The sequence below is a fragment of the Micrasema longulum genome, unplaced genomic scaffold (genome assembly GCF_059751315.1).
Source record: "Micrasema longulum isolate JH-2025_06_02 unplaced genomic scaffold, ASM5975131v1 h1tg001193l, whole genome shotgun sequence".
Taxonomy (NCBI): domain Eukaryota; kingdom Metazoa; phylum Arthropoda; class Insecta; order Trichoptera; family Brachycentridae; genus Micrasema; species Micrasema longulum.
In genome coordinates this window covers 94,749-238,927 of record NW_028278380.1, presented here as the reverse complement: position 1 = coordinate 238,927, position 144,179 = coordinate 94,749, and the positions used below count along the sequence as shown (strand labels likewise).

General features: G+C 32.7%; 5 protein-coding genes across 6 annotated transcripts in view; 4 read left to right on the top strand and 1 right to left on the bottom strand.

The window, feature by feature from the left end:
• Mob2 (MOB kinase activator 2) overlaps positions 1–43,666 on the top strand; it is a 133,891-nt gene extending 90,225 nt beyond the window's left edge. The window contains 5 exon segments of the mRNA XM_088234093.1: positions 31,665–31,825; positions 39,589–39,810; positions 42,584–42,746; positions 43,214–43,295; positions 43,298–43,666. Of these exon segments, the coding sequence (XP_088090219.1) occupies positions 31,665–31,825; positions 39,589–39,810; positions 42,584–42,746; positions 43,214–43,295; positions 43,298–43,492 (823 nt within the window). The 3' untranslated portion in view covers positions 43,493–43,666.
• Positions 43,667–50,939: 7,273 nt separating this feature from the next.
• Elp4 (Elongator complex protein 4) lies at positions 50,940–60,967 on the top strand. 2 transcript variants are annotated; one of them, XM_088234090.1, is made up of 7 exons: positions 50,940–51,182; positions 51,279–51,314; positions 53,066–53,181; positions 54,499–54,748; positions 58,220–58,500; positions 60,476–60,710; positions 60,803–60,967. In XM_088234090.1, the coding sequence occupies exons 1-7, from the start codon at positions 51,089–51,091 to the stop codon at positions 60,883–60,885; spliced, it is 1,095 nt and encodes a 364-aa protein (XP_088090216.1). In that variant the 5' UTR covers positions 50,940–51,088; the 3' UTR covers positions 60,886–60,967. The 2 variants fall into 2 exon arrangements, with proteins under 2 accessions (XP_088090216.1, XP_088090217.1); XM_088234091.1 differs by having other exon boundaries at positions 50,963–51,182; positions 53,069–53,181.
• Positions 60,968–62,240: 1,273 nt separating this feature from the next.
• On the top strand, positions 62,241–69,118 carry Tsp68C (Tetraspanin 68C). Its single transcript, XM_088234092.1, has 5 exons — positions 62,241–62,439; positions 63,487–63,705; positions 64,505–64,687; positions 66,679–66,885; positions 67,572–69,118. Exons 1-5 carry the CDS (start codon positions 62,377–62,379, stop codon positions 67,896–67,898), a joined length of 999 nt encoding a protein of 332 aa, XP_088090218.1. The 5' UTR covers positions 62,241–62,376; the 3' UTR covers positions 67,899–69,118.
• Positions 69,119–71,396: 2,278 nt separating this feature from the next.
• On the bottom strand, positions 71,397–78,394 carry LOC148276559 (solute carrier family 67 member A2-like). Its single transcript, XM_088234089.1, has 5 exons — positions 78,133–78,394; positions 77,885–78,016; positions 74,369–74,498; positions 72,961–73,176; positions 71,397–72,874 (listed from the first exon to the last, which is right to left on the bottom strand). The coding sequence occupies exons 1-5, from the start codon at positions 78,172–78,174 to the stop codon at positions 72,141–72,143; spliced, it is 1,254 nt and encodes a 417-aa protein (XP_088090215.1). The 5' UTR covers positions 78,175–78,394; the 3' UTR covers positions 71,397–72,140.
• A 470-nt stretch (positions 78,395–78,864) lies between these two features.
• mam (neurogenic protein mastermind) lies at positions 78,865–136,024 on the top strand. Its single transcript, XM_088234088.1, has 4 exons — positions 78,865–78,876; positions 79,720–79,871; positions 87,574–87,826; positions 133,742–136,024. The coding sequence occupies exons 1-4, from the start codon at positions 78,865–78,867 to the stop codon at positions 134,789–134,791; spliced, it is 1,467 nt and encodes a 488-aa protein (XP_088090214.1). The 3' UTR covers positions 134,792–136,024.
• The last annotated feature ends 8,155 nt before the right edge of the window (positions 136,025–144,179 follow it).

Here is a 144,179-nt window from a genome sequence, read left to right as displayed (position 1 = left end):
ATCTCTTGACGAACAACGTTTTGTCTCGATTCCCACACAAAATGATCCGAAACATTTGATTGAACGCTGTCGTTAATTATTTCTTTCGGGGCTTCGTCTTTACAAATCGTCTCTTAGTAAGTTCGCGTTTTAAGGTTTAGCTCTAATGACCTCACAATCCTTGCTTAATCTCATTCGTCGTGCTCGAGTTTGAAAGTGGAACATTGTGATCGTTATTTGAAAGCGTACGGTAAGCACCGTAAACAGTGCGCTGTGCTTGAATTTAGGTATTATTAAATTAAAAATTCTCAATGTATTATTAATCCCTTTAAGGCATAAAGATACTTCCTTGAAATCCAAACACACTAATATGTTGCGGATTCGCTGACATTTAAAACGGTACCAATTTTAATAATAACCCTATATAAATAGAGTAGATCCGTTTACATTTCTGGCTTTGAGAAGCCTTAAGTTTCGACTTATCGAAGCAGAAAACCTGCCTCGTGTTATTATTATATCATTTTCATTTCCATTATACTATATAAAATGTCATACGATATTTTTAGCAAGGGTCTTAATGATGTTTTTTGAGTCAGCGTATAACCCCACCCCTTATATTTTTTTAACGTTATTTCAACGGAAAAACTATTAACAATATTTCAAGTTTGTCCAAATGTTTGTAGACAAGAGACTGGATTTCACCCCCTAGGGAGTCATTAAGATTAACAAAATACAACAGGGATGGAGAACATTTTAGAAAGGGGAATACGTAAATCCCCCTGGCCCAAGACAAAGTAAAACAATTGAAAAATATTTTCAGGCGTTGCCTATAATGTAGGTGAAATAATTCAATCAAATTTATCTCACCCGCAACAATGAAGGTTTCAGCTCTTTAAATTCATAAACGCAAACATATAGAAGAGTCGAAGGAATGTAGGTGTTCAAATATTGTCAGAATGGTGAATGTTACACAGTGTGTAAAGGGCCCACTTAGACCAGCCAATGACGGGTCATAAGCCGTGTAAATGCCTAGACCTACGTCCCTTCTCTAAAATGTTCTCCTTCCCTGTTGGACTATTTATTATCATTTGACTTAATGTTAATTCTCCTACACGTAGTTTACCTCACATATATTTGTTTACCGCCGTTTCCAACAACCAAGCAATCCTCCTACACTCCTGATTGATATTGCCTTGAATAAAATATCATTATACAGTTTACCTTGATGAAGCGAAGATCAATTTATACGTATTTTTTTATTTCGTTACATATTATTCACGGACGCGAGAATTGCACGTGATCTGTTTAGACCTACGCAGGCTTTACCGTGCCGGGGCCCTGCTGGGACACCGCTGACCACGTTTGGTAGCCATTCAAAAATGTCGAAGTGAGAATAAGTAACAAATAATTATCCATTAAGAGATATTACCAGTTAATAATTGCAGTTCATTAAAACACGTCTTCTGATGTTTGGTTGATTAACTACTTTTGGTTTATTTTTGTGCCATCTGCTTCGTCTAGTTTCGTAATCAATATAATTATAAAATATTTTTCTTATGTTCCGTCGTTAAATTATCTGTTGGTATTGAAATACCTCCGTTATGTAAATTTAACTACACGTGAAAGCTCGTCGCTTGTAATAATTAATCACCGTCCGATCGTGTAATATGTATTTGATTCGGTCGATGACTGTGATGTTTTAAAGTACACAGGTACGCTACTTACGAGTAATGTCGTATGAAAATTGCTTCTGGTGACTGCTGTGAATAAAAAAGCTCCGCTTTATTATTTACCGCCTAGAAGTATTGGATTTTTCAAAGTCACTTCTCTCCCACGCCGATCGATTTATTATTTTAATGTTACTTGATAGTGGCCGCGGAAATAAGCTTATTTGACTTCCTCTCACGATTCCGGGCGCCACATGTTCTGGCAGAACTATGTCACACCGCTCAAATTTGGGGTAAGTTTATACATCCGCGTTCCCTATTCACACACACACGCATACACAGGGAAGGCAGGGGGGTACGCAGACAAATGTGAAGACTATTTGATATTCAATTTAGTCTTTCAGCACTCTTGTGTTTGATACGTGATACTATTAAATCATGAATTTATGTTAGTTAAAATTGAATTAAGATTGTTTTACGGTTATGCTGTGCCATTTTTGGGTTTATCTATTACACTCTGTTTCGCTTGCTTCGAATTTATTTGCATGTATTATTTTTTCAGAATACGTTATATTTTAAAATGTTTGATTTAACATTTCTAACGAGTAAATAATGACAAATCTGATTTCGTTTTTAAATATTATATTTTCAATTATAATCCGAAAATGAATTTACATAACATACAGCAATTCCTTTCTACGCCTTCTAAATATGTATTTTTTTAATCACCTACGTTTGTCGTAAATGAAAAATATAATAAAAACGTGTAAATTTGCCTAAAGACTGCTTCAATAAGTAGTTTCCAATGCAACTTACATTTAAGTTTTTGATTATGTTACAAGTATTTTGATAATTACTCGTATATTGTATTTTAATATTTTATAATATAGCTAGAAATTGAGAAAAAACAAATGAATAAAAAAGCAAACAAACATTCCACACGATGAAAATCTTTGACGCGAAATTGCAAGTTATTTCGCTACTCAAAAGCTAACCGAGTTTAAGATTATACGGAAAAAAATACACTCATTCAATGAGGAAGTTTAGCTCTACGAGAAATTGAATACATTTTTCTTTCGCGCGGTGAAAATAAGAGCATTAAATTGTACGGCAAAGTTTTTTGAGAATGTATGAAAAAAAAATTAAATGAAAAAGAACTGCTTTGAACGACGTCACTAGTTCATACGAATCAACCAATGATAAGAGAGTTGTTAAAGATTTCCGGTTTATGGCAGGTCAATGGACCAATCTGGAGATCTGATCAAGAAGAAGCGGAAGAGAACTTGAGACGTCACACGCGGAATAATTTCTGAAACACAAAACTTTGAAAAATCATAGCGCTGATATTACGATACATTAAAATAACATAATTTTTTGGCTTAGTTTAATAGTCTCCTAACAAATAAATAAAAAAACTTAACTTCCTCAGTTCCTTGTGTGTGTGCTGTATGTGTTATTTATATGAAAAATCATGTCTGATAAACAAATCTAAATAAAAGTTCTACTGTTATGCATTCAAATTATATTCCTCCCATGACAAAAATCACAAATACTATGGTTACTAAATACCACACCCCGATGCTGCAAAAACAATAAAAAAATTCGGTCAAAGAGGATTGGTCTACTTCTCGATTAAAGTGTACAACCTACTTCCACTGTCCATAAGACAATTAGTAAGTACTCTCGCTATAAACTTGCTATCTAGATGTGGATAAAAGAGGTAGGTTGGATCAGGCCAAATAGGTAAACAAAGTATTTTTATTTGCAAGTTTTTATATGGTAAATGTAAAATTTTATTTAATATGTATGCATGTCTTAAAATAATTTACTTTTTTAACCTCGACACGGGACACTCAGAAAAGGAGAGAGAACATTATTTTTAATTAATAAAGAAATACAAAAATTGTTAAATAATAAATAAATCAAATATCCTTACCGGCTATGTCAATAGGATTACTTTAAATACACCATCGCAAAGGCACCCCCTGTTAGGGGGTGTTAGATGCTGCCGACTCGGGGTCGCCCTCCCCATCCCCCCGTGACCTCGACCTTCACACCACGACCTACCCCGCCTCGAGCATTGCGTTGGCGCTTTCCGTCCCTCAATGAATTTGTATAGCACGCAATAGGGTTTTAAATAATGATGCCTCAATTGAAAATTCAAATGCTAAGCTGCCCGTTGATGGATTTTAATTTACCTGTCTACTCAGTTTCATTATTTCGTTTTTTCGTAAAAAGCTAAGGGATGAAATATTTTTAATTTAGGTTTAGTTTTCAGTTTGAGTGCTGAAATACGGTGTCTATCGGCAAGAAAATAGTACTCAACTAGATATTTTCATATGTTCACATAACTCTAACGGGTTCTTAAAAAAATATAAATAAATATAAAATACCTAGATCCGTGAAGTGTCCAAGGCTGAGACATGCATTATCGACAGAATCAAGAAAGGGGTGCTGCCTTGGTTTGGACATGTAGAGCGAATGGACAGCGAAAGAACAGCTAAAAGGATCTTCGATGCAAATGTTGATGGATGCAGTAAACGAGGAAGTCCGAGAAAGACATGACACGACCAAGTCCATCAAACACTTGAAGATGGACATGTCAAAAGTAGGAATGATCGGCGTGCGTGCATGAGAAGATGTATGAATGTAGAGAAAGCGAGGTCTGTATGCCAAGATAGAGCGATATGGCGTTCTATCCTCTCTGCCTACTCCTACGGGGAAACTGTGTGATGGTTGATGATGGTGAAATACCTTTACTGAAGCTACTTATATATAGGTAATAATAATAAGAGGAACTTAAGTAACTTGTAATAAAATTAAGAATTTACCATAAAACAAAAACAACAAACAATAATAAATATTTAAAAAAATGAAAAACCAAGCTAACAATCTTAATTCTGAAATCTAGATTTAAAGGATAATTATAGGTTTAAAAAAAGGGATAAAAAAGAAGCCGAGCAAGAAACACAAAAAGGCATCTTGACGACAGCATTAAAAGTTAATCGGAATTATGCGTATCAAAAATAATTTTATAACATGTACAATAGTTTTGTAACAGTAACTCTTTAAAATAAAACACGTACAACAGGAACTCTATTAAATAGATTTATTTTTAACTTCTTCCGGGAGTATATGTTTTTAGTTTTTCTTTCTTACGTTTTAGAATAATAATAGGTAATTTTTCCCTTTCAATATTGGAATTTTTGGGAATATTTCAAACAATTCTCGAGTTTTGCTTTGCTTTACTGTCTAATTGTTATTGGAATATGACTTTTCCGACTTAGTAATTTTTCTATAAAATTTGATAATCTCTAAAACTATGCAATATATATTATGTTGAACACACATAAGCGGTAGTCAACAGACCTAGCGGGATTTATTCTCGCCAAGTTAAATATTGCTCAAGAAGTTGTAGTCCGTTATGGCTAACTGGATACCCGCTGTTGCACTGATAATTCAAAATGCTTACAATGTTATTGCAATATTACAATTGGGGCAATAATTAGTCAAAGTCGAAAATAATGCCATTTTTAGGGCCGCAACATAATTTTATTATTTAGTACCCCGGTATCGCTAAGGTCATACCCGAAAGTGGAGTATTAATCCTTTATTGTAGGTCTAAATTGTACGTCAGTTTCCTGAAAATGTACGAAAAAAATAATATTTTATTAAAAACAAACTACATTGAACGGCGTCACTGGTTCATTTGAATTAACCAATAATATGACAGTTATGGAAGATTTCCGGTTTGCTTGCAGTCAATGGACCAATGGGCGGAACTGATCGAGAATAAGCAGAAGAGAACCTCTGACGTCACACGCGGAGTTATTTCAGAAATACAAACATTTAAAAAATCATTTCGCTGATAAAACGAAGTATAAAAATTGAAAAAATATTTTTTTTGGCTTAGTTTAATAATAGTATTTTAACAAATAAAAATATTTTTAAATAGCATTAAACTTCCTCATTAGCTGACAGAAACCGGGGACCCTAACTATATATTTAGCATTTTTATTTATTTAGTTTAGCCGTCCTTTACATAAGCAAAGAGGACATTCGTAGTTAAAACTAGTTTTTATTTTAATTTAATTAAAAAAAGTATTTTTGTAATTTTTGACATTTTCATACATTTTTTTTTCATTTTCAAACACTGTCATTTTATATTTAATGTTTCTACCTCTGTAATGGAGCAAGATGATCGTTTTTAGAGACATATAATAATTCTTATTATGAGCAAGCCGATTGATTTAGAGAACTTTCATACTTATTTCCAATCGAAGACACATACCTACATTTAAATCACATGTACAAATGAAATACGTTTTTTTAGGCTTGACCACTTTTGATTTGAAACGGTTTACCAGTAACTGAGTTTCTTCGTGACCAACATCGTCAGACTGGTCGATGGACTAATCCGACGATAGTATATTACATATTATTATTAAAATGTAGTCAACCAAGAAATGTCAGTAGAGATTCTATCTAATAAATCATCATTATTATTTATCGCAAAAACATTGTCCGTACTTTATTAATTACAGATTTTAACATAAAGTAGTTTTAAGTCATTGGTAAGGTTTCGAATAAAATTGCCAAATAATACCGTGGGCTGTTTATATTTTCTTTCACACATCGTTCCATTGTTTGCTATGTCCACTTATTGAGGATGAATAATATATTATTATCCAATATGATGGCAATGCTGAGTCACCAGACCTAACAAAGTTGGTAGTCGGTAGTCGGTTATCGGTACCAAAGTAGTAAGCAGTTAGGCATAGAAATAAACATACAAGCAGGGGCAAAATGCTGCGGTCGAGTTGCATCACACTTCGCGCTGGACGCGGTTGGTGACTTGTGAAATATCCATTGTTTGAAAGTGGTCGTTAATAATAATTGAATAAATGCACCTTGTAATGGTACCTCATTGAAATAGACTGTTGCATCTTGAATCATGACTGCTACGTATGTACTTTTCAAATCATGACAACATTATAAGCTTTTATGTTTTCATTTTCTTCATTTCCGCATTACTGAGGATTGCGATCAAAATCTCCAGCTCTTGTTCTGAAAACTTATATATTCTAACATATTACAACAGAGATGAAGAACATTTAAGAAAAGGTAATATAGAAGTCTAGGCATCTACAGGGCTTATGACCTGTCAATGGCTGGTTTAAGTGGCCACTTTACACACTGTGTAACATTCACCATTCTGCCAATATTTGAACATCTATATTCCTTCAATTCTTTCATCTGTTGATGTTTGTGAAGTTAAAGAGCTGAAATCTTTATTTCTTAAATGTTCTTCATCTCTGTTGTAATATGTTAATATAAACAGCTCCCCAGGGAGTTGAATCCAGTCCTTGTCTACAAAAATTTGAACAAACTCAAAAAATTGTTATATATTCTAGTTAGCTTTTGATTCGGCTTGGCGGACGGCTGTAGTTACTGAAAAGCCTGTCGTTGTCCTGATCTGTTCGATTCAGGTTCTTGGTGTTCTCCCTCTTATTCATTCTACGCTCCCGACCAACACAAGCCTCTCTCAGTCACATTCTCTCCAAATCAGGAGTCAAAAGAAGAAAATAAATGGGACGCTTGAAACCGCAAAGAGTGTGGAGAGTCTGTCCACACCCTAATTTTTAGATCTCCTTTTAGATTTAAACGTTTTTACGTCTGATCGTCCAAAGGAATGAGGAAGTTTAGTGTTTTTTTAAATATTTTGTTTGTTAATAAACTAAGCCAAAATTTAAACTTTTAAACTTTTTATCGTATTACTAAAACAAAAAGCAAACTAGGTATATACATATATAGAAAGTCAATTATACAAATTAAAATAATCAATTTCAAATTGGTTCCTTTTGACATCCCACCTTACCGCCTACTCATTTTCAAATATTGTTGCTCATTGTTGCTATGTTTTAATTATTTATTTTTGTGTATTTTTTTCATTTTTTGGGATGAAAAGTAAGTAGCTTATTTTACTTCTCATCTCTCCGGCTATCCCTGTACAAAAAAAAAATGTCAATCATCGCTCCGAAACACAAACAAACAAACACACTTGCGCATTTATAATATTAGTATGGGATTAGTATGAATGGATGGAAGTATGGATATGGATAATAGGTTTTGATGTTGACGTTTGAAACCAAATGCTCAGTGACTTCGAGCTGCCTATAACCGTGTTAAAGCAGTCCGTGACACCACTTTACCATTGAGTGTATCACGATAATAATAATTTACGTACAATGGAGTAAATAGAGCGCATCGTTCGGGATGTCATAAAATCAGATACGCGTGCAATATCGAATAAATATTTATTTATCTTATTTATATTTTTACAGCGTTCGTTTCCTAAATCTAAACTTTTGTCATTAACATACTTTGGCAAGAAATAACTGTTCCATGGTTCACAATATATTCGACTTTTATAGGGTCTTTTATTTTGATTTAATACCTAAGTAAACCGACTATGGCTTTATTACGAAAGCGGACAAAGCAGAATAAGCATAATACAGCATATGAGGCTGATTAATTATACGGAGTGGCTTTTCTTTCTTATTTTTTTTTCATTTTATTTACTTTATTTATTTATTTATACTTTTACATTGTTTGTATTCTTTTTTTTATACAGAATAATGTTCCCTCACTGGGGTGTCCCGTGCCGAGGGAAACATTTTACAAAATGTGAAACATGCCTAAGATTAGCGATTTACTTATATATAGAAAACTGTAATTGGCATATTATTTTGGTTTATTTGTAAAAATTGTATTTTTTTCTGTTACAATGGCTGTTGTTTTCTTTTTTCACGCGAAATGATGTCCTAGTTTCATTACGATGGTTTTATTATTAACATTTTTTATTGTCTGGGCGGATGAAGAATACAGTTATATGTGTGTTATAGAACCAGGACCCTAGACGTGCGCTTTCTATTCGATGGCTATTCTCAGGTTTCCTAAAAAAGTAAATCGAATGGAGAAAAGTCCGCCGCATAGTGTAGTGGTTAGTGTGCTCGCCTGCTATGCTTGAGGTCCTGAATTCGATTCCTAGGAGAAACATGAAATTCTGCAAAATTTCTCGGTCTCCGGACTTGCACGACTTTTCCCTCAATCTGTCAGCGCTTAAAGTCTTCTTGGGTGATCTTTTATCTCTGGACTACCCAGTTTTTATGATGTCATGGTAAATTTTATGAAAAAATATTTGTTTTTTACATTGTTGATTCACCTTTATGCTGCTGCTGATATCCTTATCAATTTACTGAACGCATCCCGTGGTCTTGTCCTTTTCCCCCTCTCTATGTATACCGAATGGTCATTTTCGCTACTATCCGTGGCCTTGTTATAGGTCCTGTAGGATAGACAAATCTGGTGGCTTCCAAAGGAATGTCAAAGCTTTTAAAAAGTTTTGTAATTATTTCAGTGAATTGATCAGTCCGATCAAATCTAATCCCAGTCAGTGAAGAATTAACTTCCCTCTTTTCCTCAATCCAATGAGGTACATGTTGCGTACTTCTGGATGACTTACTTTCAGCACAAATATGCTAAGGCTACCAGATTACAGAGAGCAACTTTTTCTGTTGGCAAAAATATTTTTTTTCCTTGCATGTGGGCACCACCAGGGAGACTTACGTCCTCTGATAAGATGTGCGGTATATGGTAGGAAATCTGTCCCCGGACTGGCACCTGAAGCGTAAGTCTGATCACATTATCTTCCCGTAACACATGATCGACAAACACTGCTTGTAGATACTTTTCCCAATGCTGTTCCCTATGCACGATCAGGTGCGGATTATGGTTTGATGATGGTAATGATCATTCTACATCCTTTTAGGAATGTGAAGTCGTGGAATATGTTTTAAAATATGGTCTTCAAAACCTACTTCTTAATACCCTAATCTGGTATATTTCTGTACGGAATAAGCGTACCAAATAGCGCATTGCAGTACTAAAAGCAAGCAGTTCACAGAATAGGTCAATCGTGTCGTGCAGTTGAGCATACAAAATATGTAAATTAAAATTTGAATAGTAACTGAACATCTTGTCATCAGCTTGTTTTTTCAAGTTTTTTTTACTTCAATTGCGAAGGTACTGTTTGATTTGCCACTTACAAACGTATACATATTAGTAGGTAGCCATTCCATTGATATTTTAATATAGCCTTTGTATTTCTGAGTAATAATTACATATAATAGTCATCAAGTTATTTGAATTATGCGTTTTATTGCTACTTACACGATAATACTTAGTCGTTATTCGATTTCTTACGTAAAATAGCCACGGATTATTAACTGAAATTTTGCATAATATTTCAAATTAAAATAATATCGCGTTGTCTTTAACCTCTTTTTATTTATTTAATTACCGACTGGTTTCGTTGCTACACGTGCTCCTTTATCCAGGTATAATTGAGAATTTAATATAAATCTTTATTTATAAGTATCTTAATAATACATCAAGTTTCTATGTCAATTAGTATTTTGTGTTTGTGGTAGTATGGGGAGAGGGGGGTTGAAATTCTATAATTTCGTCTCACAAAAGTTGCTGGGAATGGACTATAGGAAATGCTGTTTATTAATTGTTTTTTTTCTGTCACTATTTATCATTTTTTTAGCTTCTTTTTTAGCACAAATATATCCGAAAAACATATTCTGAAATAATAGGACTTTGAGGTGTGCAAAGTGTAAAGGGTCTGGCTTAAACAAATTATTTAGAGTAGATTATGAATACTTTTTTCTGACATAGGCTAACTATCTAACTTCAATATTTTATTATTTGAAAATATTAATTTATTAACATATCTGCATGTGTATCTCAACATCGGAAATTTCGGGTTTATCCCACTGTTGCTTTGGGATAGTGACGTATTCTATTTTTCATACATAAAACGTTATTTTATTTTGCCGATAAAATTGAGAATAAATATTACTTCCCATTGTAATATGGGCCCTAGTCTGCAATTCAAAAACGAAATTGATTCACAATAATATATGTTTATTTTAATTAAATTTTTTAAATAAATAACCGCAAAGTTAGTGCTTCAGTTTCAGTGCTGCAGAACAGCGTTTATTTAGTATTTTTAGTAACATATAATAATTTATTACCCACTAAGTCTTTTCAGTGGGTCAATTTTTTTAGGACAGGTTTATTTTACACACTGACATACATATTATATACATTTATTTAACAGTCGCTATTAATTATTAAGCGGGTATTTTTTCAGTTTTTTTCAATTGAAGATCTTCGATGTTAATGAAAGTTTGCGAGAGATCATTGAACAACTTTGGAATAACGCAATTTTATGTTCGTTCTCCGAAGTAATTTGTATTTCGGGGAACGATAAGGAACCCTCAGTTTTCAATCTAGTGTTCTGTGTGTGGGAAAGTATTTTTTTATATTCCGGATCAACAAAGTGATTTACCGGCAGGACATTACAGAATTTCTAATATAAAGTTTTGTAGTTTATGTAGGCATTGTTCATACATGTTTTTCGCCCTCGACTTAAATGTGTACTCGGTATGTTAGTCACTCTCTAACTTAGTTCACATTACGCAATGATTATTGATTTTCCTTTAAATATTCGTGTTAGGTTCGGAACACTATCGAATGTTAACTCGGTACCTGGTAGTTCTGTACAGTATCAAAAATCCAACGGTACCACCGTAAATCCGTTTCTCTTGGCAAATAGTGACACAGTTAGGCTCCGATCTACTTGTTAATCCAATGTTTGCTTCACGTAAGCGTTGAATTTATCACGACTTTAATATAAAGCATGATCACCTTAAAGTATATTTTATTTGTATCGAACACTTTTTTATTTAAAATACATTTTATCTTATCATGCTTCAGTTTTAACGTACCTAACTAGACAATAATACGTCGTATATCATGCGAATATATTGGCAGGCTCGAAAGAAAGTCGATGCAGGTATTGGACGATTTCATATGATCGTAAAAATCCACACGGCACGATAAAACATACGATATTTTGATTTTTATATCGTGTTATAATTTATGTAAGATTTATATACATGATATATTAATATGATCTACTGAGGTTGATATTTTTCATGACAATGAACGCAAATTTAAGTCAAAAGTCATAGAAATATCGAGAAAAGCATTGATTAGATAAATAAATTAGAATTATTAAGTATATCTTTTTTTTTGTTATCTTCTACATTTGTTTTATTTAACATAATTTGAATTATTGTCTTCATTGTAAACAATCTGTCCTTACTACATAATACAAAAATTGACAGTTCATTTTGTGAATATTTTCTATTTACCTAATAAAATAAATAAATAATATTTCTTATTATTTTTATTTATTTACTGTCAGGCTAATGCAATAACTGGTACACCAAAGGGTCGACTAATCTTCACTTGATTTCCTTTTGCATGATTTTTACCCTTTAACCACTAAATAAATAAAAAATATTGTCAATCCCCCTAAATTTACCGTGTCGTCTAAATATGGACTATACTTTTCATTTATTTTTATTCAGATATTTTGAACATTACAGAAAAAAGACCCAATTCATTCTAAATACAATAATAGATCACAAATTACAGTAGATAGTTATGTCATTAAAATAATATAACAAAATGTAAAAAGAAAAATTAAAAGTTAGAAAGTGCTTTCCTAAGGGAAGGCCCTCTGTCGTGAAATATGTCGACATCCGAGGCGATGTGATTAAGTAGCAAGATTGCTCCACCAACCGGCATAACCATTGGCAGGTTGGTTCTGCATCGTGGTAGGTAAAACAATCGATGCTGTCTTTGTCGAAGATAGTTATCAGGTACGAACAGACCTACATCCATCAGAATTTCTGAGTTATGTATGCGACCACCGATCACCTGGAAAAAGTGAACACCCAAATGAACGTCCCTCCTCCTCCATAATGACATACGTATGACATAGGTCATTAATTCCGTGACTTGGATCTAGAAGGGCTAATGTCTTATTTCATATTTATCTTGCCACTATTTTCTCGGGGGTCGGATGTTAATTAAAACGCTTGTATTTTGAACTATTTTAAACACACATTTTGGGTTGTACTGTTTTTTTATTAATATTTGTTATCAAAGAGTCGAAGAGTCGAACAGTTCATTATAACCCCACAAAATGGCTAAATAATTACTCTCCTGTAATATTACGATTTACGACAGTGGCCCTTATGAATCCGAGCCACAGAATTATGTGCTTCCAAGATTCTACTTTCTTGAGTACACAGTACTTACAAATATTGATATACCTAATTTAACTTGGCTTTCATACGATTTACAATTACATTAACCAAAAAAATAGCAATAATAACAAAATACAAACTATATTTTAAATTAAAAAATGAATGAACTTCAATTTACATTTTTTTTCCACACATTTTCCCATCGCTTTATTTTTCTGGTGTATTAGATTCCGACTACAACTACAAACTACTTTATGTTTTTTTTTAAATGTAAATGTATTTTTCTTGATATATAATGTATGTTCATGTAAAGTCCCTTTCTTTTAAATAAATAAACAAACAGTCCAACTTCATAGAAATCATTTCTAATAGCCAGAATACCGCCGAGTGCACTCCGGTCTTTATAGTACTATGTTAAATTCTCTTTAAAACCTTGAATGCGGAATTGAATATAAAATATGACCAGTTAAACACTATACCTCCTTTTTTGTCTGTACGTTATGTAGTGAAAACATTCAAATTACTCTTCTGAACATTTCACTCACGTAGAGAACAATCTTGAAAATATACATGTTGCTTAAATAAATGGTATTTTTACCGTAAAATTTTACGTCATAGGTAAACTTTTTCTTTGGTTTGTTGAGCTGTTTTTTCCATTTTTTAATACTCAATAAAAACCGTTAAACATTTTAAAACTCAAATCAAATATTTGTTTTGGTGATTTCATAAAAAAAATACCTCGAGTAAAGTTTAAAATGTCAACGTTGGCAAAATTGTATCAAGATTAATATGAAATGAAACAAAAGGAGTTAATTTATAACTATGTACCGAGCTTTAAGAAGAAAGGTATAGAACGTTTTTTATTTCGCCATAAAGTTGTGGGATTAAGATAATATTGTGGTCTAAAGCTTTTACTAAGAGCGTTGAACTACTTAGAGCGTACGCTCCACTCGTCACTCATTATATCCTTGGGTACTTTCGAATTTCTTCAATGATCGTCATGATTCGTGATGTCATATTTTTGTTTCGAAATCTTAAAGCCAGTATTAATACGCTTTGTGTGCTGGCCCACTATTATCCAAAGTCCTATTATAGCTGCGACTATTGTTGTCGATCTGCTAGATTTTCGACAAAGTTGTGAGTGAAATGAACGCGCCTGTCTACGTAACAAAGAAGCACTGACACTATTTATCCAAAGTGTTATTGTTTTAAGGTCATTGAAATTTAGGCAGTTAGCGGAAAAGTATAAACTACATTATATGCTACATTGTACATTCATAGTCATTCAACATTCGAGAATTTTATAAAATGAATTTTTATAAAGCGATATTTTTTCCTCGCGAGATCTGTTTTGAGTTTAAAAATGTGTAGTTTTGATAAAATATTAAGACTTAGTTATATTTTTTTATGTTTCATCATCATCATCATTCCCTTTCCGCACCGGATAGTGCATAGGGCACTGCATTTGTAAACCGAATGTAGCGTATTTTGATAATCTTTTATATGAAGGGTGATTAGTTCTACACTTCTACAATGAAATATTGCAGTCAAAACAACCTTTAAAATTAATATTTCACATCCACCCTGCCAGGAATCGAACTCAGAACCTCAAGTAGGCAAACGCGCCAACCATTACACAACGAGACGGATTTATCTCCACTCGATTTCATTATTCAGGATATTTACCTGAGAGCAGCCATCGAGTCGAAAACACTTGTCCCTTAGGGCTTTGGTGCTATTTCACACAGAGAACACTATTCTTCATCCGCCTGGACACAGGGTTATGTTTCACTAAATAATAAGTTCTGAAAAAAAACCGGTAATATTTTATGCAAATGGCTTAGTGTTCTGAAAAAAAAAATCGGTTCGAAGATTGAATTTCGAAAAAAAATCTAATCAAATTTCATGATACCCACCGGGTTAAAGTGCTGGCGCTGCTTAGAATAGAAATAATCAGGTTTACATACAGAATCAAGTAAAATTGCGATTTGAACAACGGAAAAATTAACTAAGGAATTATTATTGTGAAAATGCAAAAGGTACTTTGTAAAGGTTTCACAGATCAATAATTCGCCAATTTCTCACAGTTTAGATACTAAAACCCAAATCGAATCACCCAGTAGTCGAGTTTTCTAATGCGTCGTGTTGACAAAACCGTGCCCTTGTTTTCTCGTTCTGTTTGTCATTTTTCCTTTCCACTTTCTGGGCATTAAGAACTACGGATTTAGAAAGTGCATCTTAGGATCTGGTGGTTCGACCTTTGGTAGAAGATCCTACTGGTAGACATAACGGAACCATTATATTTGCATTCCGTTTGGTGATTCGTGTTTTCACGGTGAAAATATATGCTACCAATTATACGTGACTGGAGAACGAACCATGTCCTTTTTGCCGGTCCCAAGGAGTGGAGAACTAGTTATTTGGTGACGTTATGTTACGATTATTTATTGATCACAATTATTACAGGTAGAATGGTGCCGACTGACTATATAATTTCATCGAATCGGTCTTAGAAAGGCAATTCAGTATTTTCCACAAAATACATTTTTTTTGCTAAATATTTTATTTTAAGTAGTTGAATACGTGTATTCCCTACTTTTTGTCATCAAAATACAATTATAATTTATTTTTTATTTGGACGTCTATTCCGCTAACAATATTATAGTATACAAAGTTGCCTTCGATAAAATTATAATGTGGACTTAATAGCCATTTTCACAGTTGCAAAAAATGCCTACATGATTATAAAATAGTAACAAATTAACAGCTGTAAAAAATCGGTCAAAATTACAAACCTAAAACCAACTTATATCAGTCTTTTTTTGGTTAGTTCGAAGACATTGCTTGTAGCAATAAGCCCGCCAATGTAAATATATATATATTTATAAATATATATATTTTAAATAAAACAAACCGAAACAAAACTCTTATTTGATCGTCTTAAAAATACGTTTTTCATTTAAACTTTTGTTCTATACCAATATTCATGCTATTCTTAGACTCGTTTATTTTTGCAAATGATTTTTTGTATACATAATCTTGATTTTATACTTTAAATTAATTAATTATATCAGTTTGCTGGGAATCAGATTAAATCAAACGGAATTATTAATTTAGATGTGGGATGTCCTCGCTCATAAGATGCCATATTAGAATGTTGGTACGATCCAAAGCCCAAGGTTTCTGCTCCCCCGGTGCTATAAACATTAGAACCTTCGACAGTTCTCAAGAGCACTTGCTGTGCATTGTACAATAACTATTGTACTCACTGCTCACTAATCGCGTCACTGTTTGTCCTCACAGGTACTCCCATAGCTTCGTCACTAGGCATCGGTGCCGTGTCACTCGTTGGTTCCAAAAGGTACGAACGTCCAAGGTTCGGTGGGCTAATATTGCACATTAAGCTGTACTTTGATTCAATGTCTTTGTTTTCAAATATCGTAATAAATTTCATGGCCAATGAAACAAAACAATGTCTTCTTTATGCTACCTACTTTCAGAAACTCACATTGCTTCTTTTTGAAAATTGCATACCTTTTGTATCACACGAAATCTTCGCATCGAGCTTTATTTGATTCAGTGGAGTATATTTTTTTTATAAAGAACTAATAAAGTCATTAGTAACATAAAACTAAATTAAATCAATCGGTGAAGGATAATTAAGTGGAATATTTTTCGATGTTTTATGTTTTACAATATGTTTTTAAGTGTCATGATATATTATATTAATTACTAGTAACTTATTATGTTGTCATTAATTTTGCGTGGGTAAAATTATAATGTTTGCTAAATATTTAACAATAGCAAAGTCATGCCAGTCTATCTTAAAGTCTGTTTACACGTGGACAGCACAATATTGTTTTGTCCCAGGTCTCGACCATTGTGCACCTGTAAACAGCAATTTGTAGGACAAAACACTGTTCCGAGACATTGTCACGAAGATAGACAGGCAGGCTATCTCCGCGTAACTATGATTACCCCCACCATCGCGCGCGGCCGCATTGTCCTCGTTGTGAACGTGCACCGACAGGACCTTATGACAATAGCGATTTGCTCGACGCATGCGCTCCCGCGTGTTTTTTCTGCCAAAAATGAAGAATAACTAGTTTTTTTTTGTGAACTCACCCGTAATAAGCGCCGTCGTCATTTTCGCAGCGTTATGTGTGAACTGCGGCCGAATTTATGTATTTTCCCAGCGTTCTGTCCTGCACGGTCGAGCCTGTTTATTATATATTCCGGGACAAGACAATATTGTCGTATCTGTTGTATTGTCTACATGTAAACGCCTCTTTATAGACCATTTTTGCAGGCTTTTAAAGTTTTTATAGTAGCATTTATACGTGGATATCATAATAGATAGGACAACATTGTCTTGTCTCAGTTCCACGAATAGCATTGACAGCGCAGGACAATACACACGTGAGCGCTGCGAAAATGGATACACGACGGCGGTTATTATGAGCGAGTTCATGAAAAACATTATTTACTTTATACCAAGATGTATTGCAATTGTTAAAGAACGAACCAAAGAAAAAAAAACGCAGCAACGACGCGCCGCGCACGCGTCAAGAAAATCGCTATTGTCCCAAGGTCCTGTCCACGCGTGTTTACACGAGGACAATGCTGTCGCTGGCGGCCGCGCGCCGTGGTGGGGGTAATCATTGTTTCGCCGAGACAGCCGCCCGTCTATCTCGGTGGCATGGCGATGTCCGCGGACAATTTTTTGTCCTACAAATTGCTGTTTACGCGTGTACAACGGTCGAGTCCTGGGATAAAACAATATTATATTGTCTACATGTAAACAGCCTTAAATATTTATAATGCCCTGTACCTATCAATTTTATTGTGTGAAAAACAAAACCCCGCATTGCTACGAATCCGTTAGATTTTCGATTTCTCTGTTAATATTATTATATAAGGTGAAAGGACATTAATAATCAAGTGTGTAGACCTTTCACGTGATAAACGTCTACAGCACTTGGTGGAAAACAGGTTTATTTTACGAAAATAACACTCACTGCTAAACTGCATACTAGATTAAATATTCAAATAAGAGGACAAGTTTATGTCTTCTGCGGTGACATTTTAACGAATAGTACATATTTCTTAAATTATTATGCAGGATTTTTAGAAATGTAAATAGTGATTTTATTTGAGGAATTAGCGTATTCATTGATTAATTAATTCATTAATTAATTTGATCATTGCACTAAGATGGGTTAGTGCATATTGTATGGTAATGTGTATAGTATGTATTTGTAGATTTGAATAGTTTTTTTGACATGTTCGCAAAATGACATAAAACGTATTTACATAGAGATTTTAGGTGTATTTAAATGTGTATTGACATGCAAAAATGTAAAACTCTAAAATGAGGATTAATCGTGGGCTTGAGATAACCAGTCCTAAATGTATTTGTTATGTATTCTTTGTTTGTCATTGAATCGTTAGCTTAATTTTGAATGTGTAAGTCAAATGGTGGATGCACAATCAATATACTATCGGCAGTATTTTTTACGCAATACTTGATCATATAGGTACGTATTCAATAATGTGTATTAAACGGGCACCTTGATTCAAATTGTAACCCGCGTTAATTATTCATCGAATATATTGTATACGGGTGCCACTATACTACTTTTTACATTATAGTTTGAAAGTGAAATCGACAACGCTGAATGATGACGCCATAGCCGTGTGTTCCGTAAAAAAACCATACGATGAATTTATTTATTTCTTACGATCAGAAGCGTCGTTTTAAAGAAATGTTTTTTAGCACAGGTAACCTGTTTTTGTATTGTTGGCCAAAGTAATTGGATACGTCCAGTGTGTATCTGTGCAGCCGAAAAGCAAGGTCGGCCCCCCTTCTGGTGGCTCGAGTTGTGAGGAACAATCGTCGGCAGTCACTTGGCCATGGGGAGGTGGGAGCAGTAGTAGCCGGTTATTTGCGCTGAGGGTATCGTCTCGACCCGGTAATGATTACGTCCTATTTCAGGCGTAATTATCAATGTTTTAGGAAGTTGTGCGGTTTTAGGAAATTATTTCAAGTGTGAGAAAAATATCAATGTGCCGACGAGTGAACATGGTCAAACCGTAATATATGTTAATGTTCTAAAATTCGCTTCTATTTATTACGTCAAGGGGGACCGTCTTTCCGCGCGCACCGTTTATGGCACGTTCGTCGCTCTAGTCGCTTTATATTATGACCGCTACACGGAAATATTCATATCAGTGATGTCAATTTGTCTTTGATATTTATTGCTTTATATGAACCGAAATATTGTAACAAGGTGGTTTTCGGATAAGGCCAACTGATTTTTTATGCCGTATTAGTTTTTTTCTGATTGTAAATCCGTTCAATTACAAATTTTAATTCGAGCGTGTACAAAACAAGCGGGTGTGCTCGTGCATCACTTGATTCTAGACATACTGATTCTAAACGTACGCGTACCAAAAACTGACATTAGACACGTTTATTATATTGCTATTAGTTACCTAAATAGTTCGCCTTTATGGGTTGTCTGCTATCTATATACCTATAGTATCTCTAAAAATGTGTTTAGTAATTTTGGAATAGTCAACCTTTATATTAAAAATTCTTAAGTTAATGCATATATGTATCATGTTTTTACTGAAACTATTGCCTCCAGTACCTATAACTCGTTTTTATATTTTTATGTTCTTTTAATCGAAGGATTATCGATTTTATTTTTCTAAGCGTAAAGCGATATCACTTTTACCATAGACCTGTATGAAAACCGAATGATCGATCATACTTTACCTTCAAATTGATTAATATATATTTTGATACGATTCACCTTTACTGACATTTCGGATAAGAATTTTTGATTTATATTTATTGCTGATGACGAAGTTATAACAAACCGAATAAGAGTAATATATGTTTCCTGAATGACCGGGCGATATCGGATCGGATGATGACAGATAAATTACATTTAACGGCGGGTTCATCTCCGTAGGTTTGGAAACTTGACCCGATTTCTTGCGCGACCCACTAACAACACGGACCTGGTAAGACAATCGTCGCTGCAAATGTCGGGCAACTCGCGCTAGTAGGCGGATCGGCGATGGAGGCAGTCGAGGCGGAGGTAGATAGTAGATACAGTCCAGTCAGGCAGTATGAGTGCAGTGCTCGTTACAGGCGGTAGTCTGTAGTCTGCTGTAGGCTGTCACGGTTACCGTTGCCGGTACCCTGCCTTCCGACACCTCTCGCCGCGCTCCGTGCATCGCCCACCGTCTTTCAGGCGCTGGACAGCTTTTGCTTACCGGCTGGACTTAAGTATTCAGAAGATCGCCTACCGTTTTGACCCACAAATCGTTAGAAGGACGCGACCCGGGAAATAAATCAGCGATACACTTAGAATCGAACGTGCTACCAATCTAACGTTTACTCGTTGAAGTGAAGTGCTATATAATTTATTTAGAGATTATTGATTCATAATTCTTACTTTTTATGACTTATATTTAGGATCATTAAAACTGTGAATTTGATTGAAGTGCGGAGCAATCTTCAAAGTGTACCAATTCACGTTAGCCATCTGACACATTACGGTATTCCCAGTCGAGTTAAAGCTGCCTATAAAATGAGTTTATTGTTGTTGTAGATGCAATGTTCAATTCGCGACGCACATTATCCAGATTAAAATATTAAATATTTAGTTATTCTGTGCCGGATCAGTCGATTAGACGCAATCTGCTACTCCCGCGGCTTCGTGAACTGCGAAACCTCGCTCGTCACGATAGTGAACGTCGTGAGTTGCGAGGCACAATAAAAGATATAGTTTTTGGGAAACCGTTTATTCGAGAGTGGTTAAAGTGTCGAGTTCCGCGTTTGTTGACACGGATACGGAGTGTCGACTGTCGCGGATATCCGAGCCGGACGGCTACTGCAGATGTGAGGCGGACGGTCCCGCCCCATGTGGGCTCCCCTGACCCGCAAGGTGGGCGGCGCCGTATCCACCCTGGCGCGGGTAGCGCACCTCACCCTGTACTCCCTCTTCTGCCCGGTGTAAGCTCGCTACCCTACTTCTACCTCCTTAACATTTCATTTCATTTAGCTAGCCGTAATTGTCATTTTACAATAGTTAAAAAGATGAAGTTTTTATGACTTATAAACAGTTCATCATCGGGTGCTCAGACATCGGCGTTTAAGATAAAAATTATTTACATTACAATATTTTGAGTATATCCAAATATTTATAGACGAATCCTTGGTCAAATCTCCAAAATATGGGCTCATTAATAAAATTAAAAATAATGTTTATTTCAAGCGTAGGTATAGATACCTATTCTAGCGGTAAACAATATACTTATGAAGAATGGCCGATCGCATAAATAAATAACGTTGTTATAAAATCTACACAACAAATCAACAGATATCTCCTTTAAAGAAATTTCGAATAATGTGAAAGGACACTTGCTTTGACTAGACATATACTCGTACAACTTCTGAAAATTGTGTAGATGTGCATATCACAAACATTAGGCTAATTGGCATTTTAAACCATCCAATGACATGTTATAAGCCCTGTTAATGCCTAGACATCCTTATCCCTTCTCCAAAATGTTCTCCATCTCTGTTATAATAAGTTAATATAAGATAAAATTGACTTTTTTACACTGAAAATAGTAGGACTAATTAAGGTTTTTAACTCAGCCTTGCCTAGAGTTCTCAGGTCTGCCAACAAATATATCTTTGATAACAAGTTGTTTTCTTCCATGCGATCACTTAATCAAATTCAACGACCATCTCTCTCCCTCCTCCATTCCCACCTAGTCCAATTTCGTTCCCTCTCTTTCCTTCTTCAAATGTCAATGATTTTGTCTATGTTCTATTTCATATTGTCTAATTTGTTTCTATCATATTATAATGTATACTATTCTTGTAAATGCCCTCTGAGCGTATATATAAATACAATTGAAGAAACTTGTATTAAACATTGCAGAAAAAGGAAATATTATTTAACTGTAAAGTTTCTTAATTGTATATCGAATCATGATAGACGATCTTGAAGAGCAGTATTATTGCGTAGTGTTATATTTGATCAGATGTTTATTTTGTAGATTCGCATCATTCAAATGTCAAGTTTGCTTTTTGGCTATTTGATAGTCCTTGGGCAATCAACAATAAATAAAATATTTTTTTTAAAACTGTTTGCTATTTACGCAAATCATAATTTTATGAACGTCTGTTATTCTAGACTTTTTACTTTTGAAATGTATATTTAAAGCACTAACTTTGTGCAAATGATCGAATTTCTACCTCCCCCACCCCTCACTCCATACGTCCACAAACACAAAATTCTACTTGACTTAATGATTAGATTTATTTTCTCCATATGTATTAGATTTTATATGTATATTATCGACTTGTGGTCAGGATTCACGGATCAGAGGGTGTTCGAACCCTACTCTACCCTAACTTGATTTCCATTTTCTAATGGTGAGAAAATGGCCACCAAAATTGAAATATTTTTTGACGCATTTTTTGAGACACAAGTCGGAATTCAATAATATTATAGTATAAAAATAACATCATTAAAAAAATGCACATCTATATAGAAAGAAAGAACCAACGATGACAAAACTTTGATTTATATTAAACAACCAACTAAAATAATTAAGAACTAGGAGTTTCCAACCTAAATCCCTCCGCCTAAAGGAAATTCAGCCATGAACCTCTCCGAAAATCCGTTTTGTTCTTGGGAGCTTAATACGCTCTTCCAAAATATTAAACACCCTGGGTGCGATAACGGAGAGGTGCCGCTGAGCAAAAGTAGTGCGGGTTTTGCGTATTACATAATTCATATTCTGGGAAAATCTCGCACGATTATATTGCTGAGACCTTTTTTTATTGTCCGACCAAATATTGCGTATTCATACATATTATTTATTATTAGGGAATCTATTCTAAAAAGGAAGAATCTATTCTACCAGCCTACTCCAAGAAGATTCTTTGTGTTTGAAATTATATGTAATTCTATACCAATACTGAAAGACCATTATTAAGAAAACTAAAATTACTTAATTATAAATAAATAACTAACTAAATATAAGAATTATGTAATGTATACTAAGAATACACCATTTCGCTTGTACTCAAATAGTACAGTAATAAATATATTAAAAACTAAGAAATATATTTCTATCATTTGACTACCTGTTAATTTTTGTAAAGTGGAGTAATCGTCTTATTAAAAATTATCTCCATCTTTTTTGTAATATGCATCAATCATGGTCGAATAATTCCTAGCGGGTGCTTCCAATCCAATGCTTGTCTACAAACATTTGGACATAATTAAAATATTGTTTAGTACGACACAGGTAGGAACAGAAATTTATCGCATTTAAATAGGATAAGAGTATTTTACAATTTACGCCGTTACTTGCTGCGAGTGAGTAGCTGTTATTTACGTGTATCAATAAATTTATAATAATATTTTATTACCCGAGCTTGTGGCCGAACTGATCAATCAATGCTGATCTCTGATCTTCAGACTGCTCTCATTACTCAACCAACTGGTTTTTATCTCAAAATTACCTAAACCTATTAACTTAATGCACGCTTAGTTGCCAAACTCACGATTAGTCCGACCAAAGGTACGGGGTACATAATATTGTAATCGAATAAATAACTTTTTTATTACGCCATGATTGTTTAATTAAATAACGGGCTATATTGTTCAGAAATCGATTGTTCCCATTATCCATAAAAATAAATGCACGATATGATCATACTCGATGGATATTATTTAAGTTTATAACGATAATAATATTTAGAATGTTAAAACATTAAATATATAATTGTTCATTATAACTGTCATTTAAAACATCTTTGTTTTATTTATTTTTTACAAGGAAAGGTATTTTGCTTTAAGGCATAGTCTTACTACTTATCCAAACCGTTTTTTCTTCTTCTTGTGCTTGTCAGCTTTATCAGGTGTCCCCGACGTTGGCAATCACTTCTAAAAAGGCCTCCCTGTCTGGCGCTGCCCGGAACAACTCTTCCACACATCTCATTCCGGGATTCCGGTCGTCTCTTATGTTGCGCAATGCGCAGCCGAGACTTTTGCCTTCTGCCAGGTCCACGTTGTCCCTCAATTTTGCCCTTTAGTATAAGTTGGAGGACTTTATACTTGTCTCCACGCTGGATGTGACCCAGATAGGATATCTTACGGACCTTTACACATTTTAACAACCGTTTAATTTGAGAAAATATATTATACATATGATCATATTGTATTAAACAATAGTTTTATTTTCTTTACAAGAAAAAATAAAAACTGTAAAATAATAATTTTGAAAAAATAATTGAATTAAATTACGTTTGTTATTTATAGTCGATGTATTGATATACTTGTATTTGCAATATTATTTCAGTGTTATGTATTGTATTATGCGTTTTACGTTACTACATTCTGTCCCAAAGTGAGTTGTATAAAATTCCCGGGAGTACTATATTTTGTATGATTAATAAATAAAATATGTAATAAATGGTTTTTTTTAATAAAAAAATCTGTTAAACACTTTATATAATAATAAACAATTAATATATATATATAAATAAGGGCGGGCATATTGCCTTAAGGCAACTTCTTCCCACCTACCCAAACCGTTCAGTTTGAGAAAATTACAATTAGGTACATGGACATTTTCTTAGACATAGAATCGTATAATTTTATACAAAAAAATAAAACAAAAATTAACTAAAAATTCACACTATACTATGAAGAGAGGATTGGAGAGGGGATGGGGAGGAAAGAAAAATGAGAAAGGGACAACTCAAACATTTAAATAGATAAATCCACACTTTACCATTCGTTCAAATCGTGCATAAGACACTGAAATCAAAAAGTTATAACGTCTTCATTTAGATCGTTAATTATATGAAAGGTACCTACATGGCTAAAGCGGGCTCATTGCATTTTTTTTTCGTTTTATTAATCCAATTTTTTTCTCCCAAATTCATCAGTTCATTCAAATGTAATATTCAAAACTAATGAAATATGGCTCCTTGTCTTATAAACGGCTGGCAAAAAAATAGTCAAAATACGACGGTTGTTGCAATGAGCTCGTTTTTGTCAGTTCAAAAAAGAAATTAAAAAAAATATATAAATTAGACGTTTCTGTTACTTCTTTTCTGTGATTTTGTGTAAAATATATGACATTAATTAAAAACCTATTTTAATAAATATATGAACCCAGAGTCCCATAAATAAGGTTTCTATTCTTATTTTTCTCTCCTGTAAAATTCGTTATTTGTTATAATAAACCCATTCTTGCCGTGTACCCTTCATATGAGATGATCGGTTTACGCCAATAGTTTAAGGTTACTATGAAAATGATTGTGAAATATACCAAACACCTAGGTATATAATACATTATTTTATAAATGTGTTTTGGAAATTATTCGAGGAATTAAATTAATTAAAAACGCAAAAAAAAATAATTGAAAATTTAAATACACGTACGTACTCATTTATTATATCGTCACCGTTCGCAAATAAAAAATCTAATCAAATAAAAAACTAGGAAAAAAGTGACGAGCGGCCATTAAAAAAAAATCTGAATGTACAAAAAAAAAATAGCGGCGTGTAATCATGATTTAAAAAACACTTAGCTTGATTATTAATCAAGTTTCTTTCGTATTCATCTAAATTAATGCCAGATCTGAAATATGTATGTAGTTGCTCACTTTAAATTATGTGTATTACTTTTCGCAAGAAGATTTAAGAAACTAATTTTCCTTTTGCAATGTTGCATTTGGTGGGAAGAGTACGTAACTCGGTCGTAACCTACGGCTATATTTAGCTGAAGAAGATAATCATAAGCTTCGTCGGCATAGGGAGCAAAAAGCAACCATTAGGGTAATTATGCAAAAAACATCTTTTATTTTCTATGTTTGAGCTCTTTAAACTTCTCGCGTTTTCAGCATTATAAAATAATAATAATTTTTAATATAGTACAAAAGCTTAATAGTGGAGTGTCAATTTTGACATATAACACAAAAAATGCCCTATAAAATATTTTAAAACTAACTAAAATAAATCTTTTGTGGTCCTGTGGCTAGTGTCTCGGACTCACGGACCAAAGTTCCGTGGTTCAAATCCCACTTTACCTCAACTTGATTCCATTTTCTAATAGTGAGTTATTTATAACTCGTTGAAAATGGCCCCATAAAATTAAATATTTGGGTAATTCATAAGAACGCAAATATTTCTTTTTATCCAAATAAAAAATTAAAAAAATGTTCCAAATAAATAAATATGTTTTTTTTTTACAGAAAAGAAATAGAATTACATGCATTATAATTGTATGTACGTATTGCATTATATCTATGAATATATAACGAGTTCTATATATCTTATATATACATTCTATCGATGGCTCAGTTTCAAGAGCTATAACTAGAAATTACTAGTTTTGAGAAATAAAGCCCGACTAAAGTTTAGATTTCAACCAAATTGATTTGTTACCAATAATTATTTATGTCACCTAAAGTGAAGTATATTATGTGGAATGCTTACTAGTTTTAGGTTTATTTTTATTTGTATTTATTTAATTTTTTTGTTTTTTTTTACAGTATACATAAGAGGTAAAACAGAGTATTAAAAAATAAAGGATAATTACATAGAAATAAAAACATATTAACAGTAAAAATAGTAAACAAAAAAATCCCTTAAAGGCATGACCTGTTCGTGGGTATACAAAAATGTTTATGAATTATTAAAGTTGTTCTGTAAATTATAACAACGTTTTAATTGTTATAGAGCTGAAAGATTGTTACTTTGTTCATAAAGGTTTCATACTTCGTTCATACCACTGAATTAGTCAGTTATAATATCGAAGAGTTAAAAGTATTTAATATTTTTTATACAAAATAAATTTAAAGGTGTATTGTTTATTAAAGCATATTTTTATGTATACGGTGAAATCAACTTTGCACCATTCAGTTATTTTATTTTTTAAATATTAAAATAGACGAAATAAATATAATATAATTTAATATAGGTACACGGTCATTCGTAAAATTTCTCGCAACATATATTTGATTAACATTTCGTTTATTTTTAGCTTAAGTTTGTAATGTAGTGTTACATGCGAGCCTGGATATTTAATTTTGGTAAAAAGATTTAATCATTTATATATCTGTAACAAAATGGTACATAAATATACCACCTGAGTTGAGGCATTTATTTTCAATATTTCATATTTATAATAAGTCTTACGTCACAAAAGTATCGTAATAACGTACACTAGCTTATCAGTGTTCTACTCAGCTTTTTCAGATGAATAGGTTTAAGTAAATCAACACAAAAGATCCTGCAAAAGTTATTAAGTATAAGGTTTTTATTTATCGTTCCTTCCGAAGTTCCCGATAATCATTCGCCCAGAGGAAAGGACTTTTCCGCATTGCGTTGTCACGAATCAGACAGTATTTAAAAGACACGAACTAAAATCAAAAACTTTCATAGACTTTGATTACCACATTATTATAGTAATATAAAAAGAGTTTTTTGTTCGAACATTTTTTTCTTTTTAAAAAACGACAAAAACATAACGTATTATTTTTAATTTTGTTGTTTTTATTTGCCATTGGTAATACAAATTGTCCCAAGGGTCCCAAGGAAACAAATAATGTCTCTCTTTCTATCGCTTACGGGCTTTCTTGGACTTCGGTCGCCCGTAATTTTAACTGTAAGTTTATTAGTATCGAAACACAACATTATTATTTTTATTAAGCCCAAAGCCAGCTTCCTCAAATTAGCTATAGCTAACCAATAGTTTGCTTAGTGAGTTTGGTGTTCGGTCATTTTCATAAATTACGAAAATTGTGTTATATAACCTGTCAACAATATTAAAATTGACAAATTTTATAATAATAAATATGATGTAACATTTTATTTTATGATGGTTTATTTTTTTCTCCAAAAAAATCGAAGAAAACAAGCCCTAAAATCTCTTCTGTAAACTAAACACATGTACACTTTCGTGGGCTCGCTTAATCTATGATGCTTTTTACTTATTTATTTTTAAATCCTAAAATGTGCACCCATAAATATATAAAATGTGTGTGCTAACAATAACGTTTGTTTAATATACACATGTCTGAAAAGACTATATTTTTCTTTTCTCTTTTCTTCAAATATGTTTTTTCCCCATTTCGTAATATTTTTTACCGCCTCGTATAAAATTGAATTTTGTGACTTCGTCTTCTTTCCAAATAAGAGTCTGATAAGAAAAAAGTTTCCTTTTTAATTTGTAAATTGAAAAAAAAGGAGGTTTTAACTAATTACTTGTTTTGTTAATTTTTCTGCTTCGCATAAAATAATTTTGAAATATATTTTTTATTTAATTTTTTCACAAAAACTGGTCAGTTGTGAAAATGATCATATTAATATGGAGAATGAAGACCAACCTAACCAGAGGATAATGCATACTCATGTTAAAATACTCTTTTGATGTATAGATTCCCTGATAATAAATATGATCAAATATGGAACGATTTAATCGATAAATATTAATTTACGTGGGGCGATTTTTTGCAGAAAGCCTGTTTGCACAACGCGGGTTTGAACTGTGCAAGTCAAGCCACGTTTGTAGTCTACAATTGTGAAAGCATTACAATCAGATTATGTGAATATAAGTATAAATGTTTATTTATTTTTAAAAACATTTGTTTACATTTCCATAATTGTATTTCCACGCAGAGCAAAACTTACAAAATCAAATCTAAACTGACATACAACGAGCATATAGATAATACAGTAAATAAATCACTGAAATTACTTGGCTTCATTAACAGAATATCCTCTGATTTTACTAATGTCCGTACCATCAAAACTCTTTATTGCTCAACTGTTCGCCCTCTTCTAGAATATGCCTCCGTGGTCTGGTCTCCATTCTATGTCAATCGCATAAATCACATTGAATCAGTCCAACATCGCTTGCTTCGAAAAATAGCGTGGATGCTTGGACTAGAGAGAGATAATTATTCTTATGCTGAAATAGAGTCAATGTTAAATATTTCTAGTCTACAAAAACGTAGAACTAATATTGACTCCATATATATGTTCGGCATACTAAATGGTATAATCGATGTTCCATCATTACTGGGACAAGTCAAATTCAATATTCCGACTCGTAGATTGAGAAACAATGAAGTACTGTTCATCGATCAGCATAGAACAAACTATGGCCTTAATTCTCCAATGACCCGTCTTTGTCGTATTGTTAACTCAAGACAAGATCTGGACTTTTTTGGTTTAAGTTTACAACGATTTAAACGAGCACTAAATAAATGGTCCAGATCTTGTCTCGATGTCCCTTATGTTTGTCAATGCTTCTTTTCTTTTTTTTAATGTTTTAAACTATTCTTTTATTGTAATATTTAAACCCTATAAATTGTATACATGGACAATGTCCGTTAATAAATAAATAAATAAATAAATTGATATGTTAAACGTTTCCACTGCGTACAGCTAGAACTCTTATAACATTGACATTCGATCTTGAACATTGAAGGACATACTGTTTTATTGTCGTACGTCCAATGTATTTATTAAATTGCTAGGCTGACAGATTCAAATATTATCCAACTAATGTTATAGGCAATTGTTCAGTATGATGCAAATCTTAAATTCAGCACAATAACATTATCATTATTAGATAACATAATGCAAAAAACACAAAAATAATTGTAGCAAACATTAGTATAACTGACAACTTAATGCTTATCGGTTTCGAGAAGTACCCTTCTCTTCACTAGTCGATGCTTATATTAACCGTTGCACTAAGAAGTGGTTATATACTAATATTTACTAACATAAGTTGAAGTGTTCAACCACAAAGTTAATACATCATTTAAACATAAAAAAAACAGTATTTGAAATGTATGCACCAATTTTTTATGTAGATAAATAAATCCACAATTTAAATCTTCAAAAAAATATATTCAGATCGATAATTTTCAGTAAAATTTAAATTGGCCAAGCAGTATTCTTTCAAAATTAACTTAAAAATTAATGATGTTGCGCTTTTTTATGTTTCCGATGTATTCAAAAAACAAAAGCACGAATTATTTAACATAACAAAGAAAACAACCTTTTCAACATAAAATAATAAATAAGTGAAATTCATTTATAGTCATGTGATTTAACATTAGGTATGATGAACATTTTTTGTAATAATTACAAAAACCTACAAAAATAGTATTTTGTTCAAGTTACACTCTAACTTTATTTGACATAAATACGTAAGTTATTGCTTTTATTGCTTTCTCTTTTTTTGAAAAGCATATGAAATTATTTGAAAATTTACTTAATCAAATTTTTGTTCACTTCAAAAAATATCATATCGGCTGGTAGCGCAATACCCAATCTGCCATATAACAAGTAAAAAGTAGTTGAGAAGATACATTAAGAAAATAGAAACGCCGGTCTTATTAAATTAGTTAAACAAATAGATTTGAACATAAAAAGAGAAGCGTATTTAAACATTATAATAGAACTAATAAAATGTAAAATAACATCAATCAAAACGGATAGCACAGCATCGTATTTGAATGTTGCCACGACCCACGACCTGGTTTCTCAGCAGTGTTCCACCAGCTGGCTAATTATCACCTTATATTTTTATTATTGTTATATTTTCATGACTTATTTTATCCCTCGAGGTATATCTAATAAATAACATTTATGTTGTTACGTTATCTAAAATGATTTATGCAATGAATTCGTGAATTTTAGAAGTTTGACAGGGGGGGTAACAATGGAATTCATAATATGTACGTTTGATTGACAGCTCAGTTCACATGTTAAACTCACTCCGTTTACTTCCCCATTGCGATAAATGTATGTCACTCTGCACTTGTACAAGTTATCTTTTGTTCTTATACGGTATATAACAAGTTAGTTGTACTAACTTGTGTAAAGATAACCCAATTTCTGTAAATTTATAATCGAAAGCATTGTGAAAAACTTAAATAAAAAGGCGAAATAAAAAACAAATTCAAATGAAAAATTTACCAGAATCTAACAAAATATATATTTGGAGTTATCAGGTAACTTGTAATTTTAGAAGAATAATTCGAAAATGTACGTATCTAGTACTTGCACACATGCATTCACTTATACATATTATTATTCCGCCATAGTTTAACGTGTCAATGACCATACAATTATTATTGTATCGTGCTATTATTTCTCAGTTATTTAAGAGTTTTTCGGACTAATTTACGCCATTTTAATATTAAATAATATTATTTAGCTAAATTAAAGCTTTGCCATGCTTGTATGTACCTACGTATTTACTATTTAAATATAAATATTTAATGTAACAAATAAAAATCGAAATACGATATGATTGATGTTAATGCCCTGTGCACTATTGGTGCGGACTGGGGGAAGAAGAATGATGATGATTAATATACATGTTTTTTTTAATCTAAAAAAAGTCTAAATCGGATTCATGTCACGATCCCGTCTCTCCATTTTCTCAGTAGTTACAATATTATTGTGTAAAAAAAAATACGTTTTAGTGTATTTTTTAAGTATCGTGTCCTTGAGACACATGGCGTCACGACGCTTTGCCATAGATAAATAATATTCTATTTTCTTGGAAATTCCTATTCTTTTTAAAGGATAAGATTCTTCTGAACATAATATGTTAGGTGTCGTTCAAAGAAAGTAATACTTTGATCTTATTTTTGAGTGTAATTTATTTAACCCTACGCATGTGTATAATATACGAGTATGTTTAGTTCTTCCCTTTCGTCGGTCTAATGGTGTTCTTTTTCCCTTTCTTGCAGAAAAGCGCGGCGCAAGGAGCGCGAGGGAGATGGGTCACAAGGAGACCCCAAACTATACCTAGAAGAAGCCCTTTTAGAAAGAAAACTTCCCGAGTTGGATATGAGGCAAGTGGTGGAGATACCCGAAGGAATAGATTATAATGAATGGCTCGCGTCACACAGTGAGTATTAAATAAATTATTTTATCGCCCGCGCCCCTTTGTCCTTCCGTATCTTTGTTTTACTGCGTTTTTTCTACCTTTTTTGCATTTACCTTCATAATGGCATTGGATCAATAGGAACTATAAATAATAATTGGTACCTACCTAGTCTCTGCATTTAATTATTTGTTTGCTTATATTATCATAATATGTTCCTTTTCCTTTTATTCTTATATTATATTTTGACGGTTTTGTTTTGTTGTATTGTAATATGGGTAGTAATAGTAAGTCATTATTTTATTGTCTGTTTTCTGCAAATAGCCATTTAGTCGAAAATGATAGCTCAAAATAAGTTTTAAGTTTGAGTACACATCGTTACTTTTTTGTTGTATTTTTATATTCAAAATGATATTCCACACTTTAAATAATAATATATTGAAATAATGATTAAAAACAAAAGACACATTACGTCACACGTACATGAAAAATAACACGATCAACTTTTTGCTGTTATATATTATTATTAATTTATTATCGAATAAATGAAGCAACCATACCAAAATGTTAGAGGAAGTTTATGTTTGTACGTGCATGCCATATCTATATACTATTCGGTTGATATAGCAGTAAATTTGCCAAATTAGTTTTCTTTTATTATCGGTGGATTTTAATTACGCCATTACGTCGACCTTATGATGATAAAAGATCAAAAATGTTTTTCAGAGTCAGATTTTTTTATATTGCTAGCGTTAGTTGGCATTGCAGCTTTAATCATTTTGCCAGAATGTGTACAAGACCCGCGTTACTGGTTAACGCGTGAAATAATATACAACTGGCCAAAATTCTTGTTAAAGCTTTTGTCATTACGTGATAAGTTTGAATAACCTGTTAACCAAGATTTGACTCTTACAATATACTGGAACCTTTTTTTACACGGTTTCGAAATAGCACGATCCATTTTTTATGCGTTTTTTAAACTTTATTTAACAATGCGTAATTTAGAGCAAAGAAGCAGACGATTAAAAGACTTCCTCATCAAAAATCAAAACTTTATAGTGTAAAAATGTGTTTAACTTTTTTTCTCCTTTTTTATAAATTCGCAATATTATTTTATCTTATAGTTTTATTTTAATGTTAATTTGTTTTTTACGATAATTTTCTGTTATTTTGATTTCTGTTAGAAACTTGTTATTATTGTTTTTGTTAATTTTTGTCTGTAAATTTGAATAAATATAAATATTTTAAATGTGTAATCATACTATTCGTTATTAGTGTACCCTACATTGCTCTTTTACTTGGCGTATGATATAGTACGATAGTAAATAATCTTTGTTATTATTTTTTTATAGTAAATAGTATAAATTTTATATTTGAAGCACTAACTTTGTGGTTATTTATTATTATAAAATAAATAAAACAACTTTGTTTTTCTACCGACCGGTTTCAAGGCTAAAAGGTAAAATAGGATAGAATTCATCATAATTAATTTTATCATAATCATTAACTTTGGAGTTTTATTAAGAAATATCAACAAAAAACATCAATATTATTAGAATTCATTAGTTAAGTATACCTTGATAAAGAAGCTTGTATAGCTTTGAAACTGGTCGGGAGAAAAAATAAAAAATAAGTGGTTAAAAACAAAGTTGTTTTTTTTATTCTATTATTATAGTATTATGGTATTTTGGTGTCATGGTGTATTTGAGAAATAAAATGAAGTTACATCGAACAGAAGAAGTTTTTTTTTTTTTCTAGATTCTATGTCATTATAATTTGATCTAATTAATTTTACTATGTATTTTTATTGTTATTTATTGTGGCTTGACACGGGCATAGCCTAAAAAGCCTTAATAAGTTCATAAATATTTAAATTTGTAATTTAAATTAAAAAAAAAAAAAAAAATTATAATAATAAAAAAATATAAAAAAAATAAGTAAAAAAAATAATTTTGAAATCCCGAATTGATTTTTATGCGAGGAAACCTATCCATTTATTTTTTTACACGGTACTTTGCGGAACGTATCCCCCGTGTAAAAAGAGATTCCAGTGTATTTTTCCGTCTTGTGGTACAATGGTCAGCGCGTTTGCCTACCATGCAAGAGGTCTCGGGTTCGATTCTCAGAATGATTGACACGAAATATTAATTGAAAACGGTGTTTTTACACTCTAGGCCCTGGACTGGCATCTCAACCGTAAGACTGATCATCTTACCTTCGTGTGACGAAAATAATCAAGATACGCTGCGATCGGTGTACCAATACAGATGACAAGTTAGGCTATAACGTGTTATCGCTCTCTTGTAATCCTCGTTCAGTTTTAATTTGTACATACCCACGATACGCAGTTGTTAAATCACTTTTCCACTTGTGTCTTAAAATACATAATATAAAATTAAACATGTGCAAATAATTTGGCAGCAATGACAATTGTGTTTTTTCGTTAGTTTAATGATCGCGCGTGGGCACTTAAGATACAACACTATTTATGATAAATTCGTCGGTGACTCTCGGTCTATCGATGGACTTCCATACATCATCTTTAATATCGTTTCAATTGCTCTCGTAAATGAGAAGGGTCGACTTTCGGGTCAACCATCTTGTTTGTTCAGTTCTCTACCGTAATATTGCTGACGACAACAGTTAATTTGTATGATATGCAAAATGAATCTTACTATGCAAATAATCGCGTAAATTCAAAGCATAACTTCTTTAACGTAAATGCGTAATATACCATCTATCCCACAGTACTTTATTATTTAATTTATAATTGTATTTTTTCACGGGCTCTCCGCCATCCGGTTGTATAAAATATTTGCTTTTACCTTTCCGTCGTGCCTCATTAGTGCAATGGTGCCTACATCCGCTGGATGCTACCATAATTTATTTCATTGCCAGTGTAACGGAATTATTGTACAAAATTTTGCATCGATGTGTGATTTATTTTATATTCTATTCACCATGGTCAGCCGTACATTCAACTCTTGTGTGGCTGTGGTGTAACACGAGTCTACATAGGATACAAGACTTGATATATCTATTTTATTTATTTAAATTATGAAGTTGTATTTTTTGTAATCTTCAAATGGAAATTTTCACACCGGATTTATTTGGAAAATAAAATATGCTGGATTTTAAAACAAACAATATCTATCCTCGCTATGCGAATTTTCACAGGCCATCGAGGCCATTGAGGCCAACTTTGTACCCCCAAGCGCGTTGGCCATAGACAGTTACAGGTGGTAGTCACTTGGTGCCAGGTCCGGACTAAAGGGTGGATGCATAAGAACTTCCCATCCGAGCTCCCGGAGCTTCTGGCGCGTCACCAAAGATGTGTATGGCCTGGCGTTGTCCTGATGAAACACGATTCCTCTCCTATTCACCAATGCTGGCCACTTCTGTTCGATCGCCAGCTTCGAACGGTCGAGTTGTTCACATTAGAGAGCGGAATTGAGCGTTTGTCTATAGGGGAGCAGCTCATAGTAGAGTATTTCCTGCCAATCCCTCCAAACACACAGCAATACCTTCCTGGCCGTCAGTCCTGGCTTGGCCACGGTCCGGGCCGCTTCGTTAGCTTTAATCCACGATATCTGTCGCTTGATATTGTCGTAAGTGACTCACCTTTTATCACCTGTCACCATTCGCTTCAGAAATGGGTCGATTTTGTTGCGATTCAGCAGCGATTCGCAGATGGAAATTCTGTCCATGAGGTTTTTTTGTGTCAGCTCGTGTGGCACCCAAACATCGAGTTTTTTTTTAATCGAGTCTTCTTGCAAATGGTTCAAAACGGTTTTATGATTGATATTCAGCTCCTGGGCGGTGCTACGACTGCTAATATGACGGTCTATCTCGATATTTTCCATGATTTTATCGACATTTTCGACAACAGGCCTGCTAGAGCGTGGAGCATCATTCTCCTCCACTACACCAGAACGAAATCGCTCGAACCATTGTTGTGCAGCACGAACCGAAAGAATATTGGCCCCGTATACATGGCAAATTTTTTTCGTCGTTTTCGACGCGTTTTTCCCTTTCAGGTAGTAACAATGTAAAATATGTCGAATTTCTTCCTTTGAGACCTCCATACTTGACGCACGATAGTTCACGACTGAACCGACCAAACGGAATACTGTCAAAGAAGCGTTTGTAGTAGACACTTACACCTTTACAACGCCGTATCGTATGATCCGATATATAATAATGAACGAGATATACTTAGTTGAAAAAAAAGGGCGCGAAATACAAAATTACTCTTTCCCCAACCTAATATTATATAATTGAAACACATTACATTATGTGTTTTGTTTTTTTTATAGAAAAAAATAAATAAACTGTATGATAGTTTCATCTATATTCATCTATAGTGTCTACCAAAAAATGTGGGCGGTTTAACGTTGTATTTGTTTGCAATTGTACACTATAAATATACTTTTTCGAATTTTCTTATGTGTAGGTTCATTTTGGCTACCAGTTCTAAAATAAATATTTGATTAAAATAAGGTCGAAGATATGTACCGAATATGGAATAGCTTAGGGAAAAAATCTTACTATTTATAATAAAATATTTTATTAACACGATGAAAATTAAAATATTTGGGAACATAGTTATGTAAGTATTATTATAGATAACTTATATTGCGCCATTTTCGTAATATACTTCAAGGGTGCTTACAAAGTGATTTTACGAATAAATAAATTTAATTGAAATTGTTATCTCATGTTACGGATTTATTCAAATGATTTAGAGAACAAGTGGGTTTTAAATTTTTTATCAAATATATATGATATATATAATAAATATAGCTTTAGACCAGGTATTATCGTATCTAGTGAAGCTGCTAGGATTATTTTCTTGCAATTCAATTCGATATCTAATACTTATTTCGTTTTGTTTTGTATTGCATGTGTTTACTTTTATTTTTTGACAATAAACGCCGTATTTTGGCGCTGAACCTGAAAACATACAAATGTCATAATTTTAAACAAAAAGTAAAACAATAGAAAAAATATATTTTCAAAAAAGTGCTCCTAATATGGGATTCTCGGATTTTAAATATTTACATTTAAAATCGATATTTTTACCCCCCTAACACTCAATATGGCACCAATGATGACAGGCCATGCACTGGATCCACTCTTCGCCTTTGATTTCGTGTCTTTTTTAACGATATCCCTTTTCTTTTGCAAGCCTTCCAGTTATGTTTTATGAGGAGTCTGGAATCTGGATACAATCTGGAAAATATTTAGTTCTACTAGAATTCCGTATTAGAAACAATATTCCTAATATGAGGCCATATTCCATATTAGGGTCGCCAAGATATCCCGTATTAGAAACAGGATCAATACAAACAAATATATTCAAATAATAAAATCTACTTTAACTGAAGTTGAAAACATGAAAATTAGAGTATAATATTTAATATTTTCGATCAGTAAAAGATTGATAATAAAGAAAAACTTAAGTAAATATCACATCAGTAAGGCACAAAAACGTAATCACTGTCTCTTATGCTTGTGGTGCGTCCGGCGTCCGGGCGTTTACTAACATCTTTTGGTCGGCCCGGTCGGTAGAAGAGTGGGTACGCTGGGTTATCGAGGGCAGTCTCGCTTAGTCTTAGAGAAACACCGTCCACCCATATTAGGGACGTATTCCATATTCGGTACATCTCTGCTATCTCAGAATTAAAGTATTCTGTTCCGAGAGCCGATTAATAATCTCTAATTACTTAGTTTACCAATAAAATTGGTTTTATGGAGCGTTAAACATGCAAAAGGCATTATATTTTAAATGTTTGACAAATCGACACAAAAAAATACGATTCGATGTACTGCAATGCAAAGTAGGTACACGCGGCCGTATATTAGGTTAGGATCACACTGATCCCATTAAAACCGGCACTGGTCGTATGAGACAATGAAAAGAATTTAATACGCGGTGTAAATTAGCCCATATAACATAAGTACCGTTCCATGCACCGCTCGTCCCCATCTCCAGTTCCCGTCTCCGTACTCGGTCTAGTACTCGGTACTAGATAATCGGTACACTCGGCGACTCGGCGGCTTGGCGGACAGTTTCGTGTCGGCGCATAGCAACTGTAGGAAAGTTACGGCGAAGATTTCTTCAACGCTTTCCAGCGCATATAGATCCCTAGATAACTCGGACTTGGTAATATTGGGGTACTTTCATTTTAAACTAGTTCGAATTTCGAATTCCCACTATACATGCCCTCTGTAGCTGTAAGACGTGTTGGGATTTTCACAAAAATGGCGCTATAAAATTACCGTGGCTTTCTAAGACCCTTTACTCAACTAACTGAATAAAAATTAAAATAAAAATAAAATTCTTGCGAATTAATAAATGGAAAGATTTTATACAAAATACATAAAAACGAAACGTATTTACTAAAAAAGCTGAAATATTTACATGACACATTAATATACGTATCGTCGCGTCGGTGATACCGCCTAAGCTTTTTTTTACAAAAATGTTTTACTGCAATAAATTCGTTATAGGGGGCTAAGAGCCGGCTGTGAAAGTGAAGCGATGTTTCGGAAAAATCTTAAAACCCACTTGTTCTCTAAATCATTTGAATAAATCCGTAGCATGTGACAACAAAATAAATTGTTTTAATTAAATTACAAATTTAAAAGCTTCAATCAAATTTATTTAACAATAGAATCACTATTTAAAGCGCCCCTGAGGTATTATATTACGAAAATGGTGCTATATAAGTTATCCATAATAATAATAATAAGAGCCGTTAGTTTTACATGATTGCTATTTTTACTCTAAATAATGATACTCCAGTGGTAGTTTTGGTTGATTATACTCGTAAGTAATATATTATAATAACAGAACGCTTTTTAGGTTCACCTGCAAAAAAAAAACAATTGACAGTTACGCGGTCCTGCAGTTTCACCGAAGTTATGTACCTTTGTTATGGATTTTGCTGTCTAACATTTGAAATTAGTACGTCTACTGTGTTTTTTTCTTTCTGTATACTTTGTTAAAATATTAATACCATGTTTAAACTTTTTTTCACGTATTATTTGTATTTTTTTTGTTACACAACAAGGAGCGGGTGTCTTAGCCATTACCATGTACCACGTAGGTCGCTGACTATGCTATCTCGTTGTGTGTCTTTAAATGTATGTTCTCCCGTCATACGGAGAAAGGCCGTAACTACCGTTTTTGACAAAAATTATCTGGAATCGGCGAGAAAAGATTAACATCAGTATAAACGTAAAATAATGTGTTTATTAAAATACCTTAAGATAAAAGGGCGCAATTTCACTAAATGTATTTCGGAATTACACTGATTCCGTATTGATTTTTTTTACGAAAATGAAAGGGAAAACCTAAAATGAAAAAAATCGGAGTATTTCCCAAAAATATAATTTTTCAATACAAAACATATTTACTTTTCCAATAAAACATTATGAGTGTTACAAACAAGTATATTGTCCATAAAGCTATGTATGACAAGCTCAAATCTTCACTTTCGACAAAACGCTAATTTATTCAGAATTTACTTTGATGTAGTTTTTTTAAATTTATTTATTTCTAATTTTAAAAAAACCCATCAGGGTTGTATAAACATAATTCAATATGTCAAGTTATTTTATGTCTCGTCCGGTTAGTGTAGTTATCATGTGCTTCTTAATGTTATGGCCTTTCCTCGTAGAATGAAGGCATGGTTGTTTGTGTAAATGTAATTTATCTTTGTAAAATATTTGTAAAAGCCCTATAAGTAAAATCAAATAATAATAATTTGCGTTACTTTCAGCGCTGGCGTTATTTGACCACGTGAACCTGATATACGGTTCGGTGAGCGAGTTCTGCACGCCCGCCCTGTGCCCCGATATGGCCGGCCCTGGAGCGCGCGTGTACCCTTGGTTCGACGAGAAGGGCAAGAAGACCCGGGTGGCTGCCGCCCAATACATAGACTACGTCATGACATTCACACAGAAGACTGTCAGTGATGAGAATATCTTCCCAACCAAATATGGTAAGAACTAACTTACTCCTTTTGAATCTGAGCACATACATTGAGTTTTTCTCGGTTAATGTGCTGTGTGTCATTCGCACTTTTCGGATTGCGTTGCAGCGTTCATCGTCAGGGTTAGTGTAATTTGCTTATGTATTTGTGTAATCTTGTGTACTTTGAATTTGTACCATGTCGCAGTCAAAGCTATTACATATTTTGGAGAGTAATAATTTTTATGTTCCTGATGGATATCTCCGATGGCATCAGCACATACTGTGTTTTATCTCCCGGCTTCCAGAACCGACCTGCCTCTCATTATGCCGATTAGAAGAGCAGTCAGGCAGCTAAACACGAACCCTTTCGTGATCAACATCTTTCACACCAGTAAAACTATTAAAAGGCGAATACTCTTGCTGTCCGAGAGTATTATGCCTTCATAATATCGAGCCATTGCTCGAGGATTCCTGGCCTGGCCTGATATGTTGTCCCAATTTAACGCCTTAAATATTTGTTTTATTTGTAATGTTATTCTTGTACAAAAAAATTAAAATATATTAAGCAACTTTTAATTCTGAAATTTGTGTGTCATGTCATAATGTATGTTTTACTGTAGAAATAAATTTGGAATTACTCGTTGCCGATTTTATCGCTTTTGCGATATCTTCAAGACTGGTATCTTTATTATAAAATTAAATCTATCTTTACAAAATCAGTAAGAATAAAGATTAAAATTTAATAATAATTAAATGAAATTATTTTTGTCAGAATTACCTTTTTACATAGTGTTACTGGCTAAATACAAGAGTTTATATGACATTATTTGAATGAGTTTAAATACATTATCTTGTGGTGGCTTTATTTATGCTTTACTGACTGCCACACGGTACTAATCCTAAGTACCTAATATATTACACGAACATCACAGATTATATCAACCCTGATGATGGACGATCCCTGTGAAAATCTTAGTATGTTAGTTCAATAGCATTTTGTTTATTTTTACCTTTTAAATTTTACTTATTTGAAATCCAGTACCTTTAAGAAATGTATATTTTCATTGTTCACATAAGAAAAAACTCTTGTCTCGTTGAAAAAAAGCATTGTAATAGCAATAATTTTTGACTGCCTCCATGGTATAATAGCAGTCGCTTGCCCATTTTACCACGGGGACACAGGCGTTCCGAGTTCACTACCCGATGAGATCGCAATAGTTAATATCTGATTTTTTCTGAAGCCCGAGTATGCCTGTACCGTAAATCACTATCGTAATTCTGCCTCCCGATCAGAAAGGTTCCGTTTGTTTAAAGGTTTAGTTGTATTGCAAAAAAATGTTTTTACTCACACACATAGGTCACTGCCTTGTCCGATCAGGTAGATGAATTTTCAAAAATAGAAAAATTATAATGGTTTTCCACTTCTGGCCCAAAAACTTGCCACTAAAACTTCAATATTTTGTATAGGCGTGGAAGATACAACATTTCATAGAAACTAATGAGACCTTGTGTGATTTGGTGATAATTTTTTTAATGTTTTTTTTGTTTGTATCAATACTATGCTTTTGATGGAGCTCTAAAAAAGTTTATATTGAGTCGTAGTCATTTTATAAAAAACAGTTTCTTTAAAAATTGTGTATTATGTAACATCATGGAGTATTTAATATGATTAACCAATGACTCATTGACATTGACCTTTTAACCTATCAACTTTACATATTCGATTAATTCATTAACATGTTGGCACAAATTAATTTTCAGAACTTCTTAACAGTATTATTTTAACATATCTAACAAATTATTGTAAAAAAAAAATATATATATTTGAATACAGAGAAAATAGTCAGTCAAGCTATATTTTAGAAACATTTTATATTTTCTTGATTTTGCTTTTATATTACTTCACATTTGGAATATAATGTTACTATTGTTGAGGACAGCAGTATGCTAGATAAATGAGGAAGTTCAGTGGTTTTAAAAAAATTAAATTGTTAGTAGACTATCAAACTAAGCCAAAATTAAAAAAAAAAAAAAATTTATGTGCCGTATTATCAGCACTATGTTTTTTTTTATTTGAAATTACTCCGCCTGTGAGGTCACAAGTTCTCTTTGGTGAGTTCTGCTAATTGGTGAGTTGGCTCAGCGTAAATCGTAAATATATCACACCACTCTGTCTTAGTTGATTCGGAAGAACTAGTGACATCGTTCAAAGTAGTTAATTTTTATTGAAATATTTTTTATATACATTTTTTTTACTCATTTTCAAGAAACCTTACTGCACAATTTAATAATCTAATTTTCCATAGCATTGAACTTCATCGTTGTTTTTAAATGATCAATCAATAAACCCAAATGTTTAGCGAAATTAGTAACAAACCTTTAAATAAAACAATTTATTTTGTCATTTAATGCTAAAGATTTATTCAAATTATTAAAAAATTTTAAAAATATTTATTACATCACATATGTAATTAAATATTAATGTACAATTTAGTCTTGTTAAAATGGTAAAAAATGTTTTGTCAATTGGTTTCTTTTATGTTCTTGTTATATTATTTAAGTACTAAAAACATGTTTTTAAAATTATGTTAGTAAATTAAAATATAAAAACGAATCCTCATAAAAAAAAGAGTAATTATTTTCTAAATCCGACACTAAGATATTCATATATTATTGTTCCCCCTCATTAATTGGTATTTCAATGCTGTGTTATGCACCGTAAGGTTTCGGAAAAGAGAATGATGAGGTTAATGAAGTTAATTTTGTTCTCCCATATAATACGACATATTTTGTTCTTTCAGCAAATGAGTTTCCTACATCATTTGAGAGTATAGTCCGTAAGATCCTGAGGTTACTGTTTCACGTGGTAGCGCACCTATATGCTTCCCACTTTAGGGAAGTAGCGTTGCTCCGCATACACGCTCACCTCAATCTAACCTTCGCACACCTCACAGCCCTCAACAGGTAACTACAAACTATTTTTTATTTAAATTTACAGCTGGATAGCGATGACCACCACAGTGATGTTTTAGTAAAAAAAGCATCCAAAAAAAAGTGAGTGGTGGGTGTTTTTTTTAACGAAGACGAACGCAGACAAAAAGCAGTACATGAGATATACCATTTTATACATATACTTCAATTTTATTTACAAAGTAAAATTGGGTTTTATGCCAAAAACAGAATATGCATACATTTTATTTTTCTAAAAATGTTCAATTACAGGTTACTGACAAAGATACTTTAAATTTTCATACAAACATACACATTTTTGTACATAAATATCGATTTTACTTTATATACAGTCGAAGATAACACTGTTGACTTTCGTTTATAATTGCCCCCCATCAAAAGCTGTCTCCCTCTTACAAATAATAATAATAATAGTTTTGCTATATGATTTAATATTTATATGAGTTTTATTCACTTTCCAGGCAATTTGGCCTCATAGATCCCAAAGAAACCGAAGTATTGCGCGACCTGGAGATAGCGCTCCGGCTCACCTCAGAGGGCGGTGAAGCGGTGGCGGAGGAGGGGTGCGGGGTGGGGGTGGACGGGGACGCCAGCCTGCGGCCGATCGTGGAGCAGCCCGGGGTACGGCCTGCCCCAGCCTAGGGTCCCCCCCCGCCGCCCCTGCTGCCTGCCGCCTGCTGCCTGCCTTATCACGACCTGTGACCCCGCAGCAGGACCGCGGACTGACTTCTGTGATCTGATAGGTCGCTCCCTGTAGAGCTCTATCTAACGGTTCATCCCTTTCTTTCTCAATTTTCTTCCAGACTCCGTTCTTTTTTCGGTAAATTTAATTTAAACCGACTAGTTTTTCTCCTCTTTCAAGTAATTACTCCATTACCTCTTTTTACACGATTTAAAAATACAAAAATTAAAAATAATTTTCTAACATTTAACAATGTGTAACAGTAATATAGACTGTTCGTTTTGGAATTCCCTACATTGCTCTTTTACTTACTAGGCGTATAGTATATCTTGAGGTAATTACAAAAACTAGGTTACTTCAAAATTAGGATTTTTAAGTTAACCACTAAAACACATCTTTCTCCATGAACACTACAAATAGAAAAGTCATGATGCATTTAAACAATAATACGAAGATTTGAATGCACAACTGTTTTATTTGTAGCATTCATGGAGCAGGATTTAAAAATGTGTTTTTAGTGGTAAGCTAAAAAAATGCTGATTTTGAAGTAACTTAGTAATTACCCTACGATATATGAAAGTGAATAATCTTTATTACTATTTTTTTTTCTAATTATTTTGTTGTTATGCTATATTTTTAATAAAATTAAGGCACAATATAATAATTTAACTTTTTTGAAATCCCGAATCAATTTTTACACAAGGAAACCTATCCACTGTTGACTTTTCTTGATATTTTTTTTTTACACGGTGCTGCGTGCAACGTGTCTCTCGTGTAAAAAGAGGTTCCTTTGTAATAACTTAATTAATAGAGGTAGAAAAACAAAAACAAGCCGCATAAATTCTTAATATACATTTTAGTTTGGAAGTCTGTTGTGATTAGCAAATGTTTGGACCGTCTGCCCTATTTAAATGAGTACATAACTGGCAGGGACAAATTGCTCTATTGTGTTTGGTTATTTAATAATTTACATCAGGGTTTTCATGAATAGTCTGCATTGAACTAACCAATTTTGAATTTGTATCATATTTTGAAATCTTTGTTATCCTTCGTGAAAAACATCTTTATTTTAGCAACCCTGTCAGTATGTGATGCGTGTGAGTGTCATTTTTGTTTTTACTCATTTTTTTCTGTTAAGTTCAGTTTCAAACTTATCCTCCATAAGAATTGTTGTGAAAATTAAAAAATGACACCGCTAGCATCCTCTATTCTTTACTTTAAAAAAAAATCTCGTTTCTGAAATGAGCTAGTGTGATATATTGATTTAATTGCTTAGAAAACCTTCCATGGTTACTTATCTAAATACTAAAGTTATATATTTTAATTAAATGTAATGTTTGCCTATGAAAAAGATTTTAAAAATGAAAAGAATGAAACGTTACGATAATGGTAAAAGTCTAAATCTATGTAAGTTGAATTTATATATAAATATATATATATAATTAGATGTAAATATGTAGTGTCGGAAGAATAACATGTATATTAATGGTAGACCACTGGGCTGCGAATAGTAGAGGGCCAGAAGTGCTTAGTGCCTGAACATGACCAATGGGGCAACTCTCCAGTGCTCGTGACATTCACCATCTCTCCCACATGTTTACGTTCCTCTCCCGATGGTTCACTATCGTCGTATACTGGCGCATTACTTGTCCACGGATGGTAGACCACCGGGCTGTGAGTAGAGGGTCGGGAGTGCTCAGTGCCTGAACATGGCCAATGGGGCAACTCTCCAGTGCTCGTGACATTCACCATCTCTCCCCCATTGTTCACGTTCCTCTCCCGATGGTTCACCATCATGGTGCACTGGGGCATAACTTGTGCATGGATGGTAGACCACCGGGCTGTGAGTAGAGGGTCAGGAGTGCTCAGTGCCTGAACATGGTCAATAAGGTGACTTTCAACTGCGCATGGCTTCCGCCGTCTCTCCCGCATTGTTTACCACTATTGCGCGAAGGCACAACTCGCACAATAATAGTAGACCAATAACAGGCTGCGAGTAGAGGGCCATAAGTGCTTGGTGCCTGAATATGGCCAATGAGGTGACTTTCAACTGCGCGTGGCTTCCACCGCCTCTCCCGCATTGTCTATCACTATTGCGCGAAGGCACAACTCGCACAATAATAGTAGACCAATAACAGGCTGCGAGTGGAGGGCCGGAAGTGCTTAGTGCCTGAACATGGCCAATAAGGTGACTTTCAACTGCGCGTGGCTTCCGGTGTCTCTCCTGCACTGTTTACCACTATTGTGCGAAGGCACAACTCGCACAATAATAGTAGACCAATAACAGGCTGCGAGTAGAGGGCCGGAAGTGCTTAGTTCCTGAACATGGCCAATGAGGTGACTTTCAACTGCGCGTGGCTTCCACCGTCTCTCCCGCATTGTTTACCACTATTGCGCGAAGGCACGACTCGCACAATAATAGTAGACCAATAACAGTAGGCTGCGAGTAGAGGGCCGGGAGTGCTTAGTGCCTGACCATAACCGATGGGCCCACACCCGCACAGACTTCACTTTCCCCTCCATACCTTGCCACACATGATCAAGCCATTGCACTCGCATCAGGGGAGTTCATATTCTTTAACTTACAATAAATTATGACAAAGTGACCTTTAGCAGATTGGTGTGTGTAAATGAATAATTGTTTTAATTTTTCAAACTAAGGTTCTTTGTGAAATTAAATAAATTCCGAATAATTTTTTTGTAAAATAGCGCGATGTTGTTACTGATGAATCATCTTAGTTAGGATCCGCGATACTACGTTTGTTGATTCGGCGTAGAGGTTGACCTAGTCGCTTGTACTTAAATATTCTAGTGGCTCCTTTTAGATTAGCAATGCATCGGTATTTAGAAACCAGTTTGCTTTTTTATTTCCATAATAAAATAGAGTAATACACAACACAGTAGTGTTTGTTGTTTGATTGTGTGACACATTTGAATTAAATGCTAAATAAACATTTCGCGAAAATAATTTATTTTGTATACCGAACACTTTATTTTTCTAATTGAATATTTATAGAAATATCTAATTTCTTTGTAATTCTTGCACCTTTGCAATATCAAGGATGTAATGGAGCAATGTTTATCCTTCACGTATGGTTAGGAACTTTATGGGCTTGTGGCAGAATTAATAACTTTACTTTGTTTTACTATTGTACACCTCACTTTGTATGTTCAGGTTTTCACACAAAGCTATAAATGCCTACCTGGTATTTGTGTATTACTCCTGGTTTATAATGTTCTTACTAAAGTGATAACTCTCCCAGAATATTAATACCTGTCAATTATTGTAAGATGATACATCATCTTCTAATACTTCGCCGTGAAATCATTTAATTCTTCGGAACCATTTTCCATGTTCCCTTTTTTAATTACTGATTATTTATAAAATAATCCAGCATCCCAAATATTACAATTTTGATGCATCTTTATCTGGTCTAGATACAATTTTTTGGTTGTTCCTTATAGCTTTGAATTTGTTTAGTTTTTTAAATTGTAAAGTTTGTATTAGTTGCATTGTGATCTGTCTTATAGGTGATTATGTGGTAAGCGCAGATTTTGTAAATAATATGTTAAATAAGTTATTTTTTAAATTTGTATTTGACAATGTGGCAATTTTTATTAGTGCTGTGGCTACATAAATAATAAGATTATTCCATGTCGAATATAAATTATTATTTGTGTTGATGGATTTTACTCGGTGATATTAGTATCTACACTCTTGCCATGTGTAAACTACATAAATACAATTCTGGTTCTGTCCCTTGGAATAACCACTTGTCTTCATAATACTAACAAATGTAAAAAATGTTTAGCAGTGGTTGATTAATACAATGTGTTCCTTAAATTAACTTAATTTGAAAATATAATCAGTAGCAGTCAATACAATTATTGTATCTACTGTCAATAAGAACATTTCAGTTCATGTATTTCATTAAAAATTAATAAAAATACAGCGGATTGATTTGTTTTTTTTATGTAACAATTTTAATTACTCCTTAAGCACAAAGACTTGTTTATCTGTGAATTATTCACTTCACTTTGTGTCATTTCACTATAATCTGTATCCAAATGTATGTCCTGATTTCAGTTTGAAAAAACAAATTGCCCTTTTGCTAAAATCCAAAGTTTCAAAAGATCTTAAGAATTCCATATAAGAGGGATCTATATATTATTGTGTAACTATGACAAATGTTTAAGCCACGTATTTGTTTTGTATTGTTTTTGTTTTTCTTGAACATAATTGTTTCGATTTATTTATTTCCTATTTTATTGTTCTTGTGTTTCAACAATTGACATGGTGAGGCTTATTCAAATAACCTATTATTTACCGTTCCTGTTGAAATGTTGTAAATATGTAAAAACATCTGCTCCTGTTTTGTCAATAATCTCTGTAAATATTATTAATCAGTGCATACGCTGAACTTTCAAAACTCTAAAAAGCCTATTAACAGCTTCACTTATTAACTGTACTTATTTTTTATAGTAAATACATAGTACAATCAATAAAAGAAATATAGAAAATGTACCTTTAATTATGAGATACCTACACATTTATTTATGTGAGATATTTTAGAAATGTGTATTTAGTAAGATGTATGAGTTTTTGTGCATACTATTGCATGTGTGTGCAATGGTAATGGATTGGTTTCTTTTATCAATAGTAACACAATTCCAAATATGTGATTCAAAAAGCTGTAAACCTTAATGCAATATTTTTTGCATCTTATTTGTATATTCTCTTAAATCATAATGCATGCTTACTGGTGCTTAGAACAGTCAATTTTTATATGTTTTTTTTTTGGATATCTCCCGAAACTGTAAAATAATCTGGATCAATTATTATAAAAATCAACCAATAAAAATTCCAAACTATGGTGAAATCGTACTTAAAGACAGCGAATAAAAAAATTCTCCAATCATGTATAATTTTTAGAAGTAACGAGACAATGGATACAAAAAGTGTAATGAATCTTGCCAATTGCATTCTGATGAAAGTATAATATATTTATGTTGATTAAAACATTATGAGTTTACAGAGATTACTGGCCAAAAAAGGGTCTGATGTTGAAGGTGAGATTTCATACCAGATGTATGTAATAGGAATCATACAGTATTGTTGCCACCGGTGAGCAGTGGGCATTCAACTTATATTTGTTATTAAAAGTTAAGCTAACTGCTCAAGCTATGCAAGAAAATTTGTAGCCAATCTGTTCTGTAAAATAAATCTAAAATAAGATGTTACAATAATTGTTTTATTGAAGTTTTCATATCTCCATTCCTTTATCCTACCTTTTCAAAATATTTTCAGTCTAAGTTCCCTTTTATGAATATTGTGGTAGGTATTATTTGTATTTTCCAATATACATATGTCATTTAAAGCTACCTTCACACGCTTGCCATAAGCCGCTTGGCGAAAAGCTTGGCAATTGTACGTAAGCCAAATGTCAATATCCACACACTCGTGAATGCGGCAGTTAATCCTGACCATTCATTGGTTCAAGCATACAGTATTTATAGTATATATATTTAATCTACGCATAAGCACCGTCCCAAACTGTGGCAAGTGCTCGCAAGCAAAATGCTCGATCGTTGACGCTTGGCAAGCATGTGGAGCCACCCTTATAATACAAAACACTCAATGAACTAGAATAAAAATGGTTGTGAGGTAAAAAAATAAACACTTCTGCCTGAACCGCAGTGAATACTTCAGCTGGTACCAAGAATGAGAACATCATATGATGGTCAATGTTCCCATTTTTGTCTTGGGCCTAAATCCTTTAACAGTCTGCCAAAAAATCTTCTCGGAACATATCAAAATACCCAAAACTCAAGCAGAAAATAAAAAATATATTACTGTAAAGAAATTAAATTAACCTAGAAACTATGGTCAGTCTATAATCAAAGCTTCAGTTGATTCGGTTGAAATTTGTATTTAAAATCAATTGTTTTTGTAAAATCTATGTAAAAAGTCTAAAACAATTCACTATGTCAAAAATATAAATATATATCACACTAAACTAAAATTGTAAAATATTTTCCTCGGCACGAGTTTCCCAGTGAGGAATACATTGTTAATTCTATTATATAATTCTTGTGAAGTATTAAATAAAAAAATGGAAAACCAAGGAATATTTTACTAAATTATTATTAATTTGGCTAAATAACTTTACGCTACAAAAATACATTTTATGGAAAGGGAATATGGAAGTCAAGTCAACATTTACAGGGCTTATGATCGACGATAAGGCCGACTAGTTTTGGAACCAAATATTATTAAATGTGGATTTATAATTTAAATGAAAATTTTTGACCTAATTGAGTTAACCTTACAGGATTTGACCTTTAATAATTTTCTACCATGATAAATCTGATGTTTTTTTGGCATACATTTTTTTAAATGTTTTAATTATAGTGAATCAGGTTGTGATCCCATGGCTAGTGTCTCGGACTCACGGTTTAAAGGTTCGTGGTTCAAATTCCACTCTACCCCAATTTGATTCTCATTTTCTAATAGTGAGTTATTTACAACTCGTTAAAAATGCCTCTCAAAACAAAATATTTGGGTAAATCATAAGAATGCCAAAATTTCTGTTTTAAAAAAAAGATATATTCTTTTCATGAACATTCCGTTTTTTCATTTACATAATTTATAAAGTTCGCTTAATTTTCTGGTACATAAGTGTAATTATGAATATTATGTGAAAAGTTATAATGTTTTACAACGGTCAAATAAGAAAATTGCTTAGAGTAATAATGAGCTTGTATTACTCTGAGGAAAATTGTGTTCTTACATTCACAATATCGCTGGCCCAACTTGTAAAACTCGTAAGATCCAAACTTGCTTTTGTTCAGGGGTGGTATTATCTAGTGCTCTCGCGCCCGTATTATCTAGTGTATTTACATACAAAATACGCGAGAAAAACTGTTTTCTCGTGCCACGAGAGCAGTTAAGAATATCACCCCAGGGGAGAGTAAAAACAATTTTAATTAAATAGCGAATGGTAGCAAAGTTTGTTTTCGATACATTTGTAAAAAAATATGGAACATTAAGAATATTTCAGTTTTACATACTTGTAGATTATTTAAAGTCCTAATAAAAAACGTCAAAATATAATTTTTGACCAATTGTGGACTTATGAGTTTTACAAATAGGGTGACGATATGTCATACAAGTCCTCAATGTTTTAATCACAAGAAGGGTAGCCAATAGTCATGGAAATAATTTGCCACAATAGTAGGACACTCTGTAAGTACATAATATTACCATTTTATATAACTCTCCAGTTAGTCATATTATTTAACGTTTCAAAATAGCTCGGGTATGAAAATCATATTAGTGTAGATCGAGTCTATAGTGATACCTCGAATTTTTTTAATTTACCTCTCTCATTTTTTTTTCATATTTGTCTGTGATGCATGTATATACGCAAATCATTCTCAGCCATAAAAATTATCTATGCTTTTGTAAACCATAGAATTTGAGATTTTTGTTTTCAATAGATATTATTTAATCTATGTTTAACACTGACAGTGACACTGGCTGACACTGACAGCCGGTGATTGCAAATTGCAAGTTTTCGCGCCTCGTGTTGTTTTTGTTTTATTGGGACGGTTTTTTTCTTCAATCGTATATTATTGTAAATATGAAATAATCATGTTCTCTAAAAAAATTCCTGGAACAAAATATTCTCTTCAAAATTCTCAGCTACTTGTTTCTTCTGGAATACCGTCGCTTGATCACGTTGTTGGTTAGTTTTTTCAAACATTTTCAATTAAAGACGTTACCTTTTTACTACTTGTATTCGTTTTATACTAGTATTAAATGTGTTACATATCATTTTCAGGGGGTGGATTTTCCATTGGAAGCATATTTTTATTAGGTAACTATATTTATTACCTATTTATGTAGTGATTTTTGATACCAGTTTATAGGGACCTCACTTCCATCACATTTGCACATACGCATTGTTGATTTTAACAACTGCCCTAAAAAGAAAAGTAAAAAAGAAAAATATTTTAAGCATATCCTAGTAGGTAAATTTTTTTATCACTTACAGATCTAAGAATTACAGAAATACAGGTATTTAAACTTGAGCAGAATGCTGAATGTTACTGAGCGTGTAAAGTGTAACTCATATTAGCCAATGAGAAGCCAAAAGTTCTCCATCTTTTTTAAAGTAATTGTCAATCAGTTACATTTTATCAAAAAAATATATGATTAAGTAGCTAATACATATTGAAATACATTTATCATTAAATATAGTACATTCATACTTATAGATTACGCAGACTTGGTGGGATTTTTGTGTTTACTAGTAATATTTCATTTTATGTATCATATTATCTTATATCATCTGTATTCATATATTTCAATAAAAAATAGACAGGGGTAGTCTAAGTTTAATCTAGTTTATATATTTAGGATAATTTATATAGCCCCATTTTTGTGAAAATCCTCAAAAGGGCGCTCCACAATAAACATCCCAATACATCTTGCAGCTACACAGTGCATAAATATGCAATTGACCACAATATGATATACAATGCAAAAAATCTGCCGTACTTATACGTACGTAAACACAAGACGTCAATTTCTGAGTTCGTGCACCCATCACCACCTGTATTCCTAGACAACAACAGTTTAACGGTAACTGCACAAGTCAAATATCTAGGGACATACTGACTGATAATTGTAAAGACGCTCAGGACATAGAGAGACAGAGAAGAGCCATCAATGTCAGGGCCTCTATGCTAGCGAGACGCTTCTTTCAATGCAGTAACGAAGTGTAGAAAATTATATTTACTTCGTATTTGACGTCCATGTATACAGCGGAACTATGGAACAACTATACGCAAGTAGCGTGGAATAAATTAAGGGTCACGTATAACAACTCATACAGACAATTATTCGGATTGCCTAGGTACTGCAGTGCCTCTGAAATGTTTACACCTGTAAAACTCTAATAACGAAATTCTCCAAGCCACTGCAGGGTGGATCCATTCACCGTTGTTCGAGCGATGGCGCGATATGTTAAGACCACCATAAGTGCTGCAATATAAAATTTTATTTTATGTTTATATTTATAATTATGTTCATGTTTATATGGTAGAATTGGCTCTGCACTATATAGCCATTTTACTGAAATAAAAAAAAAATAAAAATAAGTAGTTGGGATTCTAGTTTCCCATTTCCAATTACAGGGCGCACGGATGTTTGGCAATTTAGCCCCACTACAAAAATAAAGACTCAGTATGAGTTTTTAATTAATAAATAATCAACAATATTTTGAGTTTGATAAGAACTGGATTCAACCCCCTTGGGAGTTATTAATATTAATATATATTACAACAGAGATGAAGAACCTTTTCATAAGCCCTTTAAATGTCTAGATTTCTACATTCCCTTTTATAAAACGTTATTTATCTTTGTTGAAATATATGAATAATTAGTAAATAAGTGTTTACAAATCGAATCTACATTGCATGTCCTGCAGCTACAAAGCGCATGGGCGGTTGAAAATGTAGACCCTATTTACACTGGAAGTTGCCCAGTTCTAACGACATTTAAAACTCCGGCCATCTTTTCATACTTATTGATTATCATCAACCTATCGGATATTATTTTTTTCAGAAGAAGATGTGTTTGCCAACTATTCAAAAGTCATGCTAAAATATTATTTAGCAGAAGGGATTGTTAGTCATCATTCAATTTTACTGGCTTCTATGGATTCCGATCCAGAAAAAGTAGTAAGTACTAGGAAATAATTTAATCCATTTTAAGCAATGTAGTGAATGCTGTTAGTTTTCCATTTTTATTTATTTTATGTTTAGTAATTTTAAGTATTATTTGATCTACTGCTTTTTTTACAAAGCAGATACTCAAGTATTTAATTTTATTAACTACTTTGATTTGATTCGTAACATAATTGACATGAAGTATTGAAAAAAGTGTCTGCATGGCTGTATTGCACAGTGCCTTGACTGACATCTAAAGCGTAGACTGATCATCTTACTTTCATGCAATTAAAAATACTGAGATATGCATTGAAAGCAAAACCATCCGCAAAGAAAACTTCTTTTGACTGTGGTTTGGGATGTTCACTGAGTTTATGTGACTGATTATCTGGAATAAAGGGCAACTGTAAATTCTTCTCAGTACATATAGACTCTAAAACACGTTTGATGTCGAGTTTGTCGTGTTAGAGGCAGCCTGGCGCCAATAATCTTGCAACATACAGCCCTCATTACTTTATTGGATTTATTTCATGTTTACTTAATATGCTGATTTAAATTGTATTGCCTTTCAAATGAAATAAAAGTGCATATGGCGAATATTATTGGATAAGATATTTTGACTGTTGACCAGCGACATATAGATGTATGCATGCAATTTTATAAAATACTCATTGATATGTTAGCTATATTTGTTTTTCAAGTATATTTTTGAAAACGTTTTATTTATTTATTATATTGGCCTAAGCCAATTAATTGCAACAATAATTTAATGTTCCAATCTGCCGGTTGCGAAATAATAATGTGCTGTTCCTTGATCAACACAGCACAAACTATGGCTTGCATGCACCAATGTCCCGATTGTGTCGCATTGTTAACTCGAGACAAGATCTGGACTTTTCTGGTGCAAGTCTTTATAGATTTAAAAATCACAAAAGATAGACCGGATCTTGTCTTGAGGTAGTAATTTTTATTTTTTTTGTCCTAGCTTTAATTTTATTTAGTTGTATTTTATTTTATTAGTGCCTGTATTTATTATAAGAAATTGAATTTACCATCGTTAGAATGGACTGCTTAAGTCCGTCAAATAAATAAATAAACATAGATGAACAAGGAACTAAACTAATAGAGCATAAATACATGCAGTAAAGGCAAACAAATACTATGAAATAATGGTATACAGTATATTAAAAAACACAATCTACATATAAAGCTAAGCCATGAAAATATAAGATTTATGAAAAGATATAGATAAAATTAATCCATAAAAATTAAAATAATGAAACCTGAATTAAACAAAAATATTATACAATATTTGAATATAATATTTAGATTTCAGATTTGCCATCCCCAACTAACACAGAGCAAGACACCTCTGATCATCAATCAAACAAAGATATTGAAGATAGTGATATAAAAATTGCTTGGAGATATAAAAACCTGTCCCCAGTAGATTCTGTATTGGGAACAAAATTACAGTTTGGTCATTATTATGACTTGACAAAAAAAATTGATACCGAATTACTAAACCAGTGTTCAAAATCTTTGTGGAATCCTTCTACAGAGGTGCTTTCTAATAACTGTAAGTAATAAATTACTTGAGTTGATATAAGCTATAATTTATGACCGAGGGGCTGGGTCCAATTGAAATTCCTCAAAAGTACATATCGGACTCTTCTAAATTGAACCACATCAAGGTTCGAAAGCGATTTTTGCGATACTCTACTACTACTACTACTACTACTACTACTACTACTACTACTACTACTACTACTACTACTACTACTACTACTATCACACCATTTCCCTCTATGGGGAATCCTCTCTGCCTATCCTTAGTGGTACGCAAAGAGGATGGACTGCCACTATCCTGACAAACATTCCTAGCTTCCACATTCATACATCTTGTCATATATGCTCTTCGGTTCTGTCTGGTTTTGACATGACAATGACCAGGCTTAAGATTTTGGTTTATCTGATCATGGCCATGTCTTCATAGTCATCCTCGTCTTATGTTACCTATCATTCTCGCCATATATATCTGTTTGCTTATTCTTTCGTTATCCATTTCATCAAACCATCTCAGAGACCGCTTCTTCATCTTATTAGTTATACCTGTCTCAGATTTGCACTCTCGCCTGATTTCATCATTCATAACCATGTCATACATTGATTTCCCGCACATTTGTCTAAGAGATCGCATTTCCTCTGCCAGTTCCATGTTTCACTTCTACACATTACATACAAGTGTTGGGACTAAAACTCCATTGTGCACTGCCAGTCTAGCTTTGATTGACATATTTTTACTAGCAATTACTGTCCTTAGTGCGCCATTCATTTTGTTGCCCGCATTCACTCTCCTTTCGGCATCTTTTTCTACTTTTCCTTCACCAAAAACATGCTTTTCAGATACAAATATTTTTCTACTGTTCGAGACATTTGAGGTTTACATTTATTTGATCAGTAACCTCACTTCCCCTTTCAAATACCATTACTTTTGACTTGTTTTCGTTCATTACCAATTCACTCTCCAGGCATACATCATACATTTTAGAGACTTTCTTTATTTTTGCCGTGCCTTATCAGGTCCCCCCGACATTGGCGATCACTACAGTAAAAGCATCTCGGTCCTGCGCTACTTCGAGGCCAGGACAACTGCTTGTCGGATGTACTCGCCATAGTGATTCCTAGAAAAAGATGACCAGAGTGGTTTCCCGTTGCCTTTTAGAGACTATTTTTTGCAAATCCTCGCAAAAAGAACTGCATCATAAGCGTACAACAAACAGCTTATTACAAAATTATCCGTTTTCGCTCCAATACCTATACATTCTATCTCTTTCATACAGTTGCCTATGTATAGATTAAACAACCATGGTGACATTACACATCCCTGTTTTACACCTTTTGAGATAGTAAACCACAATGTGAACCCCCCATTAACTCTTATACATGCTAAACTCTCATCATACAGAGATGATACTGCTCGTATAAGTCTATTGTTTACTCCATACTTTTCCAACACCCCCCACAATTTCATTCCATCTTCTTTGTCGTACGCTTTTTGCAAATGAATAAATGTGCAGAACAATTTTTTACTTCAACTTCTCTGTTAGCATTCATAGTGCAAAAACTTGATCCATGCATCCACATCCACTCATAAATGCGCCTTACACATCTCACATTTTATCTTTCGTCACCTTTCTTACTCTCTCAATTATAGTTTTCCCATACAGTTTACCAACAGAACTCAGAAGAGTGATTGCCTTATAGTTTCCACACACTACCCACGAGATCCTTTCCCTTATATAAATGCATGACAACTCCCCTCCTCCAATCCAGAGGCGTATGCCCTTTCTTTAACCAGAGATTGTACAGCCATGTGACCACGATTTGGCCACCGCTCTTCAGATATTCCAAAGCAACCCTATCATACCCAACGGATTTTCTTCATACTTTTCAGCTCACTCTTTTTTTCTACCATGCTTATCTCACATGCAGTGTCAACACTCGTATCTTCCTCTGTACAACCTAACTGTTGCGCAGGGACACTTTCAGTGCTTTCATATACTTCCTTTGCGATACTTATATCTTAAAGAATATAACAACTATCCATCATTGTTTCTTGAAGAGATCCTGGATTACAAAACCCTCGAATCTCGTCAGCATATTTTTCTTGGGAAACATTTTTATTAGTAAATTTCTAGAAATATAAATATATAGATTTGTATGTTCACAATTACTATATCAGAATGAGATCTTATGTACTATTCTATGCATCTAGAAGCCATACAAATGCAAGTCGGAATTCACCCATTAATAGGACAATTCCCTTGCTGAATATTATTATTATTCGTTATAGGCAGGCAGACTTCGCTGATGCGCCTATATTTTGTGTACTGCTTTTTGTCTGCATTCTTCTTCCTTCAAAAAAGCACCCAAACAGTTTTTGAACTGGTTGACTGAAATGGAATGAACAACTAGGCTTGGTAATTTATTCTAGTCTGAAACTACCCTGCTGGAAAGGAAGTTTTTTTTGGAATCGAGGTGGAATTGAGGACGATAGAGCTTTCAGTTATGACCCTGTAAATTCATGTTTGGATTTAATTTATACATCTCGTGCAGGGGGCAGTCATAGGAGTTATTGAGTATCTTATAAGTTTCTATAAAGTCCCCTCTCTTCCATCATTCTTCCAATGATGTAAGTCCTAGTGTTTTTAATCTACCGTGGTAGGGCATCCTTTTGAGTAATTTAGGGATTTTTGTAGCACATACTTTGAACTTTTTCCAGTAGCTCGATATCTTTAGTAAAGTAGGGATTCCATACTTGATATCTATACTCCAATAAAGGTCCTTTGTAGGTCTTGTATATTTTAAGAAATATTTTGGAATGCCTTTTTAATCAAATAAATTATTGACTTGGCTTTCTTGGCAATAGATGTGATGTGAGCTTCCCATTTTAAATCCATTGATATGATTATGTTGAGATCTTTTTGATGATTTACTGAGTTGGACACATAGGATTGTTTTTGCCTATGTGGAGAACGGTACATTCTTCAGCGTTCAGCGAGATTAGCCAGTTTTTAGTCCATTCATTGATGTGGTCCAAATCCTGGAGTATATCCAGAGTATAGTAGGGGGTTCACAAACGGTTTGGTGTCATCTGCAAAGATACTAACTTAATTGAGATTTTATGACTGTTTTGAGATGGTTAATGTGCAGAATGAATAGGAATATGCATAGTAATAAAACATAATAATACATATTTTTCTGTACATATCGTTAGTTTGGCAGCCTTATCCTTTCTATTCACTTATTAAATTACCCGTAAAGTAATGCTGACTACAATAGTTAAATAAATAATATAGAAGTAATTATTATCAGATTTGAAACATTAAAAAATTATAAATTTTGTAAAATTCTTGGTAAACAGCTGATTTATGATTTAACAATGATCGAAATTGCTAAAATATTTTTTTGTATACCTGTTATACAAATATATGTAAATAATGGTTATCATTTACAGATTTTTTATACACAAATTTTACCTTTTCAGGTAGGGAAAATTCAGCGTACCGGAATCTACTCATGTTCATAAAAAATCAAATTGATAAAGGTGGTTACAATAAATCAAATACAAATGGAAACAATAATGTTTTGAGAATTGGAATAGAGTCCTTAGGATCTCCTATTTGGCAAACATATGAAAACAATAATTTGGGAGAAGACCTAGTGAAGGAAGGAAAGGAACTCATTCATTTTCTGTTTTGTCTACGGGCAGTTTTGAGATCAGCTTGTGCTGTAGCATTTATTACAATACCAACACACATTTTTGAGGTATTTCAGATTTTTAAAATATTTTTTTTTAATTATTGATATTTGAAGAATTAACTTTGTGATAAAACATTTCAACAAATGTTTAACTACTTAATTACTTATCCATGTATATAAATATTTATTAACATTTAAAAAAATATTTTGAATAACGTGACACTGAAATATTTCATTTAGCTTATTCTTGCTTGCACCAATTTTGAATTTTCACCTACTAGTTTAAAAACTGCAGCTCCTTTACATAAAACATTATAAAATATGGGTTCACTTAAATCTGTATTTTTTAAAGTTTATCTTTCTGGCATTGAAGTAAATTAAACCCTCCGGGACGAAAAAGATGACCAGTAGCTGCGTAAGTATCAGTTATGGTTGTGTTCACCAGACTAGACGGACGTCCGCGGCATGCATTGTTTATATTTTGAAATAGCATTTTTTTGTATGTTTTTTCCAAAATTAATCTCGCTTATGCGAAAAATAAAAGAATTAAGCTAACCGGAGCTCAAAAATGTGATTTAGTCTTTTAGAAACTAAATCTACACTACATACAATGAAACTCCAACAACAGATTCATCATATAATAACCAAATCCCATATTTGCATGAAAGGCAGCACAATGCTTGATAAAACAAACCAGTTAATATATTATATTTGTTTGATTTTAATACTAACATTTTATATTTGTCATAATATGTAAAATAAAAACGTATATTTTCGTTAGTTCTTTTACGATTATATACATCATTTGTGAGTATCAAATAATTATCGTTATTAACGCATGCTATATATTTTTCAAATAATCCTGATTTATGTCATTCATACAATATTTTACTTTACGTCTTTTCTGAAGTATAATATCGTATGTGCATTTTTACAAAAACCACAAAACATTTTTTTAAAATTACAAACTTATATGAAAAAAGATATAAAAATAAATATGCGTACCTTTTTTTTTCAAAATCAGTCTATATTTAAAAATATATTTTTATCCTTCTCCTGTAAAATCGTGTTTTGTGGGTTATGATATTATACGTAGGAGGTGTCAAAATATTTGTGTCAGGAATTTTTGTGCGAAGTTGTAAAAAAATATTGATTGTAAACATTGCTTTGAACAGTTGATTTCTTTGATTATTGCAGCGCCGTTTTGTATATATTTTTTTTATATGGACAAAATCATTATTGACCTTGATTATGAACTAGGTTTATATTTCACTGGATTTTATTTCCCAGCTCTTTATCTGAGTAGGGTTGGGAAAGGGAAGGAATTTTAGCTGTGGACCTTTATGCAGCACTGTTACATTCTGTCCTAATTCCCAATGATGGGCGATTGTTTAAACAAGTAAATAAGTCATAATGTATTTGTCAAACTTGTGGTGTAATGTTGGCATGTTGGGTTATCGTACAAACATCCTTTCCTTTATAATTAAAATCATGATGAAATTAAAACAATAAAAATTTAAAAACTTTGTTTTTAAGCACTGTTTACTGACCGGTTTCAAAGCTGCACAAGCTTCCTTACTATGGAATGATTTATTATTAATATTATCATAAATATTAAATCTAAACATATGGAAGTAATAAGTCAAGTCTTTCTGTCATGTAGTGCTTTGTTTTTGCAAAGGTAGGAGGTGCGAGGCGGGGGTTCGATCTCTATTACTAAAACTAGTCAGGAGTGGACTAAAGAAAATATATTTTATTTTATTATTTTTTGTTATTATTTATCGCTTTTCTAATTTCTAATATTTCTAAATCGTCTAAAAAAAACGAGAAGGAAATATTGTAAAAGTTGAAAATAACAACCAACTATTATTATTTAAATTGAACATGTACCTGTTTCCGAACAAGTCATATTAATGACAGTGCAAGAATTAATTATAATATTGACATAAAATATTTGATATTCGAGTTTGTGTTTGATTCTCAATTTACAATAAATTTAAACATTTACTTTCAGATAATTAATTTATAGCCTTTTTTTCAGAATTCGGACATTGTCCTTCACTTGCGTCACTTGGTAGATACGGCTGTAAGATTAGACTCATTTGCTGGATCTGATAGGGAATCGAATCCGGCACTTCGAGATTATCATGGACTATTTTATATACCCAAATCATCGTCAATCAACACCCTAGTTCCGTATGTTCCTTCCACGTTAGATCTGGCATTTAAGCTGAGACGAAAGAAGTTTTTAATTGAAAAGTTACATCTTCCTCCAGGTATGTACTTTTTATATACTAACATGACACAAAAATTTGTTGTTTTTGTCAAACTTTATAAAATATTGAAAAATTGTGCTTTTATTTTCTAGAACTTCAAGACTCAAGTGAGAGGGAACAAGACGATGTTGGACTCGGCTGTGGTGGAAGCGGTAGTAGGAAATTAGATTTCTGAAAAAAAAATTACATGCTACCATATATTTTTAAGAACATAATAAAAATTCTTTTACTGTTTAAATATATTTTTTCAAATTTTATTAATGTCTCATTTAAACACGTATAACAGCAGAGAGGAGTACGAATAAGAATAAGACTTAAACAATGACATATAATTAAATAGACACTTTACTGGTGCGAAGAAAATGGCATTCCAATTCTTATATAATTAATTGCTTTCCATGGCTTCATTCTCTAATAGTCTTTCATCATGATCGGACATGTGCTACAAAAAATGCTTTATTTGCACTGAAATTGAAAAACTAAGCAGATATATCATTATTTATTTTTTTTTAAAGAAAAAATAAATATAGGTATTCTTGTGATTTATCCAAATATTTTAATTTTGGGGCTTTTTTATATTTTTTATTAACTCACTATTAAAAAATGGAAATTAAGTTAGGGTAGTGGGGTTCGAATATTGAACCTCTGATCTGTGAGTCCGCAACACTAGCCAAGGGACCGCAACCCCGATTCTAAATAATCCAATTTATGGAATAAGTAAATAATTGGTTATATTTTTAAGCACATTTGAATAAAATTGACAGCTGCCAGCTAGTGTCGTTTCTATGGTAACGAGATTCACAGAAATAAATATGAACTAAGGAAACATTTAAATCTCTTTCTTATATGATTGTATGTGTTTCGTTAATTGTTGAAGGCAACGTTATAGTATAGATCTCACGTGACTATATATCATTGGACTTAAATATTATAAATTTATGTTATTTTCGCCCATACAAATTAGTGTTACTATAATAATGATTTATAAATAAATTCACAAAAAATGAAATATCCTAATTAGGGTTTATCAAATTTTCCCAGATAAGTGACTTTAAAACTAACAAAGAGCCATCAACATTTTTTTCTAAAAATCATCAATTTTTTTTTGTTGCGACAAAACTTTCTAATATTTAAAATTAAAATTAGCATAAACCACATTTTATGAAAATGTTTGAGCCAGGTTTTTGTGCACTCTGATGTGTGTAATGTATTCACCAGCTCCCAACTATAATAATTAGTCACCCTTCATGTTCACTGGAGCATGTCTCCCCTAGCCAATGGTCTTACTGGCCAAAATACTCATTCCGCCTGCACCGGTCCGCTAGGCCAGTTTCCTATTCACTCCACTACTGGTGAAGAAAATAAACTGATAGTTAAACCGAATAATAATGCTGTGTGGCATGTTTAACAATACAAGTACTTGGTGTTGTTTAACAATTAGTTTCCATTCCTGGTCCCCACTCTAGAGCAATGGTTTTATTTACGTTTGTGGACACTTCCTTCCTATTGTATTTCAAAACTTGCTTCTACATTCACAACAAAGCAGAGTGCTCCGATTTGTTGGTTTAAACTAGTGATTTATGGAATTTCTTTGTTCAAAACTCATATTATGGAATACAAATAATTTATTGAAAAGTTTTCAATTAAACATAGTTAAAATACAAATATGCGGTGCCGTAAAGTTTTTAGTTCTAAAGTTTTACTTGGGTGTTTTAATTTTATATTTTTGGTGAGTACTAAATTTCGATTTCATATATATATCAAATAAATTGTATATTTTAATCAAATATAAATTAAACAACATTTTTTTTAATACCCTTTAGATTTAAAATACAACAGAAGAGCGAACTTTTTGTTGCTATAAAAAATTTTGATCTTATCATTTTATGAATTTTGTAGTACTAAGGGACCCTAAATTAGTATGGCATTGCGTATGATCAGTCACGTACTTTATGTCCAGTAAAAATATATATTATTAAAATAAATATTGATTTTTGACCTCATTGGGACCTTGCAGCACATATTGGACCAATATATTTTTACAGATATTTATTTAAAACAAAATTCAGTCATGCATATTTTAATATTATAACTGATATTAAAATATAAAAAAGGCAAATTGAGTTTTCATAAACTAAGCAAAGAATGTAAATATTAAAAGTGAGAAAAAATTCTAAAATGAAATAAAAATCACTGATTTCTATGGAGGTATAAATTATTTAGAGTAATAAAAAATACCGAATACACGCGCATTTACATATATAAAAACATACACATGCATTACATTAAACACATCTAAAACTGCATTAAAAATGTGCATTAAATCAAGCGCAATACAAATTTATTGAGTTCATATTAAACATGAATTAGACTGGTTCAGTCGTAGTATTGTGCAAAAATTTTAATATTTTTTATATTGATAAAAAAAATGTGGTTGGAAATTCAATTTAACAGTTACAAGAGTGGTTTGGTACAAAAAATAACATTATTTTTGGAGAATTTTTTTGTAGTTGTTTTTTTGCTTCTTTTTCGTACTCGTCACTATTTAAAAAAAAAATGTAGTAAATATTCTAACAGCTGAATCAAAAAATCTTCTGGACTAAAAAGTAATCGAGGTAATCAAATAAATTGCACTAAAAAATCATTCAATTTCAGCATGTCAAGAAATGATGATTTTGGCAGCACGGAATTAAATGAATTTCTAAGCATTTTACGACTATTTTTTTTTTTCATTTGCTGTTCGATATGTGAAAAACTGTAATAATTGTAATTCCAGGCCTGTGGTTTGGTACTGCTTGTCTTAGGATTTCTTCTTCTTTGTGACTCTCCACGGATATTACTCTCTCGGCTCCTGACCTACCCTGACAATGAGGCTCCCCAACCCCCGTTTTACTATGCAGCTTTGGCCATTATCGGCGCCGGACTTTTTATGACAACAGCTGGAGCAACAGGATGTTGGGCAACATATGCAAGAGGATATTGTGTTTATACATTTGTAAGATATATGTTTTTTTTTCTTCATCAAATAGACATCAGTATAACAAATAGAAAAGTAGAAAGCCAAATCACTTTTAAGATGACTGTCAAAAACCAAAGGTGATGTACATTTAATGTACTGTTGCGAAATTATTTGAATATAAATTTGCATCTAAATTTGTTGCAACAGAGAGGGAAAACATTTATGAGAATGGAATATGGAAGCCTAGGTATTACAGAGCTTATGTCCTGTCATTAGCTGGTTTAAGTGGCCACTTTACACACTGTGTAACATTGGCGGCCTCCGTGGTGTAGTGGTCAAGACGCTTGACTCACACACAAAAGGTTCCGGGTTCGATTCCCGGTGAGAACACAAAAAATTAAAATGTGATTTTTCTCAAGCCTGGGTGTTCTGTGATGTAATTCACCACTGTGATTGGGCCTCCTCGCTTGTTGTGGTGCAAAAATAAATAAATAAAATTCACCGTTCTGCCTATGTTCAAATATCCACATTTCCGGTTGATTGATATACTTTATCCGTTGACGATTGTTTAACTTCGTTAACTAAAAAGTTAAATTGTGCAATTAAATTTGCTCGAAATGCTTAAGTAAGTTTTTAATGTGACACCAATTTGCTGTATTATTTCAAAAGCTATAACATCTGGCACTCATTAATCCAGATAATTGGAGTTTTACTGTACCTACAACAACCTTTTCTCATCCACTTCGAAATAGGTCAACAGTGGAGCAAATAAATCAACCCCCGTATCGCATGTATGAATATATGCATTTTTAATTGAGATAATTTGTAATTTCAGTATTTTATAATGGTGTTGATATCTCTGGTATGCCAATGCGGAGCTTGTGTGATTGTGGTCGCGTGGCCTGGCTGCGTGGGGCTTCAGGGGGCCAGAGGTGGTGCTGTTGGAGCCCTACAAGCTACTTACGGAGTACCCGGACATGAACAGTTTACTGCTGCCTTGGATTTGGCGCAAACATTGGTAATACTTAAAAAAAGAAACAGTTTATCACCTACCTGCCAAAACCAACCTACCAAAATATTATTCACATTTAGTGAAATCTAAATTGACATTTTCTTTCATAGAAACTAGGGATTTAACCTTGGTTAATGGCTTGCCATATCAATGTAAAAATCTAGTAGGTACACGCTATTGTCACAAATAATAAATAGATCTGATTCAACTAAACAACCATATATTATATTCCATACCGACTAAGTATCTTTAATAATCTAACTTAAGTTTTAAAACTATTCAATTGGGTGAGTGAGACTCACAAATGACAATTGACAATTGAATTTATTTCAAATAAAACTTTCTTCTAAATGTTTTAGTAAGTTTAGATTTTTATTACATCATAACATTCTAATTAATTAGTGAAAATTCTTGGTATAAGTTCATTGTAATTTATTATATAGCGTAGTGATAGTTCTTTGCATGTAAATCATTGAATCGAAGACATGGTGGATAAAGGGGTTATGTGACAAAAACAAAAAGCAGAGATATCTGGAGTTGAATAATTTTTTTTATTGAAAATTTTTTACACAAGAATTTTTTTGAACATTCATTTAAATCCCACAAAACTGCAAAAGCATTTTTTTGCAGGGATTTCTCTCTTTAAATTTTTAAGTAACACAATATAATGAATACATAAATACATAAAAAATAATCTAAAATATATAAACAAAATAAAAGTCTTTTTTGAGACTGAAATATAAAAAAAATAATAAACAAACAACACTTTTTTGAACACTATTTTAAACTGTTTGGTTTTCTTTTTTTCTTTTTATACACTAAACTTAGAATTTAAGAAAAAGATTTTAAAAATAAATTCACCTCTATTTTTATTTATTTCACTTTTCTTTATTTCGTCTGGGAGTCTATATACTATGCGTGGGAGTATATACGCTCTCGTCCTCTCTCCATACGCATTTAGAGCTCTTTTTTCTGTGAAATTTCTTTTCACTCTTTGGCGCATTTGAACCCCGGTACAATTATTGATAAAATGACATCTTAAATCGGTTTTCTACTTCTTTTTGGTGTTGTAGTTGATATAAAACGGCTGTAAAATTTTTTTTTTTTTTTAATTTGCAACATAACGTTTGCTTTCATCCATTCATGTCTTCAATTATGAACTTACCATATTTTTTAGTTGATTCATGTTGGTCACATGGAAAGCGAGGTTGCGTGTTTTAATTAATAAAATATATCACTTGCTAATAAAGGACTTAGGATTTAGGTTAAAAATTAAAATACTCATCTGATCTTCTTATCTCCCAACATTGTAAAAAACAGTATAAAAGTTGAAAATGCTGTAAAAATATTTACCAGCTCTGAAGATGTCTTGTTGGTCAAATGAAATTAAGTAAAACTAAACCAAGGAGTTTTTATTGATAATTTTTTCAAAATCATAATTTATATAATTTAGTTTCCATTTTATTATCTTGGTCATTATTCAATTACTATTACATAATTTTGAATTCTCTATCCTTACTGTTTTTGTACAAATACACCGAATTTTATTATAAATACCGGTCAATGGTTATTTCAAATTTGTGGATTTAAGTATCGTCTTTTATTTCTTAAATAAATTATCATCATTAAATACTATTTTGAACAGTTAAAAAAATAATATATAGAATTTATTAAAATTATAATTTTATGATTTAACATAACAAATTATTTTTTTGAGAAAAATTAATACCTGTGTCCTTATAATTTACCCAAATACTTCAATATTGGGTGCCATTTTCAATGAGTTGTAAATAATTCAGTATTAGACCATGGGAAACAAGTTGTGGTAGAGCACAGTTTGAACCCCGGATCTCTGAGTTTGCGACACTAGCCACAGGACTACAACCCACTTTATTATTTAATAGTGAATATGTTTATAGTAAAGCAATTTTGTACATTTTTTAATTCTCACCATAGTTGCATAAAATATATTAAATGATCATTTGTTTATATTTCAGTTCCAGTGCTGTGGAATGACAGATGGAAGAAATTATGATATGTCCCTTTGGCAACTCCACAGGTTGGGCCCTCGAGACCTAATTGTTCCACTCACATGCTGTGTGCCAACAGATGAAACATCTTCTTATTTAGACCCAAAGCCAGCTAATGAATCAATATGCCAGGAACTTTTACCTGAACATTTTACTCCGTTCAGATATGGCCAAGTTAGTATTAATATTCTGCTAACTTATTTTAATTTTTTTTAATTTACCTCGAGTCGAGTGCCATTTCAAAAATAAGATAAGATGATAATTTCAAAAATTCACATACGCAAGTTGTCCCATTTCATAAATAATAAACTTATAGTTAAATTTTTTTCACCTAATTTAAATAACTTTATCAGTACGCAAGTGAATATATTACGTAATGTCAATTAATAATAACTTGGATGGGAACAATATCGTAAAAAAATATCTCGGCAAACTGTTATTCAAATTTGTTTATGAGTTGCGTGTTTTATTACTTATGCAAGTATTTATTTGGAGTATTGCACATTAAAAAATGCAACTTCTTCAAAAAATTTGTTTATTTCTGCATTTAGCATTTGCTCAAACTGTCTAAAGAGAAAGTAGGGATTAAGTTAAAAGCATCTCTGAGTTGAAAAATTTATTAAAGTAAAGCGCTTTGATATCAGAGGTTTCATTTCAAAGTTGCGAATAATGTTAATAAAAGTATGAAAAATTTAGCTAAGTATAAAAAGTGTTGACTTTATTTTTCTGTTTTGATGTTGGTGTTATAAAATTAAAGAATAATAATTATAATATCTAGATGGGAAATATTCCAGTAATAACTGTCATTAAAAATACAAATAGTAAAAATATTATTTTATAATAACTTTTTTTGTTTTTAGGGTTGCTTGTCTAAAGTAGAAATTTGGTACCAGCAGCAATACATTGGATTCCTCATTATAATTCTTATTGTATCACTAATTGAATTCGGGGTACTGTTTAGCACCATCTTGGCTTGCGTGAAACTTAGGAAAAAGAGGAAGGAATCTGGTTCATTCATAGTAAAACCACTGAACAATAAAAACATGGAGAATATTTATCACAACAAGATGTTTACAATAGAAAGACCCGTCACAGATACCTATATTCAGCCAGATACCTTCTATAGTCCTGGATCCAAGGGTCACCATCAGCATCATTATAATACAAAAAGAGATGAAATGGCATGAAAATTAGCTGATGATGCACTTTCACTCACTAACAGACTACAGACATTTTCAGATTACTTATTGAAAGTTCAAGCGGAATCAATCATGTGGTAGTTTCATTTATAACAATAATAAAAAATTAAGACACAATTATTTAGCATTGGGTATTCAGATATTTGAAAATACTAGGTCAAGTTTTATCGTTTTCACTGCATTATAGTTTTAAAATACGAAAGGAAGTCAATAGTTATAATTTATGTAGCGAAAATAAGAAATGTTTGCAGATTTTTTTAAAGAATATGCAGGGTTCGGCAGAATGATCTACCTATTTTGAAATTGGCACCGTGGAGACACTTGTTAGATATGGACAAAACTTAGGTATCGTTTTGAATTTCCCAACATTTACCATTTTTATTTCTATCTTGGTGTGGAATGGTAGCATCGTGCGTTTGTAATTTAAACTTTTAAAAATGACAATTCTATTACTGCTACGCAACGGTTGTATCTTTGGCATTTCGAATTAGGTCGACGCATAAGAATACCTAACAAGAAAGTCATATCATTACAGTTTGAAAATTTTAGAAGACAAGTTCACCTTTATAAAAGAAATCATCTGGAAAACCTCGGAGCATTTGATTTTTTCCAAGTTAACTCACCTCATTATGTGGCTACATCTCGTGGCCGGCTCGATCTACTGATCTCACTCCGTGCAAAATTTTTGGATGAGACTTCAATAGTCTATACTAGCATATGCAGTCATAAGGAAAAAGGCAGTTATTTGCAAAAGTCATATTTTGAGATACAACACTTTAATTACTTCAACTTTATGCTAATTTAAAAAAAAACTGTAAATAATCATCAGTAAATCAATTGTTTCTAAAGCATAAAACTTGTATGTGTCATACCTACACTGAGTTTGCTTATGGATCTCTAAATATTGTGTTATTGTTTAAAAAACCTAAAAAACATCATATAGTTTTTCATACCGTAATATTTTTTTTCTGCCATTGCCATATATCAAATGGTTCGACATTCCTTGTAGATTTATAACATACTCATATTTCATTTTATCATTTTGTAATTTTTGACAAAAAAACTGCCTTTTTGTCTATGACGGCAGTATAGCTTGAGAGGACTGGCATTTAGACGACATTTTTTTTTTTAAAGTGATGCCAATACTAAAACGAATCGGCAAACTGTGTTTTTTCTTACAGTAAAATAAAATACAAATAACAATCGTTTTTGCATTTTTTTATTAACATTTCAAAATTGGTAGCATATTGCCAGCCCCTGTAGAACAGAACAGAACAGAAATAATAAAGTTAGAAAATATTCAAGTGATAAATTTGTGTAATGTATAACATTCACCAATTTGCTCATGATTGAACATTTATATATCATACACGAATTTTTGAAACTTCTTTAAATATTCAAATTTGTTGCAACATAGAGAGAAAACATTTTTGATAAGAGAATTTGGAGGTTTAGACCTGTCATTGGTATTGTCGTAAGCCCTGTATAAGACTAGACTTCCAAATTCCCTTCTGGAAAATGTTTTCCCTCTGTTGTAAAAAATTCCAGCCTATCTACAAACATTTGGGCATACTCAAAATATTGCCTTTTAAATATATTTATGCACCTTGTATAAATTTATTGTAATTTACCTTTCTATTTCGATAAAATCCTAACAATCAATTATTACAAAAAATATTGTTGGTTGATAAATGATAGAATGTTATTAAAGCAATATATAGATATTTTGAAAGAGTGAATGCATCATTTACTAATAATTCACCATTAAAATATACATCTAAGAAGACGGTTTTACTAAACAAAGCATTTATCGAACTATTTCTTCTTAATGTAATGCACAATTAATGTGCTTAAGTTTTGACATACAGTCAATAGAAAGTAGTCTAACCCAGTGTTTCCCAACCTTTTTAAACCTGCGGACCGGTGAAAATAAGAGAAACATTTTGCAGACTGGTAAACCAGGTATAAAAACTTTAATTTATGTAGTATTTTGTTTATTGGTTTTTAATATTATATTATAACAGGTAAAGAAATAATGAATAACACTTTTTTTAGTAGAGGAATTTTAAAATGGGCGACGAGCATTTGTGCGGACCGGCAGTTGGGAAACGATGGTCTAACCTACTAAAAGTGTAAATGTGTGAATATTGTTAAAATGTATAGAATAATGGAATTGAAAATTATTAAAGGATGACAACCTTGGGTTTTTAAGTTGCACTAAATTAATTCTTGATCCTCATTTTGGTTTTGATAATGAAATTACAAGATTATTATGACACAGAAATTGGCATCTGCCGTTAGGGTGAAAGAATAATATTAATAGATTCCACAACAACACTTACAATTTATTTTTTTTTCTTTCCTGTTTAAGAATAGGTACTGTGGTGAAATCAGTTAATAGAAAACGTGAGCAAAGGCAGTATAAAAATTCAACTAAATGGAATGCTTTAACCTAAACACATTCTCTAATACCAGTGAGTCTACGCAGCACAATATATCCGTCCCAATATATTATATTGACTGTCTTCAAACCACAAGAAAAGCAGTTTCATTATTTTAAATGTGTTCATGTTCTAGCAAGTAATATTAATAATGCCTATTTCTATTGGCACAATCCTTCTGCCAGAACGTAATTGCTTAAAACACATTAAAACCAATAAAACAACTTTCGTCAAAATTGTTATTTTAAGCCTTTGTCCTAAACACAGTCAATATCTGTACCTAAGAGGCAGACGGATGCAAATCTAGAATTTGGACAAATGACATTTCGATTTTTGTATCCAGTTTATGATCATGTCCATTGATTTTTAAGAAATGTAAGTCTAATAATGAAAGAACCAATGTATTAAGATACTGAAAATACAAATTAATACTATAAATCACTTAAAGAAAGTAGATTCTTTAGGACTGTTTTGAACATTTGACCTCAGGATTTGCATCCGTCTGCCTCTGCGGTACAGATATTATTGTAGAATATTTTCTACAACTAAGTTTACTTAGCCTTGGTATTTAAAGTATTTTTTTAATTTATGAGTGTTTTATATAATAGAGAAAAAATATTTATTTTAGGTATTATTGCACCCTATACTTACTATATTTCAGTCATTACGTATACTTATATAAATATGCACATCGTTGCTGCGCCAGCAATATCTGTTAAGACATTTTTCTTTTTTAATAGTATTTTTAATTTCTTAATAAGATTGCACAATTTTGTTTTAAAAAAAATATATTTATGTTTATATTTTTTTTAAGTAAAATGACTTATTTTTCCTTTTTGTTATTAATTAAAAAACATGAGAAAAAAAAACTACCATCAAAAGGTACATAATTTTATTAATCTCTAACAATTTTTACAATGTTACTCAACAGATAATGCCGGCGCAACAACGACATGTTCTATGATAAGAAGGCATATTCTTAGAAGGTAACATTGTAAAATATTTTGTGGCAATGTAGGAATAATAAAAATAAAAAGCAAAAAAATCAATTCTTTCATTTATTTTTTACAGAAACATAAATAAATGTTAAGTTCAAATACCATGTACATTTTTTCCATTAATTAAAAAGAAAATATTAGATTTAAACCCTGCAAGAAGTATCACAATACATGAACAAAATAACCAACCTCTGATAGTTTGTATCAAAATTATCAATAACAAACCTCGCATATTTACCAACTCTACAAGGTAATTAGAATAATGATGTTTTATTAGGTTTAGTGTTATATTATGATAGTACTTTGAAAAACAAGAGATAATAAAAAATAAATTCTCAATTTTATGAAAAAGCGCCTATTTTATATTTCAAACAGGGCTGCTATTTTATATTACAATTTAATAATATGCATTTGAAGACAGATAAAGGCAAAATATTGGCATGTTGGAGAATGACACAAAATAAATGCTAGAACTCATCTCTGAAATCGGTTATGTTGTAGATTTAAAAATATGAATATGAACCTGAATGATTCTGAAAGACATAAACAAATAATGAATGATTCGTGTGTTGACTTGATAAAGTAGTCGTAAAAAAAAATATCAATCGAAAAAATTAGTTTTAGAATTATCATTATAAGATTCTTTAAATGCAATTGAACATAATAAACGGCTAAAGGATTAAGTATGTAGTACGGTTTAGAAAAATGGCATAAAGTTGAATTTTTTAAATGGCTAATTATTTGTACTTATTAGAAATTTTACAAAAATAAATCTCACAAACATTTTATATTTAAGTATTTTTCTTTTTTGTTGATATTTTTTTAACTTTTGTAGATAGTTTATAATAAACAGCAACAAGTGCTCCAATAAATGATGAAATGCATGATAATAATAATACATATTGCAAACCAAATACATCTCCTAGGTAACCTGCGACAGCTGGAGCTACGATTCCAGAAATGGACCTTACACTGTTGGAAGCTCCAATCAGAGATCCCCTTTGGTTACTAGGTGATTTGTGAACAATTATTTCTAATCCCACTATTCGTAATATAGCATTACCCACAGCCAAAGGAATAAGTAGCAAGGCAAACAAATACCACGTAGAACAGAATGTTAAAAGAAGAAATGTTGTGGTGATAAGTAGAAAGCAATGCAAATTTCTATCTGTATATTCTGTATCGTTTTTATAGAACATGTTATTGATATACTTAATGAAAAAACTTATAAAGGCACCAATAACACCTTGAAATGATATTGTGTACCCTATCCATTTAGGAGACAAATTGTAAACATTTTTCAACAGAGGAGAGTAGTTGGAATAAAATATACCCATACTAAAACTAACTAATGCTTTCAAAAGGAATACATCCCAGTATTTACGCCACTGGACTTCTTTAAGTTCTTGAATAGATTTGTTCCAACCGTCGGCTATAACTTCTAAATAATTAGGGGAATGTTTGGAATGTGAATGCGATCCTTTTCTGTGGATCTTCTGAGAGGTTCCAATGAAATACACAATACCTACAAAGCAAAAACATTTATGCAATATTACAATACACTAAAATAAAAAAAAACATAATTTCTATACACGCAATCTTTATACTTACCAGCATTCAAAATAAATAATAAACATGTAATAGAACATGAAATAGTGAACCCTGATGTTGGGTGATCTTCAGCAATATGTCCACCAATCATGGGGCCAATAGCAATACCGATTCCAGAAACAGCTGCCATTTTTCCATAAACGTCAGACTGATCTTCATGTTTAGCAACATCACTAACAACTGCTTTAGCCAATGTTTGAGTATGTTTAAAAATACCTAGAAAAACCAAAACACTTGTAAGTCCCATAGAAAGAATATATCAATCATTTTAAACGGAAATTCATAGCTCGGTCTTGAATTGAGAGTTTTCGGATTGCAGGGCGAGAAAATAATCAACAGTTAATTTTAATTATTTATATTTTTAAAAAAATTGGAAAATCGGTCAAAATATTATTGAAAATCCTACACCTTTGCCAGTTACGTAAAATTCATTATATTCATAATCGAGAAAATTTTCTACCTCATCAACAAACATCAGTAAATATTTTACCATCTCTTTGGAATTAAGACTCGAGAACCCGGTTTTTATTAGCTATTTCATAATTATTTATTTATTTACATAACACTTTTGTTTTTAAATATGAATACCTTACTGGGCACAACTCCTGTCGAGGCATTCATTTACATGATTTAATATAATACTTATGGTGTCTAAAAAATATATATATAAAATAATACATATTCATACTTAAATCCACACATATATACACATAAATAATAATAAGAAAAAAAAGAAGAAATAAAACAAAATGATATTATTAGTACAGCTCACATATTTTACTACTGTGCAGATTTTAGGTAAAGTAACAAACTACTGTCGTAGGCACTTTTACATCGGTTAGTTCCCGGTGGCCCAACATACGCACATATGCCAAATATATATGACATATATTATATTCATCGAGACACTGTGTGGATTCAAATACAAAACATGATGCGCAAATTCATTTTATATAAACAAGTCTACTGCTTTGGTGGGGTGACCATCTCAAAATAGTTCTCAGGACCCAAATCAAGTAGCAATTTTTTTACAAATAATTTAAATTGCTCAAGATTTTTATCTACTTTTGTGACAAATGGTATATTGTTATATATTCTTGGAGCAAGGTATACTTGACTCCTTTGACCAAATGATGTTGTCATTTAAGTTGCCATGTATAGCTGTTTTGTTTTAAGACGCGTTTCATAGCTAGTATTGTAAAATTGATTTCCACCATGTTTATGAGTGTGAACGAGAAGTGCCTTAGCATACAGTTGCCTTAATAATTAAATTAGCATTTTTGTGCAATAAGCCAGGCGGCTCAATTACGGAAAGCGAATGAAAAACATCCCAATCTTATAAATATGATAGTTATGTTATTAGGAAATATTCCAAAATAACATAGAAATAAAAATAATACTAAGTTACCTAAAATAACACGAAGCAGTAGCAAAACGTAGATTGAGGATATGACACCAAATAACAAGTATGTCACACTAGAACACAGCAATGTTGCTATAAGGACAGGTTTCCTTCCTTTAATGTCGCTGAAACTACCCTGAAAATAAACAAAAAAAAGTATTTATAGCAGAGATTTTAAATCCTAATTTAAAAAATAATATTGATATATTACAACAGAAACGAAGAACACTTTATATAAGAGAATAAAGATGTCTAGGCATTTACAGGGCTTATGACCTGTCATTGACAACATTCACCATTCTGCTTATGTATGAACATCTATATTCCGTCAATTTTTGTTCATATTTTACAAGATTTATAAGACCTTGAGTTCTATTGCCTGGGGGGCTTGTCAATAGTATTATTGAACAAGTTTATCACAAGATAATATTCCATTAAGATTATAAAATAAAATCAATAGCACTTTGGAAAATACAATTATCAACAAAATTGAGTTTGTCCAAATTTTTATAGACAATGCTTATATTTTACCCTTTAGAGAGTTATCAAGGTTATTAAATATGGAAGTCTAGACCAAAGACTAGCCTAGTCTAGACTTAATACAATTAAACTGTGCCCATTTTTTATGGTAAAAATAACTAAAAGGATTTTAACAAAAACAAAAATACTGTTTTATAGATATTCTACATCATAACTCATTCATCACGGAAATTAATAACACATAACAAGTGTAATTATTTATTTTAAAAATTTAAACATTTCGAATTTTCAGGAAAACTGTATATCTACATATTTTGTGATAGGAATGTATAGAAAAGTTTATATAACATATAAGTTTACTTTAGCGTGAAATCATTATAAACTGTTTTTTTACATGTTACATGTTATATGCCTACATATACCTACGTACAGGTATGTTATTTCTGAAATATTCTTATATTATTACACAGTTAAATGATAATCCTATTCGACTTGTTGCAATTTCGCACATACATCATTTGGCTAAAATTTTATTCCACCAATTGTTAGATCTCACAAAGACGAATCGATTTCCGCCAAAACAACCCTTTTTTTTTTGTAGATATTTCGCTTTGTGAAAATGGTCCTCGTTTGTGCATTAAAAGTAAAAGCATCGTTTCATAAAAAAAAAACAATAAAATTGACTAAATAGAGCTTTGCTTAAAAGTTTATGCTGAATTACGTCTCTAAAATTAACATGAATCGTGACGTATTATGGGCGTGGCCAATGCAATGACCGTTTTCGTGGAAATTAAAAATATTTTTTATCCTACAAAAATATTTTTTACTCAACAGTATTTCAAAGACCCTTATTACCTTAAAATTGTAGAAAAAAGTTATATTTCCCCATTTTGTATAAAAACAAATTAATAATTTGAAAAATAAATTTTAAACAAAAAATGTTTTTGCAAAATTGAAAATTAAAATCATACCTACACAAACCAAAAAACATTATCACCACATTTGTAAAGCAGAGACATTGGTATATTTACTTTGGAAAAAATATTATTTATTTTATACTATAAAACTATGGCACAAGGGAGGTTGCAAATTTTAAAGTACATCTCTTCAATCCGTGCCTCATGTCTGAGGATGGTGATTACGCCTGACTCCAGGCATGGCTCGTCTGTGGACAGTCTCCCTCCATCTGGAACGGTCTTGTGCTTAAAGTACATAGCTTCAGTTCATTGACGCATTTTAGGAAACTTATTAAAGCAGTATAAAATTTTCTTCTTTTCTTAAAGAGATAAAATATGCACATTTTTTTCTATTGTCTGCCACAGTATAATAGTATTTATTTTTTTTATAGGCAGGCAGCCTTTGCAGGTGCGCCTATAACTCCTGTTCTGCTTTATGTCTGCATTCTACTTCCATAAAAAATATACAAAGACACAAATGATACGAAGATGCGGAGATATGATGAACTAAATGAGCCAAATGAGCTACATATACATTTGATCAATTGCACCGGGTTGTGGTCCCGTGGTAGTATTATGGACTCACGGACCAAAGGTCAAATCAAATCAAATCCCACTCTACCACCACTCGATTTCCATTTTTTCAGCACATGTTATTTACGGCTTTTAGGAAATGGTCTGAAAATTTTAATATTTAAGTAAATAATAAGAACTAAACTATTTCTTTTTTGCTGAAAAAACTACTTAAAGGATCCGGTCACTTTGGAGATGCAGATCGAGTGATACGTATCCTTTCGATAGCAGGGTTTTATCCACCTCTATACTAATGCACTACTCAGTGGCGGTATTTCCATAGAAGCCCATAAGCCGGGCTTGCCTATTAATTTTATTTCAAAATTACCAAATCTGGACCAAACGCTTAAAAATAATTCATTTCGTTGTTTAAATTTCGCGCCAAATGAGAATTAGAGATCTGTTCGACGTTGGTACTGTACGCATCCCGAGATCCGAACCGTATGAAATCCGTGTGCGCGAACGAGTTCTTATGGGGTTTATTTCACGGTGCAATTCGCATGTAAACAAACAGTAAACTCATAAAATGTTTGTCTGTATATGTTGAGTTTTATATGGGAATCTGAAGCCGGCTTCTTTAAGGTAAAGTTGGCAGAGAGCGTATCTTGTATTTCGTATCGAACAAACTTTACGATTGTTTATTATGCTCTTTTTGCGGAATTTGATAATTTTAAACGGTTATTTTTATCTTCATTGATTAAAGACCCGTACTGGTTAAGATTTATGATAATTTACTTCATTTTGTGCAAACGTCATATATAAAAAGAATTCGGAGATGGCCGACGTTTCTTTTTTATTTGCCTATCTACTATCCTTTTCCTTTTCCAATAATCTATATCAATTATAATTTATGTTTATTATATTTATGTATCTATGGGTTCCGATGACTATTATTCAACTCTACGCATGCTATATTTTATTAATGTTACTTATTGGTAATGGTTGATATCTGAGGAATTACTTTATATAAAATAATATTGTGTTTTCTTTATTTCGTTTATTTAAACAAACTCAGAAAGATTATCCTATGCATATTTTCATAAAATATTGTTATTCGTCATAATATACCTTTTGGATGCTTTGTAGACTGTACAACTGTAGTGAAGAAAGCATACATCATGTTTTCACAAAAGTGAATTCATCATCATTCCTTTTCCGCACCTAATGGTGCATAGAGCACTGAAATCGCAGTATATCTTAATCTTTTTTGCTACATGAAGGTAAGATGATCAGTCTTACGCTTCAAGTACCAGTCCAGGGACTATGACACATTCTAGTGTAAAAACACTTTTTTAAATAAATATTTCAAATCAACCATGTCGGGAATCAAACCCGAGACCTTTTGCATGGTAGGCAAATGCGCTGACCACTATACTATGAGGCCGTCAGGGAATTACACCAGATGTGGATTAAAAAATATATATATGGGCTTGCCTTACTCGTAAACCCTAGGCACGCTACTGGCACTACTTTAAGTAACCTGATATAAAATATGTTTTTTTTTTAAACTTACTATTACGGGCCCTGAAAATAGTTGCAAGCCGGAGTAAAAAGATCCCATAAGTCCCACAATGAAGTGAGATCCTCCGAGTGACGTAACATGAGCACTGATTAAAGGTACCACTAATCCAACGGCAAGCAAATCCTATGGTAAAAATATTTAATTAATTAAAATAAATTGAATATTTTCAGACGAGAGCTAAGATGTAAATTGATATAAATGTACGAGTTCAAATTGATAAAATACTATCAAATATTTACCGTAAATGTTATGAAATGCAAGAAAAATGTCTTAATCTGCATTCTTAAGTTTTGTCCTTATAAATCGAAGAAAATATCTCTACCGTCAGCATTTATCAAATCGAATGATTGTGTTGTGAGGAGATTAGTGTAAATAACCCTTTTGTCAATTAAATCGAGAGATATTTTAAATTTCACAAATAAACACAATTTTCAACGTCAAATCAGTACACGCAGACATCGTGCTCGATACCTTTTACCGGTCGCTCGCTGCAACTTCAATGACAGCTGTCATTAAAAAACTTTAGTAAATACGTACACTGCAATCGTAAAATAAGTACTTATTCACACCAAATAAAAATACAAAAATAACTTTGGAAGGAAATAAGTGTTTTATTGTCTTGAACGAATGTTGGGACACGTTTCGTTCAATTAACGTTTTTGATACTATTGTAATTTCAAATTTATTCTTTGAAATTAGGAAGTTCTAATATTCAAAATGAATCATTTTTGTTGAAAAATGTTAGAAACGATAAAAAGTTCAGAGCAAACACAAATAAAACTGATTTAAAAAAATTGTAGCTAGTTGAAAAGGAAAGTAAACTATATTGTAAATGATTACAATAAAAAGAGAAAATAAACAAAAATACATATGTTAGCCCCTGAAAATGATAAATAACAATATAAGTTAGTGATTTTAATGTATGGCAATGATAATAACGAGTACTGGCAACCCAAACGTCATTTAGGAAAATGGCTACCAGCGTCAGCTAGTACCTATTGGTACATCTCAATGGGTGGTTTTGTGTTTGTGTTGTTTTAACGAAGTTTCACCGAATTAATGCTATAATTAAGATAACTTTTAAAGTGAAACTTAAAGGTCGTTGTGTAGGTTTTCGTAAGTATTTATCGTGATAAAGTTTCTTACGTTTCGAAAGTTAAGTTCAGTGTCCAAAGGAATAAAAACATTTCTACAAAATAATGTTTCCAAGATAATTCGGCAAATATGTGATTTACGTCAAATTCTCAGAACGCTTTGAGTACATTTAATTCACGTTGATCATAAAAAGAATTGTTATTTGTTAAAATACATAATATTTGACTAAGTAAACATTTTGACAGCTAATAGTTTCATAAATCACAAACGTATAAACAACCTGTTAACTCGTTGTTTTTGTTTTCTAGTTAGTATGCTCCAATTTGTGGTTTAAAAAGTTAAAATATATCCTCGTGATAAAATCGCAGCCAGTCAATAAACGGGGGAAATATTTTTTGAATGTTTCGATAGTAGTTTAAAGTTTACGAAAGGTGGCAAGTCAAAGTAAGTAAACGTGCGACCGTTGCGCGCGTTCGTAATCTGTGACAGTGATCTTATCAATCTAGTGAGACTTGACAGCGAGGGGTTGAGATTCGAGAACTCGATAATGCTAGCAGGTCCGTCCAGGGTCTGCTCCAGTCTCGCTGTCAAGATGCGGACTTAAATAGCTGGTGGCGAGCGTCCAGCGACTGACTGATAAGGCGGTGTGCTTGCTGGAGTTAGGGGGAAGCCTCGAGTGTTTGGAAGTGAATAATCCCCGCTGACGCCTACGGGTGATGATAGTGTCGTAGAGTGCATTGGACACGGTGGATCATATCGTAGGTGCCGGGGGCGGGTGTGTGGAAGCTGGGGGCCTCCTCCCGCGCCCCCCTCCCCCTCTCCCGCAGCAGCCCTGCGGGGATGGCCTCCCGCCCAAGAGACAGGCAGTTGTCGACAGATTAAAGTAAATATTGTTGTTATTGTGCACTCATTAGGAGAGATATAAATAATCATTTAAGGCCATAAGTCCTGTAAATGCCTATTCTTCTATATTTCTCTAAATTTAATTTTTCCGAACTTTTATCATCCTTTATTCAATAGTTAACGTTAGATTTAACGATGTAATTAGTTCTGGGTTCAATTTACAGTTTTCCTACAATATTTCTTCGATGGAAGACTTAAGAGTATAATAACATTTTTTGTTTATTTTACGATTTATATGTGAAAATGTTCCTTGTATATTCCTGCATCAATGGTATTAACAGTACACTTATGCATGTACTCAAAACTTAAATAAATATCTTTCATGAAAAACAATGATTTTCATAAAATAAGAATGCGCATTTGTGTCATATTTTCACTGGCACAAATAGTACAAGATGGTCTCAGTAATATAAGTAGTACCTGGAATATTTCTGTTATTTGTTCAAATGACCCCAACGTGGTTACACAGATAAAATGATCTGTAAATAGTAACCCGTTTCGCAAAATATGAGTTCTGTAGCTAAATAATTAAGTTCGTATAACGTTTTTTTTTGCTATCCCGAAAAGCTACACTTTTGCCCGCCTTACACTCTTATGTCCGCCCAAAGATTTCATAGTTCCCTGGACTGATTCTGAAGCGTAAGACTGATCGAAAAAACATTTTTTTTCTTATTTCACGCATGTACAAATCAATAACAATTAATACTATTGGTATAATTATAAAAACCATCATCCTCCCTTCATCCGCACCCAATGCTGTTTTCTAAACGCTGTCTTACTTGATCATCTTTTACGAGAAGGTGAGGTGATCAGTCTTATGCTTCAGGAGCTAGTCCAGGGACAGTGGAATATTGCGGTGCAAACCACCTACAAATACCAGTATCATACACCTATTCTACAGTCAACTTAAGAAAAGACTTTTGACGTTTGCACTCTCATGAAGTTCTGTAAATATTGACACTTAAGTGTAGGAAACAAATGCCGTACTTTATTGTTGAGTCGCCGCAATAGTGACGTACCACCAGAAAACTTCACTATCGATCGACAATATCGACTTTATATTGAATGTTGAATTATATTGTGCTTGTTCAAATGAACAAAAATTAAAATATCCTTAAAATTAAGGATATCGCAATACGATTAATTAAAATTAATCGACGACAATTTTGACGTTGAACGTTGAAAAAGACTGGATTTCTCAATCTCAAAATATTGTAATAAAACTAACTGGTCCTTGGACCTTCTTGAAGAAGTTTAAAAATTGGAAAATTGTTTACAGGCGTTGCTTGGTATGTTAAATAATTCGATCAAAAATTAATCTCTTCACGACAATAAAGGTTTCAGGTCTTTAACTTTAGTAAAATCAACAGACGGAAGAATTGATAAAATATATATGTTCAAACATAGGCAAAATGGTGAATGTTACACAGTGTGTAAAGTGGCCACTTAAACCAGCCAACGACAGGTCATAAGCCTTGTAAATGCCTATACTTCCATATCCCTTCTCTAAAATGTTCTCCATATCTGTTGTAATTTTTTAGTATTACATATTAAGCTATTTAGTCAAAACCCGTTTCTATTTTCCCCATCTGACGGAAAATGATTTAAAATCGATATCAAAAATCGAAAGAAAAAAGACTGCCACAACACTATTGTAATCTGTCAAAAATACCTTCTTATATTGTCTGAACTGTAGTATAATTTGTAACAATAAATTTGTCTTCTGCCAATAAGTGTAGCTATGACAAGTATTATTATTTGTGCTGATTACGTTACGTTGTATGATTGAATTAACAATATATTCCTCGTAGGGAAAACCTGTGCCGATGAATTCATTTTACAAGTTTAGTTTAGTTTGATTCGTGTTTTTTTGTTTCTTGTAAGTATACATTCTTATTTATTATGTAAAAAACTGTTCTTTGAAAAAAAACTTGTAAATTTGTTGATGTATAAATATCTACGTCTTTGACAAAAAAAACTTGTAAATTTGTTGAAGTATAAATATCTACGTCTTTGACTCTTATTTATCTTGGAAAAATGTTTTTTTTTACACATTTGATGGTTGAAAGCCTTTAGAATCCCAAACAATTTTTTTTGTTTTAATCAATATTTATTATTAATTGTGATAATGAAAAAATCTGGTAAAGCAGTTTTAACTGAATTCTGTTTTAATCGTGTTTAGTCGATGAAAAAAAAAGAGATCATATAATATGTATCCTATAGGATACATTGCCAAGAGGAGGGTTAATTAAATATTGTTATATAAGTCCCTAAATGAATTTTACAAAAACTCCTTGGGATATTATATAAAATTATGTGTTTTCTAAATAAAAAAATAATACGTTATTACCAAGTTGTATATAATTAATTACATATGTTTATAACTATAAAACATGATGATAATAATAATAATTTATCATCGTAGAAATATTAAAAAATTGCAAATCACTCGTATTTTTAAGCATTTGGCACTGCAGTACAGTCCTTTTAATTATTTCATTAACCTTACTTATGTATGCGTAGCAAAAAGTTTCCATGTAAATCATTCTAATGCGCTTGCTTACACAAGCCAAAATTGTATTATATGTTTACTTGGTTCCCCGCCAGCCACTAACACATGAACATAGGCTTATTAAACCGTCGAACCGCTGTATATACAGGTTAATCACTAAACCCTGTCACATCCGAAACCACGATGATCAGTATGAGAGGGTCCGATGTCTTGCAGGGTACCCGCTGGCACAGCGCGGGTTTAAACTGTGTAACTCGGTTATAAGCTTAGACTATACCCTGTCTGCGTAAACTATAAGTGCGAAAGCACTACAATTAATGATATGAATCATAACACGTTTAAACATGTGAGTCGAGGTCCTGTAAAAAATAAAAAAAAAATGAGCAAGAAGACATATTGGCACATTAAAATATTTTTTTAGAACGTTTAAAATTTTGAAAAATAAACTATCAAAAAAAGCAAATGGTTACTTACTTCTGCTGGGGAGAAACGAGGAGGAGGGAGTGGAGAGTCTGATACTGCGCCGCGCTCCCCTCACTTCTTCTCCCCTGCAGAAGTAAGCAACCATTTGTTTTTTTTTTATATTTTATTTTCAAAACTTTTCTTTGTTCTAAATATTTTTTAAATACGCTAATATGCCTTCTTGCCCATACTGATCATCGTAGTTTCGGATGTGACAGGGTTTAAAGAACACCCTGTATAATAATATAAATAAATAACAAGCGCGCGCATAAATGAATAACAAGTACGCACTTACTTATTATTTTAAAAAAAACAATCTTAAATGACTCCACTTTAAACTTTGTCGGATGCATTTATTAGTGCAAAAATACAAAACTTAAAAATGAAAAATCCATACTTATAAAAACTAAAATAAATTTAAATGTTTCCCATCTACCGTATTTTGCGGACGATAAGACGCATCGGACCATAAGACGCACCCAAATTTCTGGTCGACTTTTCAGAGTAAAAAAATGGTCCGAAAAATGTGGTATGTAATATATTTTTTCGATAAATCTAATCGGTAATAATTTCCAACGTCTCGCAAGTATAGAGGAGTTGTTAAGTTATTTTGATATTTGTGTATTATTATGTGAAACATCCTAGTTAATGTTGACTAAATGGACAAACACAAACTTACTTACACTTAATGAAAAAAAAAGCAATATTATCCATTTTGAATCTAGAAAAAAATGTCATAAAGTAGATGCTTACATAAATAATGAACGACTTACTGAAATTGAACATGTTAAATACTTAGGACGAACAATAGACAGATAATTAACGTGGACTATTCATATCAACAATTTAATTAGCAAAGTGGCGACATTATCGAGTCTTTTTTTAAAAATCAAAAATTTTGTTCCAAAAACGGAAAAAATTCTAATGTATGAAGCCTATGTAAAAACTAAAATATGTTATACGCAACTGCTATGGGGAGCAGGATATCAAAATGACATAAACAGACTACAAAGACAACAAAATTAAATATTAAAGTTAGTATATGACCTTCCCTATTTAACTGCAACTAGAGAACTCTTTAAACAAACTAAGCAATTAAATATAACTGAACTCTTTCAACTAGAATCATTACAATTCATCCATAAATTAGCCACTAATGTAATTGTAGACGAAGAACTAAAACTTGTAAAAAATTGTAGTCAACATGGACATAATACGAGAATATCAGACAAATACCATATACAACTTTCTAAAACAAGACAAGGACAATCAAGACTAATGAACCAGGGACTGAAATTATACAATAAACTACCAGACAAAACTAAACAAAAGACTCGGACAAACTTTTCAAAAGAAGTAAAAAATATTATTTTGAACAACAGAGTATGAATAAAAAATGTATATATTATTTTATGTAAAATGAATGTATTAATCCGTAAGGGTTTATAAATAAATTTTCAAATAAAAAAAATGAGATTTCAGGATTTTCCCACAGTTATCTGAGTAAAGTAAACAAAACTCATTACTTACCCCACACTGTTTTATACCGTTGTTGATGTAAACCCAAGGGCTCATTGACCTATTAGTATTACCCATAACCCCGCCAGATATTATTTTATTCTACTTCCTTTACCTGAAGATGCTATTGCCTCCTCATTATGCCATCCACGATGCCTGATAGACATCTCAATAATCACCTCTCTGCGATCAATGAATAAAAACATATCAAGTGGGAAGCTTGCTCAATGAATCGTAGCTACAACAAAACATTAATTATTTTATGTCCTGTAGAGAGAATTGATACTATGTTTAATCGTGTTTTTTTACGTGTCGATACCTAAGTACACTGTTTTTCGTAATGAAGAACTTCAGCCGTACGGGAAATTGGATACAACAAATGTTTTATTGCGCGAAGTAAAAATTAGAGCATTAAATTGTATTGCAAAGTTTCTTGAAAATGTACGAAAAAAAATATTTTAATAAAAACGCACTACTTTAGATGACGTCACTGGTTCATATGAATCAATCTATGATATGAGAGCCATGGAAGATTTCCGGTCTGCTTGCCGTTTCTAGACCAATGGGAAGAACTGAATGAGAATAAGCGGAAATGAACCTCTGACGTCACACGCGGAGTTATTTCAGAAACACAAAACTTGAAAAAATCGTACCGCTGATAATACGAAATATAATAATTTAAAAAAAACAATTTTCGGCTTGATTTAATAGTCTATTAACAAATAAAAAAATATAAAAAACCACTGAACTTCCTCATTGCGTGATTCATACTTTGGCCGAATATTATATCTCATGCGGTTTGGGTCCAGTCCTTTCTCTACAAACATTTGGACAAACTCTAAAAATTGTTATATTATAAAAAGCCTTTATATTTATATTCCAGGGCCCGTATTCTAATGGGATGTTAACATTTATCTTCAAAGTAAAATTAAGTTCTTTGTGTGAAAAACGGAATAATATTTTTTTTCTTAATTTGGTCAACCGGCGAAGATATTTTAAATTTTCATACAAATATACACAGTTTCGTACATAAATGTCGATTTTACTTTATACCTCCTCGAGATATACCGATTAAGATAGCGTTTATAATCGCGGTCCAGGGCCCCGATTACAAGGGGAAGTTAACATTATCTTCAATTTTATCTACAAAGTAAAATTAAGTTTTCTGTACGAAAAGCAGAATATGCATACATTTTTTTCTTTTAAACCTGTTCAATTATAGGTTACCAATGAAAATACTTTAAACGTTCTTGCAAATATACTCATTTTCGTACACAAATATCGACTTTTCTTTATAGACAGTGGAAGATAACCCTGTTAACTTCCCATTGTAATCGGGGCCTAGTTTGAAAAAAGTAAAATACATATATTATAACTAACCTAAGTATCAAATGATATACTTTTGTACTTACAAAGTTGTGAAATAAAGTGTCAATTTTTTTAAACCGCTCTCATGTAAAGTTGAAGAAAATCGCATGCGTCGTTGTTTTACGATCATAACGAAAAATGTTAATTTTTAAGATAATAAACCCATTGTATTTGGAAAAGCTGAGTGGAAGGCTCATCTACCAGTGTACGTTATTACGATGAAATATTAGAAAATAAATAACTCTATTCTGGTGGTATATTTATCTACCACTTTGTTTTAGGTGTCCTAGAAAGGGTTAATGCGCTTTTTACATAAATGGGGTATAAAATAATTAAATTTCACTATTCCTGATAAAGACAATACATTAATAGTTCTGGTTTTTGGTTTTAAGCTATTTCCACAGATTTTTTGTTTAGTCTTGAGAATAATAATTTTGAAGTTAATTTGTGTTTTATTTTTTGATCAGAATTTTTTTGTATTATTTTTACCTGCCATATTTTGGTTAGCTATTTCCTAATTTCAGACCCTGAAAATTAATTTACGGATAATTGGTTTACGACTAGGTAAATGAGTATCACAAGGCTTTTATTACGATATCTGGAGGCTTATTCTATCATCATTTCGTTTCGTAAGTTCGTCCGTTCGTCATATATCCATCTCTAACGCAATCAAAATCGTATATCGCTATCGTTGTTCCTCAAAGAATACGAATGAATTCACGAAACGAATTACTTACAGAATAAGGCCACTGCTCTAAGTTAATTTGTGTAACGCATCCTACGCAATCGTTTAAAACGCAAAACTTTCCAATAAATGTTTACATTTTTTACTTACATTCTGCCTGTTTCTCTCTTTAAAAATATGATACTCCATTGGACCCGTGTTCTGTGTTCATGGTTCAATTGAACCAGATTTAAATAACATAGCCCTTTGCAGCATTAATTATTGCATATATTTAAAATAAATATCATATTATGTACTTACTATTTTTGTACTTAATTTTATCCAACCTTATCTCACAGACTCTCTCTATACATATGTAGGTAAAACATAAATTCTCTCTTATTCTAGTACAACTGCCCCTCAATCATACAGTATGAATCTCTTGATATACATAGTTTTCATTTGTAAAAACTAACATTCATTTTACAAACAATAAATTGTCATGGCAGTAAAACAAACGACTATGTTCGAATATTTCGTAATAAATTTTATGCTGTCTTTCGTCTCATTCACATGGACGAGAAGCAGAGACCCGAAAGACTTTTAATACTCGTGAAATTGTCAAACACCCAAGATACTAATATTTCCATCACCTTTTGATTTGCTTGTAACAATTTCGTTTGTTATTGCATCTTATTTTAATGTAGAAAGATACGTTATTTCATCTTATTAGAGTGTTGCGCGATATAACAATTTGAAAATTATTTTTGCAAGACATTATTTATTACTTAAGTAGGGGTATTATTTTGTGTTTTTAATGTTTTATACTATAATTTGTATTGGTACTCTGATCGCAGCATATCAACGATCATTTGAGATCATTGCAGGTGAAGTGAACCAACTGACAAAATGATCAAAAGTTTTAACCATGTACGCTTTTGCCTATTTTTTTTTTACTAAACTGTTTTGATAATAATTAAATTAACCGAGAAAAAAAGGTTTTTAGATTATTCTGATTACATAAATGTAGTATTAGTTTACGTCACCTGCAATGGGCTTATTTATAATATACACGAAGGCAAGACGCTCAGTCTTACTTGACTGCGAAATACGAAAATTCTACGCACTGGTATATTCAACTAGCCGGTTTCTCCACAGACGAAGGATCGAGAGCTATCGGCGGCGGCAGAGCGAGTGCGTCCCCCGCTTCGACCAGTCCTTCAGCGGGGTGTGCGAGCAGCAGAATCAGGAGACCAGCGCCCTGCAGAGGCGCTACCTCGAGGGTAAGGCCAAGCGGGCTGCCAAGAAGGGCGGCGAGAGACAGACCGCTCGTCAACAGGAACCCCTGCACCCTCACGCGCTCTCCCACGCGCACTCCCTAACCTCCAACCTGCATAGCAGCGTGCACGTTGTAAGTACACTTATTTTCTATTATTATTATCGATACACGCTTCTGCCGATATAATACCGATATTTTAGGAAATTTATTGGCAAAATTTATACCCTGTCCATATACGATGCCGATACGGAGTGTGAATTTAAGTAACTCTCAATAAGATACAAGCGAATTTCATCATCATCATCATTGGCTCTACAGTCGACGTGGGCCTTCCAGCATTTGTCGCCATCTCCCTCTATTCTTCCACGTACTTCTTTTTTTGTGGGAGTTGCTTTATTATTTACCTTGCTTATAATATACAAGGTTTATATTTCAAAAGTGGATTTTTATGCAATTAAATTTCTTTAAATTTATCTAAACTGTTGGGATCAGGAGGGATATACTAATGTTGGCCAATCAGGAACTTCTCAGCATTTGCTCATGTGGAGAGGAAACCACTTAAAACTCTTCAGGAGAAGCCGGCCTGTTGGCAGTAGTCAACAGGCCTTCCGTTCCACTAGAGGAATGTTCGGCATTTTGTTCCCTACTTTGGTTTATTTTACCAATTGCCTGCATGATACCACCTCTCGTGTGAGTTCTTTATTACCTATCACCGATGGGATGTCGCATAGATCTTCACCCAAGCTTCTGCATCGCGCCTCCAGCTGTTGTCTTTGAAAGCTGAAAAGGGGGCAATGCATCAACAGGTGAGGGACATCTTGAGGAGTTTCATCGTCGCATGGGCAAATTTGCCATGTACTCCTCCAGTCCCGTATACAATATGGCATCCACATCTCGCTGCACTCCATCCAGCCATCGGAGTTTGTGTCTATCAACCTTGGGGCGCCGTGTCAAGTATATTATTGGACACTCTCTCTTTACTCATTCTTTCTGTTGCCCTCCGTTGGCCTTCCTGTTTTTATAAACTGCACTATGTCGGTCTCACTGTAGATCCTGCAGACTTCTTCACTGCACCGTATTCTCCAAACTACGTTTTCCTGTACAGCTCCGAATATCTTTGTATTTTCCTCTCAAATATAAGAAAATATGTCTCATATTTTTTATTCAATACCCATCATTCAGAGCCAAACTTGAGTACAGGACGTAGTAGTGTTTTGTAGATGGTGATTTTTGTTTGCAAACGAAGTTGCTTACGTAAATTTGATTAAATAAAAAGATAAACAGAAAGAAAATAAAAATCTTAATTTTGAATTTTGTTAACTTTCTCAAGTTAATAATTAAAATAAACGTTAATAAGATTTCCGGAGAGGTTTCAGCAAAATGTCCATACGACGCTTTCCCATAGCATGAATTATGTCATACCCAAAACCCGTACGGCTTTTGCTTAGAGACATCTCTCATTTATCGCACCGAGAGTGTTCAATATTTTGAAGAGCGTATGAGCGTATTTTGAAGATCTTCTCAAGGACAAAAACTATTTTCAAGAATGTAGTTAAGGACTGGATTTTCCTTAGTGGGAGGGATTTGAGTAGGAAACTTCTTGATGATTTTCCGAATGTTTGAGTTTACTGTTTACCATATTGATCTGCCATATATATTTGTATTTTTTTAAACACTATTTTTTATGTTTCTAATCCTATATTTGTGGTTATATACCCATGTGTCTGTGTCAACTAATTGCTAGTCTCATCTCAACACAGGACTTTTAGTCCCATGGAGTTGGGACTCATGTCTCAAATAATGTACAATAAACTTATGTATGTAAATAAATAAATATATTCGAATGTCTAAACGGCGAAATTCGAAACGTATCAGTCGCCGATTTCGATATATTTCAAAGTTTTCCTTTAAAAATCGACATTCTGAATTTAGCGCTATTTTTATGTGTCAAATTCGTAGATGTTAGCTATTCTTCGACATTTGAGTAGTAAAAACCATACGGTTAAGAAAAATGGAAATATATACACCGCAAGACAAATAAATTTACGAGTTCTCAAAAAAAACTAAAATTGACATATAATGAATTATTCTTGATATTTAATTAGTTTTTTTTATATTGTTTGACATATGTGATGACTACTCGTTATTTCAAGGTTAAAATAAAAAATCTTACTCATGAATTGTACTTAGAAATTGCCATTATATATCAGGTATCAGATTACCCGAACCTTAGAGACCCATAACGGTTCATTTATGGTCATTTATAGTGTTTGTGATGGAATAATAAAAGACATGTTATTTTTTAATTCATATTTAAGAAGTAGGTTCTTATCGCTTTATTTTAAATTAAAGTATTTTACATTTAAACATATTTATAACATTTAAAAATATTTAGTACTTAGTGAATTCACCTTTATTTTTTATAACATGTAAAATTCTATTATTTAGAGAAGCGTAAAGCGAATCTAAAATTTCTGATGTTATTTCTTCTTCCCAAACTTGAATTAAGTTTTTTTTTAATTCCTCAATGTTTTTTGATTTTTTTTTCCCGACTTTTTTTTTCATAATCGCCCATAAATTTTCTATCGGGTTCAAATCAGGGCTATTCCCGGGCCACGTCAACGATTTTAAGCCAATTTTCTCCTTGAATTCATTGATCTATAAAAAAACAATAAATTATTTATCATGTGGTCACAAAATGCATTAAAAAATATATATATTTGTACTCACAGTGCGGGCTCTATGGCACGGCGCAGAATCGTCCTGAAAAATTGGGTCCGCGGTATACTGCGTAATGTCCTCGATTGTTGGAATAATATGTTTTTTTAACACTTTTTTGTACTGAATGGCATTCATCGTACCCTGTACAAAATTTAGAGGTCTTAAACCGTATGCTGTCATGCACCCCCAAATCATCACGTAGGGTGAATGTTTAACGGATCGAGTGACGCACGACGGATGATATCTTTCCCCACGTTTTCGTCGAACTATCTTTCTGCCGTCTGGACCAAAAAGGTTGAATTTTGATTCATCAGAGAAAACAACATTTTGCCAATCCTCCAAGGTCCAATTCTGGTGCTCTTTCGCCCAATCCAGTCTAGCCTTCTTCATTTTGTCCGTGAGTAATGGTTTCTTTGCGGGACTCCGTGCTTGGAAACCATGCTCCAACAGCCGCCTGGACACTGTTTTTACTGAAAATGTTGATGTGCTGGTAGACTGCACCTCTGCGTGTATTTCATGTGCCGTTAAAAATCGATCGCGCATAACAATTTTTTTTATTAAGCGATCATCTCGGGCAGATGTCACGCGCCCCCGTCCGCTTCCTTTTTTCCATTCTATGGATCCAGTTTCTTGGATTTTTTTAAATAAAAACCTCACTGCACCTTCTGAATACCCAACTCGACGAGATATTTCACAATTAGATATGTTTTCTTGCGACAATGTGATTATTTTGGATTTTATCGCAATCGACATTTGCTTTGCACTTTCCATGATTGTTGTGTTATGTTCACTCAAACGCGGGTAAAACAAGACTGTTGAGACATTTTAAAATGTAAATATTGTAGAAAGGTGACACATAGTGTCCTTAATTTATTAAACAAAAGAAAGAGATATCGATAAAGGATTTCTTAGAAAAAGGGTTCAGTAAAGTCAAGGGGCGCGGTAGCAGGTAAACTCGTAATTTTTTTTGTCTTGCGGTGTACATCTGACCAACGCATTGAAATACGAGTAGTGAAAATTTAATACGAAATCGCAGGTTTATTTGCAGCAGGACGGTGCACGCTACGTGCCACACAAGTTGTTGAAAAGTCGCCCTATCGCGTGAAAAATGAGGAACTGCAGCCCTACGGGAAATTGGATCCAACAAATGTTTTCTTGCACGAGAATCAGAGCATTAAATTGTAAGGCAAAGTTTGTTGAAGATGCGCGAAAAAAATAATCTAAAATACAAAACGCACTACTTTGAATGGCGTCACTGGTTGACATAAATCAACCTATGCTTTGAGAGCCATGGAAGATTTCCGGTCTGCATGCCGTTTCTGGACCAACGAGAAGAACCGAGTGAGAATAAGCGGAAGTGAACCTCTGACGTCACACGCGGAGTTATTTAAAAAATACAAAACTTTAAAAAATCGTAGCGCTGATAATACAATGTATAAAAATTGAAAAAAAACTATTTTTGGTTTTGTTTAATAGTCTATTAACAAATAATTTTTTTTTTAAATAACCACTGAACTTCCTCATTGCGTGATCCATACATTGGTTGCATATATCTCATGCGGTTTGGGTCCGTTAAAATATTCTTTTTTATATGTTAGGTCTACATTAACGGTCCAATAACAATTAAACAGTAATAAGTAATGAGTAAATATCGTTCCAGAAATTCGTGACGTGAAAATTCCTCAAGGAATATTTCGCACCTCGAGTCCAAATCCGTGGTATGTGCAAATCTGAGTAATAATTCGCTCTCGCTTAAAGATAAGCCCTTTAGCTTTATTGTATAGAACAAAAGCCTTACAAATTTTCGGTTTGAATTTTAGTTTAACAACAAACGTGTAACGGACGATTTCGGTTTGATGAGGAATATTGACCGTCATCACCTTTGCGGTGATTTTCACAAAAATTGCGCCATACCAATTTTTCAAAACAATATTCCTCACCCTTGTTATATATATAATCATGTCCCTGAGCGGGGGGGGGGGTACGAATATTTAATTGTAGAGTTAGTACTTTTATATTGCAAATCGAAAAAAAGTTTTATGTATCATCTATATATGTAACTATATTAAATATGTAATCTTAGGCACATTTATGGAAAACCCTCAAACCACTTAAATAATTTACTATATAAAATTGATTTAAGAGTCTCCTCAATGTTTTGAGGAAAGCACTGTACGGTTTTTTTTTCTTAATTCTAATGTCACTTAAATATTTTTTAAACATCTTATTTTATCCTCAGATTTGAGTATTTTTTAAATGCTTTTTTATGTCAACTTCATTCTTTCTTCATCATTTATCATCAAACCTTAATCCGCACCTAATAGTGCATGGAGCACTCCATTGAAATAGTACATGTGGTGTATTAGTCTTACGCTTCAGGTGCCAATCCAGCGTTATTTATTGTTGTTATTTTCATTATCAATGCACGTTTTGAAAATCTTTCTAATTATTTTTGTAACACGTATTATTACACCTACCTCCATATTCCGTACCTATTGACCGGATATTAAGCAAAAAACATAGGAGTTCATAATATTATGAATGGAAATACTGTTTATTTACAAATTAGTATATGTAGTTATTTTACAAATATTTTACCGAGAGTTTACTAATACCGTTTGCAACAGCAAGCTTTAACTATTGTTTGTTTATTTGTTACTTCAAAAATCAAAAGTATTGAATTTCACATCAAAAGTATTGAACAAAAGGAATGAAATCAGTGAAATAATTATCGACGAAATTTTTGATGGTATTCTAGTGATATTGTCAACGGTTAATTTGTTCACGATGCGATCGAGCCCGCAGTTTGAAAACGTAAGTCTTTTGAAGCTCTAGAAATCATTCTTGAATATGACCTAAAGAGAAGCAATCGAAGTGTCATAGTGTTGTGCAATACTAGAATACTTTTATGCACATACTTAGAAATAAGCTACAGAGAGTCCTCACTTTATTATTCTCGAGGATGATCTTTGCATTTTCGTGGTCTACTGATTTCATTTGAGTAACACCGATTTTATTTTCTCTGTGTAAGATCGTACTTACCTACCCATATTACAAAATATTCAAACATTTTTGTGCACACTTCAAACTTTTTAAGCAACGTAAAATATAAAACGTTTAGTTACTAACAGTTTAATTCCAAGACAATATTTACCGTTTGTTAAAATTAAAAATGTTTTGGAAAACACTGAAAGATACTGAAACATAGAAACACCACGCGCATTATCAAATGTCAAGTGCCTATTTATTTAGAAAAATGACAATGTTATTCACTTTAATATAATGAATATTCATGTTGCTTATATAAAACTATGCATAGGGTTTGAAAATACTCGTATACAAAAAAGTTTGATTTTTGATTCTGGTTCACTAAAAAATAAGTTATTCACAATTTACAACATTGAACATTTGTGTTGATTATAATAAAGCGAGCACCGTCTGTACGGTTTTAGAAACTGTTGCGTCTTCATAATGTAATACAAATAAATATATTTCAGTGACAATGGGTACTAAACAGGTTAAAACCCATAGATTGCTATTATTACTAATTATTGGTTTATCGTCATAATTTCGTAATTTTGGCATTTCCATTACCGATAATGACTATCAACGCGTTTGCATATAATACTCGTAAGTATATTTTAACGCAAGCATATTCTAAATTACCTCATATTATTTACTATAAGTAGGTACCAAAATATCACCGTGAAAGCGAGCGGAATAAGACACACATGATACCATGATAGTGGCCATAAATACGAGTACGAATGAGTGTGCACATTATTTACAGTTTTCTATAGCATTTATTATCTTCACTTTTCAATCGAAACGATGTCAAGGTTCATATTACATATTTGTTCAAATAACGATGTAAAACTGATCAATTGTTTCTTTCCTTTATACGTATACCCGTATACCTACACACAAACAATATACCGAAATCACTATAATCATTTTCGGATTCAAAAACGTTGAATGTACGCAAATATATTTTATTTCTCTCGCAATTCCTCGTAGATACTTCTTCATTGTTATAAACTTGTAAATTTCTTAACACTTTGGGAAGATTATATAAAAATTAATATTATTTTAAAAAATATGTTTTCTTAATGGTGGTAAAATTCGGCCCTCCGGTCTTCATTATTTATTATATTCGGGTCAAGCGCGTTTAACAAAACTGAATCTATACAATATTTAATTTCATTAAACCTCAAATTTAAGTCAAATTTATTTTGTCGTCACATGCTAAAGATTTGTATTTATGACCTTATCAGACATAATATAATCAAATATACATAGAAAATCAAAATATATGCGGGTACATAGATGAGTAAGATGCCGGAAGAATGTAACATATCCGCGATTCAGCCGATTTTAAATATAAGCGTGTGTTTCGTAATGTTATCGTTTTTTATTTGTTATTTCATGTCTTCTAAAGTATGAGGTTTCGAGGTTTGGTATTTGACTAGATTGACGCACGTTGTTTGAGTGTACATACGACTGATAATTGTATCTTCATGACGTAATAAATTATCGAGTAATCACTGTGATTTATGCATCAATGCATCAAAATGTACACCACTGTATGTTTATAATAGAAAATAAATAGTGATATTTTGTTTCGGTTATATTTCGGAAATTTTATTCATTAAACTATCATAATAACTGACTAACTGCTATCTCGCCTTTTCCTCGTGGGGTAGAGTTTGTAGATAATAGAAGAATAACGCTATTCTACTTACGTACGTCCAGATTTTATGTGCATTTTCTCATGCACGCACGATTATTCCGACTTGATACAACGTTCGTCTGCAAAAAATGTTACGTGCTAGTGCTTTGTCTTTAACGGTCTCTTTCCATATCTGCGTCCATCTTCATTTGCACTTTCAATATTATATTTAGCTATTCTCTTATTGTATATTTACTCCAAATGGCTGAACTATGCTAGCATCCCTCTCTCAATACTCCTTGAAAAGATGTCCCACTATCGTAAATATCACTTTCTCCGTGACATAGTAAAATGATTGCCAATGAGTAGTTTCTAAATTATTTAAAGGCTTTCTCCACACCCAATTTTGTTTATTTTTCCCTACGTGAAAATAATCATGGCAAAATGTTTACAATTTGTGGAAAGTAAAGCGATGTTTCCGTCATCTGATTGTATATTGAGTGATCAAACGCACTTACATAGATTTACATTTCAGTTGTTATTTCACAATATGTTTATGTAGGATTCAATGCTATTAGATCATAGCGCCGTGAACCAATTGCACTAGTGCCAAGGGCGACTGTTCATCAAAAAACCAAACGGTGATGAAATTACTTCTCACTTCAGAGCGTATCCCAAAGTCATCATGATCACCTTTTTTTAAAATTCATTATACACGCTTACTTGTTTATTTGTACCAAATTTTATAATCATCGCCCGGAAGTACCTACTATGTACATCTGTGTATTTTTTTTATCGTTGTATTCAATATTTTTTATTACCACAGTAGGCCCTAGAATTTCGCACATAGTTGGTTTCTGAAAATTTGTGCGAATGTTGAATGTTCAAAAGTCGAGGTATGTAAAAAAAATCATCGAGTATAGTAGTGCAGGGGTTTTCAGACTTAATGTTTTTTGCTAGCCTCGCATCTTCCCTGCGGTCCACGTAGTCCCTCCAAAAGCGCTTTCTGCTTCTTCCCTACCTCATTATGTATTTAACATCACAGACAGACCTTATCATTTTATTTCTGATTCGATATCTGCCTGCGACGGAGTCTCTGAAGCTGGTCTCATATTTATTTATCAATATACATAATGAAGGTAATGAGAGTTACTTGAATATCGCCCTTTTTTATTTTCTTGATACAGAGTTTTATAATATGCTGTGTCTTTCTCGATCGCCCTACGTTCTTGAGATATGCGTTCTCCATTGGGATCACATTCTTCCATGATAGTCAAAAATGTGTCATCAATCCATGACGACAAAGATCTTTCCGTTTCATCCATCACTACCGTGTGTTTTGGAAATAATCCTTGAAGATATATTTCCACAATTTTGAACGTATTACTTAATTTTATTATTGATTTTCAAAATAGAACATATCGTAGACCCTGTTTATGTCGTAAGAACAGCCGATCGAAGCAAATGATTCTACCGCTATCAGAACGTCGAATTATTTCCATATTTGTCTCAAACGTGTTTAGTATATGAGTGCTTAATTTTTAAAATTCATATTAACTCTGCAATTTTTTCGTTTTTCACTCTTGTTTGTAAATTTATAAGGGCAAAATATATCAATATAGACAGATAAATCGACACAACTCATCGACACGTGCCCTAATGGATGACTAAACCGGTTTTAATGTGTATTTGGGGAGGAACTTCATGGAAAAACGATTTTTTTTTACGATAACGATAAACATTTGTAAAAAACACGTTTTTTTTTAATGTGAGAAATAACGTATTGTGCAAAAGTCGAGGGCCGCCTGTGAATGATTTTTTTGGATTTCACCAAACATTTTAAATCACCTGTATAATAAAGAATTCATGTAAGTTTTGTTTTTATTAATATGTACTCAGAATTCCGCCAGTAATAGTTTAATCATTGTCTACCTACATATATTGCCCACAATTGACCATATCGTTTAATATGGGGGATGAATTTGTTTTTTAAATAATAAAATTATCTGATTGTCACGCATTTAAAAATAGTATTTCGAATATACAGTAACTTAATAATAATACAAACAACTTTAGTTGAAGTTGAAAGTCACACAAAAAAACACGGTCTGTATTGGAATTAACAATGAAGTTAATGCATGCATTCAGCATGGATCTCTATGAAAGGAGAAATACGGAAACAGACAGTATTGTAGTGATAAACGTGAGTGAGTGAGAAATAGATGTGAAAGAGAGTGAGAAAGTGGGTGAAAAAAAGTGATAAAGATAAATTTACCCAAATGTTTGTAGACAGACCGGATTTCACTCCCTAGGAAGTTATTTAGATCTAAATCTATTGTAACAAACAGGGAAAACATTGGCTATAAGAAGAAGTATAAATAATGTTTTCAGGCGTTGCCTAGTATGTGAAATAATTCAGTCAGACATCAATAAATGTTTCAGCTCTTTTACTTCACAAATGTCAACTGATGGGAAAGTTGAGAAAATGTATATGCTTAAAAATAGGCAGAATGGTGAATGTTACACAGTGTGTAAAGTGGCCACTTAAGCCAGCCAATGACGGGTCATAAGCCCTGTTAATGCCCAGACTTCATTCCCTTCTTAAAAACTTTTCCCTCTCTGTTGCAATAAATTTAGAGAAGTACACCTAGTTATATATATATATATATTTAAAAAAAAACCGCGGGGCAATGTTTGCACCCGAAAATTAATTTATGCAGGTAAATTTGAATGCGTCAGTGCTGCTGCTCAACTTGTTTTGATGAAATCTGCCATCAGCGTAACATCTCGTCTCGTGTGGAGTTGCGAGTAGGCGTCGTGTCATTAAACGGTAGACCAGTCGTATTCTAGATTATGCACTCACGTGTAATTTGAAAAGTTACACTTCATCACAATGATCGTAGGCATGTGAAAGTGACACCTATTATGATAATTATGCGACTCATTCAATCATGTTAAACCTCGTTAATTTCTTTCTATTGTTTCAAATGTTCTATGTTTATACTATTGTAGGTACACTGTTCGTTTAAAAATTATGTTTTTTTCATGGAAGATGCATGCTTACATAAAATGTATTCTTACTCAAGCATATAGTTGTTTTCATTTCACATTTTGTGCATTCGGTATTTTTATTTATTATATATATAATAATTACCTCCATGGAAAGCGTAAATGTTAGCAATTATTATTTTCTTATTTAGTCAAATTTACACCTTTTACCGTCTTTTTATGTTGGAAAATCTTTGTTTTTAATACTTATTTTGTATGACCGTATGTTTTCTGAATAAAATAAAATAATAATATCGTCGGCATAAATTCAAATGCTGATGGAATATTATTCAGTTTTGTTTACCCAATGCAATATTGTTTTCTTTTTACAAAACTCCGGTATAATTAATTGATTAGTTTTACAGTATTTTGAGTTTGTTCAAATGTTTGTGGACAAAAGACTTTTATTTTACCCCCAGGGAGTCATTGAGATTAACTAATTACGCCAGGGTGAATGTTAAACAGTGTGTAAAGTGGCCACATAAACCAGCCAATGACAGGTCATAAGCCCTGTAAATGCCTCGACTTCCATATTCCGTTTTTTAAAATGTTCTCTATCCCTATTGTAATTTGTTAATTAGTTATTGTTTTTCAGTAGCTAAACAGTGTCAAACAATATTCATAAAAATATATCGCAAATAAAATATACTTATTACTAGGACTTAATCCCAATTTCGGTCTAAATCTTTCCGAAAAAAAAACAGTTTTTGCAAACCCACAGACTGTCTGTCCCTTAATAAAATACTTATGTGATCTTCTTATATTGCCCAAACCTTGTAACACATATTATAAAAGTTCAAAATGTTGTAAACAATTTACCAATCCTGAAGATGCCTTTTTAGGGGAAAGCGCTCGTTGGTCAAAATTAAATAAAAGTGTAACTAAACCAAGAAGTTTTATTGATAAATTTGTATAAATCAAAATTTACACATTTTTATAAATCACAATTACCACATTTTTATTTACTTCAATATTTTATAATACAAAAAGTAACGCGTGTCATTCTAAATTAATATAAGTCCTGATGATGACGTATAACTAAAAATTATAGTGGTTTATACAAATTTATAAACAAATAAGTGTAGAACGGCATACCACAAAGTGAAAAATGTTTTTGATATAAAAAATATTTAGGTTTTTCATTTGATTCAAACTTTTATATAATTTTGCTCCCTGTTTATTGATTACTTTGTTCTAAACGGTATTTTACATTCGTTAACGGTATTTTTAGATTTGTATAAAAATTATCGTCAACCTTAGAATTGAACTTATCAGATTAAAGCAACAACTCGTGAATTGAATTATCAATTGTTTTTTTTATTTTTATAAAACCAAGTGGATTAATGTATCGATTCCAAAGTACCTACGAGTGCTAATCAACTAGTTTCATTAACCCTTAAATGTACATAGATTAACATAAAATACAAACATTTATCTTACAATTAAATATATCAACGTATCTTGATTTGAATTTGAAGAAGAATCGGCTGCTTAGTTAAATTAAATATTAATTTCATATAAATGACGGTGAATTTTCACTTGGGAATAACTGTAACGAATTACTAGAAAATTCACTTACTTATATAGTTGACCATCAGATAACATTCACCCCAAAATAGTTTTTACTTACTTATATTATAAAAGTCTCTAAATTTTTATTCTCATGCCGCGGACAGTTGCAATAAATCATTGGCCTAGTAAATGATTTCTGATAATCGACTGTTATTCCTAAATAAATATATAAAATGAAATAAATATACAAATACACTTGAACTCGATAATAGTGGGCTCCACCGCGAAACCCAATGTACAATACCAATAAACAATTGAAGAATAGTTCCCAAACCACCAGCTTTGAGCTTGGCCGTTATCTCTGTGACATTTCAGATAGTAATATTTATGTTCAAGGGTCCTAAATTTCGGACCCTAGATAGTTGAAAGCATGTACCTTATGTCCTTGGATCTCATCCTTCCTAATGCTTCTTTATTGATTTGTTTAAATAACTGAAATCTGAACCCACCCCTTGCCCTTGTCCTTTTCAGCTCCCGACGGTTTTAGGACGCTGAAAAGTAAAACGATGCGACCAATTTTTAAAATTTACTTGGTACGTAAAGTATGGATGATCTGACGGTTTATGTAGATGTCGCAGCCGGGTTGTCATTTTAGGCGAAATACGTTTTATTATGTATATTTTTTTTATTTATACGGGGGTCGGCAATCGAAGTGTTACCAATTAAAAATTCTGTAATTTTGACAATTTTCATATTTTTAATTTAAAAACTTCAGTATAAGGTAAAAACATTTTGATTATAAAAAAAGTTATTGTTTGATGTAGCCACCTTTAGCGCGGATTAAAGCATCGTCAAGCAAGCTGTCCGAGAAGGCTTCACACGCTGCACGAATGTGGGCTGATGGTATTTTGTCCCATTCTCTGCGAAGAACTATCTTTAAGGCGTCGACCGTTTCATATTTTTTAGCTGATACTTTGGCCTCTAGAATGGACCATATGGAAAAGGCGATTAGGTTTAAGTCAGGGGAATATGGAGGCCACTGTTGTGATGAAATGAAGCTGGGAACTTTTTCTTGTAAAAACGTTGGGTTTCACGGGCTTCGTGGGATGGTGCCGAGTTTTGTTGAAACGTCCAATGGTTTCTACCGAATTTTTTACGTGCCCAAAGTAACAACGCATTCTTTAAAATCTTTTCACGGTATATTTGCTGATTTACCTTTACAACCTGTTCAATGAAAACGAGTGGTGAGCGTCCTGTGGCAGTTACCGCGGCCCAAACCATCACTGATGCAGGCGCTTGCTTTCGCAGAGCAATTCGCTGGTCTAAATAGTTTTTTAATTTGCACTGTAACCATACACGTTCGTTTTATTTGTTAACGTATTGCTGAACCGTAAAAATCTTTTTATAATAAAAGACCAAATTTTCTAGCTCGCCACCAACGTGCAAGTGTTTTAACACCTTTGCCATGCTAGGCGAACTGCCTTTTGTGCAGGCGTTAAATCTTGCATTTTTTTGTATTTTGTAGGGCTTCAATCGTAGTTCAATTTTTAACATGCGCCCCATGCTACGAGCAGACACATTGAGATCTTTCGCCAATTGAACTGAGCTTTGTCGTGGATTATGTTGAATTCTACCCTTTACCTTCCGAACCATTTCCGTCGATGTTGCTGTTTTTGGATGTCCACCTCCATGGCGTTTTTTTATGCTACGAGTATCATTGTAACGTGAAATGGTCCGATACACAAACATTTTGTTCACATGTAAATGTCGAAGCTCATTAATAATAGCTGGTTGCGATTTTCCAGACAAATACAGAGCAATAACACTGTTGAGTTTGAATTCCATTTCGATAACTTTTTTAACTGTGACGTAAAACGAAATGCTTCAGTAGAATTCTTAACAATATAACAGACTGACACGTGTCAAAACATGAGCGCCCTGTTATTAGCCGTTTGGTTGCTACACCAGCGTGAAGTTGGTAACACTTCGACGGCTTACCCCTGTATTTGAAGTACTCGCTTTGTAGTTATTCATTATAATAAAACAAATAAAACAACTTTGTTTTTAACTCTTGTGTGGCTGTGATGTCACACTTGTCGACATAGGACACAGGATTTGATATATCTCTCTTATTTTTTAAATGATGAATTCGTATTTTTGTAATCTTCAAATGGACGTTTTCACACCCGATTTGGAAAGTAAAATTTGTATCACTATGCTATATGTAAATACAAACAATATTTAACCTTGCTACGCGAAGCATGAATGTCCGCTAATTCAGCAACACATATATACAGATACCTTATACAAGACAGAGCACGAAGCTAGAAGTCATAACTAGGAAGACTGAGACGCTGTTCTGCGGTGGGTGTCATCTAAAACAGATTTAGTCTTCAGTCGGTTAATGACAATGATGGGGGACGCACGCGCGTACTATGAGCGGCGTATTTGTGATTTTCAATTTATTTTGCTATAACAGGATTAAATTATATGTTTATTCCCATAAATTATGGAAAAGGAGTTATTAAACAGTAGTCTCCATGTTTTCCATTTTTTTCAAATGTCTGAACTCTAGAATATTCTGTCTTTTACTAGTGGTAACACGATGTTACATCACCGCGCGCAAAGGGATTATTTACCACAGTCTTTTAAGAGTTCACCACTATTTTTTTTCACCAACTGGTTTCAAAGCTAAACAAGCTTCTTTCTCAAGGTTTACTTCTTTCTCATGGTTTGCGAATTCAGAAAAAATATTATTATTTAGGCACCTTGAGTGTTCTTTTACTCTAATATTAAATTTCCTAGTAGTTTTTCAAATGTAGATTGAATCGCAATCATTACAATTTAATTGGTATATACCAAATTTATTATATTTATGGACTTTGTCTTTGTGATTTTTTAACAATGTCCCTTTATTATGAATTGTGCAGAATGCAGGTTTAATATATGATGGTAAGGAATAAGGTAATTGTTTAGAAAAAATGCCAATATATATTGGCTAGCGAAATAATACAAAACGACCGATCGACAAAAGCTGTATTTATTAACACTTAACGTTTTACAATTCGACTAACCACGTTTAGCCGCTTTGTAAATTGGCGAAGGTTTTAGATATTTTAGAGAGTGCGTTAGAATAACTGATATAATAATATTATTTACTCCTTTGAAATTGAATCCCGTTTAATTCGGTATTAATAATTAAAACGGTTTGATCGCGTTTGTTTTATTTCCTGCTAATATTAATAAAATTACGTGAAGTGAGGTAAGATTGGGTGGGTTAAGTTTAGTAATAAAACAATTTTAGTTGTATTAACTTAATCCAACCTATTCTAACCTAACCTAACTTGACACCTAACCCAATCTATTCTAACGTAACCTAATTTCACATAGCAAAATAAATACAAAAATTGTTAAATAATTTAATAACACGCCAAACTATCGTTCCGTGGGTATTACATGCACCGTTGGGTCTTTATTTTCTTCTTAATAATAAGTTTGGTTACATTCGTCAAGTCATATTTCTTCTCCCTGAAGTATTGGGTGGATTTTTGTTCAAAACCACGGTCACCTTTTGCATTTTATCACGCTATTTGATAATATTTGTGGAACAGTTTTACTGCAAAACGCCATTTTTACTCAATGACCACGACATGTTACGTCTTAAATGGCGGAAAAAAGAACTAAAAATAACAATCAGGCGCGATTTCTATCCACCCAAAACATTACGGCGGATAGTTCTGTTAGTCAAAATACAATATGGCTAATCTTCGATCAGCCATTTTGTAATTTGTCTAGCCAATATGCATTTCGGCTAAAATGGTAATCCGGCTGCGACATATGTAGATGCCAGCCTAGGGTAACATAGAATATATTACATTGTTAAAAGGCACTGTTATATTATTTATACACCACTTTTTAATGGAAACATTAAAAAAAAAGATTGATTTATCAACTGAAACAAAGGAAATAACATTGATAGATGTCTCGACCGAGTTGAAAGAATTATTTTTAAAAAATAGAAATCTAGGCATAAACAGAGCTTAAGAACTCTCATTGGCTGGTTAAGGTGATCACTTTACACACGCTGTTATATCCACCATTTTGCCTAATATATGCGATTTACACGGTCTCTTTAGATGAAATCCGAAATCCTTTTAAGGTTTCCAGTATAAGTCTACATCGACTTGGATGTAGGTATTCTAATATTGAAATATTTTTTAAAAACGTATTCATGTATTTGGAAATGCTAAAATCTTCTAAAACATACCTTTTTCTTTCATTTTTACGAGATTTTATACATTATACTTCAAAAGATTTGAAATTGGTTTTCAGATCAAAGATCCGAAGTCCGTATTCCACTCTATCATAACTCGATTCGCATTTAAATTTATGTATTCCCGTATTCCTTAAAAACGGGTTATTTTCTGTACCTATGCAATTAATAAAAGTAATGTTTCAACTTAACTCCGAATTTCGACTAGGGCAGGGCACGATAATGATATAACTTGCGAAATGCTTTAGGTAGAAGGAAAAAAAGAACAATGAACACCCAAATAGGCACACAAATCACCTTCATCAACGTAAGCGCAATATCCCGTGGTCGCCCCGTGAAATGACTGTAACTTATAAAGTTTGGCCTAAAACCGAGAGTCTCCGCGACTGCGGCTTCCCATTATGCAACTTCCCTCTTGTTCTTTACATTGTGATTGATGAAATAACTGATACAAATTGATGTGGCTTGTTCTATGAACATTCGCCACGCCTTTCTTTTTACACCTTAACTGCTTCTACGGTTTTGGAATCTCAATCAATACACCGTGAGGCTTATTTTATTTATTTATATATATTTTTTAAATCACGAAAGACGCATAAAAAAATGGACTTAAGAAAATTGATGTCTATTTTTTTTTTTATTAATGAACCTTTTTTTTCACAGTATTCATAAAATAATGGTTTCAATGTTTTTTTTTTATTACTTATGACTTTTTATTTTTTAAACAATATGTTAGCGTGTTCATTGAATGAAACCATTGTGATATATGTATATATAAACTTTTTATGCTTTTTTTTTCTCGTTTATCTACTGTATATTTTGAAGTATTTCTTTTTACACAATATGTATTTTTTGTAAAGTAAAAGGCACTACGTGCCGTGTATATTGATAAATAAATAAATAAATAATATTTTCCAAACATCAATTAATTATAGTAAACAGAAAAAGAGCAATTCATTGCCAAGCTTTGAAATATTTTGTAATTTTATAATAACCTTTTCCCAACATCTTGTATCTCGCGTATTTTATATGTAAATACGCGAGATAAGAGTGTTGTCTACGGCGGCGAGAGCGGTTCAGAATACCACCGCAGGGATGGGTTGTGTTGAGCTGTTTGCGTATCAGGAGGTCCGAGGTTCGATAATCGTTTTATCACAAATTGTTTCCCATTTTCTAACGTGGCTATACACGACCAAAAGAAAATGACCACAAAATTGAAATATTTGGGTAAATCATAAGAAAGCTTATGTTTTTTTTTTTTTGAAAAAAAAAATTTTTTTTTTATTACTTCACTTCAATATTCGTTTTTTATTTTAAAATGACTTCATTTTTTATTTTTCCGTCGACATATTGCACACATCTTAATTGTACAATATTATAATAACAATTTCATAAACGTACTTACTAAGCACATAGCGTTTTTTTCCCCCAACACAAGTAACTGTTTATTGCATAGCTGATTGAGATCTGTTCAAGACAGTATAATATCTTATATTTGAGTGCCATTCTGTATAATAACATATTATTTTAGTCCGTTCGTAGTAGCTTGATCTAGTGTAGGTATAGTCCATGGTTTTTAGATGATATTATTTGTGAAAAATATAATGCAATTAAAATTAAAAACCGGGTAGTATAAATAAAGCGTTCCAAAAGACACTAAAAATACGTTTGCATAATTATTTTTGTTATTGTCAATTTTACAATCATAAAATTGTATTTTATACATAGTCTTTTACTTGCTATTTAACTCTTAATAATACAGTAAATGCACTAAATATAACCTGCTTATGTCAAACATCTGAATAGCAAGATACATTTAGTTCTAAAGCATATAAAGCACCCTTTATTTTTAGTGTTTTGTAAAGGTACTACAATAAAGCTGAGTTTAACTTTGAATTCCGTATTCCATTCCTGGTTCAAACACGAAAAAATCTATATGTTTCTTTTTTGGGTGATACCGTGTGTATTGGATTTGTTCCGACGTTTCGGCAAAAATAGTAATTCTAGTAATTTGTACCGTGTCGCAGTCGGCAGTAGGCTTAAATTAAACTCAACATGGTTCCCAGCCCTACATACTACAAAAATGAATAGAAATGTGCCTACTGCCGACTACAACACGGTACAAATTACTAGTACTTAAACACACACTTTTTTCTACAAAACACTCAGTTTACCCTGAAGATGGCTCTTGCAATGGTGGCCGAAACGTCGGAACAAATCCAACACACACGGTATCACCCAAAAAAGAAACATATTGATAACAGTGACCCTGAAAACCTTCGCACCTACGAAAAAATCTGTATTTTTTCTGAAAGCCGCATGTTTGTTGCTGTTATTCACAACTAAAAGAGCTGACGGTCAACATCTTTAGGCCAAGTTGAGTCTACATTATTAAAAAAACAACACGTGCTTCCCAATTTAATATGTGTTACATCTGACTTTTAATTACAAGTAATAGCAAACTCGCTTAATAGAACTCTTCGATTTACGCTTTACGGCGCTTAAAATAGTATTTTACCCGGCATATTTAAATATGATACGACCTAACGCATAAGGCGCTTTCCCTGGCATGTACTCTGGTTGGGACGGCCCGCTTGTTAAATTGACAGTATTGTAAAATTGATGTAAGATGAAGCATGCTGTCACATTACCGTAGTTATGTAAAACCACGGCTTTAAAGGTGTATTAAGTACCTACTAACCGTCGCAAAGAAATGCTTTGCATAATATCTATTATGATTCAATCAATAAAATTTTATATATCGTGTAAGTTAACCAACGTACATTTAAGAAAGTAACCGATGTCAGGTCAAACATTGATACCTTCCCGACAGCAAAATTTTCTCTTTTAAGTGAAGTGAACCGTCTTGCCGTACCGTCTTTTCTATTGTTGTAAATATCACTGCGTGATTTTCTCGATTGGTGAAACTTTTTAGAAATACTTACGTATGCGATTCCGTCACATACAAATATTTTTTACCGCTTACACTCCGTTGTCAACGCAATTATTATTTACATAATATAAATATGTATGTTGCCAGTATCCAAGCGAGTTGTAAGTTGTAAGTAACACGTATCACACATTGTCGTATTGCTATGTATTTCCCGCCATGTAAAGTAGTTTTCTTCTTGCTCATTGGCGCGGTGATCCCAATATCCGGTTGAGGATTCCTTCGATTACAAATTGCACATAAATGCTTGATGCACATTTTTCAGGATTCATATAAATAACTTACGAGAAATTTCAAACATTTCTTATTACCTTTAGAATTACCTATCGATTTCTAATTAACACAAATGTTTCGTTGAGATTTTCTACGTCGTTTTGTACTGCATTGAAACTTCTGGAATCCATTCCCGGTTAAGGTCCAAGTTGTTAGAATCATTTAGAGAGGGATTTGCATTACGGTATGACACGTCAAAACGCAACAATGCATTTTTTTCAATTAATTTATTTAAAATTATATGTACATTACAAACTAAAATTTTAGACGTACATATTACAAAAAGAAAAAAAATACATAAAACAGACGTCAAAGTAGTAGGAGAATCCTGCTCCGGAAAACCCCTTTGGTTACATAGAACAGATCAACATACAGAGCGATGTTGTTCAGCATAGCGGTAGCCCTTCCAACAGGCAAAACTATCGGCAGGTTGGTCCTGTATATTGGAACATGAAACAATCTATGCTGACGCTGTCTTCGGTAAATATCAGGAACATACAAACCAATGATCATCATACTCTCAGCATTATCGGGCATACCGCGCAACAATCGATAAAAATGTGTGGTCAAATACACATTCCTTCTAGTACCTAAACTGATGTAGCCAAGCATACCCCTTTGTTTTTTCACGGTTCATAATTCTTTGTCATTTTCTAATAACAAGAAAAAAAAACTACTCGTTTTTGGGTTATTACGACTAGACTTTAAGCAAACGTTTTATGTGCTTAGAAGATATGGCTTCGTAGAAATAGTGATAATGTTTTTTTTTAAACGCAAATACAGTTTATAAACCAGAATAAATCTTATTGTTCTTTCTTCTTCACGTGTCATGTCGGGTCCCCCCGACGTTGACGATCACTTGGGAGAAAGCTTCTCTATCCTGAGCAGTGCGAAACAGCTCCTCCACAGTTCTAATCCTGGTCCATGCTCGGATGTTTCGAAGCCAGGAAAGCTGTTTTCTTCCGACCCCTCTACGTCCCTCGATCTTCCCCTTCATGACAAGCTGAAGTATGGCATATTTATCACCTTTCAACACATGGCCAAAATATGAAATCTTACGGAGCTTAACAGTGGTGAATAGTTCTCTATTAGTATTGGCTCTACGTAATACTTCATTGTTGGTTATCATATCGGTCCAAGATATTCTTAACATTCTACGGTGGATCCACATTTCAAATGTTTCAAGGCGGTTTTTCATATTATTTTTTAGAGTCCTCGCCTCTACACCGTACGGCGAGACAGACCATATATAACATTTGACCATTCGTTGTCTCAGCTTAAGGTTTATATTATCGTCACAAAGAAGATTTTTCATTTTGTTAAATCCTGTTCGGGCTGCTTCTATTCTCAATGTCGGGGTCTAGATTTTCTGTGATGATACTTGTCCTTTACTTTTATAATATTAATTAATAACTCTTATTGTATTACTATATAAATCCAGTGATAACCATGATGTGAGTGATTTGTGGAATCTTTACTTTAAAAAAAATTACCAATTTTATTACATATAAACGCCACTATGTGGGACCGAACTGAAAAAATGTAAGATATAATCGACTCTTAATGTGATGTGACCTAACGATTTTTAGTATCAGTAAAGTCATCGATAGTTATTATTATGTAATCAACCTACTTTGTAAACAAACTATGATAATGTGACTGAAGTTTAATTTGTTTGGGAGTTTTTCAAACAATCCATTTTATTAATTGAATCACGCAATCAAAAGAGTTCTTAAGACCAATAAGTAAATTTCCCTTGGCGTAGAAGTAATGGACATTTTATAAAGAAAGATGGGCGCTTCTATGTCGAAATTTGTTATTTTAATTATCAGTAATCAGCATAAATGCGTCTGAATTGCGATCTATGTATGGCAGGGTTCTCACTTATTATTCTGTTCGATGTGATTATGATTATTCTTTAGATTAACAAATAATCTCCAATATGAAATCTGTAGATCTAGTGTTTTCTGATGCCTTACTTGATAAATTATTGAATTTTTTTATTGTTATAATGTTGATTTATAAATTAGTATAGTCATTAAAAATTGTAAATAATAGTTGGTATACAAATGTAATATTAACTAACTAAAGGAAATAAAATAATTGAGCGGCCGTCTAATATGCAAGCATCATCCAGCACTTTAAGCTAACTTGCATATCAACTATAAAGCATACTTTCATTTTCCTTATAAAATTCGACATTTTGGAATATATTGAGGATTATTCTCTAATTTCTCTCGCCTAAGAGACGGTTGGTTGGACTTTTCTATAGGAATGTAATAATATAAAGAAAATAACTATGCTTCTATGTTTATTTTATGTGTAAATGCTCTATGGGCTTTGGTGAATAAAATAAATACAATTGAGAAAAGAAAGCTGGAGTATTTTGGACGTTTTCTGCGGGGAGAGAAGTACGAAATGGCCCGTTTAAATAAAAAAGTAAAAATAAAAAGTTGATTAAAAATGCATCGCAGGAAGAAGACGTAACTCTTGGTGTAAATGCTTAATAGAATTATTCCACTGCAGCTCCAAAACCTTATTTGGTGAATCTCATTCCCATTGTAATCGGGGGGGCTTTCGTTTAATGTGGTTGTAAGTTTCATATTAAGATCAAGCAACAAGCAACGAGTAACATCTATGTAAGCCTCCGATTCTCTGTCGAATACGACTGTTTCTCCGCTCATTGCGTTATCGTGAGATGGAATAATGCGATATAAATAATTCCTGGTATTGGACGAGGTGTCCCGCTCTGAATATTGTCTGACTGCGGTTAGTATAAAATAATATGTATGCATAATTTTTGCACATTGAACTCGTTGTGTCCGCGCTTCGTCACATTGTCGAACGACTCGAGTAGATAACTGAGGAATGTATATCGCAGGGCTGCCGCAAAATAAGATTTTCAAAAAATATACAGCGAAGCCATCGGCACATTTCACATGTATCGTTCCAATCCACACGGCACGGTAAAATTTGGGTGAGAAGATACTTTTCTTTTTAGTTTCTACTCGCAGGTAACAAAAGAAAACCGAGTGGAGATTAGTCGGCCTCATGATGCACTGAAACTGTTTGCGTTTACCTGCTGTTAAATAAATAAAATAATTTAATAAGTATGATACCGTAAAAATTAACCCACCCTACGTTATTATACATGGTGTTCTTTAAACCCTGTCATATCCGAAACCGCGATGACCAGAATGAGCAAGAAGACATATTGGCACATTCAAATATTTTTTTTTAATGAATAAAAATTTAAAAATTAAATATAAAAAAAAGCAAATGGTTGCTTACTTCTGCAGGGGTATAACAAGGTGGGGGAAGGGGGAGTCTGAAACTGCACCGCGCTCCCTTCACTTCTCCCCTGCAGAAGTAAGTAACCATTTGTTTTTTTAAATATTTTTTTTTTAAATTTTTTTTTTGTTCTAAATATAAAAAAAAATGCTAATATGTCTTCTTGCTCATACTGATCATCGTGGTTTCGGATGTGACAGGGTTTAAAGAACACCCTGTATAGTGCCGGATAGCTTTTTACTGTTGTGTGAAAACGGCCATTGGCTTATTTTTTTTCATCATCGTCTTACTCAATAGGACAAGTTGAATTTTTTTTTGTCAGTTCATCTTGTAGGAGACCGTCTCATTTGTTACTTACTTTCAACTGTCCATGTACCTACCAGCATTTAGAAAGTATACGCGGTTTTCCTGATATACATAAAATAACATAAATTTATTAATTTTATTACGGGTACAATCACAAAGTAAGTGCTCCAAATATTAATGATATGACGTGAAATAAATTTTTATGTAACATTAATTTTATTTGTAAATGTTATCTAATTCACATTTTTTCAACCTTTTTGGTGTCGTGACTCCGTAAAAAGCAAAAAAAAAAATTTTAAAAAACATACAACCAAATGTTTTAACGTTTACTGAAGTTTTACTTTAGGTTCTAACGAGACAAAGAATGTGTTTATAATATCTTTTTACGAATTCCGAGGAGCGATAATTAAACCATAAAGCAGTTGTATAATTGTGTAAATATAAAAAAATAAATTTTTTGTTACTTGTACCATTTCTGGTCTTTGAAAATTGTCGGTCCAAATTTTAATTAGTTGGTTGTGTCAGGTGACAGGTAATTTTGCAGTGCAATAATATTTTCATCGAGCGGATTGATAACTCAATTTTTTATAAAATTATCGCCATCCCTGAATTAGATTGGAATATTTTTCAGGTGATAAGTAATTAAAGTGATTATTTAATTTTATTTTTACCATATATGCTTTGTTATTTCACTAGATTACAACATCCCCTATTTCTGATCGCGATCCCACGTTTGATAAAAGATGTAACATACTACGAGTAATTTAATGATAAAAGTTTTGCTGTTTTCTATTTTATTTTTTTATATTTTTGCTACGAATCATAATTTCCGCGCCCAGCGGTGCAAAAGCTTCTGCCGCGATCCTCCAATTTCACAACGCGTCTTTATCATTTGATACACGAAGGCAAGATAATCAGTTTTACGCTTTAGATCTTGAATAATTAAATATTACAAAAATAATCACTCTTTTAAATAAGTATTTCATTTCGATCTTGCCGGAAATCGAACCCTGGACATCAGACACGGTATGCAAAAGTACTTATGAGATTAAATACTATGATACTGTCTAATCTCCACCTGATCTAGTTTTTCGAGATTTTTACACGAGAGCCGCCCCCATCTAGTCGAAAATGCTTGTTCGGACTCGGAAAATACATCGCTACAATATTATTCTTACGATTACATCACATAAGAAGTGAATTGTTTTAACATTTTCTTCTCATACTTTTTGTCCTGTATGCGCTTCGTAACTTTGAATGTTATTTGTGTGTTACCCCTAATAATTGCGACTCGGTTTTCGATAATAAAATTTTATACCTACATTCGTATTCTGACCGTGATTCTAAACGAAAGTATGAAACTAATTATTCATAGATGACGCTTTTTATTGAGAAATGCAATTTTTACGTTTATTTTCAATGGAAATTTTACAAAAAGATAAATTATATATGGAAAAAAACACTATATATAGTGTAACAAATACCATAAAAATATAATTTAGGTCTTTTTTACAAAATGGTGTACAAAACAAAAAAGTTATTTTTCTTTTTTAAAATTTTATTATTATTATTATGGATAACTTATATAGCGTCATTTTCGTAATATGATACCTCAAGGGCGCTTTACAAAGTAATTATATAAAGATGTAATTTTTGATTTTTTTTAATTTAAGAAAAACAATGTACTTTGTCACCACATGCTAAAGATGATTTTTACCACATGCTAAACATGATATTTACTCAAATGATTTAGAGAACAAGTGGGTGTAAAGTTTCAAGTGGGGTGTTTTGCTCTTATATCCGGAGTTATTGACAGTAAATTAATAATTTATTTTATAAATCAATTAGGGATTTTTGTCTTTTGACAATTTAGGATTATATCCTTCCGTTATGATCATTTACATTATTTGTAAGCGCACTCTTACTGCGTCAATTTCAGGGTCTAAAAAGTACGAGTTGAAGTTATGGAGTCAAACGCTGGTATGACCCCATGTCCGGTCAGCTGGTGAAGTGCTCTCCTATCACCAGTCACCGGTCACTAGTGGTGGCTGTAACGGTTGCGACTGAAATAATAGATTCGATGATTAACCGAATTATTTTTAAAAAATATATCAAAATAATCAGTTATGGAATAATCGTTTGTGAGAGAGAAGTTTCAAGGTCTTTGTAAAGGTTCCTTCTTATATCATAATTGCAAACTGTTTAGTGAATGGTGTTGCTTTTCTGTGTAGATTTATCCTTAGAAGTTAAAAGTAGGAGCGCTCTGGTAATGCAGGGATCCGCAGGTGAGGCCGCTGAATATGACTATTGTTTCTGGGAGCTAGACAAGCAGAAGGAGAGTAGAGGTACTTCATTTAATTAGCTGATTTATATGTTTACTATGCATAAATAGATAGCACTGAAAACCGCCCACAGAGAAACACTAAATCTCTGTGAATTCAATTTTTTTTTTTTAAAGGAATAACCCGCTAAGCCTCTATTTCAGAAGCTTGTCAGCAGGTAGGAAAGTAAGGATATGGAAGGAAGCTGTGAAAAATACACCACATCACCCAGACCAATTGAGAAAAAAATCTTTCTTGGATTTCTCTCTTGCAACTGGCGGGAATCGAACCCGCGACGCCAGTTTCACAGTTAGCCGTTTATCCAACCGCGCCACGGCGTCTGTCAATTCATCATCTATTTATAAATATTTTATGATGTTCTAGTTAGGGAATCCCAGATAATATTCGAATGGGTCTGTAATTTAATACACTACACCTATCACTATAGTAACGATTAACGAATTATTTGCAAAAGCTACTTATGCTAATGATCTGGTGTTTATTCATTTAATATTTTTTATATATTTGATCTGGTTTTTATTCATTTAATATTTTTTATATATTTTAAAATGTAAATGTACATATTTCTTATTTTTCTTTTTCTTTTTATACCCATGTTTTATTATTGTTTTTAAGTTTTTAATTTTTGTATATCCAACTTACTCATCATATTGTTGTATTTTAAATTATAAAAGGCTCTTGTGCCGTATAATAAATAAATAAATAGTAAATCTCATCCTCCTTTCAGAACAATTGTTTGTTTTATTTATTTGTTTAATGCTTCACCAGAATACGTTATACATTTGAAAAGAGTTGTCGTTCCGTGGCTAGTGTTGCACTCACGTTTCAGAGGTCCGAGGTTCGAACCCCAGTCTACCTCAACTTGATTTCCATTTTCTAATAGTGAGTTATTTATAACTCGTTGAAAATGGTCTCCAAAATTGAAATATTTGGGTAAATTATAAGACCGCTAATACATATTTTTCTTTTTTTTTATTGAAAAAAAATGTATATATAACTAAATTAAAAATTCGTCGGCTTCGTTATGTAGTGGTCAGTGCGTTTGCCTACCATACAAGAGGTCTCGGGTTCGATTCCCGACACAGCTGACATGAAATATTTATTTAAAAAGGTGTTACACTAGAATATTTCATAGCTGGGCTGGTACCCGAAGCGTAAGACTGATCATCTTACCTTCATGTCACATAAAATGATCTTAATACACTGCGATTGGTGTACCAATGCAGTGCCTTATGCACGATTAGGTGCTGAAAGGGAATAATGATGATAAAAATGAATTAAAAATTTATTCCTCACTAAGAAAACCCGTGCCTTTTAGTTCAGTTCAATTGATTTATGTTTTACACAGAGAATAGTTTTGAAATAAAATACATCTACAATAACTAATTTATTTTGAATTTTTCGTTAAAAATCATAAATTAGGTAGGCATTTTAAAAATTTTATTTACTTAAAGCCAGTTACACACTATGAGACATAAGTTCCAACTCCATGGGACTAAAAGTTCTGTGTTGAGTTGGGACGAGCAATTAGTGACTCAAATACATTAGCATATCATCACAAATATTATATAGGATCAGAAACACAACAATAGTTATAACAACAATATAAAAAAAGTAAATATATGGCACATCAATATGATAAACGGTAAACTCAAACTTCGGAAAATCATATCCTTAACATCTTGAAAATAGTTTATAATTCTTCAATTATACCTTGATAAGGAAGCTTGAATAGCTTCAAACACGGCCGATTATAAAATACAAACAAAATTCTTTTATTTAATTTTTTAGTACAGTGAATTTATTTATTTTATTTTATTTTAATTTTATAAGTTTATTGCATAAAATTAGTATACATGTTTAATAACAGGGAATCTATATAATACCAATGAATATAAAAATGAAAACGGAGTTTTCTCTGTTTATGATAGTCTCCATCTGACATGGCTCAGCCTGTTTTGAGGTGGAGATTTTTTGTCTTTAGAGCATAAGTAGTCCTATACTAATAAAACAATAACATTACAAATCTAATACTACTTAATTATAAATGCCTAGCTAATCAGATGTAATAAATTAAAAATCGTTATTATACAAATATAAAGTATATATATATATATGTGCCAAGAATACATGTTACTGAAACATACATAAAATAGTACAATATATAATAAAAAACAAATATAGAGCAATGAAATACATAAAAATATGAAGAATAAGTAAATAATAATATGAATAACCACAAAGTTAGTGCTTCGAATATAAATTTTGTTGTTGTAGAAGTTGTGACAAATGCTAATATTTAGGATCTTTAGGTTGCAAAATGTATACAATTATCAATTCGGCAGAAAAATGGTGATTGTCTAATTTTATAAATGATATTTTTTCCGATATAATCGATTCTTTAAATGTTATTTAAGTGTCATAATATTACTATTCGATTATCATTACCGGTTATGCGCATCACTGACCGAGTCGGCCGAGGGACCGTCGGTTGCATGAGGCCACTCCAAACTTTCTGATTCATAAGTAAATTGCCATTAGGAGTAATTAGGGACTTAGGTCGCAACCTCCACTTCTCGTCTATTGTTACCGTCCGACCAGCAATTTGATTTGCTGGCCCGAAAACGTTACTACGTCCTCTTTCGCAACGAGCGGACTTTCGAGCCTTTACAACATGCAAATTATACTCCATTGGCGTTGGGACTAGATGTTCCGTTGTTTTATCACATATTGTTTTTTCGTTTTTCTGATTTTGTAATGTCTAAGAGTTTTTTGTTCGGAACAAAATAAATAACACTTAAATCGGTACAAATAATGGCCATCTCTGCGGGATGTCTAACGAAGAATATTCACGTTTTATATTAGTAAATATTCATTTAAGATTATTCGTCGGCCTCGTGGTGTAGTGGTAAGCGCGTTTGCCTATCACGCTATCACGCAAGCACGACATGGTTCACATGAAATATTTATTTAAAAATGTGTATTTACACTAGAATATTTCATAGTCTCTGGACTGGAACCTTAAGCGTAAGACTGATCATCTTACCTTCAAAGAAAATAGTAAAAAGATCAAGATACGCTGCGATTGGTGTACCGATGCAGTTCCCTATGCATCATTAGGTGCGGAAAGGGAATGATGATGATAAAGACTATTAATGTAACTAGTTTGCGTATTATTATTAATCAAGTTATTTTTGTTTTTAACCACCCAAAAAAGTACAAGTTCTCGTATGAATTGTTTATTTCCGTATATTTAAAAAAATCATAATGCAAAATTTAATGAATTATTTGACGTTTTGCACCATTGAAAATAGTTATGAGAATTTGATCAATATCTAATCATGTTTGTAATTAAGATGATGCTTGGAGTTTAAAAAGAGTTGAATAACGGTTTTACTTATTTTAATGTTTATGCACGCTGCGCTGGAACAATACAATGGTTAGTGCTTCACACATGTTTGTTGTAATAATTCTGTCCATGCGCACGACACACGTCACTTTGATATTATTACATATTATGTACTCAACAGTCCGTCCCTGAGTAACAGAGTAACCCAACCGCCCGACCAGCCATGCCGGCGTATTGCCGCGAATGTGTATGTTATATGTTATTATTTCTACAAGAATGCCATGTCGCGAAGAAAGAATAATTGAATACTTTCAAAATACATACGTAATTGTATTTGTAACTGTTGAGCCAAATTCACAATGCATTGTTGTTATTTTGTTCCCATACTCGTGATTCGCTTTCCCGCTGGATTTGTAAATATTCGCTTCGAAGCGTTAATTCAGCTGTTGCTTTTAATAATTATTTTCATTTTGCGATTAAGTTTCGTTTGCCATTTTTCCGTTTTTTTCGTCTGTTGCCGTTATTCTATATTACAATAAATGTCAACTAGCGTGTTAACTAATGCTAAGAAGTTGGCGTCGCCGACTGTTACATGCTATTCGATCCTGCAGGCCTCGGTTGATTAGAATCTCTGACACCTAGAAATATCGGCCCTTTCGCGTCTCAGTTTATTTTATTATCTAAGTAAAACAATATATGTCAACAAATCTCCATAGAAGACCTTAACAACTAAGAACGTTTTCACATTGTATCTCTGATCTTACCAGCGTCAAATCCCCGAGCGGTTATAAACATATATTTTTATTTTTTTTATTTGAAAAATTATTTATAAACCCTTACGGATTATTACATTCATTTTACATAAAATAATATATACATTTTTAATTTATACTCTGTTGTTCAAAATAATATTTTTTACATCTTTTGAAAAGTTTGTCTGAGTCTTTTGTTTAGTTTTGTCTGGTAGTTTATTGTATAATTTCAGTCCCTGGTTCATTAGTCTTGATTGTCCTTGTCTTGTTTTAGAAAGTTGTAAATGGTATTTGTCTGATATTCTCGTATTATGTCCATGTTGACTACAATTTTTTACTAGTTTTAGTTCTTCGTCTATATTCGTCTTCGTTATATATGTATGTATGCACTATTTTAAGATTTAAAATAAATAAAAATATAATAAATCAAATAATTAACTCTTGTTTGGCGGTGCTGTCTCATTAGTCGGCATAGGACACAAGACTTGATATAACTCTCTTATTTTTTTTAATGTTGAACTCGTTTGTAATCTTCAAATGAACAATTCCACACCGGATTAGGAAAGTAAAATTTGTACAACTATGCGGGATGTTAATACAAAAAATATTTATCCTTGCTACGCGAAGAATAAATGTCCGCTAATTCAGCAACACATCTGTATAAGAGAGAGCACGAAGATAGAACTCATAACAAAGAAGACAGAGACGCTGTTCTGAGGCGAGTGTTATGTAAAACGGATTCAATCTTCAGTCGGTTGATGACAGTGATAGGGGACACACGCGCGTAACAGGGCTAAATTATATGTTTATTTGCATAAATTATGAAAAAAGAATTATTAATCTGAACCAAGTCTGAAATTAAGAATATTCCGTCTTTTGTTAGTGGTAATACGATTTTACATCACCGCGCGCAAAGGGATTATTTACCACAGTCTTTTAAGAGTTAAACCGCAGTGTGAGAAAATGAAAGCTAAAACTGGAAGAAATCATGCAAAAAATTGACCTTTTGAATACGTGTCACCATTTTACTGTGGACAACAACAGGGACTGCATGGAATAGAATAATAATATAATATATTGTGTTGTTTTTTGCTTCTACGACAATGTTAGGTTTTTTTTTAAAAAAACTTATTCGGAAAAACAGCATAAATAATTTATTATTTTAAACATTCAAAGTTTTTGAAAAATACAAATATAATTATGTAACATGTTACACTAAGAAAAAAAACAAAAGATAACACAAGAAAATAAAAGAGCACCGCGAGCAGCGTTGCCAACTCTACCGACTTTGAGAGCAATCTACCGATCGATAATAATTCCAACGATTTTTCTTCTTTTTTTTCTTTAACAATAGGAAATATCACACACTACGATTACCGATAAAAATATATATGAAATGGATTTAGAATAGTTAATTGTATTTTCAAAATCAATTCAAGTAAATTTATCAACAATATTTCCATGAAGAAGTATATAAATTGAAAAAATAAAATTTTCAAGCGTTGCCTAGTATGTAGGTGAAATAATTCAATTAGACATTATCGAGTCTTTTTTTAAAAATCAAAAATTTTATTCCAAAAACGGAAAAAAATCTAATGTATGAAGCCTATGTAAAAACTAAAATATGTTATACGCAACTACTATGGGGAGCAGGATATCAAAATGACATAAACAGACTACAAAGACAACAAAATAAAATATTAAAGTTAGTTTATGACCTTCCCTTTTTAACTACAACTAGAGAACTTTTTAAACAAACTAAGCAATTAAATATAACTGAACTCTTTCAACTAGAATCATTAAAATTTATCCATAAATTAGCCACTAATGTAATTGTAGACGAAGAACTAAAACTTGTAAAAAATTGTAGTCAACATGGACATAATACGAGAATATCAGACAAATACCATGTACAACTTTCTAAAACAATACAAGGACAATCAAGACTTATGAACCAGGGACTGAAATTATACAATAAACTACCAGACAAAACTAAACAAAAGACTCAGACAAACTTTTCAAAAGATGTAAAAAATATTATTTTGAACAACAGAGTATAAATGAAAAATGCATATATTATTTTATGTAAAATAAATGTAATAATCCGTAATAAATAAATTTTCAAATAAAAAAAAAAATTAAAAAAAAGATGAATCTCACCCGCATAAATAAAGGTTTCAGCTCTTTAACTTCACAAACATCAACAGATGAAAGAATTGAAGGAATATAGATGTTCAAATATGGGCAGAATGGTGAATGTTACTCAGTGTGTAAATTGGCCACTTAAACCAGCCAATGACAGGTCATAAGCCCTGTAGATGCCTAGACTTCTATATTACCTTTTCTGAAATGTTCTTCATCTCTGTTGTAATATTTTAATGTTATCAGCTCCCCAAGAAGTTGAATCCAGTCCTTGTCTACAAAAATTTGGACAAACTCAAAATATTGTTCATAACAATACAATAAAATCACTTTTTTTTTTTTTAAATAAAACGCCTTTTCATTTAAAAAAAAAATTTTTTTATCGCGGTTCTACATATTTTCGACAAATTCCTAATCGGAGTCGTATATTTCTCTTTTTAGTTTTTATTTTCACTATTGAAGAGAACACATTGGTAGGATATGGCGAATTGCTCGAATAATTTCGACGCTTTCCCTTCCAGCTCTGGATATTCAAATCGTCTGTACGTCCAGAAGACGTCAATCTTATGCGAATAAAATTTCATTTTAAGCATGCCGTCAACAGCAATATCTATAAGATTTATAGACCTTGCTGCTGACGGCACGCTGCCCCCGCCCCTATCTAACATTTGATTTTTCGATCAATAATAATATGGTTTCAGTAGAGAGAAAACTAAATACGTCCTCGTTGAAATCACTGATACACGAGTAGCAAAATAAAATTAAGGTCAAGACCACCAAGGTGGGTTTTTTTTGGCACCAGATTTTTTTTACTCGAAAAGGGGTCGCCTAGGTTGAAAACACTACCGAGGGGGTGGAATCAAATCCTTGTTCACGAACGTTTGGACATAAGTACTCAAAATATTGTTGATTTTATAATCATCCCAATTAACAATGTGGTTGAATACAACTTCATTAAGCAACCTTTGATACGGACACTCGATAGGAAATGGACTCTGTTATTAGTTCTTACTAAGTTGTAGTGTATAATAATTTTGTTCCGTATTCAGGGCTTTGTGAGTTCATTACTTGACGCGTTATTAAAAAGAGACTGAAAATCTTTTAATTTTTATTTATTTATACATCAACGGTTTAAAGAACCTTTTACAAAAAATAATAATTTACAGAAATAATCACAGCAGTGCACAATAAACATGTCGTACATAGTATGAAATAATAGAATAATTAAAACCAAAAAATTAGTGAACATATAATTAGATATGCAAGGCGGTAAAATTACCGCGGTATTTTACGGGAATTTTACCAGCTTTTGGTAAAATACGGTATTTTACGGTACCTTTCGGCAAGAAAAATGTTCGTCGTATTAATTTCTGCAGCATAAAATAATAAATTAATTTTGAATTTACGAATTAAATTTGCAGAAATCATCTATCATAGGGTGAATTGCCAATATTTTTTTTATTCGATTTTTTTTAAATGTGACTCGGTGTTTTAGTATGCACGAAAAACATCCCGGGCCGCTTAACGCAGTCTGCTTAACTATTTATTAATTTCAAATATCAGGTAATGTCCCGCTCATGTTTGTGTTTATTCTCTGCCCCTGTCACCCGCGCCCACTCCCGCCCTCGGCACGGCCCGCGACCCCGCTCCGCCATTATGCGGCCGAGTGAAGGATATGCCGCTAATAGTTCATTAAGAAACTCGTCTGTATTCATAATTAACCTCAAGTACTGTGCATTTTTATTGTTCATATTGAAAACCATACCATCGTTCACAAAACAGTATCTCGTATCAACATTTTAAAATAGACTGAAAGTTGTTCTAAACGTTATTAAGTATTATTATGTAACCGCTTACCGACTTTTCAATGTCTACCGGTTTCGAGACGTACCCGTCTCTTCGTCAGGACAACAGTTAATGTAACATGCAAAACCCACTATACTGTTTCTCCCACAACATCAAACATTTTCATAAATTATAATCAGTGCATGTAAGGGTTGTGGCATGTAAAAACTTAAATTATCTGGTTTCAAATCGGACGTTGGTTTTATATTTTTGTTCAACAACTTTGGTGAAGGTGTCCTTACGAAGAGACGGGTACGTTACGAAATCGGTAGACATATAAAAGTCGTTAAGTGGTTACGTACAAACATTTTTAAATGATTGACCACAAAGTTAATGCTTTAAATATTTATATTTGAAAGTTGGGTTTAAAAATAAATTATTAGCCAGCGTTACTAAATTATTACAATGTTCACAGGGTAGGTTCATTAAATTAATGTAATATTTTGCTTAAAATCCTTGTTAAAAAACGATACCTACCCCAGATAAAAGAGTATTTATGCAATTTATATTTTTATGCCAAATTACGTTATTTAATTATAATTATCGTTATATTTCTTTTAAACAATTTAGTATTTTGGAATGGTTAAAAAAACCTTAATAATAACACTTTAATAAAGTTTGTGAAAATATACATTTTTAAAAAAAGAAAAATCCGGCGGCCTCTGTGGTGTAGTGGTTAAGACACTTGACTCACGTACGGAAGATTTTCGGTTAGATTGCCGGTGTGAACACAAAAAATGATATTGTGATTTTTCTGGGCGTTCTGTGCCGTAACTCACTCATTAGGCCAGGCCGCGATTATGAACGGCTATCTTTATCGGTGTATACTGAGACGGTATTAACTAATATCGATATTTATGTACGAAGTATCTTTATTTGTATAAAAATTATATGTATCTTCGTCGGTAACCGGTAATTGAACATGTTTAGATTTTTTTTTTAAACATATTCCATTTTTCACACAGAAAACTTAATTTTACTTAAAGGATACAATTGAAGATAAATGTTAACTTCCCATTGTAATCGGGACCCTGGCCTGTTTTAAAAAATAGCACTTTTATCATGTATTTTTACTTTAGTAAATATAGCTTTCTAGTTTTTTTTTGTTTTTTTGATGATTTTTTTCTTCTGTAGCTTTAAAAAAAGTAAGTTTGATTTTTTATTATGATTTATCTTTTTTAACGATTCCAATCTCTTATTAAATAATCAAAACTAAAACAGTCGTTCGTTTATTCACGTTTTATAAATTTAGAAATTCTAGTTAAATTTTGTATAAGAAAATAAAAGTAGCATTATTTGTCAAAACTGATCGTTGAATATGCCATGGTTCTTAAACTTTCCATGAAATAGACAAAAAAATGCTATTTTCCCGATGTTCCATCACATTTAACGAATTATTTATTGAAACTGAATATTTTGTCGAATTTTAAAAGGTTTAAGTGTAGCTATCTAATTTTGTTTCTTGAGTTTAAAAAAAAAATGGATACGACGTTCTCACTTTCAGCTGTCGTATTACATTGTTGCTAGTGTTACTACGAACTTGTTTTAGTATACAATGAGAAGTTGTAATGATTTACCTGTCTACGCAGGTAACCAACTGACATTGCGAGCGTAATTAATTTATTTACTTAGCTGTTCGCGAATCTTTGACCCGAGGGTTTATTTTAATTTGAAACATCTTTGAGGGAAACACTTCTTATTTTATCGACACTATCGCAATAATATTTAAATTGATTAGCTGGTGTTTTTGTTTTGTACATTATTTTATAATATTTCATTTATATTTTGTCAGGCAAAAAAAAATTTTTCTTTATATTATTTTTGATTTTAATATCAATTTAACAGTTAGAAAGTCCCCCATTATCTTATAAAATAAGTATGTAGATTCTTATCCTAGCAATTAAATTAAAATAAATAATCTTTATACGGGAGAGCTTCTTAAATGTATTTGAACGATTTCACTATTTCATAAATGTACAGAGGTTCTTTGTTTCTGGTCCGGACTAGCTAGGAATTTTGGAAATACCATTCGTACTTATACCGCATCATAAATATTTCATTCTTTCTAATAGTAATTCCGACTCAACATGACGTTTTCGTCTCATGTCCCGTTTTATTTTTTGTATTTTTTATGTGAAAAATGTTTTTCCTATTTAATTTATGGTTTATTTATTTATTTACTTACAAGTAGTTTATTACACATTTTTTGAGACATAAGTCCCAACTCCATGGGACTAAAAGTCATGTGTTGAGTTAGGACGAGTAATTATTGACGCAGACATACGAGTATATCATCACAAATACTGTATTGGGTCAGAAACATAATAATATTTAAAAAAAAAAAATATTTGGCACATCAATATAATAAACAGCAAACTCAAACATTCGTTAAATCATCGAGGAGTTTCCCACTCAAATCCTTCCCACTAAGGAAAATCCAGTCCTTAACTCCTCTCTTGAAAATATTTTTTGTTCTTGAGAGCGTGAGCGTGATACGCTCTTTCAAAATAATAAATACTCTCAATGCGATACAGGAGAGATTTCTCTGAGCAAAAGTCATACGGGTTTTAGGTATGACATTCGTGCTCTGGGAAAACCTCGTACGAACTTTATGTTTTCATATTCAAATTCATTACTGATTTTATAGCCGGATTAAGAAATAAATTTAAAGGATCTTCGTTTGTCAAACGACTAGTTTAGAATACTTCTTGCTATTTTTTCGTTTTCATTAATTTAAATTTTTTATTGGCCATTTCGACCGCAGTAAAATGAGAATTGCTTTTGTATCCCCAGGTTGTCTTTCGCCATAAATTTCCTCCGCGTATTTGCCAATAATAATACTAAAACGGATCGATCCGTTTGGAAAAGTATCAGTCGGGGTTTATAGCTCCTCAGCTCCATGTGTGTACATAACTCTATAGTTCCACAGCTCGCACCCGAAGGTTCAGGAAAGGAGCTGCGCTGACCCGCCCTCGGACTCGAAGCATCCATCACTGTCCAGAGCTAGATTGCTTTCAGGAATTTCGATTTCGCAGACTTTGAACTTTCCCTCTTACACTCTTGATAATATGAGCTGTGAACGCATTACTTTTATCACTACGTTCAAGTCTTATTATTAATAGGTTCGGTATCTATTTCCCCGGCTTTCCCACGGCAAAATTGCAAGATTTTTCTTAATATTTTGCAACTCACTGATTGGAATTTAGAATTCTTTTCAAATATGGCAAAACATGATATTATGTCATCTTTATATATATATATATATAATTCCTCTGTACGTGTGATGTCACTGAACTCCTCCTAAACGGCTTAACCGATTTACGTGCGGTTTTCAGAAAAATATAGATATTTGCGCTGTGCGTGTTTGTAGATATTAAAATCTTCAATCTAATATGTAAAAAAGAAGTAAGAAGCATAAATGTTTTATTCATCGATCTACCAGGGTTGCAAAAAATATATTTGAATACAAAATTTAATATATTAATTTACAAAAAATGGAAAGATGTTGTTTTTCTGTATATAAAAAAGTTTGTTTTTGAATGTTTACAAACAGCATTCGTTTTTTGTGGATCTCCATCAGATTCTTTCCTTAAATCCCTTATAATTTCTACCTATTTGTTTCTTTTTACTGGATTTTTGGTAATACTAAAATAATATTAAATTCAAAACATTTTAAAAATCGTATACCATCATAAGTACACCCCTCTGTTGGTGAGAAGACCGGAGTTTGACTTTTGCAAAAAGCATGCCATATTTGAAAAAATATTTATTTTATGTTTTGAAATTCAACCACAAACAAGTACCTACTTAAATTCAATATTCGAATATTAACAATTTTCAGTTTTGGAATTTAATCACAAACTAGAACCTAGGTACCTATTTATCAATAAAAAGTATTTTTCCAAGGCAAGCCAACGTTCGGGCAGGACAACGTTTGTCAGGTCAGCTAGTTTTTTTAATTTTTTAAAGTTTGGTTGACTCTGAAAAATCGTAATTTCGTGTACAGGTCTAATTCTAGTCTCAGTAGTTGCATTGATATTTTTTTTATCCGGTGGTGGTTTATTTATTTGTTTATTTGTTTATTAAGAAAAACAACAGCAATACAAAAAAAATATACACAACATTATAAAAAAACATAAAATAAAGCCAAATCAGTTTTTCACATAAATACAATTATAAAAATCCAGTTCAGTTAAATATAATTTATAGAAGTGCATGTGTGCGAGTTTTTTTTTGTGTGTGAGGATGCGTGTGTAAAAAAGTGGAGTGTGGTTTTGGTAAGTATGTGAATATGTGTGTGATTGTATATGGGTGTGAGGGTAGGTTTAAGGACAGGGTAAGTGTGTATTTGATATTAGTGAATAGAAACAATTTAAAATTATAATGTAAAAATATATTTTTTTTTATAACGAAACATAATTTTTTTCAAATAATAGTTTTTTAATTTTGGTTTTAATTATGTGGTATTCTGGATCTTCTCTACCCCCCTAGAGAGAGATTAATTTGAAAATTATTATGTTTTATGGTGTATAAAATTGCTTCAAAAACAGAAATAAAACCAATACGGTTTGGCCAAATTAACCTAATTAAGTGTTTTGGGTAATACTTATGGTCGCAATAATGTTCTAAATGAAAATCATCATGTTTGATTCCACGTGTTCATATTTTTTGACGTGTGGCCATATATAAGGCAAAAATTAGTCTCATGTAAAAAATCAATGTCCCTAAATTAATTACTCTCTAGGGGATAGCGAAGATTCATTATTGCAATCCAGGATATTTTTTCACCGTAGCATTTTTATACAAAATGACAAAAAGCTGCTGAATAATTAATCCGGTTATTTGTAAAACTCAATATGCCTAAATAACCGTCATATCATATTTAACCACATTTTAACCGAATTCATATTTATGGTTCATATTGTAAACATCACCTTTTTTTGTGTTTTTTCCGTCCAAAAATTAAACTATTTGTTAGCATTATTTACTCGCATTTATTTAGTACAAATTCAGTAGAATCGGGTAGATTTTTCTGAAAAGTTACGAGGAAATAAATCTTACACGTGTATGTAGGTACAAAAATTAACGTAACAAGATACTTGTTTTTAATATAATGTTCCCTGGATGTTTTAACAATTTATAAGTTATTAATTTAACATAAAGATAAACAGTAAAATGCGATCGAGCGTAAACAGATCTTTGTTCAGAAAAGAGTACAATATTAATATTACAATAATCACTCACTCAAGAACATTCTAGTGTGTGTGTCGTATCATTTGAATTCAATCCCTTCGACCCCAACAAGAAGCTCGTTAGACCATTATGACGCATGAATGGAACTTTCTAGACGTGTAGACTGTAGGCACCTAAGCCCAGCGTTATGGCATCTTGTTCAAACAACATTAAATCATTGTAACCCTTTGGGGTAGGTAACAGATTTTTTATTCGCCGCCATCAGCAGCCGGTCTCTCTGCAAATAGTCCTCAGGTGTGCGGTGCACTGCCATCTAGCGATCGGAAACTGAAACACGCGGGCACAGGAAATTAACAATGAGCGCGATAAACGGATGCTTTTAACTTTTAATATTGTTCTTTTATGATTTATTTGGCTACAAATTGTAAGGGGTAAATATGCAGTATGTGTATTGTGATTGTGAATGCACAGTACCGTGTTCAAGAACCCAGACAGTTCATTTTGCTAGTTATTTCGTTTCATTATTGATTTTTTATATTTGAAAATTTATTTATAAACCCTTACGGATTATAACATTCATTTTACAAAAAAATAATATAAACATTTTTCATTCATATTCTGTTGTTCAAAATAATATTTTTTACATCTCCTGAAAAGTTTGTCTAAGTCTTTTGTTTAGTTTTGTCTGGTAGTTTATCGTATAATTTCAGTCCCTGGTTCATTAGTCTTGATTGTCCTTGTCTTGTTTTAGAAAGTCGTATATGGTATTTGTCTGATATTCTCGAATTTTGTCCATGTTGACTACAATTTTTTTACAAGTTTTAGTTCTTCGTCTACAATTACATTAGTGGCTAATTTATGGATAAATTTTAATGATTCTAGTTGAAAGAGTTCAGTTATATTTCATTGCTTAGTTTGTTTAAAAAGTTCTCTAGTTGCAGTTAGATAGGGAAGGTCATATACTAACTTTAATATTTTATTTTGTTGTCTTTGTAGTATGTTTATGTCATTTTGATATCCTGCTCCCCATAGTAGTTGCGTATAACATATTTTAGTTTTTACATAGACTTCATACATTATAATTTTTTCCGTTTTTTGAACAAAGTTTTTGATTTTAAAAAAAGACTCGATAATGTCGCCACTTTGCTAATTATATTGTATTTTTAATTTGATATTTTATTAAAAAAATATATAAGTACCAGGCGCGTGCGGTGAATATTATCAGTAGGGATGCTGACAACAAACAATCATGTTCTTACTTTTAGTAGGTATGAAAGTAGATATAGGTAGATATCTAATTGAAATCAATTACTAATATTGTGCTATATAAGTTTTCCATTGTAATAATAATAATTGATAGTTGATCTTTAATAAATTAACTGAGCACAGCAGCAGGCGCGTCTAGCGGTGAAGCTGTAAACATTAGGACAGTACCTAAAACTCAAGATGTTCTTAAATTTTGGCCAAATTCCAATAATACGCTATTCAAAACTTTATGCAATACGTTATTAGTCTTTTTTTCTTCGCATTACACGAATTGGATGCTCTTATCTCTATGAGTCTCGTAGGACAATACGGCAACGTTATGAACCCAAATACGCGTGCGCGGAAAATCGAACATTTGTAATACGACTGGACTCAAAATGGACAGTAGTATCCAGATTTCCTACCTTGGTACCTTGATATTCAGAACATTGATATGGGAAAAAAGCATACATAAATTAATACAAATAGGTATGTATACTGAAAATATTATTTGAATTTGTAAATCGTGTGCGCATAAATCTTTTTCAGTGATAATTTTAAGAATATTTGTAGATTATGATTTTTTCAATATTTATAATTTAATGTCATTATTTTCGAATATTCAAGGGATGCGCCGCATCCACAGTACATATGTAAGGGCGGAACGCGCCTGATAAGTACCTACTTATCCTTTTTATGTCCTTTTAACTGTGAATCATATACACATATATATATTTTGGATTTATTATTATATTAGAAAATATTTTTTTTTAAGAACGCGTATCTAGTAACATGGGAGTTTTTATGACAAATTGATACATAGTTATGAAAACCAATAGTTGTCCATGTTTACTATATTGAGGTACACTGTAGATCCAACTATTAGGTTATTGTGATCGTGACAACAATATTTGTAATTTTGTTGTTTATGTATCTATAGACTTCATTTGTCATATTTCAAGTTACGATTGCCTCGGTTGATATTCCAATCGCTCTCGCGGCCGTAGAAAACATTTTTATCTCCCGTATAATGTACGTAAATACACGAGATAAAAGTGTTTTCTACGGCCGCGAGAGCGGTTCAGAATAGCACCGCTGGTCATCATATTTCCAAAAAAATAATCAAGGTACGCTGCAGTTGGTGTGCCAATGCAGTGCTTTATGTACCAATAGGTGCGGAAAGGGAAATGATGATGGCGATAAATCATCATTGATAAAATTTCTAAATAAACTTACAACTAAGCTTTATTTGTTTTAATGACAAATATAAAATTGCGTCGTGTTATGTCCACAATGAGGAGGTTCAGTTGTTTTTTTTATTTATTTTTCTATTTGTCAATAGACTTTTAAACTAAGCAAAAAAAATATGTATTGTATTTTCAGCGCTATGATTTTTAAAAGTTTTGTTTTTTAAAATTACTCCGCGTGTGACGTCTCAAGTTATCTTCCGATTCTTCTCGGTCAGTTCTGCCGATTGGTCCGTTGACGGTAAGCAAACCCCAAAAAATTCCGCAACTTTATTATCATTAGATTATACATATGAACAAGTGATATCAATCAAAGTAGTTCGTTTTTATTAAAATATTTTAAAATATTTTTTTCGTACATTTTCAAGAAACTGCCGTATAATTGAATGCTCTAATTTTAACCGCGCGTAAGAAAACATTTTTGTATCCAATTTTCCTTAGGGCCGAAGTGCCTCATGATAGAAAAAAAGCATATTTATTATACTAATACATATTTTTTTAAATCGTTTATGGTTTTGTAAAAAGAACCTTTATTGTCATTCTAAATTCAAATATATCACGAGGCGCGCGAGCTTGTGCGCATTGTGCACGCACACCTGCACACGCGCTGTTGCCAAGTCAACTCTACTTACCCACAATCCGTTCAACCGTGCACCGTGTAAATAAACAATCGTCATTAATAATTATTATTTGAGCCTTACAAGCATTCACTTTAGCCAATCAACAGGTTGACTCTTGTGTGGCTGTAGTGAAGGTGTATAGTGGGTTTTACATGTTTGTTTTATTGGTGTCCTGACGAAGAGACGAGTACGTCTCAAAACCGGTAGACATAGGAAAGTTGGCAAGTGGTAATGTAAAATATTTAATAACATTTACTAAAATGTTTCTCCACAAAGTTAATGCTTTAAATATTTTAAATATAATTAGTTTATTTTCGAATCTTATAAAAACCGGCGTAAATATATATTCTTCCGTATTTAAAAAAAGGCATTTAGCTTTGAATAATAGTAATAAAAACGTTTTTTGATGAATAAATATTTCATATATTTTTAGCACAATCTAATTTATACCCCTGACGGCGAATGTAAAGTTATGTGGCATATACCATAGGTAAAAATGTCCAAATGTTTGTAGACATGTACTGTCTATTAAAATCTTAATGGACAGTACATGTCTCAAAATTTTTTAAGCAATGGAGTGTGAAATATAATAGAAAAATTCTGTCTTTACACTGGGGGTTTCCGCTCGATTTTCGGCGAGTTCACTATTATTAAATTAGATTTTTTCAGGCCCAGTGTTCTGAACGTGATTAACAGTTGGATTTTGCAACCGAAGTAAAAGCAGGAATTATTGCAGATTGATTAAGAAGTGTATGAACCGTTTGATTACTTTGATTAGCCGCTCACACGAGCGAGCGTTCGCAGCCGGTGGGAAGCCGCGTGGAGGCGCGCGCGCGTGCGCTTGTCTGTCTCGCTGATAAGGAGTCGCGCGCCGGACGCCGGACGGCGACAGCAACAGAGTCCTTATTCTGTCACCACTTCGCTTCGAAAGTTCGTTCGTATCTCACATATCCATCTCACTCTAACGAAATCGAAATCGTATATCGCTCTCGTTCCCGCTACATACGATACGAACGAACTCACAATACGAAGTAGTGGCAGAATAAGGGCTCAGCTCACTGACACCAGTTTACCGATTGTGCACTGCCCCCGTATTGTGTGCTTCGTAGTCTCCTTGTTCTGCGTTCAGAATTGTAGCAGTCTTTCAGCTGCGGCCGAATGCATAATGTGATCTTTTTGATTTTTTAAATCGAATTTCGCCAGAGCAGTCCTAGCTACCCGCTACCCACTCCAGCGGGTCTTCCGCACCCCGAATGTAGGGGGTTTTAAAAAGTAATTTTTAAAACCCCATGAGCGTCAATGATGTGCCCTTTTTCGACATCACTTCACCGAGAAGTTTTTTTTATTAATTTTTTATTACATATATATTTATCTATCCTCTCTGCCTACCCCTTCGGGGAACCGGCGTATTTAGATATTTGATGATTACTTTTGTTACAATAAATCATGTTATATCCCATAGTAAATTTAATAAAAAATAACGCAAATAATAATAGGGTTTTCCTGTTTTGCCCGCCATTTTAAATCAGATTTCTTTATTTACTCAAATATTTTTTTTTTAATACAAAGGTCCTTATAGCAGGGGTGAACTGTGTATAGAAGCGATTATGCGCAGCTTACCATTATATTTAAATATACATAATAATGTTTTACGATGGCTTGATTTACATAAAAACAAACAAATAATTACTACTTCTTATATATCATTGACACCATTTGTATGTTTCTCCAAATATAAATAAAAATATTGATAAAGCGCGCCCATCGCCAGCAATGAGACAAGGAACTAGCCGATTACTCCTGCTTATTTCTTCATACAAATAAATGTACTATATGTTAAACCCAGTAGCGCGATTTTTCTCCTAGAGTAAACTTGCAGATTACACAAATTCTTTGTAGTTTCTCGATTTGGAAAACAGTATTTCAAAAATTATTTCTTACGGACTATTTTTCTTTGAGATGATACTTTTGCCATATGACTCGCAACACACGTGGCGCTCGACGCGGCCGTTTTTGGCATTAAGCTAGGGTTTCCTAGAACAGCGGTGCCCGTATCTTAACGGCCGTAGTGAACGGTGATGCGGTGGACAGCCGTCGTAGTGGTGACTAGAGAGTAGTTTTATTTTTTAACGGTGTTATCAACACCATTTTTATAGGAAACCACTCTCTAGTCACCGTTACGACGGCTGTCAACCGCATCAATGTTCACTACGGCCGTTAAAATACGGGCACCGCTGTCCTAGGAAACCCGAGCTTTATTCATTTCTAGAACAAATCGGCCAGTTGACATTTCAATCGTAATGAGAATACCCAATACTAACTTTTATATAATCCAAAGTCCAAATCTACATATACTTATTATTCTCATTTTTATATTTATTTAGTGGCTACTTTCAGGTAAAAATCCTGCAAAAGGAAATCTAGCGGAAATTATTCGGCCTCATGGTGTACTAGTTAGTTCGTTTACAATTAAAAAATAAACATATATTTATAATACGATAGAAATCAATCCACAATATGTATTTTTATCGTGCCGTGTGGATTCTTACGATCGTATTAAATGGGCCGTGTCCTAGGGTTTTTGGATTGGACTGGATTTATACGTACCAAAATTATTATTATATCTACAACAACAAATAATCACGCCGTTTCCAAGAATACAACGCCGTACCACTCTGTTTTTGCATACATACCTCGCTTCCTCTACATTCATATATCTTCTCGTGCACGCACGACGATCATTCCGACTTTTGATATGTCCATCTTTCTGTATTTGGTCCTGCCATGTCTTTATCGGTCTTCCTCGTTATCCTTTACACCGTTCTTTCACTGTCCATTCGCTCTACATGTCCAAATTAACGCATCACGCTTTTCTTGATTTAGAATAATAATAATTATTATTATTATGGATAACTTATATAGCGCCATTTTCGTAATATAACACCTCAAGGGCGCTTTACAAAGTGATTATATAAAGATATAAATTTAATTTTATTTTTTTATTTAAGAAAAGTCGATAATGCTAGTCTCAGCATAAAGCACGGATATCGACATTTATGCGTTTGATTTAAATAATATCTTCGATTTTTTAAAATTAATTTAATTCGAATGGGTAAATAAAATAGCTTAAATTAAATGATAATTCACCTTTTGAAAAAGGCTTAATTGATTTTTTTTCATGTTTTTAAAAAAAAAATTGTATCAGTGATCGTTTTAATACATTGATATGATCAGATAGAGATAATATTTTTTTAAATATTTTTTTTTTATATTTAGGAAACATACAGTACAGTTACATAGTTTTATATTTTACAGAGTTAGACTTAACTCTAATGGACCAGTGAAGTTTCCATATTATAAAGTAATTATATGTAAGGTTATTAATTAAAGTACAGAAAAGAGAAGGAAAATAAACATAAATAGAAGGTGTTTAAAAATTAAAAGTTATTAAAAGTTAAAAATTAAAATAAAGAATGAAAAACATGCTTAAATGTAAAAATAAAATAATAACATTTTTTTAAAAGGAAAAACATAAATATACACATACATATTTTAAGGGATTCAAAGAAGCGATGAGAAGAATCTTTAAATAAGAAAATAAATTATGTCATTTTAAAAAACATCTTCAAAATTAATGACACATAGTAAGAGCAGCAATATATTGATTTCATATACATATACAATGTAAGTAATCAAAAGTAGTTTAAAAGTATTAAAACGTGTCAATGCAGCAGAGAAAAAAAAGGAATAACAGGTATAGCAAGTAATATTTAAAATTTGAAAAAGCAATATAAGGAGAAGATTTTAAACTAAAGGTAAATGATGAAATTTCAGTACAATATGTAAGTAACGAATGTTTTCCTCGCTCGCAAAAAGATTTCTCTCCAATATATTAGATAGTTACTGAATTAATGCACTTATACGCAGTCTCCGTGACAATGTGCCGAAAGAATTAATATTTATTTCATTTCATCAATCGGATTCTTGCGATGTCCGAAGGGGTATAATATTAATTCGAGTAATTCCGTGACATAAAATTTTACGAACCGTGACACGATTTGGCTTTTTGCTGGCGGACGTTTGAAGTGACCGCGTGTTGTTGAAAGGCATCTTACGGAGTAATTTGGGTGACGACATTTTCGTAAGAACCGTTCGATCTTTTTAAAGAATGTACCATCGGCACTTGTACTCGAACGGTTATTAGTTTATATGAAAATCACAAGTACTTATATCTGTTAATAACGAACATTATGTTTTTGTTCACAGCAGCAGAAGTTCCTGAAGCGTCCGGCGGACTCGGGGCCTGGCTCGGGCCCGGGGGGAGCCGGCGGCGGGGGAGGGGCGTCCCCGCCAGGAAAGCTACAGCGTCCTAGCCAGCCCGGGGAGAGCCTCACCAAGTTCTCCGTGGAGATCGTGCAACAACTGGAGTTCACGTCGGCCGCGGACTCGCAGCCGCAGCAGATCTCCACCAACGTGACGGTCAAGGCGCTCACCAACTCCTCCGTGAAGAGCGAGGCGGGGGTGCCGCTGCTGGAGTGCAAGCGAGAGCCCGACCATGACTTCGCGGATTTGGACCAATGTGCCGCGGCCCTGGAGAAGGACGCTGCGGCCAACTTCCCCGGCTTCACGGACCTCATCGGCGACGAGGCGGGCAATGAGATCATCACGTCGGACGCGTTTAAAGATCTCATATCGGAAATATCGGACTATCCCGAGTTTATGAAGGACTTCGATTTCGAAGATAAGTGTTCGGACAGTTTCGGTTTAGAGGATCGCGGAGTGACGAACGATAACCGAGTGAAAATAGAAGACGGCGGTCAGGGAATGATGAGGCGGAGCGAGAGTCCCGGTCAGGGCAATCGGGGGTTCGGTCCCCGGCCCGGCGGCGGTTACGGGGGCGGGGGGCAGTCTCCCGCGGCGCAGACCCTCAAGCAGATGGCGGAGCAGCATCAACACAAGCAGCTGGGGTTGGGCCCCGGCCGCTCCCCGTACGCCGAGCTGCAGGACTACCTGTCCGGGCAGGGGGGCGCGTTCCGGAAGGACCAAGTGAAACAGGAGCCCGGTTACCCCCCTTCCTACAAGCAGTACTCGCCCTACGGGAGCCCCGGCTCGGGCGGCAGTCCCGGGTACTTGCCCCGCCCGCCCCTGGGAGGCCCGTCCCCGCCGCGGCCCCCCTCCGGCCCCCCGCCGCAGCCCCCTCCCACGGGCAACCTGCACATCAATCAGGCGCAGCACCTTCACATCTCGCATCCATCTCACGGTATTCAGGTATGTCGCACTTTTGTTTCATTTTATTTTCCGAACACGGTCAAGTTTTAATAACCAGGATCTTATTCCATATTATAAACCCTTTTAGTGTAGTGTCGAGTTAGCGAAAATCAAAATGGATTCAACGACAAATGAGATCCTCGGGGTGGCCGACACACGATACCCTCGCCCTCATATAATATATTTCCTCCATGCGGGTATTACGTATTACAGTACCTACCGCTCCCCACTTCTCCGCTTATTGCTGACTCACTTTTGTTGTGAGAAATGTCCCATTTTCCATAGTAATTTATCAGTTGCTTTAAAATATTACGAAATCTGATATATGGGTACATAAGTACGTATATTCATGTACATGATATTATAATATTCACAGTTTGGATATTGTTTGTTGTAATACCTATGATTCAGAAGTCAATATTCACTATTCACCGATTCTAATTTGAAAACGTGTAGTTACCTACTCTGAATTTTTTTAATTGTGATTTCTATTTGGAGTTAAATGTTTTTATTATGATTTTTTTTTTTTAATCCGTGACTTTTTTCCTATTTTATAATAGACGAACTTAGCTGTATTTGCGTTTCTGTGTTATAGATAGGTATTTGATATTATTTAAAAAATATGTTGTCTAATAATATCATCTCAAGTAATGTTCAGGAATGGGTCGACCTCCTTGGTATTGTCCACAGGGCTCAGTAAACCCAATCCAGGGCTTTCATATTACCCGTCCGCGGACCGCGATCGGTAATGTTCAATTCAAAGGGAGTTTAGCAAGTACAGTGCACAGCCATATAAAAATTTGCCATACAAACTATCAGGGATGCATTGCAACGCGTACTCGACACTGTCGCCAAAATATCTAGCGTAATCCACTGAGGTACATTGAATAGAGATGACGCTTCATATAACGCAAATTTCAAATCGTGTTCTAAAAATTATCGAGCATTAAAACGCGTAAAAGAGTAAAAAGGACTCACTGTTTATGCCGCTTACTCTGAACTTAGAGCTGTATGTCGCGCTCTTTCGCACTGTTTCAATTTGCTAATCGTATACAAGGAAAAACACTATTTCCCGCCAAATACAAGATAAGCTCCGGAACCTATGTTGAATGTTACACAAATCGGGTGCTTAGTGTCGCATCTAGTGTATACATATCTTTATAAATATATAATTCCTCTGTACGTGTGATGTCACTGAACTCCTTCTAAACGGCTTAACCGATTTACGTGCGCTTTTTAGAGAAATATAGATCTTTGCGTTGTGCGTGTTCGTAGATATTAAAATTATCAATCTTATGTGTAAAAAATAAGTAAAAAGCATAAATTTTTCATTCATCGATCTACCAGGGTTGCATTCGAGGAGAATGCATTTACAAAAAAATGGAAAAAGATGTTTTTTTTACCTTTTTACCTGTGTCAGATTCTTTTTTTAAATTTCTACCCATTTATTTCTTTTTACTGGATTTTTGGTAATACTAAAATAATATTCAATCGAAAAAGTTTTAAAACCGTATTCTTACATAAGTAAACCCCTCTATTGGTGAGAAGACCGAAGTTTGACGTTTGCAAAAAGAATGCCATATTTGAAAAAATATTTATTTTATGTTTTGGAATTCAACCATAAAAAAGTACCTACTTAAATTTTATATTTGAATATAATCAATTTTTAGTTTTAGAATTTAATCACAAACAAGAGCCTATGTACCTACTTATCAATAAAAAGTCTTTTTCCAAGGCAACCTAACGTTCGGGCAGGAAAACGTCTGTCGGGTCAGCTAGTACATACATATATATATATATATATCAATGACGAAATCAACTGTATTTGTCATCTCGCACATGCGATAATCGTCACCTTGCATTATCATCGTTTTGCACGAGTTTTAACCCTAAAATAGTATTAAAAATTCAAAATATAGTGAAACCGTGACTGAGCGAGATAGACTGCGCTTCATAGCGGTAAATTATGCGTTTGAGGGAGAAGACAATATACACAATCCGAGCAGTGCCGGCGCATGTTCAGTTACGTAGTTCGCTTGTTACTAATATTGAATGTGCGTACTGACAAAATATTTATAATAATTTATGTAATTTACTTACGTACAATGTTATTGCGTATTAAACAGTATGCAGACAAAAGCAATGGCGGATTTAACGTTCCGATGCGCGGGTTGTCATTGTGCTTATATTAATTCTCGGTTAACAATACCATGCTAGTATTGTAATATTATTACACTCAATACGTTTAGTACAACTTTTACAACGTTTAGTAAAATTATTCCAATATGTAACGGGTGTTGTCTATGTATTATAATAATATGTAGGTATGTCTTTAATTTTTTATTTATTTTGAATAGGCGCCTTAATATACTCTTTACTGATTATAAAAATTTTACTACCTATAAAATAATATTTATGTTTAAAATACCAGTTTAGTGATGTCGTAAGAGCGATGAAAGCGTTAATTCTATAATATTCAAATAAAATAGAAAATATAATCAAATTTAACCAACAAGGTCATACGTACGAAACTAGGGATAAAAAGAAGATAATTTTGCCAATGAAAAGAAAAACGGAGTCTGAAAACTAATTTTACAAGGGATTAAAACTGTATACTGAGTTACCCGAAAAAATAAAAGAAATGGAAAGAAAGTTTTGAAATATAAAAAAATATTTTGAAAACAATATGTTTATTAAAAACAATTGGTAAATTAAAAAATCAACCAATCGTGTAACTTTAAACCTCCTAGCTCCTCCCCTTCCTAACCTCCACCTCCACACACTCTGTAACATATCGCTAAATATTATTAACCTTATTTTAGTGCATGTTCGGACATGGTGGTGTTTGCATCCCCTTTTACTCAGCATGTTATCTGTGTATTTTTTTGTAAATATTATGTATTGATGGTAAAGGTAAAAGTGTATTTTGTTAGTATTTGCATGTTGGTGGTGTAGTGAGTGTCCTGACCCAAGAGACGGGCTCGTCTCGAAACCGGTAGACACACTAAGTGGTTATATACTAATATTTACAAACATGAATGAATTATGATCAATTCACGCTAATATTACCGTGTCGTGTGGATTTGGATGATACGTATAAAATGGGCTAGGGTCTGAACTCTGGTTCCTTAGTTTATATCTGAAGAGCATCAGTCGTTGTACAAGTATCTACTTGTTGCTATCAAGAATATTAGCCAATTAGAATGTGGATCGTTTAGAATCGGAGAGTGACCTCATTATCATACCTGTGACACAACATCATGTTTAATGAACATTTTCAACTGACAATGGTGACGTACGGTATAATCTTTCGAGGCTTCTTCTGTCACGACCGTGACAACCTTCCTCTAGAACGGGTATACTAGCTAGTCACTAGTTATTATTTGCGTTTTTCTCGAAACCGTACGTTTCTTTCACCTAAACAACGATAACATTTTTAAAAAAAACTTTTAGCGTCGCGTAATATTTCTTTTTTCAATTTTACAATGCTAGCTCTTCGGTAAACGGGAATAATTTGAGTAGAAGGCTTAAGATGATGCGCGGTCTGAATTTTCTTCGTACAAATGTATTCTATATTTTCTCCCTAGATTATGACACTTGAACGATGATTTTTTTACACACTGTAGATATCCACCTTTGGCGTGTCCCTTTGTTTTTTCTGTTAAAATGAATTTTATTTATTTATTTCCTTAAGTTATTTAACATTACTGTGTATATCTATCCATACTAATATTATAAATGCGAAAGTGTGTTTGTTTGTGTTTCCTTCGCGTCTCAACGGAGCGACCGATTGACATAATTTTGTACGTACGGGTAGCCGGAGAGGTGAAAAGTAAAATAGGATTCTTATTTTACATCCTAATTTAAATAAAATGTAAAGCTAAAAAAAAGATATATCATATGAGTATGCGGTAAGATGCTATGTCAAAAAGAATCTATTTGAAATTAATTCTTGAAATTTCTGTAATTAACTTGCTTTGTCTATGGTTGGTTTGGTATGTTTTAGTTTTAGTTTTGCAGTAGGATTTTGGATTTGTGAACATAATAACGATGCTACGTCACTACAGACTAACGGATCATTGTATTTTTTTCATAGCGATAGTTGGAAGACCAAGCTACTTTTAATCCATTCTTATTGATAAACAAAAACTCTTATTGGTAAACGACACAACTTATTGATAACCCTAATAATTTCTCCCTTATTACTACGTGAGCGAAGCAGCGGGTGATAGCTAGTTAGCTAATATTGACAATTATTTCATTTACTATTGACTAATTTTTGCAATATTTCAAATCTGTCGAAAACCCCTTAAAAGCGTCTAATTTTATATGCCGTTTTCAGACGCACGCGTACGGTATACAAATATTCTAATTTTTTTTTTCAAAGAACAAAATTTGCTGACATTGAAAATGTCTTGCTGATACTCTTTAAGAAAAAAATAACATCAGTTCTGTTTTAGGGAAGGGAAAACGGTAATACGAGACCTCGGTTTTGTCGATTTTAGTTAGGCATAATCAGCCCGACGCACAGTTGTCTTTTTCGCATAATATTCGGAGAGGCATCTTTATTCAAATGCCTATTCATTAAACCACTCTACTACGCATGTCCTCTTAATAAAAAAGGCAGTTTTAAAACATATTTATAATATTGAAGACCCGTTAGGGTTACATTATAATGTTATAAAGTCACGTCATGGTTAGTAAAGTCATCGTGTGCTTTTTTATGTTATATTTAAATTTGTCCCCATGTTGTCAGTCAGGTAGGTAAGTGATTGTAGTGTTAAGTCCATTGAATAGAATTTTCGATTGTCCTACATAATTTTGTCCTTGCTTCATTAATGTGGTGTAGTGCTGTTGTCTTGTGTATGCCAGCAATTTTGGTTACTTTTATGTCATCGTCTTTGTATCTGTGTTTCCCAATGCAATTTTGTGTGCAATTTTCGTCAAGCGTTTTATGTCAAAATGAAAAATCACAGCTATTTATTCATTTTTCATCCACTAAAAATATACCGTATAAAATATTGAATTTGTTGATAAAAAGTTGTCACGAGACTATTTTAATCTCATGTCCCAATATGCAGTTGATATTATACAATTTCATTATTTAATGATTTATTGGTGTCGACTCTCAACCTCTATAGGTAAATCTAAATGTAAAAAATACGCATTTTTATTCCGTTTTTAGGCGTAAATTCATAACGCAGCGTTATTATTGCGAAGTTTTTTTAGAATTGAACGAAAAAGTTTTAATGGATTTTGTTTAGATATATACCTAATTGGTATAAATATTTTCCCGGCAATTTATGAGTGCGACATTCTACTTTACCCGCCCTGCGGTAAGCGGATACTGTCGGGTGCGGGGCGCGGCACAGGACGAGGGGAGAGTGTGGTGCGGGGTGCGGCCTACGGGGTCGTTTTTCATCCCCCCGTCCGCTGATTAAAGTGGCGCTCTTCTGGCGTGGAACACACGCGATTATTTTATTGAGATCGACAACACAAAATGCATACCGCCGCCATATAAAAATAAATTTGCGGTAGGTTCGGGGGGTCTTTGACCTTCACGAGGCATCGAAGGGCACTTTGAATGAGGGACTTGAGCATATTTTTTTGTCTTGAATTGAAAAGAAGCCGTGTTCTGTGCCTAATTTGCGATGAAAAATAAGCAATAACATAACTTTATTTTATTTCATTTGGAATGCAAACAGATGTACACGTTACAATGCTAAATACTTAAAAGAGAAGAAAAGGAAACACACGATACGGCCTGCTATCCAATTATTTGTTTTTACGTAAATTTTGCAAAATAAAGTAAAGCGACGGTTTAAACAATAAAATAATAATAAAAACTACTTAATTATTATTATTTAAAAAATTGTGAGATCGTATTATTTACTCAAATATTTAAATTTTCAGACCATTTTCTAAAAGTCGTAAATAACTTGTGTTAGAAAAATGGAAATTGATTTGTGGTAGAGTGTGATTTGAACCTTTAATTTTTGGTCCCTGAGTCCACAATACTACCAGGGGACCACGATCCGGTTCGAAATAATTACATTAAATTATAAATTAAATCAATATTTTTTTATAAAAATTAAAAGAAAAGAAATACCGACAAAACTAGGAGATAGTTGGAAGGGACAATTAGGAAAATTACGAGGAGTGGTAGGGGATTGATGGAAAGTAGGGATTTAAAATTGCATTTGATTTGATGAAGAGAAATTTATAACAAAAAAATACAAAACGTCTATCCTATCTTATTCTGAATCAAGTTAGGCAGTTTGCAAGCTTTTTTTGTACCTACCATATGGAGTGTTACATAAATCTGAACTATTAAAGTTCTTGTTAAATGTTTCACACATACAAGGAATAGTGGAGTGTTTCCGATGATTTGTTTATACTATAATATTTGTATTACATTTATATGGAAAGTGAAAAAGAGTTATGTATATACCATTTGCGAAAATAGATCGGCCGATTTCACACCCGTCGCTGTCCTACAAATTCGCGTACTTAAATTAGGGTGGATTGATTTTTATTATTATTATTTATTTGGTGGTTACTCTCAAGTAAAATCATGCAAAAGGAAATCGAGTCGAGATCAGTCGGCCTCGTGGTGTTACTGGTTAGTGGGTTTGCCTGCCATGAAGTCAATAATAATAGTAAAAATATTACAATAAAAATTAATCCACCCTGTGTAATTTTATGGTGTCGTGTGAATTTTTATGATCGTCTGAAATGGGCCATAGGCTTTATAAAACGTTTGAATAGTACATTAATTATTATAAAGCGAATTCAGACTTTTATAGAAAATAACGTTGGTATTTAATTTGCTGAGAAAAAAAGTTAGAATAATATAATTTCAGTGAATGGTTTTTAATTTTCGTATGGAAAATTTGGAGAGCTTTTTGGGAAAAGTTAAGGATTGTGCTTAGCACTAAACCGACGTTGAATTAAATCGACTTGCCAAAGTAAATACCATTCGCTCTTTTTAGTATTTACAAAAAATATTCGAAGATAATCGATAAAGACGGAGGGATTATAAAACTTATAAAAATGTCTACATTTCACGAACGCCTTTAAAAGCGATATTTTTTAATATCGTAGGTACATAAATATACCTTATTTATGGCGGTCTCATGTTTTACTCTAATTTGATCCCATTTTGATAGAAATATATTTGTTAATAATTTTCTTTCAATATTAATGGCGTTTTTTGTTAACTCGAGTCAAACTAGTGCGGTGCGTCTCATGTCGCAATATTTCAATATTGACTAGAATATTTTAAATTACTTGTCTTGCGATTCTGCTGCTTAATCACATGGAAATGGTTCATTGAGCATCGCAATGTTGCATAAATTAGAAGCACTCCCGGCTCCCAATAGCAATGCTTCGTGCTCCCCTGCTAGACAAATTACGCTAACGTAATATAGATGAATAATCCACAGACAAGGCGGTTCTAAATGGAAAACTGTCATTATTTTATATTTTTCTTTAATAAATCCCAATTATGGATGCAACTGCATTTCTTGATTCATTAATAATATACTGTGTTTATGTTTTGTGTTCGCACTTTTATAAACGGACATTTAAAGGTATGATAAATAATTATGCTTTGTCTATAAATATGAAGCTATTTATTTAAATGAAAAACGTCGTTTTGTATGCAAATCGTCCGTTAGTTGTAAATAACTGTAAAAAGGCTTTTTTTTATGTTGTTTTTGATCAAACATTAGAGTTATTATCAAAATTTATATAACATTTTGCCGCTTAAATTCAAAAGAGTCACAAATCGAAAACCCAGAAATTTCGTTTTGTTGCAAATATGTGACTTGAATCGATTGCATTTTTTTTAAAGAAAAAAACTCCTAAATACTACAACGGCCTTTTTTTCATTCTGCGTTTTGGTGTCTTACTTCAGAGCTTTATGGGTAGCACAAAACTCCAAAATTAGATAGATACAGCTTTAAAAAAAATGCATCTAATGGCTTATGACCTGTCACTGTCTGGTTTTAGTGGTCACGCACAGGTAACTCCCTGGGGGATGAAATCCAGTATTTTGTCTACAAACATTTGGACAAACTCAAAATATTGTTGACATTATAATACCTTTATTAGTTACACATTCCACTTATTTCAAAACATTTGTTTTAATATTTTTTTTAATACAAAAAAAAACCTATGTATTTTTTGACGTCCAAATAATTAACATAACTATGTTACATTTGTAAATATTATGTAAAAAAGCATCTAAACCGTAGATTGAATTATTTTCTTTATTTTTTAGAAAAAAGTATAACGGTAACAATATTATACTATAATATATTCCACTGTGAAGAATATAACATATCTGCTAATCCAACTTAATGTACAAAAAAAGTTTTTATAATACAGTTGAACTCCGTTTATCCGAACTCGGATTGTTATGAGAAAATAAAAAATGAATATGTTTTATTAAAAAATAAAGAAGGGCGCTGACGGCCTTTGTCAAAGCAATGAATTTTGCTGGACATATTTAAGTAAGTTTTTTATGTGATTCTAAATCGCTGTATTGTTTCAAAAGCAATAAAAAAGTAATCTTAGAGTAATTATTTTCGTTTTCTTTTAAAACATTGCATTAATTTAATGGTTGATCCCATAATCCGGATTTGTGCATATTGTCGGCCACTCATTATTCCGAATGATTGGAGTTTAACTGAAGTATTGATGTTTTTTATAACTATTTCTTGATTTTTTAATATTATTTATATAATCGAGTTATTTAATAAAGTACCTATATATACAAGAACAACATGACAAAAATAGTTAGTGCTTCAGTAAATTATTATTTTAAAACTAATTTTGTTTGTATAACTAAGCTTTCAAAATTATATGTTATTTTTATGTAAAAATTGAAGGTACTATCTGCTCTAATAAAGCATCCTGTAGTCGTCGCGTCTATTAACAATTTCTCCTTTCTCTTTATTTCTGTTAGCAAACTGGCAGACGGCAGTCACCTCTCTATGCAGAGTACCTCTCATTTTCTCATACGAAATTTGGTGTTACGTGATACGCCATGTCAGTGTCGCTTTCGAACCGCAGATAATTCTAAAGATTTGCTTCCACTGGAATCCTATAACCCGCCCTTGACGAGAACCTGTCGTTTAAATTTAAAAGGGAATAATCGATTTATTTATACTCGTATTTCAATTTTTAAAATTTAATTTTATATTATTAAAAAGGTAAATGGATACATTCACAATACTCGTGTGTCTAATGCGGACATGTTACTCGAGATTCCCCCGCCAATAATTTATTGACCCCCATTAATTTATTATGGAAAAACTTTTTTTTTCGGTTTTCTCACAAGTATGCAGTTCTTTTTGGCTGTTAAAAATCCATTTGAATATCCAAACACTTTTTTAAAAAAGTGTCGTAAACTTTATTCAAAATGTAAATTAGA

Excerpts from the sequence above, each read along its gene's own strand:
- Elp4 (XM_088234090.1), top strand. The coding sequence starts at position 51,089 with ATGTTCTCTAAAAAAATTCCTGGAACAAAATATTCTCTTCAAAATTCT. Across the intron at positions 51,315-53,065 it reads TGGAAGCATATTTTTATTAG|AAGAAGATGTGTTTGCCAAC; the intron begins GTAACTATATTT and ends TATTTTTTTCAG. Across the intron at positions 60,711-60,802 it reads AAAGTTACATCTTCCTCCAG|AACTTCAAGACTCAAGTGAG; the intron begins GTATGTACTTTT and ends TTTATTTTCTAG.
- Tsp68C (XM_088234092.1), top strand. The coding sequence starts at position 62,377 with ATGCGGTGCCGTAAAGTTTTTAGTTCTAAAGTTTTACTTGGGTGTTTT. Across the intron at positions 63,706-64,504 it reads GATATTGTGTTTATACATTT|TATTTTATAATGGTGTTGAT; the intron begins GTAAGATATATG and ends TTGTAATTTCAG. Across the intron at positions 66,886-67,571 it reads CTCCGTTCAGATATGGCCAA|GGTTGCTTGTCTAAAGTAGA; the intron begins GTTAGTATTAAT and ends TTTTGTTTTTAG.
- LOC148276559 (XM_088234089.1), bottom strand. The coding sequence starts at position 78,174 with ATGCAGATTAAGACATTTTTCTTGCATTTCATAACATTTACG. Across the intron at positions 78,017-78,132 it reads TGCATTTCATAACATTTACG|GATTTGCTTGCCGTTGGATT; the intron begins GTAAATATTTGA and ends TTTTTACCATAG. Across the intron at positions 73,177-74,368 it reads ACTGCTTCGTGTTATTTTAG|GTATTTTTAAACATACTCAA; the intron begins GTAACTTAGTAT and ends TGGTTTTTCTAG.
- mam (XM_088234088.1), top strand. Across the intron at positions 79,872-87,573 it reads GCAGTTGTCGACAGATTAAA|ACGAAGGATCGAGAGCTATC; the intron begins GTAAATATTGTT and ends GTTTCTCCACAG. Across the intron at positions 87,827-133,741 it reads TGCATAGCAGCGTGCACGTT|CAGAAGTTCCTGAAGCGTCC; the intron begins GTAAGTACACTT and ends TGTTCACAGCAG.